The 109,285-nt window shown below is 44.9% G+C and overlaps 3 protein-coding genes, 2 long non-coding RNA genes and 1 pseudogene across 5 annotated transcripts; 4 read left to right on the top strand and 2 right to left on the bottom strand.

Moving 5' to 3' along the window:
• Positions 1 to 302: 302 nt before the first annotated feature.
• On the bottom strand, positions 303 to 4,427 carry LOC140846957 (uncharacterized). The gene is made up of 3 exons (XR_012126531.1): positions 4,347 to 4,427; positions 3,300 to 3,538; positions 303 to 414 (listed from the first exon to the last, which is right to left on the bottom strand). It is a non-coding gene; the product is annotated as an uncharacterized lncRNA (long non-coding RNA).
• A 2,760-nt stretch (positions 4,428 to 7,187) lies between these two features.
• On the bottom strand, positions 7,188 to 37,793 carry BCO1 (beta-carotene oxygenase 1). Its single transcript, XM_073225543.1, has 11 exons — positions 37,630 to 37,793; positions 33,780 to 33,908; positions 29,402 to 29,531; positions 27,733 to 27,880; positions 25,995 to 26,142; positions 23,593 to 23,804; positions 20,851 to 21,108; positions 13,934 to 14,039; positions 11,102 to 11,196; positions 9,962 to 10,073; positions 7,188 to 8,004 (listed from the first exon to the last, which is right to left on the bottom strand). Exons 1-11 carry the CDS (start codon positions 37,691 to 37,693, stop codon positions 7,775 to 7,777), a joined length of 1,632 nt encoding a protein of 543 aa, XP_073081644.1. The 5' UTR covers positions 37,694 to 37,793; the 3' UTR covers positions 7,188 to 7,774.
• A 13,910-nt stretch (positions 37,794 to 51,703) lies between these two features.
• Positions 51,704 to 73,793, top strand: LOC108396467 (polycystin-1-like protein 2). Its single transcript, XM_073225544.1, is given in 10 exon segments — positions 51,704 to 51,880; positions 51,882 to 52,071; positions 54,003 to 54,094; positions 54,097 to 54,190; positions 56,332 to 56,522; positions 60,000 to 60,105; positions 62,601 to 62,748; positions 71,220 to 71,440; positions 72,341 to 72,346; positions 73,289 to 73,793. Coding segments are annotated over 10 exon segments (1,662 nt in total). The 5' UTR covers positions 51,704 to 51,769; the 3' UTR covers positions 73,792 to 73,793.
• Positions 73,794 to 77,697: 3,904 nt separating this feature from the next.
• Positions 77,698 to 79,708, top strand: LOC108396472 (uncharacterized). Its single transcript, XR_005054624.2, has 2 exons — positions 77,698 to 77,809; positions 79,400 to 79,708. It is a non-coding gene; the product is annotated as an uncharacterized lncRNA (long non-coding RNA).
• Positions 79,709 to 84,087: 4,379 nt separating this feature from the next.
• On the top strand, positions 84,088 to 100,429 carry GCSH (glycine cleavage system protein H). Its single transcript, XM_073225412.1, has 5 exons — positions 84,088 to 84,339; positions 88,356 to 88,435; positions 89,618 to 89,681; positions 95,265 to 95,396; positions 100,293 to 100,429. Exons 1-5 carry the CDS (start codon positions 84,192 to 84,194, stop codon positions 100,388 to 100,390), a joined length of 522 nt encoding a protein of 173 aa, XP_073081513.1. The 5' UTR covers positions 84,088 to 84,191; the 3' UTR covers positions 100,391 to 100,429.
• Positions 100,430 to 100,604: 175 nt separating this feature from the next.
• LOC140846943 (cyclin-G1 pseudogene) lies at positions 100,605 to 108,729 on the top strand (annotated as a pseudogene).
• The last annotated feature ends 556 nt before the right edge of the window (positions 108,730 to 109,285 follow it).

The following is a 109,285-nucleotide window of genomic DNA, read 5'->3' as shown; positions in this document are numbered from 1 at the left end:
TCTTTCACTGCTCCCAAATCCACCCACCAGCTCCCCTACCTCTTGGAATGGGTTTGGATAGCTGGGAAGATCAGCCCCCCTCAGCCTTCCTGGCACACAGAGATGTAGTTAAAGAAAGAAAGTCCTAGAAAAACTCTCCAGGGCATACGACTCAGAATTGAGTGCCCATATGCTGGACTCACCTGGAACTTGGCCAAGACTCAGTGAAGGAGATGGAGGTGGACACCTTCGATCTCCACTGTAGAAGGAGCCACGGAAACCACCGCTGACTGAGGCTTCCATCTTGCTTTCCTTGTCTCTGAACCAAGGCCTTGCTGGGACCAGCACAGATCTGCCCCACGGCTGCTTCTCGCTGGTTGAAGGAAACATCTTCAGGCAGTGATGGAGGAAAGGGCGATACATTTTTCTTTCTGTCTGGAAGATTTATCAATCCTAAAAGGTGACTTTTATGCTGGGGCAACTGGATATCCATATGCAAAAGAATGAAGGAGGACCCCTACCTCACACTGTGTACAAAAATTAACTCAAAATGGATCACAGACCTAAATGTAAGAGCTTAAACTGTAAAACTCATAGAAGCAAACATAGGATTAAATCTTTGGGACCATAGGTTAAGTAGCAGTTTCTTAGATATGACACCAAAAGCAGAAGAGATTTTTAAAAATCAGATAAATTGGAGAACAACAAATGCTGGCAAGGATGTGGAGAAAGGGGACCCCTCCTACACTGCTGGTGGGAATGTAAGCTAGTTCAACCATTGCAGAAAGCAATATGGAGGTTCATCAAAAACTAAAAATAGAAATACCATTTGACCTAGGAATTCCACTCCTAGGAATTTACCCAAGGAATATAATTTCTCAGATTCAAAAAGACATATACACCCCTATGTTTATTGTAGCACTATTTACAATAGCTAAGATATGGAAGCAACCTAAGTGTCCATCTGTAGATGAATGAATAAAGAAGATGTGGTACATATACACAATGGAATACTATTCAGCCATAAGAAAGAAACAAATCCTACCATTTGCAACAACATGGATGGAGCTGGAGGACATTATGCTCAGTGAAATAAGCCAGGCAGAGAAAGACAAGTACCAAATGATTTCACTCATCTGTGGAGTATAACAACGAAGCAAAACTGAAGGAACAAAACAGCAGCAGACTCACAGACTCCAAGAAGGGACTAACAGTTACCAAAGGGGAAGGGACTGGGGAGGATGGGTGGGAAGGGAGGGAGAAGGCGCGGAGGGGAAGAAAGGGGGCCTTATGATTAACATGTACAATGTGGGCGGGGCATAGGGAGGTCTGTACAACACAGAGAAGACAAGTAGTGATTCTACAGCATCTTACTACGCTGATGGACAGTGACCAACGGGGTATTTGGGGGGGACTTGGTGAAGGGGGGAGCCTAGTAAACATAATGTTCTTCATGTAATTGTAGATTAATGATACCAAAAAATAAAAATAAAAATAAAAATAATAAAAAACTTAAGGAACAAAACAGAAACAGACCCACAGACTCCAACAAGGGACTAGTGGTTGCCAAGAAGGAGGGGTGGGGGAGGGCAGGTGGGGAGGGAGGGAGAAGGGGATGAGGGGTATTATGATTGGCACACATAGTGTGGGGGGAACATGGGGAAGACAGTGTAGCACAGAGAAGGCAAAGAGTGACTCTGTGGCATCTTACTACACTGAGGGGCAGTGACTGCCATGGAGCATGGGGGGGACATGATAACATGGGTGAAGGTAGTAACCACATTGTTTTTTCATGTGAAACCTTCATAAGAGTGTATATCAAAAATACCTTAATAAAAAAAATCAGTAAATTGGACTTTATCAGAATTTTATAACTTCTATAGTTCAAAGGGTACCATTGAGAAAGTAAAAAAACTACCTACAGAATGGGAGAAAATATTTCACATCATATATTTGATAAGGGATTTATATGTACCATATATAAAGAGCTCTTATAACTCAGCAATAAAAAGACAAATGCCCTGCATGTATAGTTTGTGGGGAGCACGGGGAGGGCTGTGCAACACAGAGAAGACAAGTAGTGATTCTACAGCATCTTACTACGCTGATGGACAGTGACCAACAGGGTATGTGGGGGGGACTTGGTGAAGGGGGGAGCCTAGTAAACATAATGTTCTTCATGTAATTGTAGATTAATGATACAAAAAGAAAAAAAGACAAATGCCCCAATTTAAAATGGCAATGGATTTGAGTAGATACTTTCCCACAGATCTACAAATGGCCAATAAGCACAGGGAGAGATGTTCAATATCCATCATTAGTTATTAGGGAAATGCAAATCCAAACCCCAATGAGATACCATTTCCTTTATGTAGGATGGCTAGAATAAAAAGAGCAGACAAATTAGGAAGGTTGTGGACATACAGAGACTCTGCTACGTTGCTGGGAATGTAAGATGGTGCAGCCACTTTGAAAAAGGGCTTGGCAGTTCTTCAGAATGTTAAACACAGTGATCATATGGCACAGCAATTCCACTCCAAGGTACCCACCCAAGAGCAATGAAAACATATGTCCACATACAAACTTGTACATGAATGTTCACAGCAGCATATTCATGACAGCCCTAAAGAGGAAGCAATCCAGAGGATATCAACTGATGAACGGATAAACAAAATGTGGTCTGTTCATACAGTGGCATATTATTTAGCCACAAAAGGAAGGAAGTGCTGATTCATGCAGCAACACAGGTTGTTTCAACCTCGAAAACATTGTGCTAAGTGAAAGAAGCCAATCACAAAAAACCCACATATTGCATGATTCAATTTATATGAAATGGCCGGCCCAGGCAAATCCATAGAGATAGAAAGTAGATTTGTGCTTGCCCAGCACTGGGGGTGGGGGTGGAGAATGAGGGGTGACTGCCAGTGGGTACAGCATTTCTTATTGGATGATGAAAATGTTCTAAAATTAGACAGTGGTGATAGTTACACAATATTGAATGTACTAAAACCATTGAATTGTATACTTTAAGTAGAGTGCATTTTATGGTGTCTGAGTTAGATCTCAAAAAAAAAAACGATTTAAAAAATGACTATCCATCCTTGATTGTCCTTGAAGAAGCCACTGGGGACTCCTTTTGAGTTAACGCCAATTCTGTTTCTTACCCGAGTATGGATAGATTGTGGGGCCGGCTAAAACTGCTTTTCTGTCCACCTTCTACCCCACAGTCCAAGTTTTCCAAATTCACCAAGTGCTCTCCTGATCCCAGGCCTAGGCCCATGCCCCTTTCTCTATCCCGATGGCCCATTTCACCTTGTTACCTGCTGCCATCCACGTGCAACCAGGCCTGGGGCCCACGGCAGCCTGGGCGCCTCCTGGCACATCCTCTTTTCTCACCACCATTCCACAGAATCTGCTGACTTGCTCCCATGGTGTGGCGTCCTTCTCTGTGCTCTATGCCCCCCGAGGACGGCTAAGACACTGGGTCTGCTCACCATTAGATGCCAACACAGCCTTGGTTATTGCTGAATGAATGCATGAATGAATGAAGTGACTATACCTGAAACAGAACAAGCATTTGTATGGAGTGGAAAGTTAGAGAGGGTAAGAAAGAATAGGGAAGAGGAAGGAGGGAGGGTTTAGACTAACATTATATTACATGTAGCCATTTTTTTTGTCTCCTGAGAAATGTGGATTCGAGCCACTTTGACCATTTGAGCCCCTCCGATTCTAGAATGGCCTCTCAGTTTCCTATGGATCAAACCAAAATCGTTGACCTTTCAAAGAAGCCCCCAAACCTTGTTTTCCTACTCTTTCATTAAGAAATCCCAAGCTGGGAATCTAACCAAAGAAAATAACAGTAACAAGCACCTGAATACAGAGTCAGAAAGAGGGGTGAACTCTAGAAACACAGGCATAAGTGAGTACTCTGGCATTATTAATAACAGTAAATAATAAGAAACAACCTAGATGTCCAACAGCAGGAGAGGATAGATACATCATGCCATGTCCTGAAGATAGAATAATATGTTCCCATTAGAGGAATTTAGTGATCTGGGAAAATACTTGCTAAATGAAAAAAGCAGGTTTAAACTGGTGAGTAGGTTATAAACTGATCACTAAAACATAAACTGTGCACAGAAAAGTTTAAAAACTGGGGGGAAAAACACCCCAGAATGATTTCAGGGGTTCTGTTTTGGTAGTGGGACTACGGGTGTCTTTCTCATTTAAAAAAAATATATAACCAGGTGTTCTATAACAAACATATATGACCTCTGTAATCAGAGGAAAAAAATCCCCCTGGTGTTTCTTTTTCACTGTTCTTCCTTGAGGAATTAACTCTACACCTGCTTTGTTCAGTCACCCACCTCCACCTCCAAGTCCTCTTCCAGAGCTGCACCCTCAGCCTTCAAGGACCAGAGCTTTGTCAGGCATTCCCTGCAAACAGGCAGCTCCCCAAGGCACACGCCTCTGTGTATCTTTCCCGATCGCCAGGAGGCCAGAAGGCTGGCTCACTCCCACCCTGCGCCAACACCCATCTCTCTTTGCTCGCCTTGTCCAGGAAAATGCCAGCCTCTTGGCTGGTGCTTGACCTCCAGAGACTGTTCCCGGCTGTGGCCCAGCTGCTGGTCTCAGCTCTGCGTGCGTCTGCACCTGGTCGCTGAGTCTAAACTCCTAGGAGGAAGTTGAAGTGTAGAGGCCAGAGGTCTCCTCGGCACTGTTGGAAGATAAGGCGGCAGTGACTTTTCTCTCTGGATGTCCTGATTTGCCATGGGAAAGACTTCTCTTGGCCATTTAAAAACCACCCAAACAGTTTTTAAACAGCTTAATTAATCAAAGGTGTTTGTACTTACGCGGGACCAGCCACCTCCTTAATGGAGTCAGCCCAACGCTTGGTAACTGGTTGGGAGGAAGTAAGTGTGAACTAATAATTCCGATATAACTCAAATGCATTTAGGTTTTTCATGGGTTGACTTGTCCAAGTATATGTCCAGCTTATTCCTGAATTGCAATCAAATTACAGAAATCCTTGAAGAAAAAAGTTAGTGGGTCACAGAACATCTAAGGGTTTACCGTGTATCTGACACATCTTAGAGCACTTATGAAACGCCGTGGCTTTACCAAAGCCAGAAACAGGTCTGGAGCAATTGTTCCCTGCAGAACTTCCCGGCCACGCATCACACCCACATGAAGCATAACAAGGATGGCCTGGAGGGTAAGAAGGACGTTTCTCAGAGTGCCTTCAAGAAAGATGCGTGAGTCTTGGTTCCTGTGGCGTTTTGAGCTAATTACATTGGCCTCTGTTTGAAATATGATGGAAGTAAGGATCAAGGTAAATTGGATATCCTGGCACTGACCATTGGTGTTTTTGAAACCGAGGGAGAGACGTGGTGTGCCGGGTTTCCTCATCAGTCCGGTATTCCGCCCGTCATCTTAAATAAGGTAAACAAACCACGGACATATTTTTCTTCCCCACAGAACTGCACCCTTTTTTGTGATTAGCTCTGGGTACTATTTGGCAATATGATTGAGTAGAATGGGGGTGGGGAAACATTTTTTAATTCCACCTTCTTCTCAAATATTTAAAGTAGGATGATGAACAGTTCCGTGGCTGTCACATTTGCCAGCTCTTTCCCATTCCTGCCACCCAAGTGCAGACCTCACTCGTGCTTGTCTTAGACCACCAAGGCTGACGTTTCCTCCCAGTCATCTCATCAGGGCTGGAGGTGCTGAGGTCCCCAAAGGAGAGTCTGAGGAAGAGCCGATGGTCTGCATTCTGCCGTCTCCAGGGTTCGGATTTTTGTTTGATTTGGATCCATAAACTGGACTGTGAAATGGAAATGCTGGATTACAGAGGAGGTCCGGAGGGGTCAGCAGGGGGGCGGGATGTCAGCAGGAGGAAGCTCTGTGCACGTCACTGGGCTCCATGTGACTGGTCTTCCGCATCTCCCAGGACACCTTCAGTAAAATATCCATTTCTTGTTGGTAGAATTATCGAGTTGAATCTATCTGTTGAGGGCACTCATTCATTGAACAAACATTGACTGAGAGCCTGCATCGCATGAGGCAGTATTCTAGGTGCTGAGGATAAAGTGGTGAATAAAAGCATGAACAACTTGGATGGATCTCCAGCAAATTCTGCTGTGTGAAAAAGCCGGCCCCCAAAAGTTAATGCTGTGAGGTTCCATTAATATGACATTTTTGAAATGAGAAAACTTTAGAAATGGTGGTTGCCAGGGGTTAAGGATGAGGAGGGATTGGGGAGGGAGAAAGGTGAGTGTGAACCACCACCAGAGCCCTTGTGTTGGTGTGCACAGTGTCTTGATGGTGGTGGACAGAGGAAGAGACATATGATAAAATTTCATAGACCTCAACACATGCACACACTCACCCACACAGGGGATACAAGTAAAAGTGGGGAAATCCGAATAAGATCTGTGGATTGAATCAATGGCAATATCCTGGCTGTGATCTTGTACTAAAATGTTACCACTGGGGGAAACTGGGTAAAGTACGAGGGGATCTCTTTTGTATTATTTCCTAGAACTGCATGAGAATCTACACTTATTCCAATAAAAATGGAAACCAAAAACCAACTCTCCTACCCAGTGGAGCCTGCATCTGAGTGGAGGTTATGCACGGCTTCATGGTGGCAGCCGGGCAAAAGCCAAGAGCAGCCTTCAGAGGTCTGCCCCCCACCCCACCCCCACCCCCCGACCCATTTGGGAATTATCTGGCCTGCCATGGTTCCCTAAACCAGACACGAGGTACCCACTGGACTATAAAGGTGAGACTTAGTTGTTCATGGAGCTCCCAGCACTTGCATGGGACCCTGCACGGCTTATTCCCAACTTCCTCCATCCCCACCACCAATCTCCTTCCACCTCTGCTAGGAATTCCTGGTCTATCGTGGCAGCTCTTCCAGCCTGAGAAGACTTCCTTTCCCAAACAGACACCGGTGTGGCTCCCTGCCCTGGTTCTTGGCATCAGGCAAGAATTCATGCCAGCCCTGGCCTGAGACTCAATCCTGGACTCCAGCCCCTTGGCCATGGCCAGGTGAGTTAGTAGCCAGCCCGTTAGCCCTTCTGCAGCGGGGGTTCCCACACCAATATGCTGTCAGTGGGGCATCTACCAACCGTCCAGATCCTGCACTCTTATTTTATTGCCTTAGAAGAACTTCAGAGAAAAGAAGCCACATATAAATAAAGTAAGGTCTGAACAGATGTTAAAGTCTTTATTATTTTCTATTTTATGGCAGGCCTTGCATGGACTGACCACAAAGCAACATACCTTCCTGGCCACATAATTTACTAACAAGGCGTGGTTGAGAAAGCCAGAGCTTCCAGATGCTCAGGATGGGCCACAGGAAAGGAGAGGCGGGCGGCGGGTGGCAGGTACAGGGCGAAGAGGAAGAAGCAATGATGGATGTTCACCTGTATCTTCTTGGATATGCCTGGTTGCTCGCTCTAAGAATGATGATATGATTAATAACTATTTCTGGCCCATGGCCATGGTTGTTATAATACAGGAAAGGGGCTCTCTTAGACTTTCTAAAGTGCCATGGTTAATTAATAAATATTTGATTGGCTTTCCAACAGGGTTTTTAAGGCCAAAATAAGATGAAAGAAAAGATACTGACAAGTGCTATTTCCATAGCTTGTCTCAAAGCAACCAAGGAAAGATTGAGCACAGAACAGAATGAAGCACCTCCCCTCCACCCAGACAGGAATCCAGCCCGAGTCTGTGGAGGCCAGCAGGGGGCATGTGCTTTCCCGGGGCCCAGGCCTCAACATCCTCAGGTCTGTGGGGCCCCAGGGCCATTTGAAGCCCCGTCCTGCTCTTCCTGGGAAGGGACCTGCTTCCTTGCAGCCCAGTCTGTGTCCGGGATGAATAACCCATGGAGATCCAGGTGCATCTCAACATCAACAGATGCGCGAGCCAGTTCTGTAAAAGTTTTGGCATCCAGGATAAGCAGAAAAGGTGGCTTTTGGGGATCCGTAGAGACAATAGCTGATAAGATAATTCCTTTGGGGAAAAAAGAAGAGACACTTTGTAAAAGTGTTACCTTGAACTTCCTCCAGTTGGAGGGTGTTTCTCAGCTCTGTATGCCTGTCCTCTTTGAGTGTAAGTAATCAAAACAGAAGGGAAGTGTATTTGATATTCGATGTGAGCAGAAGGGAAAGGCCAGGGAACTGGGAATCAGAAGACCTGGTTCCAGCCCTGGCTGGGCCAGTCCCTTGGTCTCTCTGAACCTCAGTCTCTTCATTCGTAGATCAAGGATAATCCTCCTTACCCTGGGGTTGCTGAGAGGCTCTCTTGCACGGTGAATGAGGAAAGCATTTTGTAAATTATTGCATGCTTTGAAGACTGGCTCTTTTCCTGCTATTTAGAAATTTCTATTATAGAGAATGAGTTTGATGCTGCACTGAGGCTAACATATGTCACTTGGCTAAACTCAGAATAGTTGCACTCAAATGGCATTTGAATGCACCAATTCACTTAATGCACATGCAGCATGCTAGTGGCTTCAGCTTTCCAGTCTGCAAAATGGAAATATTCTAAGTATTCACCCTCGAGAGATAGAGGATTAAACAAAACAATGCATATAAGCAAACAGTCATGATTTCTCCCAACACCTCTGGGGTTTCAGTTAAGCATAGTTGAAGTCAGATGGCTTGCATTCAAATCCCCTCTCTGTGAGCACTGGGTGTGTGACCTTGGGTAAGTTATCTCACTCTCTGAGCCTCTCCTTTGTGGAATGAAGACAGCACTACTCCTTGCCCATGGGAGAAGGTGGGGAAACCCTGGCCCAGCCCAGTGGGGGGCCAGCCTCAGCACAGGCCGTGGTATCAACACCCCCCCACCTCAGAGATGACAGAGACCTGGGCCCCTCCGGTCATGCCATGCAGGCACAATCAGTGGGAAGATGAGGCCCACAGAGAAACCACTCCCTTCTCACCCGAGGGAAGCAGCTGGCAGGCTCAGTGGGGCAGCCCGACCTCCCTGCAGGTGTGGGCAGCCCCACCCATGGTTCTAGTTACCCTCCTGACATCCCCAGGGGTGTGGGCAAGGCATTTCTGGGTCAAAGGCAGAATTAAGGAGGGAAAGGACCATTTGGTCCTGTAGGAAGCATGAAGTGGGCCCCAAATACACATTTCAAGGGCTCCATGGAAAGGTTAAGTGCTTAGAGATAGTTAAGAATTCTGACCTAGCCATTGCAATGAATTTTAAGACCAAGATTCTACACTCAGGGAGAGGGTAGTGTTGCTTGGTAGAAAGTAAGTGGACTTCCTCTAGTGACAATTTAATCTCCCTCAGAGGGAGGTCTGACCTTTGGGAGGTGACCTCCAAGCCCTCCGAATGTCCTGCCTGATAAGAGAGTCTTTTATTTACCTGGAGCCAGCAGATAATCTATCCGAGCAAAGTGACTGAGGTGGGGACTTTGGGCCTCCAGGTTGGCTTGAATTCCAGAGGGCCTAAACACTAAGTCAACCACATGGACAGTCAACTATGTCTACATGACAAGCCCCTGAAAAGCTCTGCCATCAGTGCCCAGATGAGCTTCCCCGGCTGGCAATGCTCCACAGATGCCGTTGGGAGGAGTAAGGGCGGCCCCAACTGCCCCCGGACTCGGGGAAGCCCCGCAGGTGGCGCTCTCTTGGATTCCACCCCATGAGCCTTTTCTCTCTGCATCTTTCCCTGTAATAAGCTGTAACCAGGAGAGTAACAGTGTTCAGTGTGTTCTGTGAGTCCTTCTGTAGAAGATGGGTGGCCTGGGGAACCCCTGAACTTACAGCTGTCAGAAGTGGGGGTGGTCTTGGGGACTCCCTAGCCCTCAGCTTTGGGCTCAGATGGACCTGGGCTTCAAAGTGTGACTCCACCAGCTGTGTGAAGGGGGTGTCACTGCCCCCAGATGATGTCTCTCTTTGAGGAGTAGTCACATCAGAGGGCAGCAAGCCAGCTTCCCCTCCTGGAAGCTTACCATCGTCCTCGTCCTTGGCACCTGGCATGGGCACAAATAGGGGTTCCGCCGGCCAGCAGTGCTCCTCTCCCCATTTTAGGGACGCCTTTGTGAGAACATCATATTTCAGTATCTGTACACCCAAAGAGGAGAGACATGGGAATGACTGGGAGAGCACGCTTATTCCCTGCATTCATGAATAGGAAGGCATCAAGGTGCACAGAGCAGGGACTAAGTCCCTCTAAAGTAGACTCCAGGTGGCAACTACCTCTGGTCAGCATAACAGCAGAATGAAAGCAGCTAGCTTCCTCCTCCAACTAAGCAAAGGTCTTCCTCCCATCTAATGGCTGGCACTGCAGACAGAATTCAAATAAAAATAAAAATCCTGAATTTATCTGGCATTTGGCGCTATACTGCAACTTTTGTATGTCTTGAATAAATGGACATATTTAATGCAAACATTCAAAGCATAATACAACTCCTCTGATGTTTTAAAAGAGCAAGTCCCTGACATTTCTTAATCCCTAACAGACCTGCCTCTCCTTAGGGTGTGGGCTTAGTGGGGAGTGACCTGGGTTGTGTGCACGTGTGTGTGGGAACCTTAATTTTTTGCTGTTTGTACATTTCTTCCCTGTTTGCAGATTTTCCATTTTGTTATTTTAAACAATGAAGATATTAAAGAAAAGTGATGTCTTTCTGTACAGCATTTAGCACAGTCCCTGGGATACAGGAAGTGTTCAGAAAATAGTAGTTTAAAAGGCAAAATAAACCCTCCAAGTTTCAGCTATCTCTGCCTGAGAGGGCAAATTCCCTGAGGGCAGGGATTGGAATCCCCCTGTGCACTTCCTCATCCTCCAGGCCTACTATAGTAGTAGGGAATTGTAGCACACAGTTGGTGCTTAGTAAACATATATCCAATACAGAAATCAACAGATAAGCTGCAGCCTTGACCTCTTTCCTGAGCCCCGCCCATCAGCTCCCTCTCCTGGAGGGCACATCACCGCTTTACCTCTGACCTACTCCCTGTCTTCAAGGGGATCTCCATCCTGACCTCCCTTTTCTGCTCAGGGCCACTCAGTCTGAGAACCTGAGAATTCACCTTTGCAGACAGGTACAATCATTTACAGGAAAGCCAGTCGAGACCACACAGGGACTGGGTACCTTGGTTGGGATGGGACTCCACTGAACTTCAGCAGCAAAGACGTATCGGTATGGCCTCCCGTTGTGAGCATAATTGATCCGGGGCAGCTCTAAGCCTAGAGAGAAGGTCAAGCTGATGAAACCCCCATCTTCAAGGACTGCAAGCATCTGCCCTCCGGGCAGGCTGGGCATCATTTCCATGAAAATTGGCCCCCAAGGCTGGAATCCTTGAACTTGACTCAGGATTGGGATTGGGTCAAGGGCGGTCATAGGGCCAGAGGAGAGAACTTCTGGTAATTACCCGAGCTCTATGAAAGGGTTCAGGAGCAAGGTAAGATACACTAGGTTCTTAAGGGCATAAGCATCTTTAATTATCTGAGATAGAAATCAGAGAGAATTGCATGATCAAAATCAGAGGTTACTGAAATTTTCTTAAAACTCTTTAAAAAAAGAAAGTACTCATGTGTGGGTATGAAAAGATACTTCTGGAGCCATGGAAAGGGGTGTCAATGGAGAGTAATTAAATAAACATGTGAGTTCAATAATAACCTTATGTAAAAATAGTGTTTACAAAGAACTTTAACAACATTGGAAAGTGTCCATATCATAAGATGAAGTGTAAAAGGCTGGTTATAGAATATCTCCACTATGTTATAAATGAAGAAAGTTTAGAAGCATTGTTAGGGTTATAAATTCCTTATAGCTTATATTCTATAGTGTATATTCCAAGTTTCACATTATATAAAATTTTCATTATATCTACTATTTCTGTAATCCAAAAGACCTTAAAATTTTGCCCATGTGCATGCATATATATTTCTATATGCCTGTTGTGTTGATTAAGAAATTTAATTTCATCCAGTCTGAATACCAAAATGAAAGCCCCCTCTTATGAAATAGTCCAGGTAGCTGGAGCCATGTGCTAGTGAACTTACAATATCCAAGGAAATAGGAAGCAGGGATGGAAGCATGTGACATGTGAAGGCTTTCTGAGAAGGGCCCACGGCCTAAACGGTGTCAGCTCAGTGGGGCTCTAGGGGCATGGACTGTGTCAGTGGGCAGGTGTCTGATCCCACGGACAAGTAATGATGACACTTCCAAGGGGAAGGTCGAGCTGAATGTGAGGAGGAGGGCCACCCACATACTTAAATCAGAAAAAGGTGCCCAGTTGAGCCAGAGCAGGCTGGAAACTTCCCATGATGCTCCTGGATCCCCCTTTCCTCCACCCTGTAAATGAGAGGCTATAAGCACTTGATTAAGTAAAATACGACCCATCCCTGCAAATTCTGTGTGGCTATTAAGGCCATGCTCTTGAGGAATTTTTAGGATGTGAGAAAACTCTCAGCCTACATCCGTTAAGTGGAAGAAGCCATTTCAGAACATTCTAGATTGTATGGTATACACATTCCATAAAACTATAAATACAGAGGTTAAGCATTTTTCAAGTCCAAGAAATCTGGGTTCAGATTCTGGCTCTGCTGCCTATCTTTGAGTAAGTGATCAAGTTATTCTTAGCTTTGCTGTTCTCAGCTCTAAAGCAAGGATGATACAGCCAGTGTCCTGATAACAGTCACCTTTTGCTGGATTCTTGCTATGGGTCAGGCCCTAACCAAGGCCCTTTATGTGTGTGAACTCATCTAATGTGAACAGGCACAGGATAAGACTGTTGAGAGAATGAGAGGCTGTCTGAGAAGGCCTAAGAGCGCCAACGTACGCCATGTGGTCCTGAGAGCTGAGGGACTTCACGGGTGGAGCCCTGATGAGGGGTTTGTCTGCTGTCATACTTTTCAGTCTTGCTGAAGATTGCTAAAATAAACAGTTCTCCTCTCCAAAACAAAAAGACCTGATGTTTTAAGCCTCCATCTGCCCATACAATGGGGTAGGTGAGTGGAGATGGAAGCGGATGCCTAAGACCACATATTCCCTTCTGAAGACTCCAGTGGGGTGCCACACAGAACCCACTGCAGGACCCATGGCACACGCTTTACAGAAGGGTCCTCATGAGCAATCCAAGACTGTCCTAGGCAAGTCCCCAGAACTGTGTCCTTCCAGACACCTGACCCTGGCACTGGGGTGGCTGCTGTGGGGCGCGAGGCCCTCCAGTGTGGAGTCGTGCTGTGCCACTCTAGCTGAGTGTCCTTGGGCAGCTTAAGTGATGAGCCCAGACCACTCTAAACCAGACTTTTGTCACATACTGATGATACCCAGAGCCCAGAAACATGGTCCCTGCCTCACGGGCTCATATTCTAGGGTAGCAGCTCTCAGTCAGAGGGGTGGTGCCCCCCATGGGACATTGGCAATGTCTGGACATACTTCTGGTTGTTCTGATTCAAGGTGGGGGTGCCCCCAGCACTTAATGGGTAGAAGCCAGGGATGGTACTGGACATCCTACAGTAGCTGGGATGGCCCCCACCTCAGAGAATGGCCAGGCCCCAGGTACCAGTGGCACCCAGGTCAAGAAGCCCTGCTCTGGTGTGTTTTCTGTTTGAGGGGTGACATTCTGTGTGTGGCCCCACCTTTCTGAGCCCAGCCTGCTCCCCATAGGCTGGGGCTGATGGCACCTGTCCTGCAGGGTATTCTGAATGTGGAGCAGCAGAAACCCAAGCTTGCTGTACCTGTTCAGAAAGTCAGCGTCCAATAAATTGCAGCATTTATAGAAGACGGCCATGAAAGTCTTCCGGGCCACTGACCACCCCCCCAGCACCCAGATGCTTTTCCCTAGGGCATTCCTCTTTGTCTCTTGTCCATGCATAGCTCTTCCACATCCAAAGGAGGTATTGTATAAAGAGGCCTTGGGGGTCTTCATGACACTCTGCCCCTTCCCTAAACATAGGGAGAGAGGATGCATTTTACCTTCGTAAAGCACCTCCGGCTGGCAGTAGACTTGGTCATCTTTTTCCTTCAGGGCTCTTGCTGTGGTGGATGCCACTTTGATTAAATTTGAGCCCACATCTGCTTTCTGCAAGAATCGATTTTCCAAAAAAAAAGAAATGTGTTACACAGAGCGAACACCAGCTTTACTGAGCGCGTTGAAATACTGTTTAGCGTGTGTCATTCTGTTCTTGCCTTACATTAACTACAGAAAGCGTCTGTTTTATCATTAATATTCTCATTCTTAGTTAACAATTAGGTAACCTGAAGTGACTCCCCCAGGGCAGGTGGTCGCATGGGGCCCCTGGAGCCATGGCTCTTTTTTCCTATTCTGGGCGGCCTCATCCCTCACAAGTGAAATTAATACACTTATAAATGCTCACTTTTTAAATAACTGGATGATTCACCTGTAAAAGGCTGCATCAGTCATTACAAGGGTGCTTACAAAGAGCAAATAACATGGGAAATGCGCATGGTAGAATCCTGAGTGAGGAAAACAGCAGAGTAAATTGCATACGCTATCTGAGCTCGACAAGATTTTTAAAAATTAATTAATTCATTTAAAAAGCCTGGGAGAAATATACCAAATATTAATTTGGGCAGGCAATGGGATTATGGGACTTTCATTTCTTTTTCTATGCTTATCTGCACTTTCTGTATTTCCTCCTATGAAAATGTTTCACTGCGAAAATGAAAACAGATATGCAATAAAAATTGGTGGGGAGGAAAATATCTATCAAAGGCATCCCTTGGTCTCAAGTTATGATCAGTGTGCTCTGTTCAGTACCTTACCATCACCCAGGAGAGGGACTTAGCACAATTCAGGAAATAGTTACTGAGCATCTACAACTCTGTTTCCCTCCATACTAGCTATGGGGTCTTGAGCAAGTTATATAGTATGTCTGAAGTTCAGTTTCCTCTTCTGTAATGATGATATAGTGTAGATGTCATGGAAATGTTATATTCTCTCCGAGCTATTGAGCAGATTAAATAAAATAATCCACCCAAATGGTTTAAAAGAGAGCCTGATCACTAGATATATGTTGGCTGCCATTGATGCTATGTTTATTATTATTATTATTATTACATTACCACAACTAGTGTGGGGGTGTGAGTTCAGATTAGGCGCCAGAGGGAAATGAGCAACATGAATCCCTGCCTTCATGGAGTTTACAGTGGGGTGAGGGTGGAAGAATTATTGTTACGACTGACTCCTTCTCATTTAAACTTTTCTCTACTTTCCAAATTTTCCAAAATGGGTTTTTATAATCAAAACAAAGCTATTTGGACAATAGCAGCTTTTTGCTGGGAATGGGAGAAAAATCAAAATAGCCCGACAGTTGAACTAAGGGGTCCTTTGAGATTTGTTTAGTCCTATTTCTCAATTCACAAAAGAGGATACCGAGGCCCACAGAAGGAAAGTGGCTTGCGCAAGGCCACACAGAGGGAAGCAGAACCTGGGCCCTTCATACTGTGACTTTCTGCTTAGAAACAAGAACATCGCAGGCAGAGGGCAAAGTAGGTGCAAAGGCCCTGAGGCTGGCCCGTGCTGTATCCCCCTTCCCTAACAACTCAATCTGCAGTGTCTTCAAGGCATTTGGCCCAAGCTATGATTATCTTCTGTATGGCACTGCTCCTTTTTTTTATGGGAGCATGTCTTCCCCATGAAGTCAGGGAACAGATTTTCAGTGTGTGGTGCATAGCTCCCAGGAAGTAATTTCTGGACGAATGGGTGAATGCATAGATGCAATACATTTTTCCTCCAATTGTCAAGGCACAAAACATGGACTTTGCAGGATAGTTGTAAGAATTAAAGGAGATAAACTGCATGAAAAAGTTGCCCAGTGCCTGGCACATGGGCAGTGTCTTATAAACAGCTGAGTGCCTCCATCTGCACCACCACAAAACAGTGAGAGGCCCTGCCTGGTGCCTTGCTAGTCACATGACAGCAACAGGCCTCTTGTGCATGGCCTGGGCTTGATTCTCAGGGAGGCGATGTGCAGAGGTGGCTTATAACCCCAGCTTGAAACTGGTCAGACTGGTTGAGGGATAAACTGAATTTTTCCATGCACAGCAGTAACAAACATGACTCGGCTCCTTTGGCAGCCAACATGCTCAGCTTTGGGAAGAAATCACTTTCCAGCCAGAATTCAACAAAATCCTACAGGTTTGCTTTGCAATCCCTAAACTTGAAGCAACTCCCATGAGAAGCATTAATCTCAGTAATCCCCCCAAACCCTGGCTTTGGAGTCTGGCAGTCCCAGGTTTGAAATCTGTCCAAGGTCTTCTATAGGAACCTGAGCAGGCCTCCAGCCTCCCTGAGCCTGATTCCTTATTTATAAGATATGAGGGGGAGGAATTCATACCTTTTGGATGGGTGGTGTGCACAAGGGAGATTTTGACCTGTGTTTGAGGATTACAGTTAAGATTAAATTAAGCAATGGTTATGAAAACACCTGGGCCAGGGCCAGACACATTGTGATTAGTAACTTGAAGCCAGAAAGGCATGCATTCAAATCCCACCTCAAATCCCGTGGATAATTCTGTGATGTTGGGCAAGTTACTCTCTCATCTGCAGTCATAGGGTTAATAAGCAAATTGGAGGAGTGTCATGTGGGTTAGGGGAGAAGCATGCAAAGCAACTGATAGCCCTTAAAACTTGCAGGACCCAGGACAAGGGTAGAAGTCCACTAACCCTATATCTAAACAGAGCAAGTGAATTGTTAAGTGAAATACCATTCTCTCTCCCTACCTTGACACACAGACCTTCATAAATGGTGTGGAACTGTCCTGTCCTCTGTGGCAACCACTAAACACATGTGGCTGTTTAATTTTAAAAGTTAGTACAATTACACGTTCAATTCCTCAGCTCACTAGCCAGATTTCAATAGCACACCTGGCTCGTGGCTACTGCGTTAGATGGACAGAGACGGCTTCACCATGGCAGCAGACGCTACTGCCCAGTGCCGGTCTGCAAGGATGAGCGTGAATTTATCATTCTAGGGTGCCCTGGAGTTCTGAGCTGGAATAGGGTAGCAGAATGAGAGCCAGCCTCTGGGCCCCGGCAATCTGTCTGTGCCCCTTTCCTTCCCACTGCACAGATGCTCCCTCCAGCATGACCTTATGGGCCTGAGGAGGCACATGTCTGGCATAGCCGGCCCTCAGGATAGAGGCAGGTGCTGGAAGCAGTTTCCAGGCTACATGGGCAGGGGATTCAGAGGTCCCAGGTAGCCATTCATGGTTGGGGCTAGGGGGCACCCATCTGGGTGGGCATGATCCCATGGCCCTGTGAGCTAGCTCCTCACCTTGTGGGGAAGGGACACTGCTGGGGAGGCCAGATTAGGGCCCCCACAGTATAGGGGCCTCTCTTGCTGGGGTCTAAGAACAGAAAGGCATCTAACAAAGGGCCTGGCACAGTGAGCTCTCAAAAAATGGCAGCTTCTCTTATCATTGGCCTTCAGTTTTGTATTTAGAGTCAAGACAAAAATGAAATCTACTGAACTGGTTAAAGCCACCCCTTCTAGGTCCAAGGTATCTCCTCCTGTGAAAGCCCCTTATGTGTGGATGGCTGTCGGGAAGGAAGTCAAGGCTTCTGAACCCACCTGGAGGCAGAGCAGCACCTGGCCAAGGGCAGGGCGGCCACCGGACTGTCTGTACACGCCCACGCCCCTCCCAGCCCCGCCCTGCCTTAGACAAGCCCCATGCCACCCCACATAAACAGGCCCAGGGTGCCAAGAGGCCCCACCTTTTTTTGACCTCAGCTGGCCCAAATGCAAGAGAATCTGGGGCAGCTGGGAGATCCTAGACTTTGAAACCACCATCACTGTTCTCCATTCTATGGGGAACGTGCTTTCCACTTGGGAAATATTCTAGGTGCTAAAGGAAGACTGTGCCCTTTAGGAGAACCCACTTCACATTTCCCACCCATCTATCCATTCATTCATTCACTGGAAACAGTTACGAGCTTAGGGAGAACCCCCTGGGTGCTGGACCCTGTGATGGGCACGGGGGTAAATGGCTGACAGGACAGAGTCCTGGGCCTCCCAGGGCTTTCACAGGAAGAGGTGACTGAACAAGTTCATTATACTGGACATTGAGCCAAGAGCTGCAGGTGCCATTCAAGTGTAAACTCATTTGAGGGGGGTAAGGATGCTGAGACCTGCAGGATGCGCAGGAATTTGTTAGCCTGGTGGTTCCCTCCTTGGCTGCCAATCAGAGTTCCTTTGGGGCTCTGAGATCATTTTCATGCCTGCCCCCACCCCAGATTCTGCCTTCACTGGGCTGGGCGTGGTTTCAGAGCCCCCAGGACAGTCCAAGCAGCAGCCAGGACAGGAGTGGAGGTCTGATGGGAGGAGGACCTGGTTGCAGGCCAAGGGACAGCAACCATGTAGAAGGTGCTTGAGAATGTGGGGCATCTCCCACTATCCTTCCCTGACAAACCTCTGGCCAGGATGGAATGAGAGACACCAGATCTAGGACATACAGGCCCTGTCTGCCTGCTCAACTTTCTAATTTCAATATGCAGGTGGGGCAACTTGAAAGTGAAGCCAGAAGACTTTTTAAGGGACAATAAATGGTAGTTTCAAAGCGTGGCCACAGCTACCCTTCCCAGGGCTCACTCTTCTTTGCTAGTTTCAAAGCAGCAGGTGGCTTATGTGGTGGCTTTTTACAATATATGTGCTAAAATTCTTAGCTTGGTGTCAAGAAGCAAGTCATTTTTCAAGTGTGATAAAAGGTTATAAAATCCTGTGGTGTATGGGTGGTGGAAATTAGTGTTTCCATCTTCAGTCTGAGGCTGGCATGAGGTGGGGGCAGGGCCTGGGGATTTGTGACACCCCGATTTTTCCTGGAACTAGGAGATGTAGTCCTAGGCACTCCACTGTGGTACCCCACTGAGTGAGGGGTGCAGAGGCCCATGTAGTGATTTTTTGGGACATGGCAGTTCATTCAATGGCCCTGAATCACATGGGGAGAAAGTTAATTCCTTTTTCTCTTCCAGTATTTCAGACTGTGTCAAGGAGAGGGTCTCACTTAGGTCCCACTATATTTTTAACACCCAATACTTTTTAAAACAAAGATAAATAAGTCTTGGCAAGCAACAGTATCTGGCTAGGGCTTAAGACCTCTGCTTTCCTTCGTTGTTTTACGCTCATACTGTGTTCTAACCACAGCAAGCAATGCCCCTCTCCCCTGAGTAGTGATGTACTGAGTTGCATGTAGTGAGTTCATCTAAACAAAATCACGACTTTGTAAACGTTAACTACAGAGGAAAGGAAATAGGGCAAAAATCATGACAGACATACACAAATGATTGTGAGTAGGGAAATGCTGGGGAGATAGGAAAGAACCCCAACTCTGGAGTCAGTCAAGCCTGGATTCAAAGGCAGGCCCCTGCTTACTGGTCAGCAGCCTGTCTGGTCTACACTGAGGAGCCTGGCAGTGAGGGTGGGAGGGGTCTCCCTGGGCCTTCCATAGGCAAGTCCTCCATTCCCCAGGCTGGCAGAGCCCTGAGAGGAGTCTGACCATGTGGGCTCTTTCCAGGAGCCAGGCCTGCTGGGAAGAACAGGGGTTGATCCCCTGACCAGCTTCAAGTTCAGGCGTAGAGACAGGCTGGTTCAGGTGTCAGTCTTGGCACCACCACTCTGGGCTGTGTGACCGTGGGCCCATTCCTTAACCTCTCTGAGCCTCAGTTTCTTCATCTGTAAAATGAGGCTAACATGAGGACCTTTTCCATAGGTTTTTTTGATCATTAAGTGAGGGAAGGAAAAATAAAACGCTTAGCAAAGTACCTGGTACAGAGAATGCATTTAGTAAACATGAGCCATCAAATGAGAATTGAGTCGAATTTGGTTTCATAAGTGAATTAAGTCACGAAGTCAGCAAGTTCTGGAGTCAGAAACTCTGTAGCCTCCAAAACCAAGCCCAGAACCTTGGCGGCATCACCTTAATTGAGGATAACATCTGGCATAGTGGGCATTTTTAGTGCAAGAACAGGACTGCCCACAGCACTGGGTAAGCAAATGGTGGTGAATCTCCACCACAGACTGTCAGGCAAATATTTAAAGTGATGCTGCAGAAGAACATTTAATGTCATGGAGAGATATTCAGATACGTAAATAGGCGAGCAAGCAGTACGTAAAATAACATGGACACAGTCAGCCCTGAGAAGGACAGGTGCTGGAGGGCCGCACACAGATGAACCTTGAAACGTGCTGCGTGGGCAGCCACTATGAGCGGCCACACGGTGCAGGATTCCATCCGCAGGAAGTGCCCAGGAAAGGCGAATCCTCAGAGACAGAAAGTGCAGTGGTGGTTGCCTGGGGCGATGGGGGGATTGAGGGTGGGGTGCTTATGGGGTGCAAGGTTTCTTTTTGGGGTGATGAAAGTGTTTGAAAATTGATTGTGGCATTCATTGCACAACTCTGAATACACTAAAAGCCACTGAATTGTATACTTTGAGTGGAAAGGGTGAATCTACATGTTATATATTGCTTAATTTTAGAGAAGGAAATAATACTGCACATAATTGTTAACAGCTTTGAGATATGTAGATATTATATATATATATATATATATATATATATACACCAACATATATGGGCATATATATATCAGTGTCTGTCCATCTATGGAGTGAGAGAGACTTTGGGAGGTAATATAAACACATCCATGATGGGCTTGTTATGGGGATTCTTTTCCCTTTGAATGTAACGTACATTTTCTAAGGTTTCTGCTATGAAAAAGTACCCCTTTCGGAAAAATAATGAAAACCATTTTCTGTCTTTTTTTAAGAACAGCTCATTTTCTATTTTAATGTCAATCAGATCGATGCCAACATAACGTGCTGTCTGGGTTCACATCTCCCCAGGAATAAAACGGGCCTTCCCTCAAGCTCTTACCTTGTCCACATGCAGGGGCACAGCGAACCTCTTGAGGGTGGGGATGGAGGTGAGCCTGGAGTTCTCTTCAAAGTCCTGGTTCAGGTTGGCCAAATAGAAGAGCTGGTAGAGGCTGCTGTCCTCATAGGCGATGACATCAAACAGGAGGCAGCCGTCCTCCTCGTAGGCGTTGACGTGGTGGAAGACCACCATGGGGTCCGTGTAGAACTTGATGGGCAAGGGCTTCCTAGTCCTCTGGTCAACGATGTGGATGTAAGTCTGAAAGAATACACCCACCCAAGGGTCAGCTCTCCTTCTGCCAGCCCGATGCTCTGGCACCAGGTACTGGACAAGACCGGCCCTGCCACTGTTAGCTCTTGACCCTGGAGCAGCCCTTCCCCATTTGATCCTCTGTGTGCCACCTCCAGAGCGCCAGCCGCCAGGAAGCCCTGGGTAAGGGGAGCTGCCAGTGGCTGTCTGTCTGTCTGTCATGGCCTTCTGCAGATGGAGGGGAGGGAGTTTGCTGCACTGACAGTGTTTGAGGGAGGCCCTGAGGGTGCCCTTCCACTTGACGCTGACTCCGGGTGGGCAGTGACAGGCCAGCTTCCTGGCATCCTGGCAATGTCCATGTTGGACAGAACCAGCCTGGCTCCGGCTCTCTAGGCCCCCCTGGGCTCCACCCACAGCCAGAGCCCTAAAAGCCTAGACCCGCACCCACCCATTAGGACCCCTCCCTCACCTTCCTGGTTTGCAGAGACGAGGCTGTCACAGAGCCCCTTGCCCTGGGGGCTGTGGTGTGGTGACCCACTCTAGGTAGGGAGCCCACCCAGGGGTCAGCTCATCAGGCATCTGCCTGCCTCTCCAGGTGTCCTGAGGCCGTATTGCTCTGGGCGGTAATTAGCCATATCTGCAGCCCCAGTTGCCTAATCCAAAGTGTGTGTGTGGGGGGGTTTCTTTCTTTAACAACTCTGACCTAACCACCCTTCTCTGAGGGGGCAGGGAGGGACCTCTGCAAACTGGGCTCTGGCCGTCCCCTCCCAGCCTCCTCGCCTCTCTCCTGAACCAGAATGGAGCTCTGAACATCAACCAGGGGTACAGTGGAGGCTTCGCCAGCATGGAGGTGGGGATGCAGTATGGGATGGCAACAGAGGGGTGACTATCTTAGGTCTCTTCTCCATGACCCCAGTCCCTGGGTCAGCCCCAGGGACTTCTCAGTGATCTCCTCCAATGCATCCCAAAGCTCTGTGGAATCCTCTGAGGGCCAGGGGCTCTCCAAGGGCTGCAGATTAGAGGCCTGGGGGCTCTGAAGCTCCTGCCAGTGGGACGCGCCTCAGTTGTGTTTGGGGAAATGGCTGCAGAGCAAAACCTAACTTCAGCTGGCTTCTTCCTGTAGGTGCCCTTGCCCGACTCAGTCACTCCACAAACATTCCCCGAGGGCCTAGGACACGTCAGGCACTTTCTCAGGAACTGGAGAGACAAAATGAAACAAAGTCCTTCCTTTCGTGGAGCTTATACTCCAAGGGGTGAGGCTGACAGTCAGCGATCAGATGCACCCTGCACTGATTGAGGGGCATTGCCAAAAGACACTGAGCAGCCGAGGCAGCTCTATTGGACACATTCATCATGGCAGGCCTCGGACTAGGTCGCTTGAGGGAGGAGGCCGTCTGAGGAAGAACATTCCAGGCCGTGGGGACAGAACATGCAAAGTCCCTGAGGCAGGATGTGTTTGATGGCTGGAGATACAGAAGGGGGCCGAGTGAGCCGGGAGCCAATGGCTGGGGCGAGAGCATGTGGGAATGTATAGCGCACACAGGCCGGGGAGCGAAGCCTTTGGATCTTATTTGGAGGAAGATGTGGAATCAGTAGAAGGTTCTGAGCTGAGAAGAAACCTCCCCAATCTCTTTGTCCCCTCAGACACCTCATTCTCAACCCTGAGAAGAGAGGACAGGCCTTAAGAGCTTGCCAGTCACAAATGGGACACCTATTTGTGTATGTACACAAGGCATAGAAAGAGGTGTAATATGATGTCAAATAGAGAGTGGTGGAGGGGGTTTGCATGGGGATGGGAAGGGGTATGGACTTGATATGCCACCTTCTATACGTGCATATTATGTGAAGAGATGACACTGAGAATTATTTGATAGTTTTCACGAGTAAAAATTTACTTGTTTGAACGGGAAGTAAATACACACATATATATATTCATACACATATACATGTACACACAGACATTCAAACATACAGGCACATGTATAAATACGCACACCCACATGTACACAAGGGCATACACGCTTTGTGTGCTCAGGTGCAGCTGAATGAAGACGTTTCCTTGTGCCGTCTGGTTGAACACTGTGCTATGCCGTCTACGTACCCTGTGGCCCTCCCCTGATGTCACTGGGGACTGCAGGGACACTGGAAGGGCCGTAGACGGTGGAGGCTGTGAGGAGCGGGGTGCTGGTCAGGCCCGAGAAGCAGCCCCTTTGCTGCTGGGTCGGTGCAAGCTGCCCGGCTGGTGCTGCTGCCTTGCCCAAGGTCACACCCTTCCAGAGACAGTCCACTGCTGACTTACTGACTTGGGCTGGCCCCTTGCCCTAACTCAGGACCCCCCCAGATTCGGAACTCTCTGGAATTGGCTGACGCCTCTGGGGAGACCGCCTAGCCACTCACACCCGCCCTCCCAAAGAAACATGCGTGCTGACCTCCACCTCGGAGGGTGCTGCTGGGCACCCCTGGCCCTGGCCATCCTGGTGTTGGCGACCTTACCTTGTCCTCCCTGTGGAAAGTTATGCAGGAGGCCCAGTTAACCCCTCGGAAGTAGGCAGTCAACATCTTCAGGACATCCAGCTTGAAAGGCTGCTCGAGAAAAACGATGTAGTTCTCGGTGATGCCGAAGCTGTGGTAATAGCTCGGGGAGAGCAGCGAGCGGGAGGCGATGGAGCAGAACACCTCCGTGTGCTTCAGGGGGCTCCTGCCCTCTAGAGAAAAGCAAGACTCAGCAGCAGCCCAGGACCTGGCTGCCCCCCGACCCTGCGTGTCCCAACTGCCCCGGTCGCTCAGAAGAGCCTTCGCGTGTGAGCCGATGACTGAGAGGAGGCCGGGGCAGAGGCTGGGGGCCCTTCCCACTCAGTCACCCCCTGGGAGACCTGCTTTACACCTGAAAACATGCTGCATGGAGTCAGGCCTCTGGGCCAGCAGTCCACAGCTAAGACCCAGGGCTGAAGCTCCCCTCTACCTGCTTTTTAATCAAGGTTTATCTGGAACACAGCTGTGCTTCCTCCTTGCTACAGAGTCCTTGGCTGCTTTGGCTTTCAAGCTAACGTGGCACATTGAGTAGCTGCCATGAGCCATGCCTGCCCAGCCCCGACTCTGCACTCAGACCCTTTATAGAAAAAGTTGGCCAACCTGGCTCTGGAGCACGGCTTCCCAAACCTTAACATGCATGTGGATCATCTGGAGAGCATGATAAAATGGGGAGTTTGACTCAGTATGTAGGGTTAAGAGCTCGAGGTTCTGCATTTCCACCAAGCTCCCCGGTGATGGGCCAGCTTCCCAGGCTCAAGCTTTGATACTCTGTTGAGCCACTGTTTGGCATGTATTTCATAGGGTTTCCATGACCTTCTCTTGGCACTGCCCATTCTGAAACACCGGAGAACAAGCCTATGTGCCTACTGCTGAGGGGCCATCACATGTATTGGATTCCCAATTTACAGACGGGGAACCGAGGCATGGTGGAATGGTCTGTCACTATGGCCAAAGGCACAAGGTTAAGAAGCCACGAAGACAGAGCCCCTGAGCTTGGCTGCCAATGCTGTCACAAGGGACTGTAACACTCAGAGCGAAGGGAGAGAACAGAATGAAGTCACGGAGGAATCCAGGTACCTCGCCCAGCGCCCCAACGCCAAAGGTGCTCAGCACATGCTCAGTTTTCTTGTTCCTCTGCGGGGATGAGTCAGCCACTAGCCAAAAGGCCTCACCACCCAGGCCTGGGGCTGGTTTATAATGAGTTATCTGCAAGCGTCCCCACCTTTCTTGTGGCCACCTGTGCACCCTGTAAACAGCTGTCTGGTGGGAGGGATGCCATGGGGCTGTGGGGTAGTTCTTTTCTTCACAAAACAAATGGAACACAAAGCAAGAGGAAATGAAAAGCACCCTGGGCCAGGAGGCGAGAGATGGGAGCAAACCCCAGGGAGGCACCGGCAGGAGCAACTGCCCAGTGGGGAACTGCGTAAGCCTTGTGTCACCTGGTACCCTGGGCCTCAGTCCTCTGTAATATAAAGGGCAAAATCAAATGCCCAGACCATCTGCAAGGCTGATGTTCTAGGAGTCTAAGTTAGACCCTATTTCCCCTTTTTGGCTTAATTAATGGGAGTTCCATTTAACAAGAATACTCACTATCCCTTTTGAGCTTGCAGGCTCATATTTGCTGGCAGAACCCCGTGATTTGCTCAGGAAGTTCTGCAGGACTGTGGGGCTGGGGACCAGAGGGATCACCGACGGAAGCCAGTTTTCCTAAACCAGTCAAGCCAAGCACCCTCACAGTTCTGTACTGTCTCCTGAGCTCTGTGCAGTCACCCTTGGAGGCCTGGTCTCTGGGGGGTTGTCCCAGGAGGGTCCCGGACAAATAAGGGCTGGGAGTCCCCCACCAGGGATGTGCAATCACATTTGGCCTGGGCTTTGCTTCAGGTTCCCAGCCCTAAACAGAGAATGCCCGAAGGCCCAGAGAACAGGTGAGGATCTGGAGTGGGTCCCGGCAGGGCCAAGCCCCGTGAACAACTCTGGGAGCCTGGGTTCAAGGGCTGGGATGCACGTGGGCAGCACAGCCCTGATGTAAAAAGGTTTGTCAGAAACTAAAAAACTGTTGGATGGGGGTATGGATGGATGGATGGACGGAAGGAAGGAAGATATGTAGATAGAATCATGCACAAATTAATGAATTAATGAACTGGATCCTAAGGAAAAGATTAGAACATCGAAGGGATTCACTTCTTCCAAAAGGAAGCCCAGCACATCCTTTTCTCCTGAAGGAGAAAAGGAGCTCACGGTCAATCAGACTCATCTATGAGAGCAAGTGTCAGACTGGGTCTCGAGTCACCAACACAGAGCAGACCTCTCTGCAAGGAGCCGCCCCTGGTGTCTGCACCTCGTCACATCCCCAGATGAGCTACCTGGCACTGTGGCAGGGATCTTGAACATCACATATCTCGTCTTCCTCTTGTCCATGATGGATGTGCCCATGTTGAGGACATTTCCAGCCGCATCGTAATGAGGATGTGATGTTGCCAGATTTACAGCCACGTATTTATGATAATCAACCTGCAAAATATGAAAGCCATCTGGTTTTAAAAAGGGTGAAATCCCTCCTGAAAAGCAGACTGAGTCTAGGTTTAGGTAGATGATGGCTAGTTTTGCACATCCCCTGATCTGAAAATAAGGCAGCCTTCACCTTTAAAAAGGATGTTTACTCTTGCGATCTGATGTAATCTCACGAGGGGCCTCCTACAGCAAATGGATCGCAGGGGCTTGGTGAGCTGTGGGTATTTTCAGTGGCGGTTGTTCCGACCCTGCCTCCTGGCCCTGCCAGGAGTCCTCAGCATGGAAACAGGGCCTTCCCTGTAGAGAGCTGCAAGCACTGACCTGGGCAGAGGGGGCAGCCTTGGTGCTGACCTTGGCCACTGCTCTGTATCATTCTGATTGAGTCATTTCAATTCTCCCCCTTTGCATTCCATGAGGTATAAATCTCCAGGCCTCTCCCATAGGATTATTCTGGGAATGGAGAGGTTACAAAAATATCTGATCAAAGCAAAACTCAACTAACAAGCTCAATAATGACCCCCGCTCTCAACAGGCCACAGCCGTAGAACAATGGCACGTCTGGAGAACTCACTGCCCGCCCTTCCTCCCCCAGAATAGCACAGTGTCCGGCCGAAAGTCAGGCAACGCTTCATTCTCTCCCAGTATTTCCTCCCTGCAGCTTTGTGGAGAGCATACATCAGCTGGACCTATGCCTCCTAGCTTGAAAGGAGCTGGACGGAATTTCACAGCTAAGAAAAGCCATCCCTTTAACAGAGCGTTAAAATATATTGAGAGGACATTAAGGTTTTCAACAGCCAGCTGGAAAACATTGAAAGCGGGTCTATTGATTTTTATGAAAATGTTGCCTTGATTCTGCCCAGGAAAGGTACCTGCTTAGGCATTTATTTTGTACCCCTGACTAATGCCTCCCTCTTCAGGTCAAAACCAGGCAGGGCTGCTGGGAGTCCTGGGCGTTCTAGGACAGTCATTCATTCAAACACACATGGAGCCCCCACTCAGTGCTAAGACTATGGACATTGTTACAGGTTGAATTGTGTCTTCCAGAAAAATATGTTGAGGTCCTAACCCCTGGTATCTATATTTGGAACTAGAGTCTTTGTAGATGTAATTGAATTAAAATGAGGTCATTCTGGATTAGGGTGGGCCTTAATCCAATGATGTGTATCTTCAGGAGTGACTGGGAGTGCTGCATCTATAAGCCAGGGAACCCCAAGGATGGTGAGAACCACCAGAAGCAGGAAAAGGTAGAGAAGGGTCCTTCCCTACAGCCTGCAGAGAGAGCACGGCTCTGCCAACACCTTGAGCCTAGACTTCCAGCCTCCAGAGCTGTGAGAGAACACACTTCTCTCACCTAGTTTGTGGTACTTGGTTATAGTAGCCCTAGGAACGACTACAGACCCAGAGATGAGAGGACACAGTCCCTGCCCGGAGACAGCTTAGACTGCAGTGTTAAGTGCTGTGCTGGGGAAGCCCAAGCTCCAGCGGCATTAGAGGAGGGGGTCCTCCTGTGGGCTCCTGCAGGCCACGTGGCCTCCCCCAGGGCCTGTTTCATGAGTCAGCAACTGATGCTGGCTCTAGGTTCTCTGTTACCTTCTCCAGCGTTTCCAGAGTCTGTGGGTTGATTCTCCTGATGTAATTGGTCTCCGTGGTCGCGAAGAAGTCTTCTCCACACTTCATGATGTTAATCAGGCAGTTGTCCGTGAAATCCGGGAGGGTGTGGGACAAGTAGGAGAAAGCCCTGTGGAGGAAAACCAGGGCTGTGCCCACCCAGCTGGAAAGTCCTGCTCAAGATAACTTCTGTTTTCCTACCACTTAAAATGCTCTACTTCAACTGAGGGAGAAGCAGTACTGGGTCCCCTGAGAAATCCTGAGGACTCGGACATCAAGTCGCTCAAAGGTACTGTCACATTGAAGCAGCTAAGAAGTGGCTTAGCGGGACAACACAGCCCCCAGCTGAGCCCTCCCGGACTCTCCACGTCTGCGGCCTCCCGTACCAGGGCCAGCAAGGGCTGCTGGACCGTTCCCAAGTATTTCAAGAAAGTCTACAGAAATCATACATGAAACCATAGTGGCCCCCCAAAACTAGCATCACAGCTATTCTTCACTTTTGGTAGGAATGTGAGTCCACCATGGATACCTCAAATTTGCCCAAGAAATTCTTTTCTTTCGAAAAAGTAAGGCCAAAGAATGCTGAGTTAAGAACTCATCGTCATTAGTTTGCTCAGAAGGCAAAGCCAAAGCAGGAATATCCCTCATCTGTGTATGGCCTAGTGCTCCGCCTACTGGCGCGTGATGGAACAGCAAGGATGCCCCGCAGGTTGTGGTTTGAAGTTCATTCCCTTCCCTTTTCCTCGCTGGCTCCTCCCCCATCTGCCAAAGTGGGTTCTGGGCTCCTGTGCGTCAGCCTAGCCCTGGATCCTGGAACTGGAGAGATGACGTCAGTTCTGGAAAAGCAGAAGTAATCTTCCATCTTGGGGCCAGTCTGTCCCTAACACATTTCATAACTCTTCTATATATAAACAGGATCAAGAAGGAGATACTGATGGCAGGCCTGATTCCCAGGCCAACAATTTGATTTGATTGTCGAGTCTGTAAGGCAATCATATGCATCATGACCCTGATGATTTTAAAAGTATCTGACTAAAAATCTTCCCCCATCCTTTCCCACTTGTCAACTTCCCACCTCCCATAGATACTCTTCCAGTTCATGCACATACAAGCAAAAACAAATCTAGCTCTCCCCGGTACACAAAATAAATCATGTTATATGCTCTTTCTACACCTTGCCTTGTTTTCCTACTTAATATATCTTCTAAATCTTTCTATTTATACGTAGAGGACATCCTTGTTCCTTTTTACTTCCGCCTGGTACTTTTTTATGTAGCTTCTTGTTATTCATTTAAGTCTCTACATACATTCGGGTCACCTTTAGTTCCTCGTACAGCAAATAATGCAGCCGTGAACAGCTTTGTACAGTGCCTCAGACAAGCGTGAGTATATTTCTAGATTGAAGGGAATGTGCATTTGTAATTTTGACAGATAATGCCAAATTGCTCTCCCACCAGCCACGTGGGAGAATACCTAATGGTCTGTCAGATGCTCTTTGCCTCTCTTGCTATTAGTGATCAAGATACACGGACAGAGGCCTGTCAGGTGCAGTTTTTTGTCTCCCCCAGAGAACTGTCATAGGAGCGAATGCTGGTTGTTTTGACCTTCAAGGACATTGAGGAGCATGGCCAGATTAAAAATGGGCAGTTACTTGGAGAATATGTTTTTGCAGGGGTCTGGATAGGCCATTGTTCCGAACTCTGACACCACGATCCTGTTGGCCTCGATGTTGGCGTTGTAGGTGTCGCTTCTCAGGTATTTGCTCCTGTAATACACTTCACCTGAAAGAGAAGCAGCAGTGTGAGCCTGGAGTCGATTTTGGCCATTCCAGGGTCCCACGGGAGGCAGGCAGGTGAGTTCGCCAGGACAGCCCCCTTTCACGTGTGTGTTGTATACAATAAGCGTTTGGAGCGGGCTCTCACACACCTGTCCTCACTTGAGACTCACAGCAGTAAGGGGAGGTAAATATTCCTACAGCTCCATTTTACATGAGGAAACTGAGGATCAGAACCGGTCAGTCTCCTGGCACAGCGTCACCCAGCTGAAAGGCACCGACAGGAGCCGTGACCGTCCCTCCCACTGGGTTGACATCCCACCAAGCAGGGTCCAGATCTGGAGGACTGGTCCAGAAGGCCTCATAGCTGGGCTGGGTTTCCCCAGGGCCTGGTTCAGTTGTGAGAGCCCTACACTGACAATTTTAGCCCCTGGAGTAACATTTGATTTCTACTGCAGCCAGAGGGTGACCTAATGCCCAGTTCTGCCTACATTAGAGGGTCGGTACATGTGTTGTGGCTAATTCGTCTGCACATCAGAGAGAATCCAGCTCATTGCATAAGGGCAGGGACTCTGGACCAGTCCATGCAGACCACCCTGAAAATATACCAGGTGGTTTTAGACTTGTATTTGTTTCCTTAGCTGCTGTAACAAATTACCACACATGCAGGAGCTTAAACAACCCAACTGTTTATCTTATCATTTCGTAAGACATGGTCACCATTGGGTCTCATGGGGCTGGAATCAAGGTATGGGCAGGGCTAGTTGGTTCCGGAGGCTCCAGGAGAATCCATTCCTTGCCTTTCTAGCTTCTGGAAGTGGCCTGGATGCCTTGGCCTGTGATTGCGTCATTCTGGCCTCTGACCGTGTTGTGGCGCACTCCTTTTGTGACTGAGTTGCCTGTGGTCCTCTTTCTCTTCTAATAACCCTTGGGATTGCACTGAGCCCACCCAGATAATCTTCCCATCTCAAGGTCCTTGATCACATCTGCAAAGACCCTTTTACTATGGACAGTAGCATATAACATACTCACAGGTTCCTTCTGGGGAGAGAAAAGGGAGAGAGAGGAGGGAGGGGGACCAGGTAGGAGAGAGAAGAGGAGGCCCAACTGAGGTAGATAGGGCAGGAGAGGCTTCATGGAAGAGGGGGCCCCTGAAATAGTCCCTGGAAGATGAGGACAATGGGACCACAACAGACTGGGGAGTAGGAGAGAGGATAGGGATTCCCATTTGCTCTTCCCAGCAAGTCTGAAAGCAAAGGCCTGGCAGCGGGGAATGTGGCCCACTTCCTGCCAGGGCTGAGTGGCGATGGGCTGGAGCCAGAGGCAGGGGCTCAGGAGGAGGAATGAGACAAGGCTGGAAGTGGGCTGGGTCCCTACCCGGGTCTGTAGGGCTGTGAACACTGAGCCCTATGTTCTTCCTTTGGCTGACGATTTGAAACCTATCTGGTTTGTTGTTAATTAGCAAGTGACATTATGTTGATTTCCCCCCAAAGAACACTTTCCTTGCTGTAGTATAATATGTGCTTCCACTGTTGGTGCAATTATAATATGCAAAAAAGTAGGGCCTGTGACATACTTACATTTCATTCCCATAAAAATAAGTTATCAGAGAAATGCCCATCACCTATCCACTGCCACAGTGATGGGCTTAGAGGAGAGTACACATTCTTGAGAAATTCTAGCCCAGAGCATTTTTATATTTTAAGAAAAGGAAATAGGACTAAGAACTAATATCGACTGAGCATGTGTGTGCTAAGCACTGCTTGTGCGTTATCTTCTGAAACTGGAGAAAGAATGAGGTCTTTCATCGTCTTTTGCAGTTTTATTAAGCACTTTACGTGCATCATCTCGCTTAGTCATCAAAACATTGGAAATGTATAGAATATTCCAACTAGAAATATGTTCTTTAGGGGGAAAAAGTCAACACAATGTCATTTGCTAACTAACATCAAAACGAAATGAAATATAAACAACGAAGCTTTCAAATTTCTTACTAAATGAAGTACCAAGGTCTTGGGCACTCATGGCCCTACAAACCCATCTCCCAGCTTATTAAATTGAGGCACAGAGAGGTTGAGTACCTTGCCTTAAGCCACACAGCTAGTGAGTGGTAAGCTGGATTCAAAGACTGACACAGAGACCACAGTCAGGGTGACTGTTCTGTCTGATCCTCGTTATTGAAAATATACGTACAGAAATGTGCTATCATATGTGCCCAGCTTGATGGAGTTTTGAAAACTGAACCTACCCATATAAACTGCATCCTGATCAAGGACACGGGGAACAGCACCCGGGCAACCCCCTGAGGTCTGGTACAGTCACCAGCCCTGCCCCCACCCCGGGGAACCACTCTCTTGACATCTAACAGCCTCCCTTTGTTTTGCCCTTGGGGTTATGCTCTCCCGATCCTCTCCAAAGGCTGGAGGTGCTCCTCCGTAGGGGGGCTCCTCCCTGCACATTCAGGTGGGCACAGTGGTGATCATAATAAAATTGCAAAAGATGATGAAAGACCTTCTCATTCTTTCTCCAGCTTCAGAAGATAAACTATACGCCCCTAAGGATCACACAGCCCTCCCAGCTGGCGTTGGCAGTTTTAAATGAGACGATATGATGTAAGGAGACAAGCCCACTGACCCCCAGCATCACTTGGTATGTGATGGCTGCTGAAATTCTGGATTGCCCAACAAAATCCTGGCGGCAGGAAGTCTCACCTGGGGGTTAGGGAGGCTGCACACTGGTGTTCAGCCACATGCTACACAGAACCTGCCTTAGGGCCATCCTGGCCTCCCCCCAAAACCAGACTGTCTTTTGCTGGTCACTGAGGATTGCCATCCACAGATACTAGCTGAGGGGCTTTGCCTAAAATGCTGAATTCTGTTCACTTGAAATGTAAACACCCATCTCAGGCAGTTGTCAACAGGCAGCCCATTTCCTATAAACAATCAACCCCAGAGCCTGGAGCGCTGGGGGACCCCCAGGAAAATGTATCTCTGGAATTGCTCAAGGCTGACGCTTGACTTTGAGGTTGAGATTAAAGAAGGTGCCTGCGCCTGGGCAAGCCCCAGTGAGCCACGTTCCTTCTGAAGGCCCGCGAGCCACCAGTAGAGATCCTGCCTGAGATCCTCCAGAGCTGGTCCTGTTTGATATTTGGGGGGAGTGGGGAGCTACACATATGTGTGTACACACACACACACACACACATTTCTGTGTGTATGTGTTAATACACACATATGTAATCTTTTTTTTTTAAAGAAGGCTCATTTCCCAAAGTTTGCTTTGGAGCTACAACAATTAAAAGTCACCTGGGTAAGGCTAAATTCTCAAGGGCTCTTCGGGCCTCTCTACTTTGGTGGCTCTGGCTCTTGCAGTTCACATGTTCAAATCCTCCTGGGACAATGACTTTGCCTCTTATTAGAAAATTACTGAATATATATTGCTGAGGGAGACCTGGGGTCACTCACCTTTAGGCCTGCTTTATGAAAATTATTAATTTTGAAATGACTTTAGAGCTATAAAAATGAGGGGCTCCTGCATGCCCTTCACTGGGCTCCCCCTTCTCCAGTCTTCGTTTACTCAAATCTGTGTATGTGTGTTTTTTTTAAAGCATTGACTTTTATTGGCTTCTGCGGAAGGCCACAAGCTATTTTTCTACCTTTTCACTTTCTTACTGCAGTCTTTTCTTATTGATCTGGCACTAACTTAAGTTCTCTACACTGGCTGTACACTAGAATCCCCTAGTGCTTTAGAAGAAACTGCAGAAGCCTGAGCCCAGCCCACTGCCATCTGATGAACTTGGTCTTGGGCAGGCCCAGGTAGCAAGGCTGGAGGTCCAATAAAGAGGTCCTCTGAAACCTCAGTGTGTTCAGGGTCATTTCAGAAATGTGTTAGAGATGCAGATGCTCTGTCCCTGCCCTTCGGGATCATGATTCACTCACCCCTCAGGATTTGCTGCTTTAATGAGCATCCTGGGGGGTTCAGTGCAGGAGGTACACAAACCTCCGTCCGAAGAACATGGGCTTTGTGTTATCCGCACATCAGACAACCTTGCTTGCCCTGTGCATGCCCTCTTGAATCATATCGTAGCACTTAACATTTTTGGTTTATATTTCTACACTTGGAACACAAGGAGCCAGGAGAGCTCCAGAGGAGCGCAGAGACAAGGCCAGACTGGGCCATGCCAACACAGCCGTTGTTTTAAGCTGCTAGATTTGTGGTTGCCTGTTGCAGCAGGGACAGCAAACCGTTGTGTTCTTACCGTCCCTAATGGTGAAGCTGTGGAGCAAGGCCAGGCCGTCAAACCAGTGGTTGTATCTGGTCTCCCCCACTGTGTGCATTCCAGGCCCATTCCGCAGTAGGGTTCCCTGCAGCCATGCTGGAATCTTGCCTGTGGACAGAAAGAACGTTTAGCCTCTGCTTTCTGTGTCCACACCAAACAGCTGGAAGAAACAGCCCTGGAAAGGAACTGAGGTCACAGCCCCAGCACCATAGCTGCATCCATCCATTCATTTACTCAGTAGTCCTTTCAAGAAAGGGAAGAATATACTTGGCACTGGGCTGGCACTGGGGACACCAAGGTGAACAGACATCATCTGCATCGTCAACTCACTGCCACCCACCGAGGAGACAGATGAGCGAGCAGACACCACCATTCACTGTGAGAAAGACGCTCAGCGAGCGGCAGTGTGGAACCTCACCCCAGGAGGGGCCAGGGCAGGACGGGGCTGCTTCCTGGAGGAGGCCTGCCCGAGGCTCCAGGGAGAGCAGCTCTGCCTCACAAAGGCACAAGGAAGGAACATTCCAGAGCCGGGCTGTCCAATATGGTAGTCACCAGCCTCATGTGGCAGCTAAGCATTTGAAACCCGGCTAGTCCTTCTGAACTGAGATGTGCTGTAAGTATAAAATACACACCGGATTTCAAAGAATAAGGGTGAAAAAGAAAAGTAAAATACCTCATTAGCGATTTTTAAAATACTGACCTGTACTGAACAATTACATATTAAACTGATCGTATACTTAATACAACATATCCAAAATAGTAAAATTAATTTCACCTGTTCCTTTACTTTTTAGAATGTGGCTGTTAGAGAATTTTTACTGTGTGGCACGTCCTGTATTTCTACTGCACAGCAGTGCTCCGGAGGTAGGGGGCTGTAGCAGACACACTGTGGCCCAAACTGAGCCCCTCGGCATGCACCTCCCCCTGAAGGCTGCTCTCTGCAGATACCCTGGGCTTTCTGCCCGAGGGCTCTGTTCTCACCACAGGAGCTGCTCCGCCCACATACCTGACAAGCCGGAAGCACCTGGAGAGTTAACACTCCCGGAAGTGGCTCTCAGGCAAGGATGGCTGGGGAGGTGGGAGTCAACCACCACCACTCGCTGGTCCTCAGCTGGGGTAGCGTGAAGCACGTGGTACACCACACCCAGAGTATTCCACTCCAATGGCTCCCAGTGATCAGTGGCCTGACAGTGCCCTGTTTTATTGGTTTCCCTCCCAGTGTCTCTCAGGATCACATCCTGAATGAACTACCTACACCTGAGATCTTTTCTCTGGAGGAACCTGAATTAGGAGATCAAGGACCAGTTCAATGATCAGAAGTGCCAGCTATTTCTTAAGACTCGACTCCAGTTTTCAAGAGCACAAGTACTGAAGCTGGAGAGTCACACAGGGGCCAAATAACACAGGGCAACAAGACCGCACTTTGGCTTTGGTTTGATGTTAAGAATGAGACACCTTTGACCTTTACAACAGGGAATGACAGCACTGGGTTTTTTTTGCAATTTTTTCTGAGATACAATGCACATAACATAAAATCTACCATTTAAAAGTATATAGTTCACACTCTTTTATACATTCACAGTGTTGTGCACTCATCACCACTAATTTCAGAACATTCCCATCACCCCCAAAGGAAACCCTGTGCCCATTAGTGCTCACTCTCCATCTCCGGCCCGCATAGCACTAATCTGCTGTCTGTCTCTAGGGATCTGCCCCTTCTGGACGCCTCATAGTAATGGAATGTGCTCTGATTTGGGGTTTCACAGTTGTGTCTGGCTGTGGTGTGGGGTGTGGGTGGGAGGTAGGAAACCAGAGAGAGGGCCAGGGTAGCAGCAGTAGGGGCAGAGGAAAAAGAAGGAACAAAGAGTCTCGGCAGACACAGAACTGACTCAGAGTTTGACAGACTTGGGGGAAAGGGGCAGGGGCTAACAAAGCGAATGGTCAGACAGCTCAGAGACCAGCACCCAGGGGCAGGAGCAGGTGAGAGACAGCAGGGAGAGGTCTGGGCATGCAGTTAAAGCTCTAGATACACTAAGAACACTTACTGAGCACCATGTGCCAGGCACAGGGTTCTGGTGGATTAAATCATTTGGTTAGAGCTGCAACCCTATGTGGGAAGCCCATGCTGACTTAATTATAAGAGGAGAGGCAGGAAATGCTCAAGCAACTGGCCGAGGAGGTCTCAGAGCCAGTGATGCACAGCTGGAAATGCAGCCAGAGCCTCGGGCAGATGTGTTCACATAGGCACGATGTTTAGTTATCTGTCAGCCAATGGGCGCTGGCCAACTGGTTAGACCTGACCTGGGGCTGGAGCCTGACCCCACTTGCCACTGGACTTGGGCAAGTTGCTGTCCTTCTCTAGCCCTTGGCTGCTGCCAGGTAGCAAGGTGGGATTTATAGCAGTGGCTCTCACACATGGAAGCATTCTGAGGGCTTGTGGAAACACAGATTGCTGGGCTCCACCGTCCAAGTATCTGACTCAGTGGGTCCGCAGTGGGCCCAGGAATGTGTGGGTCTGCCAAGTGCTCAGGTGATGCCGAGGCTCTGATGGGGGTGGTGGGGGAGGCAGCCTTTGAGAACAGGTGATCTAGATCTAGGGTCCCATTCTGCCTCTCAGGTTTTGTTTTGTAAAATTTCCAAGGACTTCCACACAGTCACTAAACATGAGATATAAAGGAAGGTATAACAGTAACAGGTTCATGGCATCCCAGAGCATAAAAGGACAGGTGTCATAGGCTCTTTTAAAGTAAAATTAGTAAATATACATTTTTTTTACTATTTATAGTCTATCTGTTTTTACTATCTTCACTTATCCTTTTAAAAGTTAAAGAAAATACTCAAATATTAATAGTGTTTGAGATGGAAATATAGCTGATTATTTCCCTCCACTTTCTCATCTGCACTTCCAAGTTTTTTATATATGGATACATACATACATAACCCCCCCCACACACACACATACACAGACTGCACACTGCGCTTGTCATCAGAAACAAATATACAGGAAAGCTGTCCTTTCAAAAGGCTTCAAGGCAATTCCTCAGGTGAAAAGCTCCCACCTGACTTGCCTCACAAGAAAGTGTTCACTGTTGTCCTGTCCTTGCGAAAACACCCAGTCCACCTATCAGAAAAGGCAAACCCACGTGCCTGAGCTGAGCCCCTGGCCGTCTCAGAACGCTGAGCAAGTGCCACTCCGGGAGCCCACGGCTTCAGAACCAGGCTGCGCCCTGCAGAGCCTCAACAAGATGGCACCAGGAGGGCAGCAGCGCAGAAGAGAAGAGAGCGGGAGAGGTAATGGAGAAGACGAGGCACAGACTCACGGAAGCCCCGTGCCTGCGGGGGGGCCCCACTCGGGGCCGGTTTTATTGGCTCCTCAGGTGCTCCCGTGCCCAAATCACCCCCACGCAAAACCACCTGGAGGAGTCACACAGGGCCCTGGTGTCCTCCAGTGAGCACGTGCAGGGGCGGTGCTCCTGCACGCGTCTCACGCCACTTTGAAATTAGGGTGCATGCATTTGCACAAAAATGCCATGGGCTTGGAAGGAGCCACATTTTAAAGAATAACCCCACTGTATGTGTTCTACTTGCAGTATTCCTGGAACTCATCTCCTGGAAATAATGAGCATGACCCGCTCTCCCTGGAAGCTGAGTTATAACATATGAAAGCACAGCTAGGTTTTCCCAAAGAACGTGTCTGGGTTACGGGTCACTTTGCCCCTATGTTCTGTTTTCCAGATTTTCCAAAATTTACATTAGTATACTTTTTGAAATAGAAAATAAGTGTACACCTAAATCCATAAGCATCGATCATTTACACAAAAACGCTCACCTGTCACTTTGGCCCTCACAGGCTCCGGCTGTTCTTTCTTATTTCTGCCAAATATTATATCCATGGCACAGGGCGCGGACGGAGCGCGGTGTTGACAGTGAGCAGACGCTGGGCTGCGGGCAGGGCAGCGGCTCTCGGGCTCCTCCCCTTCCTCCCCCGCTGCTCTCCCGCAGCTTCCCCCCTGCCGCCACCGGCTTCTCCCTTTGCCCTTTCCCCTCTCCCAGGGCCTGGCATCTCTTGAAACGCGCAACAGGGAAGCTGCGCTGGTGGCATTTATGTTGGGTCAAAGGCCAGTTTCCCAGCCACGTGAACTAATCTTTAATCCTCTCCTATCCCCGACTCTCCGTTCCAGTTCCACTTTCTGGCTTAACCGAGAGAAGCTAGTTTCTTGCTGGGTTTACATTGGCGAGATAATGTCGGTACGTCCTGCTTAGGTGTGCTGTCTGGAATACCCGGCCCAGGGGCTGGAGAAGAGTTACCATTAGACAAGAAGAGAGACTGTTAGGACCGTCAGAAACACCTGGAATTAGGGGTGCCCAGAGCCCTTCGAGCACGTGAGCTCCTGCTCCACATCACGTGAATGCTCAGCAGAGACTGGAAAAGTTGCTGTTATTTTTTAAAATAAAGGTCCCTGAGCCTCCCCCTTAAAAAATTATATATAAAGAGCAACTTAATTTATTAGTATTTTTCTTGGAGACGTAAACATAAAATGTTTACTGTATCCATTTAAACAATTTGGGGAAGCAAAAACTCTACTCAAGAGCCATGAGGATTAGTAAAAAAAAGCTTCAGCTCAACTTCTAGGCCTATCAAGAGGGAGAAATGGTGCTCGGATTTGATTTTAGGGTTTCCCCATGTTTGAGCATGTCGGTGTGATGCCATTGCCTAAAATCCATTATTGAGTTGCCTTGAATGTTGGGTGATGAGTTAATGAACTCATCCTAACTCATGTTGCTTAAGGGGACCCCAAGAAAAGGATGGGTGTTGGCCTTCGTGCAGCAGCTGATGAAATGATTGCCAGGCTGGGCGGAGACCGAGCGCTGGTATCTCGGAGCGTAGCCGGGTCTGGCTATGTTTCGTGTCCCCCTTCCCTCTGGCTGTCCTTCCCATCACCGGACTGGGCGCTTTAAAAGTGTCAGCCCTGGAGGCCCCCATCCGGACCCACTGATTCAGAATCTCTGAAGGTGGAGTCCAGCCCTCGGTGCGTTTAAAGATGTGTCCAGATGATTCTGATGCTCAGCAGGTGTTGAGTAGATCTGGTTCAGGAGAAGATGCTACACTTTTGCATTGGTACTAGATTCAAATTTCTCCCTTTTCTGAGTCTTAGCCTCTTGAGGCCTCCATTTCCTTAACCATAAAACAGAAGTATAATGATATCAAAATCTCAAGGTATTTTAATTCAGGGATCTAGCAAAAAGCACCTGGCGCCAAAAACATAATGTTATTACCTTTTCTTCCCCATTCTCTCAGAAGGCACTTATCTTTGACCCATGATTCCTATTCAGTCCCATAACTTGCCAGTTTATTCTGTCTGTTCTAAACATTCCATGTGAGGGTTATTTATTCCCAGGTTGTGAAAGCTGCGTCCTTGTGAGGATTAAGTGAGAATGTCTGGCATACACTGTGGGCTCAGGAAAAAACTGTACCACCAGGAACAACAGCTCTGGTGCAGAAAAAAAAAGAGCTTAGGGCTTAGAGGTCAGAAAACCCTGTAATTTAAAAACCCTTTATCTATTGTCACATGATCCCTCAGAAACTCACTTTACTCTGCAAAACAGGATAGCAATACCTATGTTACAGGATGTGTTGGGAGGATTATTTTGAAGCTGTATAAAACACAACTGTGTTCTTTTTTGTCCATTTTGTCCATTCAGAAAAGCAATGGCCCCATACATGGAGGGCATTCTGGGTCAAGAGCTTTGTGGAACATTCTACATGTGCCAGCCTGCTCTGGCCTTATATAATCTTATGAGATGGGTATTCTTAGCATCATTAGAGATGAGAAAACTCAGGGAAGATAACCAGCTTGCCTAAGGTCACACAGCCACTAAGAGCCAGAATTAGGCGACTAAGCCAGGCATTCTGACTTCAAAATACATACTGTGTAACAATCGCACACAGCTCTAGCGCATGATGGATCCTTGTTAGATTTCTACTGAATGAAGCAATAGGGGGGGGACCCCAGGAGGGCCAGTCTTGCACTGCTATCATTGCCTTGTTATATGATACTGAGGAACCAAGGCAAACTCTCTTCGTTCAGGTCGCAGCCACACCCTGGAACAATTATATGGCGAGGTAAGGATTTTTTGATGATGATGACAATAAATTGATCATAGCAATAGATACCTGTATTAGCTTTCTAGGGCTACCATAACAAAGTACAACAACCAGGTGGTTTAAACAACAAAAACTGGTTTTCTTACAGGTCTCGAGGCTGGAAGTCCAAGAGCAGGGTGTTGGCAGGGCTGGGTTCTTCTGGGGCCTCTCTCCTTCACGTGTAGAAGGCCACCCTCTCACTGCGTCCTCACATGGCCCTCCTTCCAGGCACACACCTTCTGGGTGTCTACATGTGTCCAAATCTCCTCTTACAGGATGCCACTCATACTGGATTAGGGCCATGCTAGTGACCTCACTTTAACTACCTCTTGACAGGGGCTGTCTACAAATACACTCACATTCTAAGGTGCTGGGCTTCAACATGAGTCTCACAGGGACATAACTTAGCCCACAATAAAATCATGAGGCTCAAGGAGCTAACAAGAAGACACTCTGGCCAAAACTGAAATTACTGCGGGGTTTAGGCCCCCTGCTCCGAAGCCCACTGGGGTCATCTCACCAGGTACCACACTACCGTTTTCAGAAGGCTGGCTTCTCACCCTTGGGCTTGTTCAGTTTTAGTAGGTTGATTGATTTCACTCCAGGAATTACATTCTTACATAATAATGTATAAAATCAGGGACATAAGGTGGGGACAAAGGAGGCATTTTCTTTTTACAGCTCCCTTGCCTTCCCTGTCCCTTTTTCTGCTGGAGAAAAATATTCCCCAGAATCCCCTGAGGGGATCTTTCTCTGTCTAATAGACTGAACTGCACCACATGACCCCCCTTGGCCAAACCCTGGCAAGGAGGAACAGGCCTGCCTTCATTTCCTTAAACACAGCAGGAGTCTTCCCCTGGCAGCCCGTTGGCACCTGAATCGTATCAGGATTCCATTAGCAAGGAAAAAGGAGGGAATGGCTTGGGATAGCCAAGTATAGTGTTGGCTACAGGCAGTGCAACATTCATTCATTCTCACATTCACGCATTCAACATATATTTACCGAACACCTAACACATGCAGGAAATAGAGCAGTGAACAAAATAGGAAAATAATTCTGGGTCTTCTTTGAATTTAGACCAACTACATGCCACGTTCTGGGATTGTAGGGCTGATTAATGAGACTCAGCCTCTGCCTTCTTGGGATCCCATGATGTTCTTTTAGTTTGGAGGCTGAGCCTGCATATCCCAAAGGTCTGGGGTCCTGCCTTCATGTTGAGCCTCCACCTCCCTCTTCATAAACAGAGACAACAAACAGCAGCTGCTTTTACCCAGGAAGCTCTGGCATAGCTCTAAATGCACAGAAGCCTGACCTCTACTTTCTAGGTCTTTGCTAACATGGAAAGTGTGGAACAAGACCCTTGTCACTAGTAGGACAAACCCCCAGCCTCTGATGAGCACCATTCACTGGATGTTTGATGCATGCCAAGTGCCATTCAAAGGGTGCTATTAGCAGTCCTTCATTTAAATCCCTATGCAAGGGAGTCATTAGCAATCTTTTTCTTACAACTCAGATATGTGGAGGAACTCAACCAAGGTCAACAGCCAGTCCTTCTGTGTTCTTTCCCACTACACAGTAAGACCCCAGACCTTGGGATCTGCAGGCTCAGCCTCCAAACCAAAAGCTTCCCACTTTTTGCAGCTGCTGGTTGAGAAAGCACAGCAGATAGAAGAGCAAAGTGGGTGTTCCACAGACCATTTTTATAATGCATTTGCTGCCTTAAGATGGGACTGGAAACTGGCCAGTGCATAAGAGAAACAGGCATGGGAATGCGGAGGGAAGTAGCTCATCTTACACAGGGTTCTGGTCATTTACTGCTGCGTAACAAACCACTCTACAACAGTGGCTTCAAACAACCACCATTTTTATGATCTGTTCGGGTTCCACGGGCTCAGTTCTGTGGGTGACTGGCTCTGCAGGGCAGTTCTATTTCATTGCTTGGGGTTCCTTGTGTGGTTGTAAGTCAGCTAGCAGTTGACTTAGATACTGGGTCACTGGGCGTGGGCCTTTCTCCCTCTCTGTGTGGTCTCAGGGCCTGGCCTTGACCCTTTCTATGGGATCTCTCAAGCACCATAGCTGGATTTCTTCCATGGCAGCAGAAGCCTGCCAAAAGTGAGTGTGTCTCAAGAAAGTACAAGTAGAAGCTGCCAGTTCTGTTTAAAACTGAACCCAGGACTGGCATGGTTTCACTTTCTTTCTATTGGTTAGCACAAATCACAAGGCCAGCCAGGATTCAGAGGAGAAGGACCAGGCAGGGCATGAATATGGGCTCTGGGCTCTTTGAGCCTCTGTTGGGCCATCTTTGGAGACTAGCTGTCCCTACAGACCCATTTGCATTTGAAGCTCAGCTCCTCCACTTACTAGCCGAGTGTCTGAGATATTTACGTACATCTGAGACCCTCCGTTTCCTGATCTCTGAAATAGAAATCATAAAACTCACCTCATCAGCTGGCCGCACGGTATGCAGCATAAACTCTGATCATGTCAGTGATGGTTCTTAGAATATAGTAGGAGCTCACAGCATGCTACTTTCCTTTCTTTTCTTGGGAAAGATCAGCCAGTATAATAATCCAAAATACTAATCTCTTTAAGCAGTTCCAATGCAGACAATCTGGTCTGTCACTGGAAGGAAAGGAGACACTCATGACCTAGTCTTAAAATAAGTGTCTTCTGGGCTGGCTGTGAGGACATCACGCAAGTAATAATACTTGCCTGTCCCAGCTGCTCTAGAGGAGGCACGGAGAAGAGTAGTCATGGGAGTTCCCAGGAGGGGAGGGCGGGGAGGGTTAGGAAAGAAGGCTTCCTGGAGGAGGGGGTGCACAGCTGAGCCCTTGAGAATGGAGGTATTTGGATGGGCAGAGAGGAGGGGATGGCCTCTCCAGGCAGGAGGACCAGTATGCACAATGGCACGGAGCTGCACAGTTCTGGTGGGTGCACAGCGAGGGGGCTGGGCTGCATCTGCCAGGGGCATAGTGAGAGATGATGGAAAGTATAGGGGCCACTTATCGAGAGCTTCCTATGTGCCAGGCATTCTTCTAAACCTTTTGCACATATGAACAATGTCCTCCTCGCAATACCCGAGTATAGGTGTTTAGGCCCACTTTACAAATACGGAAAGTGAGGCACAGAGGAGTTAAGTAACTTGCCCAGCCCCTGAGAGCTGGGCTTTGAACCCAGACAGCCCGGCTCCAGAGGTACTTGTACCCACCGTCCATCTCCATTACCTCTGAGATGGGGTTGAGGGTGGTTTAGGGATGGGATGGTGCAGAATCTGGGCTTCATGCTGTCGGCAGTGGTGTCCCAAGGCAGGAAGTTAATCTGGGATCTGTGCTGTGCTGCCTAACACTGTAGCTGCTACTAACATGAGGCTATTTCAATTTAAATATCAATTAACTGCAATGAAATGAAATTCCTTGTTCACAGCAGCCATGTGTCATGTGGCTTGAGGCTGCCACATTGGACAGTGCAGACACAGGCCATGTCCATAATCATGTAAAGTTCTATTGGCAGTGCTGAGCTAGCAGGAAAGTGGCTGAGGTGGCATTTATATGTGACCAAGGTGGACAGAGGCAGCTCTGATGGCACAACAAGCCAGTTGAGAGGGTACCCGAGTCAGGGAAGTCCATGGTTGGCAATGATAAACAAGTGGATCAGCTGTTCATTTGTTTGTTCCTTAAATGGGGAGTGCCACCCCTCCAGTGGGGCATTGCACATCAGAGGTGACAGCCTGCAGTGGCAACAGAGAGGAAGAAGGGGAAATCCTCCAAGGCTTGGGGACACGTGCTGGGGGGTGCTGTGTCAGGAGAGAAGTGAGAGAGGCGAGCAGGGGCCAGAGGAAAGTGGTGGGCAGGTGAGGGAGAGAGGACCAGGTGAGTTGAGGGCATTTGGAGGACTGGAGGGGACAGCTTTGGGGGACCAGAGGCTGGGGTTGCTGACAGGAAACAGGAATAAGGGCAGAGCTGGAGGAGGGCTGGCATTCCATGGAGGTGCCTACTGGCAGGGCCCTTCCCCGAGTGGGGCTGGTCAGCCCCTGGGCTTCCTCCTAAGGCACACATGTTCGCACAACCCGCCTGGCTGCTTCCAGTAGATGGTAGAAGACACACAAACCTGCCTGGCTGCTTCCAGGGGCAGCCCAGGGACAGTAGAAAATGGTTTGCTCCCAGAGGGTGCAGCTTGGTGCAGAATCACATACGGTCTGCCCTTCAGAGGGTCCTGGCAAAAGCAAGGCTTTGTCTCCTCCCTTTGGGGAGAAGGGCCTTTGCAGCTGTGTGCCCCCTGCTCTGTATTTTACCCACACCATATCTTCCAATCCTGGCACAGACCTGGCAGGTACTATTACTGTCCCCTTTTTTTTTATTGAGGAAGCAACTGAAGCTTGGTGAGGTTGTGCCCCTGGGCCATTGGTCACACAACATGTGGCAGGGGTGGGAAGTCTGAACATGGAATCCTCTCACCGTGTGATTTGGGGAAGGAGAGGGGAAGAGGGGGCTACCCTTGCGTGAGGCCACTTTTTCCATGGAATGTAAAACAGTCTCATCAAAACAGTCATGAGGTGAAGAAGCAAAAACTAATTCAAAAAGAAAAGTTTTTGTGCATTAAAAAAACACCAGCCTTATGTTTCCACCTCTAATGACAAAATTATTGCCCAAGATGAGTTAATATTTCCCTTTTAGAGATAATGCTATCATATCTAAATTACTTTGCAATTTTCCAATTAAGTTAGCTTCAAGAGGGTGCCCTTAATTTGCCAGGGTGATAAGCTGAGCAAAGAATGTGGCAATCTGGGATAGCAGGGTTCAAGGTGCCAAGGCAAACTCCCAGCACCGGTGGTGAGCTCCACAGGCCTGCTCAGGAGGCGGGGAGTCCGGAGTGGAGGGAGAGCTGCCCTGGGACTCCTGGAGTGAACACTTCACCACTACACAGAAGACCAGAAATTATGCCACTAACATTTAAGAGGATTCATTAATTCCACAAAGTCCTATTGGACAGCAGAGACTAGAGTCATATTGGGTGTGAGAGGTAGGAAAATGGGAAATCATAGCTCCTGACCTCAATGAGCTCAGAACCTAAAAAGGAAGAAAGGAACGTAAATCATAATGACAGTAATACTGGGGCACATATGGGAGGTGGAATTGATGGGACTTAATGCAGAGGGCATCGCTGATGGAAAAGGAAGTGCCCAAGTGCCCTCTAATGCCTCAGCTAGAACACTTTAATCTCCACCGTGTGCTCAGGGCCCAATCAGCAGGGCTTGACCAAAATTTCACTTAAATAATAACTCTAGGTTATAGTCTGGACTGTAGTCCCGACATTTCTACCTCATAAACAACCTTTCAAATTGTTCCTCTCTCTGCCAGCCCCCCAGCCACTGTCTTCACTACTTTTGCCCTCCTGGAAGCAGCTTCGTCAAGGGTTTCCCTGTCTCCAGTCCCACCCACTCCAATCTGCCTTCGCCGCTACCACCAGGGCACCTGGCAGCAATTCAAAGTTGATCATGTCACTCTCTTGTTTAAAATCTAGAGCTTAGCACAGTGCCTGGTACTCAAAAAAATAGCAGGTGCTCAAAAAATATTTACTCAATGAATGAATGGCACATGGCATTGTTATTACTGTATTAGTTTGCTAGGGCTGCCTTGACAAAGTGCCACGAGCTTGGTGGCTTAAACAACAGAAACTTGCTCTCTCACAGTTCGGGAGGACAGAAGTCTGAAATCAGGGTGTCAGCAGAGCCACGATCTTTCCAAAGTCTCCAGGGGAAAATCCCCCCCTGTCTTTCCCAGCTCCTGCTGGTGTCTGGCAATCCTGGGTGGCCCTTGGCTCACAGCTGCATTCCTTCAGCCTCGGCCACTGTTGTCGCCTGACCTCCCCCCTGTGTCCGTTTGTCTCCACGTTCAGATTTCTCTCTTCTTAAAGGGATGCCAGTCATTAGATCTGGGCCCACCTTAATCCAGCACGCCCTTGTCTTCACTTGATGACATCTCCAAGACCCTATTTCCAAACAAGGTCACATTCACAGATACCCAGGGTTAGGGCTTCAACCGATCTTTTTGGAAGATATAACTGAGCCCACACTAGTCATTAAGCAAAACAATTTAAAAGTGGAAATTAAAAAGGCTATAAATGGATTTATTTTTACAGACAAGTTCCTGTAGTTTCTCACTCTCTCTCTCTCTCTTGCTCTCTTTTTGAAGGCTAAAAACTTGTAAACAGTTTTAAAGTGGAAGTAGACTAAACTGCTATGAGGAGATGGAAAACGTGGCAGTTAACTCCGACAGAGCCTGAGAAGACTTCAGAGATGAGGTTTATCATTGAGCTCTTCTTGAAGAAGAGTGTAGGTGTGCAAGCAAATGTATGAGAGAAGGCATTCTCAGTAAGAAACAGCACGTGCAAAAGTGTGGAGGTGGGGTGGGCCACGGCAGCCACCTGGTGGGGGATAAAGTAGGGTGTTGCATTATATCTTGGTTCTGGGGTACTGACAAGAAATAAGCTTTGACATTCTGTACGTCCCCCAGAGATACCCTTCCTACTAGCTCTCCCCTGACCCTTATCTTCACTGTCACCCATTTCTTCCTGACTAGTCCTTCAAGATCCAGGTTACTAGCCTCCCTAAAGAAGAAGACAACTTACCATACATGAGCAAACATGGAGGGCCCACCTACATACATGTCTGAAATAGTGAAAGAATACCACCCACCATCCCAGTGACTAAGGTCATTATCTGTTTCTCAGAGATGGTCCCCAGGCATGGCACTAAACCCTCAGGAAAGTGCGCAGGACACAGCACAGCTGTGAGAATGTTTCCCAGGATTTGATCCAGCAGTCGGAGGCTTCAAGGGGGATCAGCAGTGTGAACAACAGAAAGATAATTCATTTGGTTTGAGTAGGCGTTGAGTTCATAACAAGAATCACAAGGATATTCATGCTCTGTGGCCCAGGCACCTCAGGTCTAGGAATACAGCTGTCTAAGCTTGGTCTCTACCAGAAGCAGACCCCTAGACCCGGACACAGGTACGAGTGGTTTATTTGGGAGGTGAAACCCAGAAATGCCAGCAGGGGAGCCAGGAAGTAAAACACCGAGGGAAGACATTAACAGTGTGTTATTAAGGCATTACTGTAGTGGGAAACTGAAGCTCAGTGTGGCCGGGGCACCCCAGAGATGGTTGAACATGCCCTAGAGTTATCTTCAGGGAGTTGGGGGACTAACCCACCAACTCTAGTCAATCATGGGTGAAAGCTTCTCCCAAGAACACAAGCTTTCAGGCACTCCCACCCTGTCCTTCCTGTGCAGAGGGGGGCAAAGAGCCACATGTGCTTGCATCTAGAAGTCTTACATGGTACATGTGAGGGGTCAAGGTGAGACACTGACAGTGTCTCAGGAGACAGCCCAGGCTACGTGGTAAGTGCGCGAAGATGTTCATAGCAGTGTTGACTAGACAGAAAAACTGAACACGTGACAAACAGAACTAAAACCACACAAAATATCTAGCAACACGGGAATGGTTTAGTAAAGGTCCATTCAGAGGAAGTAGGTAGAGCCACCACCTTGCCAATTTCAAAGTGCTTTAGCAACGTTGAAAAGGCTTCCCATCAAGCCAAGTGGGAAATGCAGGAGGCAGCGTGAATTAAGCACCCGTACACTGTGGTTGTGCCTGGGTGTGGAGTAGTGTTTATTTTCAAGGCAAGAGGCATTCTAAGGAACTGCAAAGAAATGACAATTAGGGTGATGGACCATGAGAATTCTTTTTGCTACTTTGTTTTTTCAAGCAAATGGAGGGCAAAGATTTACTACTATGACCAATAATAACATGAGCTCCTAGACAGCTTTTACCCCCCACTCCCCAGCCACCGTTTCTTGCATCCAAACTCCTTGCGCTTGAATTCTTGTCTCAATTAGCTTCTGGGGAACCCAAACTGAAATGGGGCTATTTCCAGAACTAGGATGTCTGGGCCACAGGGCACGAGCACCTTGCTATGGACTCAGTGCCCGATTTAAATCAAACTCCCTCTGTTTTGTTTTCATTTTCTGATCCCCAAAATCAGGACCTGGAGGCTCAGAGAGCTGGGTCAGATCACTGGAAACATCCTCACAGTGGTCCAGCCATGTCCTGCTTCCTTCCTTCCTGCACCCAGAGGTTAAGGCGCACTGGGAGCTGACGTCACCGGGATGGGGTCCGTGCCCAGTAGCCTGCAATGTCTTACAATGTAAAGAATGTGAAAATGGAATTTAGTCTGCAGATTTGTTTGTTATCAAATGTCTCCAAGCATGTTCCATGAGGGACGTAAATTAAGCCTTTACCCAGGAGATACATTATCTCTTTGTGAGGTCTTATGCATAGTTTTCTAATGGAGGTCATGAAAAGCTTGGCCCCTAGAGATAAGAGCCCAGTTCTGCCCCGCCTGTGTTCCAGCCTGTGAGTCAGCCAGGATAGCAAATCCTGCCCAGAGCTCTGTCTGGTAGGGCTGCTCTTGAGGGTTTGCAAGGGCTTCTGGGAAAGGGCCAAGGGCCGAGGGTCAGTCCCAGTGTTGGTTTGCAAACCAGGCCCTGTGCACAAGGGTAGAGAGAGAACAAAGAGGCAGGCTACTCCAGATTGGTAGATGGCAGGTTTAGTAAGCAAGGGAACTTCCATAGAAGGCTGGTTTGGGGCAGCCACAAGACAAGTAGATCTTCACACACACCCACCAAATCTCAGTAATTTGTATAGAGGCGTGAACAGAGCCCAGTCACCTATACTGTTCAGATGGTCTGAATCCCACATCATTATCTCAAGACTACATTCTTGAGGCAGCTTCTGGGATCAGGGAAGGCAAGTGGAACACTCCAAGGGCAGGGGAAGGGGTGAGGAGCCTCTGATTGCCAGGGTTCAGCTCACAGGTCAGCCAGCAGTTGCATCCCTCCCAATGACCTCCCCTACTAACACCCAGGGAGCTGGGAGATGGGGCCAGGCTGGCAATGTTCATTGAATCCTACTCTGTGCTAGCCATGGGGCAGACAGAGATTAAGAGACATTATTCCTTCCCTGCAAGAAACTCACAGAATAAAACAACCCAAATGTCCATCAATGGATGAATGGATAAGCCAACTGTGGTCCACCTGTACAATGGGTGTCACTCAGCCATGAAGAGGAATGAAGTACTCATTCAGGCTCAACATGGATGAACCTTGAAAACATATGCTGAGGAAAAAAGCTAGACATACAAGGTCATGTGATTGTATGATACCATTTATATGAAATGTCCAGAAACCATAAATCCAAAAAGACAGAAAGTAGGGGTTGCCAGAGGCTGGAAGAGAGAGGAATGGGAACCAAAAAAAAAAAAAAAATGGTGAATGAATTATGTCGGAGCAGGTGACAGCTTACAACCAGGTGGTAGGTACTGCGGTCTTTGGCCACACTGCCATGAGAAACTGTTTGCCTAATATCCTTCTTGAGGGTTCCAGGGTCTTACCACACTGCATGGCTCCCTTTTCCAATCTCAAGTTACTCACTTCTTATGCAGCTCATCTCATCGAGTGCTGTTTTACTCTGATAGTACAAACCATGCCTTTGGTGTCTTCCCTATCCCACCCAAATGGCCCATAGAGATATTTTCCTAAAAATGTTCCCAGGAGAAATTCTGGTATTAAACGGTTTTTCCCACCACTTAAGTAATAGAGTAGTTTTGTAGTTGAAACCGTTCTTCCCACCACTTAGATAACACAGTAATTTTGCCAAATCTAATTAATTAAAAAAGTTATTATGAACAACAAACATTAGGAAGACAGACAAAGAGCTATGGTGGGGATATATTTGTTCTGGAAAAACCCCTCATTTGACAGTTATTCTACAAACTTTTATGGAAAGCCAATAGGGAAAAAGGACAGGAGGGAAGGAGCGAATGCCGACACGTGCTCCAAGACGGTGAGCCTTGGAGACACTGCCGATGCGCAAAAAGCCAGTCACAAAAGGCCACACCTTGTATGACCCCATTTGTGTGAAATTTCCAGAATGAGCAAATCCATAGAGACTGAAAGTAGCTTAGTGATCGTCAGGAGCTGGGGGGAGGGAGGGAGGAACCGGGAGTGAACACTGATGGCTGCGGGGCTCCCTTTGGGGCGATGAAAACGCTCTAGGATGGATCATGGCGATGGTTGTGCAACCTTGGAACTATACTAAAAACCATTGACTTGTCCATTTTAAATGGGTGGATTGCACGGCATGTGGCTTATACCTTAATAAAAAGAGAACCTCAGAGTAGAGAGGCATATGATACAAGCTCTACGAAGTTCACAACGGAAGTGACGTTTGAGCTGAGTCTTGAAGGTGGTCGGGGAAGGACGAGGGGGAAAGCGGTTCCTGGCAGAAGGAGTGACGCCAGCCCCAAGGTGGGGGGGAAGGTGGCCAGTGACGAGCTACAATGTGGGAAGAGCTGTGACTTTGAGCCTGTGGGGGGATGACAGGCCTGTGAGATTTTTTTCTTTTAAAGAGTTTAGTCTTTTTAAACAAGTAATACATTCACATGGTACAAAACAGAAAGGCTTAAAAAATGTGCCCAAATGAAACAGAAGTCTTGCTCTGTCCTGTCTCGCACTCCCCTCGTTCCTCCCTCCCCCAGAGAACCACTCCCAGCAGGCTCTTGTATGTCCCTTACACACACAAACATCACGTACATACAAATACATACTCACTTACGTTTTCATGTGAATGAATTGGGCCATAAACAATGTCTCATACTTGGTTTTCAATATTAGCAAAAATCTTAGAGCTCCTTCCAAATTTGTGTATAAAGAATTTGCTCACTTTTTGGTGGGTATGGAAGATGTACCACATTTTGTTGATTGCTCTCCTATCAATGGACATTTGGGTTGTTTCCAGTCTTTCCTTTTTGCAAAGTTCTGCCATGAAAAACCTTATCCATATGACATTTCTCATATGAATTTATCTGTAGGTAAAATTCCTGAAGTTTAATTGCTACATTATCGAGCTTGTGCTTTAAAAATTTTGATAAATGTGGTCAAACCGCCAACAATGGTGGCTGTGCCAATTTATACTCCCATCAGCAATGGGTGAGTGTGTGTGTCTCCACATTTTGGGAGAATGTTTGGAAATAATGTCATGGCCAGTTCATACAGAGCCTTGCATACAAAGCTGAGTCTGAACTTGATCTGTAGACCATGGACACCCCTTGGAGGGTTTAGGCAGTGGGTGAGGATGGGCAGGTTTGATGTTTTAGAAGCTTATTTTTATGATGACATCAAATACATTTTGTAGGAAAATTGGATTCTCTAACAGGTTTGAATAGTAATGTGATGAATCAGAAAGGGGAAAAAATATCCATTAGGGTTTAAGCCATGCTGGGGGGAATGTGATTATCATTTGGACACAGCTGCCCCTCCAGACAATAGGATTGGATATGACTGCAAGCATGGTTTCTTTACCACCCCATAACTTTAACTTTCCTGCCATTTTTCTTTTGTCACACACTTCCCACACACTGATGGCTTCTCATGAAACATTTGGCCCTTGAGAATAATGACATAAAACCAATAGCAAGGAGTTCTTATCAGAAACTAACAGTGGACCAAATGACAAGCAGATAGTGATACAGCAGCTTTATCATTCTCTCGAGGACCATTGTGCAAATGAATTAGATTTGGACTGGGCATTAAACAAAGAGCTGAGGAAAGCAAAAATGCAGACACATTCATCCCGAGTCTTTTGTTTCTTAAACAAGCGTAGTCACTATTGTTTAGTGCAAAGGGAAAAGGGCTGACGGGAGGGTAGATGGCCACGCGGCATCAGCATATGAAGGACCTGGGAGCCAGCTCCATCCTGACGCTCCCGCATGAGTGCAGCACGCTTGGTACTCTTGGGACTTGCTCTGGGGTTTAGGGCCACCTCTGCTAAGCCAGGTGAGGGCAGCTTTTGCTCTAAGAGCCAAGTGCCTTTCAGAGAACTCCTGTTATGAATTTGTGCCTCTCGGCCGCACCTTCTACGGTGCCCAGGGCTGGTGCAAGGGACAAGGAGGCCATCTGGTCTTCATTCGTGATGAAGACACACAGCTGTTTCTGTAGAAGTACATCTCCCAGGACAGGGAATGGTGGATTGGACTCACAGGGAACTGGGCTCAGAATGGAACCACAGAAGGTAGGAGCTGTGATGATTGTATTTTACAGGAAGCTTGTGGCTGTGATTCTCACCATTGCTTCTTACCCAGAACTCCGTGGAACAAATTAATATATACCGATTCTCATGGAGGGGTACCCTCCTCTTTGGTTGTTTTGTGGATCAAACGAAACAATTCATGTAACTATAATTACCTAGCACAGAATCTGGCACATAGCTGATGCTCTAGAAATGTCTAAGGAAGAAACTAGCTATGGTTTTTTCAGCTCCTGCTGGAATAGTGCCAGGCACTAACCTGAGTGTTTCACATCCATTATCATGGTGAATTTTTATGATCACTAATGAGACAATTATTGTTGTCCTGATTTTGCAGATGAGAAAAACAAGTCTCAGGAATTAATAACTAAGTTACATTCAGAGCACTTCCACAAGTCTTTCCCCATTTCTATGGGATTAAAGCAGGTTAAGTGCTTAGCACAGCTGAATTCTCACTAGACAATCTCATTTCAGTGACAGTTTCATCCAATGATGGCTTCATTTACCACCTGGAAACTCTTCCTTATCCTTTACTCTGTGAGGATTCCTTCCTCCAGCCCCAGCACAACCAGGTAAGTCCCTCTCTGTGCACCTGTCAGACCTTGTCCACACCTCTGTGACAGCATGACATGAGTTTTTAGGTATCTGTCTGCCTTCCTAGACTATGAGCTCTTCAAAGGAAGGAACCACATCCTGGCCATCTTATTTTATGGATGAGGATAATGAAGTCCAGAGAGAAGAAATGACTTGTCCACGATGATTTGGCTAGCAAAGGGCAGTGAGGTCTCTCTAGAGCCAGGGTCCTACCACATCAGGTTTTAGAAATGAGTATGTTGGTCTGGGCTAAGCACCTATAGAAATATACCAAAGTGGATGGAAATGCTTTAATGAAGGAGCTGTTGGGGAGGCTCATTTTAGGAAAAGCACAGCTAGGAGATCTGAATTGTAAAATGCTTCTTCAGAGAATAGCTGTTGAATGGTTTCTTGATTTGTAAATGTAGCAAGTTCAAATTTCTCTATATTGAATGTCCATTCATATGTATTTAAAGGAGTTGTGTCTATTTAAAATTTCCAAGGGATACTGCATGCCTGTTACAGAAAATAAGGTAGATCTGAGTAGGCTGCATGTGACAAGCTCCAATATTTAATGTTATTTAAGAAACAGGGGACAGAGAGCTGTGTGCCATATGATGGCGTTTGTGCAAACAAATTTCAGGCACTCATAGATGCTGATATATAGATAAAAGTCAGCCTGGAACAATTCAAGAGAAACATAACAATAATGGGAGTAGCCCAGAGGTTGCGAGAGGGAAGATATTTTCATTTTATACCCTTTTGCAGTCCTTGAATTTTTTAAAAAGGCCATTTGTATGGATTTTTTCTTTTAAAAAGTAACTACATACATTTTTGAGTTTTCATAGTAAATATTTAATGTTTAGTATTTTCTAGCTCTCCAGTGTCCTTGAAAGGCGTCTGTATTTACACAAACGCACACACATGCACACACATACTTCAAGAGTCACATCAGTGTCTCCAAGGCTCTGAAGCCTTAAGTAAGGAAAACTGCTCTCATGTTGACTCAACCTGCCCAAAAATCCTTGGCAAGGGCGCCTGCTTCTCTCTGGAACACCTTTTAACATCCTTAGCACACCTCTGCGCTCTTTTTAGACTATGGTTAGACAGAGTTGGCAGCATCACTTACTGAACCAAGCCAGGCTATGGGACATAGCACCCCAGTTCTTAGGTTGAGTTCTTTTGTTTGAATGTGGGAAGGGTAGGCAATGCCCCTTCGCTGGCAGGGGAAAGAGAGGCCTTGAGCCTGTCAACATTCACTGAGCACCACCTGCGCACAAGGGGCTGAGCTGAGGCAAGCCCTGTATGTAGAAAGGGATGAGATGAACACTGCCAAGCGCTAGGTTATGTTCCCCTCCCAAGGCTTGGGGTCTGGCTGGACACCTCAGATGTGAGCTATAGCCACTGGCATGGAGGGCAGGCAGCTCCTGCTCCGATCCTAACACCTGCGGCTACATCGGGCAAGACCCTTCCTCTGGGTGGATGGCCTCGGACAACTGCCCGCAGCTGTTCGCCTTCATCTGCCAGTTTGGTGAGCTGGCCTCTGTGGTGGGGTCTCCCTCCTTCTCTTGGTCTTCTGCTTCTCTTTGTCTCTGTCTCTTACTGTGTGTCTCTCTTCTCTGTTGGTCTGTGTCTACCTGAATGCCCACCTGTCTCTCTCTGTCTCTCCCTCATCTCGCAGCTCACAGGCCCTCCTCTCCGTGCCCACTCACATACCCACCTGCCTGTCAGCCTCACTCTCCTCTGACTTTCCCTCCCATACATCTGCAGCTAGCGGGACAAGCTCAGCCCTATGAACTCCCCCTTTCCAGCCTTCCCATGAAGGGAGACATGGTCCAGGAGGTTCTTCTCATTCACCCTCGACTCCTGCTGCCTTGGCATGCTTGGGTCTGGGACCCCACCCACCACCCACCACATCCCACCCTCCCTGACTCTGGGACTCCCCCATGCTCCGCTTTGTGTCCTTCCCAGCTGCTGCCATGGCTGATGCTCCTGGCAAGTCCTGGGGACCTATCCCTGGGGACTGTGTTAGCGCGCCAGCAGGAGAGACCTGTGGTCCCACGCTGGGTCCTGCCTGCCATGGGGGCTCTGACACTAGGGCCTGGTCTTGGAGTTGAGCCACCCCATAGTTCCGGACCCTCAAGCCAGGCTTGACAGAAGCTTCTGGGCTCCCTGGGCACAGCTCCCTCCCCGGCTCTAATCATTACAGATTCCTGGCTCCCAGAACCCTTTCTGGGTTTGGACATTCACAGGGGCCCCTCCTCCGTTTCCCCCTGCCTGGCTTTAAATAGGTACCGTGTAGGCTTAACTCCTCGTGCTTGGCTAATTCTGTAAACTTGGAAGTTTTGGGGACCCTCTCTTCTCACAGTCCCCAAAGACCAACCCCTTCCCCACCCCAACTTCAAGCCTATCTCAGAATCTGTCAGCCCCCAGGGCCTTGTGCCCCCAGCATGAGGTCACACTCTGAGCAGCTAATGCGCACCAAGCAGGAGTTCCCGGCACTGAGCTGTGCCCTCTGGGGGCGTCTATTCATCACAGTAGAAGTACCGCCACTGTTCTGTTGCAGGCCCATTAAAAAGCTAAGAAAAGTGAGGCCAGAAAGGGTAAGTTCCTTGTCGAAGGCCACGCAGCTGGGAAGTGACAGAGATGCGCCTGGAACCCAGGTTTGTCTATGGTCCGAGAGGGGGAGACAGGAAGCTGCTGCGCTGCTGCCTCTGCAGGTAGAGGAGGGGCCGCGGGTCAGCAAACAAGGGCGCCTCTGGGAGCTGGGAAGGCATGGGAACAGATGCTCCCTTGGAGCCCCCAGAAAGAGCCTGCTGGGGCCGCACCTTGACATTAGCCCCGGGAGGCCCATTTTGGACTTATGGCCTTCTTCGACCTTCGACTGACTTCTGACCTTCATAACTGGAAGATGATAAATTTGTGCTGTTTTAAGCCACTAAATTGGTGGTAAATTGTTACAGCAGCCACAGGAAACCAGCACAGATTTTGGTCTCAGCCCCTACCCCATGGCATTCCCACTAGGCAGACAGGCTTGAGCTTGAATCCAGTTTCCCACTTTCTGGCTCTGCACACCTGAGCCAGGTCATTCTTTTTCAACAAATGTGTCCTGAGCATGTAACGCGTGCCAGGAGCCAGCTCGAGTGGATCTCAGCACAGTGACCCCACTGAGCTTGATGTTCCTAATGGGGAGGATAACAGCCCAGCTCATAGCATTGGTATGAAGACTCGATAAAATCACTCATCCATTCCACAAATATTTGTTTAGCACTATTATGTGCCAGTCAGTTTTCAGATATGGCTCAAGAAAGGTACTCAAAATAAGTGGAATAATAGTTGCCACCTGTTTAGCCCTTACTTTACACATACAGACTCATTTAAATCTCCTAATGACCCTCTGGGGTATGGTACTGACACCCTTTTATACAGAGGAGGCACAGAGAAGCTAAGTAATTTGCAGAAGGTCGCACAGCCAATGCGTGCTGGGCAGTACCTGCCGCCGGGCAGTCTGGCCCTGAGCCATGCTCACGACCACCACATTCTACCTCACACCTCTGTGGGGCAAGCTCCGGCTGTGTCCTTTCGTCTTACAGTCCTGACCCTGCAACCCCTCCACTTCCCATCAAGCAGGACCAAGATCCCTCCTAAGGTGCCACCTTACCTTTGTCACAGGTGTTGGCCAGACTCTGGTCTGTGATGGCCCCAATGCCATCGTGCACTGTGGCTCGGGGGAAGTCACCCAGATCCAGGACGCCTTCTACGGGCACCAGACCCCCCATTACTGCACCCAGGATGCTGGACGCCCCTCGGACCTGGAAAAGGAATGCAGCTGGGTCAGCATCAAGAACAGAGTGGCAGGCAGGGCCCGAGGGCTCTGCAGCGCTGGCAGCAGGCACAGGGCAGTTCCCAGCATCTTGTGCCCAGCAAAGCGTTCTGGAAGGCTCAAACAATCTTCATATCCTGGGAAAACTGGCCAGTCTCTGCCCAAAGCACTGAGCAGGGCAGTATGGGGCTGTGGCTCACCCCTTCTCCTGACATCAAACCCATCTGGGTGGGTCAGGGGGCCATTTTTCTCCCCACCCACTTGGGTACAAGAATCATCACTTTTTCAATTTTTAAAAATTTGTAAATATTTCAAACATGTAGCAGCAAAAAATATTTCAGTGAACTCCCATAGACCCACTACCCAACCTTGTCAAATCTCAACATTTTGCCACATTTGCTTAAGATTCCGTCATTAAAGAAATGAGTAAAGCATTACGTTGCTTATTGCCCAGGCTGGTACACGTTGTAACTAGTTTGTTTGTTTCATCCTTCATGTAACTATACCATAATTTGTCTCTTCCTCTGTTGAGAGATGTTTGGGCTGTGTCTCAATCCTTGCTATTGTGAATAATGCTGAAGCAAATATTCCTGGTGACATCTCTTGTCCATGTGGGAGAGTTTCTCTACAGCCTCATTTTCCTAATCAGATTAAATCTGCCTCTGAGTTGCATTTGCCTGGTGACAAGGGTGCCATTTCAGGGATTATGGGGGCTCCCTGCACCCAACTGGGGGGTGCAAAGGCCTCAGAAACCTCTGCTGTCCAGGACACAGGGGAGCCCTCTCCCCTTTGCCATGTGACCACTGCTGGGCTGCAGGGTCCCATGAAGGCAGGTGGTCTGCTGCTCTGATTATGTGAGGAGGTGGAAGTCTTGGCCCAGGCTGGAAACTGGCCAAGTCTTTCCAATGTGCCCAGGGGAGCTCTGCCAAGGGCCCTGTGAAGACTCAGGGAGGGATGCCCAGTGCTCCCAGAACCTGCCAAGGGACTCCCTCCCCACTTTGGGGAAGCATGCCCCATCTCCCTTGGAAAATGACTTGCTCCTCTCCCCTCCAGGTCCGGCTCATACTGTCTCTGCTCCCCCTGAGACAGTGTGGGGGAAGGAAATGCTGAAATCAGCTAGTTGGTTCTCACCAACTCTTGTTGCTCTGACATTGCTGAGGCTGGGGCCCCTCTAGGGAGAAAAGGCCTGGGTGAGATGAGCTGATGGAGGGCCAGAGGCACTGATGGGCCTGAGCGGGCTATTTCCTCAAAGGCCCAGACCCAAGTTTCCAAATCTTGCAGCCACACCCCAGATCACACATTGGAGGGAACCACATTCTTTTGGGAAGGGTTGGAGGAGAAGACCTGGGCAGGGCCCCAGGAGGATCTAGTTGTATCTAGTGCCCCCATCACTATTCATTCAGTCCGTTGGCCCATAATATTCCTTGAGCCCCAACACTGTGCTGTGCTCTACCTTGAGCTCATGGATCCAGGGATGAATCAGTCTGTTTTTCAAAGAGCTCACAGCCTAATGGGGAGACGGATATGAATACAGGCAATTACCTCAAGTGTGCTCAGTGCCACAACATAGGGGAGCCACAATGCTATTTATTTATTTACTCGAGCAAAACTTCCTTTGTACCTGCTATGTGCCAGGCATTGTTCTGTGTGCTGGAGATACAGCAGTGAACAAAAACAAAACAAGCCCTCTCTCTTGGAGACTGTAGTCTAGGGCTGTGGATGCACATAGCAGGAGTACAGAACTCAGATTGAAGGGTGCTGAGGACGAGGTCCCATCAGGAAATCATGTCAGATCTTTCAATAGAGGGGATTTCATGCAGGGAATTTGTTATCCAAGTCATGTAAGTGCTGAGAAGCCAAACAGGGGGTAATGATGCAACCCTGAGATTAGCAACAACAGAAAGCTGCTATCACACCTAAGGGCTAGAGGGACAACCGGAGGGAAAGGTCTTACCGAAACCAGAAGTTAGGGCCACCCAGCAGGCGTGAGAATGGTAGCGGGGCTGGCCTGTGGAAGTGAAGACCACAGAGCAGGGCTTGTGCAGAGGGAGCTGTAGTGAGACAGGGGATGGGAAGAGAGGATGAGAAGTGCCCTGCCCTCATGTGCCCTGTCTGGGGTAGGCAGAATTGGGACCCCAAGACCTCCCACCCATCCCTGGAACTCTGGGTATGATGAGATAGCATGCCTGTGCAAATGTTAATTCACATGGCAAAAGGGACTTTGCAGATGTGATTGTGGCTGCTCATGTTAAAACAGGGAGATTATTCTGGTTATCCAAGCGGGCACAATTTAACCACATGATCCTTTAAAAGCAGAGAACTTTCTCTGGCTAGAAGCAGGAGAGAGATGTGGCAGATGAAGCAGTCAGATTCAAATGTGAGACAGATCTGATACACCACTGCAGGTTCTGAGATGCACAGGGCCCTGGGCAAAGACCAGAGAGTGGCCTCTAGGAGCTAGGGGTGGTCCCAGCAGCCAGCCAGCAAGGTGATGGGGCCTGGGCTCCCCATGCCCCTCCCTCCCAGGGTCACTGGTGCCCCCGTAGGTACAGGATTCTTAATCTTGTCCCCTCTTTGCCAGTTCTCAGGATGAAAGTTTCTATTTTAGGCCATCTGACTAGCGGCCACTGGCCCAGTGGGGTCCCTGGGCCAACAGCAGTGCCACCTGGGAGCTTATTAGAAAAGTAAATTCTTAAGCTGCCCTTCACCTACTCAATCAGAATTGCTGGGGAGGGGTCTGGAAACCTGTCTTCACAAACCCCCAGGGGATTTTGGGGTGCAGCAGTCTCCCCTTAAACACAATTTGCTTTCTAAGGTTTCAGTCACCTGTGGTCAACCGAGGTCTGGCAATAGATGATCCTCCTTCTGACGTATCATCAGAAGGTCACTAATAGCCTAACACTGTGTCACGATGCCCATGCCATTCCCCTAACTTCCCATCATGGAGGCATTTTATCATCTCACATCACAAGAAGCAGCGTGACTGCAGGACAATAAGATATTTTGAGAGAGAGAGATAGACCACATTCACATCACTTTTATTATGGTATATTATTACAACTGTTCTTTTTTATTACTAGTTATTGTTCACTCCTTTATACACACACACACACACACACAAATATATGTAACCTCTTTAACTTGTAAATTAAACTCTGTCACAGGTATGTATGTTTAGGAAATAATATGGTGTATATGGGTTCAGTACTATCTACATTTTGGGCATCACTGGGGGCCTTGCAATGATGTATCCCCTGTGGAGAAGGGGGATCTTCTGTATTCTAAAGTTTGAGAACTCCTCTGCTGGACCCTGAGCAACCTGGGGGTGGGCAGGAGCCCTGCTTTTCTCCATTGGCACCTGGCACAGTGTCTGGTCCTCAGCAGAAGCCAACAGCTATTTGTTGGGCAGGTGGTGGGTGAGTGAATGAATGAGAGGTCATTCATCTCTGTCTAAACCTGTCCCTTTCTGTCCTCACTGTTCCTGCTCCCGCTGGGGTGCAGATGCTTCCCAGCCCAGTGCCAGGGGCTGCAGGCATGCCAGGTGACAGCAGATGGGACCTACTTTGGAGACCTGTGCCCCACCGGGGGCAGCTACCTGTGAGTGCAGTTCCAGTGCTGGGAAGGTGAGTCCCAGCTTGCCTGGGTATGGGAATTCCCTTCTTATTTCCATGCCAGGTCCAGCCCCCTTCGGAGCAGAGGGAGCAGCGCCCTGTGGGGGTGATTTGCTTTGTGCAAACAGACGTGCTGGCCCCAAACTGCTGCTCTGTGGCCAGATCTCTGGCTTAGTGAGGGTATTACTCCAGGAACAAACCATCAAGGCAGAAGTTAAAAAAAACTGTTTTAGCCCCAGGATCCTCTGAGTTAGATTTCATGGCATGACCTAATAAACACACAGACAAAACCAAGGCTGTTTGGTTGAAAGGAGTCAAAGATTCTCACTCCCACTTCTGCTCAACCACCACCCTTCCCACAGGCTGCCATTTTAGAACACACAGGGACTTTTAAAACGCACACAACTCTTGAAAGCCATAAAAATAACCCATATTAACACAATTTATAAAACTTTCACAAATCAGGAAGGAAGAATCCCTCTCTTCAGTTCCACAGTCCTATTCTCCATAGGAAACCACTGACAGTTGCTTAGAAAAAAATTTTCCCTGCTTTTGAAAATGTTTTCATAGACATCACTGTAAGATGCATATAGGTATATTTTTTATAAAAACATATAACATGTTAAATATATTAGCCACCAACTCAATTTTTTCACTTAACAATATATCCTGGACATCTCTCCAAGTCACTATCTTACTCTTTCAATGACTGCTCTTTTAATGAATTAATGAAATATTAAGTATTGTTTTAGTGACCCTTCATAAGATTTATGTTAGAATTTATTTAACCAGTTCCCCGGTTGATGGACATTTAGGTTGCTTCTGATTTTTCGTTGTTACGTATACTCTGCAGTGCTCATTCTTGTGCATATATCTTGACATTTTAGAGGTGAGATCCCTGTAGTGGAAATGCTGGGTCACAGGGTATCTGCATTTTAAATGTTAATAGATGTTTGCCAGTTACCCTCCAAATGGCCATATCAGTTTATATTCCTACTCTCAGGGCATGAGAGTGCCAATTTCCCCTGACATGGTGAGCTCACATTATGCTATCATCCAGGAAAATAATGGGGTCAGAACAGCAACTCCTATTCAGGTGTGAGCAATGGTGCAAGGAGCCCTGAGAGGAAAAGGAGTCAGGGAGCACTGGGGTCCCCAGAGACCATCAGGAGAGCAGATCCGGGGTGTAGGAGGAGGGAGGACCACACAGAGCGGGGCGCAGGAAGGAGAAGGCAGCATCAAAGACGAGCTTTTCCAGAGGCATCAGTTTGCAGGACACGCCAGCTGTCTGCTTTCTGTTTTCTGGGAAGAGGCGGCCACATGTTTTGGCAATGCTTTCTATGTAATGGTTTTGCTAATGGACAAAGGGTGCCCTTTGGAGACTTGCCGGTCGCAGTGCTGCCATCACTGGGCAAATGCGTAGCTTAGAGCAGGGGTGTGCTGGGTCTGGTGACCACATGGACCAGATTTGCTGCCCCTATTTTGATTTCAAATGTCCTGCCCCTGTTTACACAGGGGGTATGTTCTGATCACAATTATTATCTGATGTGTGAAGGGAGGGCTTTATCTAGCAGCCCCCCGCCTTCTCCCCACTTTAGTTCCCTCCACCCCTCATACACACCAATGTGCCCAGGCCTGGCTGCATGCTGAGTTTCCTCAGGTAGTCGAGAGTCAGAACAGAGATGGCTTTCTGTCTAGCTCAAGAAAATTCTTTTCATTTGCATTCAGCTTTTTCCATCTTTTCCCTTCTCATTTGTGCTCAGAAACCAGAAGATTATGCTGCACAAATTAGCCTAGGGCTGTGTAAAGCCCCAGCAGATTCTACCCCTCTTCCTATCTCTGTGCCAACTTTCGAAGCTCAAGGTTTCGTAAAATTTAATGTGCATTAAATGGTTTACAATGATTCATCGGCCACCTCAGCCAAGTAGATTTTTCTCAAAGGTGCTTTGTCTTTTGTCTTTTTAAGCATTATAAAATGCATTTAGACAATCAGTAGAATCTTGGTTAAGTAAATTATGGTACATTATGCAGCTTTTAAAAAGAACAAGGCAGCTCTAACTGAATTTGTATAGAACAATCTCCAAAGTATACACAATGAGAAAGGTGGAAGGTGCCAAATAATGAATATAGCATGTGCCTTTGTATAAACAGAAAACTATGTTGTGCTTGTCAGTACATTCTAGTGATACCTCTGGAAGTTGACCCAGGACACTCGTAACAAGGTCATCTCTAGTGAGTAGAACTGGAGGACTAAGGGAAGGCAGTGGAGAGGGGCTTTCTCTTCACTATATACCCTTTTATACACGTCAAATTCTGTATCTTGGTCATGTGTTACCTATGAATGAAAAATACAACTCAAAAGAACTTGCAAAAGTAAAAATAAAATTTAAAAACTTTAAAAACCTCACGCAAAGATAAAAGACAATAGAGAGAAGAGAGTGGGCTTCAAAAAGAAACATGCGATTTTGCTTGCGACGGCACATACCATTTTCTTTTTTGATCTGCAGGCCTGCAGCTGATGATGTCCAACGAGAGTTCCATCTTTGACAATGTCACCATCTCCCTGACATGGCTCCTCTCTCCCTACATTGGAAACCTTTCCTGTATAATTAGTATGGGAGATGGCTACACTTCTGATCCCTACTACCCTCCTAGGTAAGAAGAATCTCTGAGCCTTAAGTCAAGATGTAGCAGTCAGTTTCTGCTGCATAACAAAATACCCCAAAATTTAGTGGTTTACAATAATATTTATTATTTTTCATAGTTCTTTCGATCAGGTAGGTGGCTTTTCTTGTCAGGGCTGGCTCAGCTGGGGTTGGATGGCCTAGGAAGGCCTCATTTGCACATGTAGTGGTTAGCTGGATGTCTGCTAGGGGTTACATGTTGCTTATCACCCAATAGGCTAGCCTAGGTTCATGTGCATTCAGGCAGAAGGGTTTCTATCAGCAAGTGAGAGCAAGGCCCAATGTGTGAGCATTTCTCAAATTTCTACTTGTGTCAATTTTCTAATGTCCTATTGGCCAAAGCAAGTTCCATGGCCAAACCCAGATTCACGGTAGACAAAAAGACTCACCAGTTGATGGAGGAAGTGCAGAACCACAGTACAAGGGGGTAGACATACGGGAATGGGAGGCATTGGCCCCATGAACAGTCAGAGAGCCAGGTCCTTTCAGGTCGGCTCTGTGTAGAATCTCTCCTTGGTCACTGTCCAAGAAGTCCATCAAGGGGTGAAGAAGGTGCTCACCTGGGTATGAGGATGTTTTTTATTGGTAAAGATAATAAAAAAATAGTAGCAATAATAATAATAGTCAAGCCAAGCAGCTTTCACACATAATCTCAATAATCGTCACAACAACCCTGTAAACCAGAGTTGTCCTGTCCGATACAATAGCCGCTCACCACATGAGCTGTTCAGCCCTTGAAATGTAGCTGGTCCTGATTGGAATATGCTGTGAATGTGAAATACACATTGGATTTTGAAGACTTAGTACCCAACCCCAGCAAAAAATGTAAAATATCTCAGGAATGATTTTTCAATATTGATGACATGTTGAAATGAAAGTATTTAGGACATATGAGGTTAAAGAAAATAACTTACTAAAATTAGTTTTATTCTTTTTCAGTGTGGCTATTAAACATACACATGGTGGCTCACACTGTATTTTTAATGGATGGTGCTGAGCTAGATAATTATTATCTCGTTTTTACAGACAAAGCAACTGAGGCCCAGAGAGGTACAGTAGAACTGCCCAAGCCATGTAACTCGTGAGTGGCAGTGTGATGATGCAAGCCAGGACTGTCTGACATCAAAGCTCAGGCTCTTAGGTCCCCAGTGGGTCATAAAGCACACAGCACCTGGGCAAGGGCACTATACTCTGCATTCTCTGGTGTAAGAGTACCTGCCCAACCTGATGGCAGCTGAACCCATTCATATCAGGCCTGGGGTAAGCTCCATTCTGCCCTGCTGGATGCCCCGGCATGTTCCAGAATCTCCAGATTCTCCTGGGTTCTGGGGCTCCTTAAAGGGATGACTCAGTTCAAAATGAATCCCCAGGGAAATCATGGAGGCCCATTAGCCCCTCTCCCCAATCCCAAAACATCTCTGGTTCTACCCTGTGGGAACTAGAGGCTCTGAATCCAGCCCCGTGCATACCCTACATTCCCTGAAGCCCTGGGTGGGCTGGGGCAAATAGGGGCCAGCCCTGTCCACAGCCCAAATCTGCCCTAATAAATGCAGGTCTCAAACTGAACAATCCTCTGAGGTCTCAGGCATGGTGCTGTGCCACAAATAAAATGGTGTCCAGAAGCTGGGGTTCTACCCCAGCCACTGCTCATAAGACAGGAGACCTGGAGATGATCCCTGGTGTTGGGTTTCCATTTCCTTCCCTTTCACATTTCTACTATTGATGGTTGCCCTGACTGTCTCATGTAGTAAAATGAGAAATTATATGTGGAGATTATCTGGGGGGAAAAATGTTTACATAATACAAATACCTATGGCATCGTCCTGCAGGTTTCTTCCTGTTTGCATTTCATCAATAAAAGAACACATACTAAGTGGCAGTCTTTCAGCCCCCCAATTTTATACAACTTGCAGTTGGCATTAAGTCAAAACTGACTGTCTGTGACTGTAATGGGGTTTTTGGGGGGGACTTGGTGAAGGGGGGAGCCTAGTAAACATAATGTTCTTCATGTAATTATAGATTAATGATACCAAAAAAACACACAAAAAAACAAAAAAACTGACCATCGGTAACCATGCTAAGACCTTTATTTACACAAGGACTTTCAGAGATAAACAAACAGTAAAAACTGGAGCAAATGGGACAAAACACAAATATTTGCCAACTCGGGATGATGATTCCAAGGATAGTGGACATATTGCCCTATGGAATTCTCTGGGGTTAAATTTTTTCAAAATCTAAGAAAAAGAACAGTAAGCAGTGCTTTTCATTTTCAATCCTGGACATTAGGTGTAAGTGAAAGCCACTGGGATTTTCTTTTTCTTTCAAAAGAAATAGATCACCTCCACCATCACTCCACCCAAATAATCCAATTTCATCTACTTTAAAGACCTGGTGGGCCTTGAAACTACCAACCCACCTTCTTCTATCACTTTCATTACCACTGGGAGATATATTCCTGATGCTTTATTATCATTAGCAAACGCAATGCTCAACAGCATGAGTTTTAAATATACAGAGGTCACGTGCTTTGTGTGAACGTTGACACACTTTTTAAAATGTGTTTATACAGACTCCTGCTTTTGCTTAACTCTTTGTTAGGCCAAGACCTAAATCAAATGCTCCATCTCCATCATAGACAAATAGCATGAGCTGATGGGGGAGAATCCAATATCAGACAGAAACAGTTTGAGAGGCAAAGGATTTCTCCTTCAGAACGCCCTTCTCATCTGGTATTCTCCAAGCCTTTTGTTCATTTGCATGTCAGGTTGTTTCATGTCTGTGTTTGCAGTGGGAAGCTTTCTACATTCCTGACAGTGTGTGTGCACTGGGTAACTCAGCGCCACCTGCTGACAGATCCGGGGTTGCCGTCATGCTTGGCTCTTTACTCAGGGCTCTGCACCAGCTGAGGCTGGAGGCAGGGCTTCCCTGGAAATACACAGTTCACAAGGCAACCCAAGCCTCAGAGTGACCTACGTGTACCCAGGCCGCTGGGAGGTGCAGAAGAGAGAACTCTGTGGAAGGTGATGGTCAGAAGGGACTCGAGAGCCAGAGTCTGTCAGGAAAACCAGAAACATGAAGCGGGAACGGTGGATGTAGAGGAAGGGGAGGTGGTGGGTACGAAGGAGCAGGAGCGTGGTATCCTTGGGTCACAGCGGGCCCCTCATTGCCCTGGGGGTTCAGGGTGTGTGCAGGAAGTGAAGGATGGTGCTGGAAACCTCCAGAGGGGTCTGGTGAGGAAGAGCCTTGGCGCCAGACAGTTTAAAGAGATTGTTTTTAGGAGAGCATGTAGTTTAGGTACCAGGAAACAGGCCATGATTTAGGGTGCAGCAGGGCTCCTGGGGAGTTCTTAGATGGGGCAGGGGAGAAGTTGGACTGGGATGCGGTAGCAGCAGAGGCCCCTCGGGTCTCCACAGAAAGTGCTCCAGCTAGAACCTGTCCTGAACTGAGACCACAGAGTTTTTGTACCCAGCCACTGGATGCCAGATGCCCCAGGGGAGAGGACGTTACCTTGGAGGGAGCAGCTCCTTTGGCTAAGGGGATTCCTGGAGATGGGTTCAGCTGTGAGCTCTCAACGCACAGGGGTGCTGGCGGGATGCAGGCCTTGAACGATACAATCTGGGTGACTTCCACTTCCAAGGATATAAAAATCTTTAGCCCACACAGTTAACATGATCTGTGATTGTTAATATTATTGCAAATGTTATTAATACTCACTCAGTAATTTAAGGAATAAATGGGGCTACAAAGAATAAAGTAACTGGCACAGATGATTCTAAAAAATGGGTAATTGCTACTATTATGTTTATATTACATAAAAGGATACACTACTTTTATTTTAATAGGCTAAATGTCATCGTATTATACAAAAAGCTACAATATTTGAGTCTATGACATGCCAAATACTTACTCAGCCAATGTCTCATTTAAACATTATAACAACCCAGCCAGGAACGGCTCTCCTCCCATTTGATAGACAAGAGCGCTGAGACTCAGGTTAGCTGAGTCATTAGGTTATGCAGGTAACTGATGGAGCCTGAGTAGATCTCATTTCCAGTTTCCTACATTTTCCACCCCACCCCATTGCCCGATTTAGTCCAATGGCTCCATCTACCAAGCTGGCTGGCAACTTGTAAACAACACAGACAGAATGACACAGACTGTTGTATTCTTAATAATTAGGCACTATGAGCAAAGTCCAAAAATGTGAGCTTTCCTTTCCACTTTCTCTCTCTGTAAAGAAAAGCTACATCCAATTAACGTCAAATACCAAAGAGTACAAATCACTGAATAACAGAGTCTTGAGCTAATTTTTATTGAAGCCGAAGATAAAAGTGAACAAAAAGATACAAATCAATTAAGTTTTACACAATGAATACACCCATGTAACCAGCACCCAGATCAAGAAACAAAATATGACCAGTCTCCAGAAAGCCCCCTCAAGCCCCCAAGGATACTGATTTCTAACATTACTGATTAGTGTGACCTTTTTGAAAGTTATATAAATGGAATCATAAATAACATTTTCTTTTGTGTTTGATTTCTGCTTAATAGGATGTTTTTGAGATCTATCCATACTGTTGTATATAATTGTGATTTCTTTTTTCTCATTGCTGTATAACATTCTATCATATGAATATACCTCAATTTACTTATCCATTCTACTGTTGATAGGAATTTTGGGTGGTTTCCCATTTGGGCTATTACAAACAGTTCAGTCATGAATATTCAGTACCTCTTTTGGTGTACATATGTGCACATTTCTGTTGGGTTTATACCCAGGAGTGGAATTGCTGGGTCATAGGATCATAAAACAAGTTTTTAAGTTGTCATCTCCATTGTTTTGTACTCTGAACATATTTTCCTTTTGTTGGCAACAGTTTCTGAAACCACTTTGCGGTCTCCCTTGGGTGAGATCACTGGGAGAGAGATCTGGAAAAATCCATTTCTCTGCTTTTTAGTCCTGGACAATTTCAGTTGGCACCAGAGTTCAAAAAAATGGGACATATTGCATCTTCTAGACAGATCATGGAAAAGCAGGCTAGATTTTGCTGTTTAAAACCATCCTTTACATTTCCATAAAGAGTTAGTGTTTTCTTGTTCTGAAATCTGCATTGCCTGATATTAATATGGGCCACTGCAGCATTCTTTTGAATTAGTGTTTGCTGGTATATTTTGCATCCTTATACCTTTAACCTCTCTATAGCATTACATTTAAGTGGGCTTCTTATATATGATTGACTCTTGTTTTTTAATATCACAATAAGTGGGGTATGTAGACCATTCACAATTAATGTCATTATTGATAGAGTTAGATTTAGGTCTACTGTTTTGTTATTTTTCTTCTATTTACACCCTCTGTTTATTTCCCCCCTGTTCCTCTCCTTTCTTGCCTTCTTTTGGATTATTTGAATATCTTTGGTATTCCATTTTAACTTATCTATTGGCTTTTTTGGTTATATCTCTTTGTATTACTTTTTTAATAGTTGCTTCAGAGAATGTAATATAAACATCTAACTTTTCACTTAAAGTTAATATTTTATCACTTCAGGTACAATGTTGAAGCCTTATTAGCATCCCTTTGCCTTCCCTCCTTTATCATATGCAGGACATCTACATATCTTGAAAACCCCTTTCAACAGTCACGTATATTTTAGAGAACTTAAGAGGAGGAAAATAGTCTATACTTTTCTTCATATTTCTTATGCTTTCTCTTCATTCTTGGAGTTCCATGTTTCCTTCCGGTATTACTGGAAAAGCTTTCTTTAGCATTTCCTTTAGAGCAGATTTTCTGTCAACAAATTCCTCTAGAAAATTTCTCTATTCCTGAGAATGGCATTATATTTGCTGGATACAGAATTACGTGTTGACAATTCTTTTCTTTCAACACTTCAGAGATGGCATTCAGTGTCTTCTGACCTCCATAGTTTCCGAGAATAAATCTACAGTCATTCAAATCACCATTTTCTCTATATGGAATATGTCATTTTTTCAGGTTGGTTTCCAGATTTTTTTCCTTTATCTTGGATTTCAGCAGGTTATTATATGTGCAGGACTTGTCATTCAGTTTTTTCCATTTGGAAGTTCACAGAACTTTGTGAATCTTTAAATGTATGTGTTTTATCAAATCTGGAACATTTTCAGCCATTATGTCTTCAAATACATTATTGTACACCAATCTATCTTTCTTTTCACAGGTGCATCAATGAAGAATGCTTTACTTTTTGATATTTATTACCCAGACTGCTGACACTGCTCATTTTTGAAAAGTCAGTATATACTTTTTCTCTGTGTTCCTCAGATTGGATAATTTCTCTTGCTCTATCTTCAAGTTCACTGGCTCTTTTCTCACATCTCTATTCCACTATTATACTCATCCAGTGAATTTTTAAATTTCAGATACTGTGTTAATCATTTCTAAAATTTCCATTTGGTTCTTTTTTATAGTTTCTATTTCTCTTCTGAGAATTCTATCTTTCCACTCATTTCAAGAGGGTTTTACTTTTACCTCACAAAGCGCAGGTATAATAGCTGATTTAAAATCTTTGATAATTCCAACATCTGACTTGTCTCAAGGCTGAAATCTCTTGATTACGTTTTCCCTTGAAATTTGGTCACATTTTCCTCATTCTTCATATGTCAAATAACTTTGGGTTGTATTCTGGATATTTTCAATAGTAGGTTCTGAGACTCTGGGTCCTGTTAAAATCTTCTGGAAAATGTTGATTTGTTTGTTTTGTTTTGTTTTAGCAGGCGACCAACCCCCTTAGGTTCAGACTACACATTCTGACTTGCCTTTTGTTAGTGATGGCTCCCATGTCGGTTCAGTTTTCAAAGCTGTTTGGGTCTGCCTCCCTCATTTACCACTCAGAGTGATAGTTACTTTGCTATTTTAGTTCAAACAAAACCTTTGCTGTTTCTTTGGGTCTGTTAGGCCCATGAGTAATTTGTGGGCGAGCTCTTGGTTTATGTTGGACCATATACAGAAGTAGAGAATCCTCTTCTCTAAATCTCTCCTTTTCAGGATTTCCCCCATACTGTCCAGCCCTGCAGGTTCCCTTTTCATGGTTCCTCTGGGTAAAGACATAACTTTTATCTTGGGGACAGAATCAGAGCTGCCCCAAGAGAGTGGCAGGGCCAGGAGAGAAAAAAAGAGAAAAATGCAAAATAAAAACCAGTATATCCTCTATATTCTCAAGCTACCTGAGTCCCTTTACCTGGTTCTCTGGCTAAACAGAAGGAATTTCTCTTGGGGTTTTGTGTTTTCTTCATTCACTGTGTAATTCCATGACTCAGGCTACCCTAGAGGCAAAGCCAATAGATAAAGGAGATAAAAATTTAAAAAAACCCCACACATACACAAAACAGGAAACTCCCATCTTTATGGGTGATTCTTAAAGTTTTTACTTTCCTCCCCAACCTGCCTGCTGTTCTTTTCTTTTCAGAGTCCTTTGGTAGTTTCTTTTTGAATTCTGCTCAGGTTTTTAGTTGTAATCAATGAAAGAAATAGGCTATGGTGGGCTTAATCTTGAGCAGACTAAGAATCAGTTTACTGTTTCCTAAGCTTTTTAACAAATATGTCCATTTCTCAAATATTTCTCAAGCACTCACTTTGTGCTGGGCTCTGTCAAGTATGGAACAGAGAACTAGATAGAAACTGTGCTGACAGCCTGGCAGGGGAGAATGACAGTGAATAAGCAAGCACACAAGGGCTGAGTGTCACCTAGGAGAAGCAGCGAAGCTATGGCAATTATAAAGGGAACCTAAGGAAGGCTTCCATGAAGAGGTGATGTTTAAGCTGAGAACTGAAGGAGCATTAACATGAGCAAAGAGACAGGCAAGAGCCTTCTCGGCAAAGAGCAGTGCACTTACAGGCTTTGAGGCGGGCAAGAAGTGGCATGTTAGGAATTGAAAAGGTGTGAGTGAACGCAGAGTTAGTTAGAGGAGTGCGGCAGGGGCTGGGAGGAGGTCAGGAGTGGAGGCCATGTGGATCTTTGCAGGCCAGACTAGAGATTTTTAATTAGTCCCCTCAGGAAAATGGGAAACAAAACATATCCATTATTCTGATATGTCTGGAATCTGATCCCATTTTACAGATGGGGAAAAGAAGGCTCAGAAAGGTAGGCTGGGGCATAGTATTTTATAGATGAAACAAGAAGACCCAGGAAGAGGGATTATGTGAGACAAAAAGGGAATAAATGGCAGAAAAAGGGCTGGTGACCCTAGTTGGTTTCTTCTGTTCCTACCTCGTCTGAACGTCTTGATGTAACCTTTATGAACAATGAAAGCTTGATTGTGTAGGACCTTTTTCTTCATATTTATCTTCGCAGAGCAGGAGAGGTGGGAGGGGGTGAGGACATGTGTGCAGGCATGTGTGAATGCCCGTGTTTGTGTATCCCCAATGCTGATAATGTTTCTGACTGTTGCCAGCAGTTTGTCCAGCAATGTGACTCACCAGTTCACAGCCCCTGGGAAACTCACCGTGTTTGCAGAATGTACAACCAGTGAGTGGCATGTGATGGCTCAGAAGCAAGTGACAATTCGAGACAAGATGGAGAGGTTCGGAGTGACTGGGTGCTCTGGCCTGTCCCAGTCAGGAGCCAACCCTCTCTGCCAGGCTGTCGTTGGGGACCCTCTGTGGATTCAGGTGATGCTCAATGGAGGTGAGTCTGCAGAAATGGTCAAGGTTCCCTCAAACTTGGTTTACCCAAATCTCTCCACCCAACTCTCAGGCTTTATTAAGTACTAATAGCAATCACTTATTGAGTTAGTTTTTTAGCTATTCATTTATTTAGTACCCAGTGTGTGCCAGGAACTGCTCTCAGCGCTTTACATACTCTAGTCCACCCAGTAGTATTATTGTCATCTCTGTTTTACAGGTGAAAAAATGGAGAAAAGTTTCTAAAATTTGCCCCAAATCGCAAAGCTAGTGAGAGATTCCTGCTTCCCAAAGGTCCTACTTTGCATGCCCTTAGTCCCATCGCAAGAATTGCACTTCCAAGCCACAGTTTACTGGAAGAATCTGAATGGGACTGGGATGCTTTCTGGTGGGCCGGAGCCCATCTCAGGGCAGCCAGTGTGGACCATCCTGGCAAAATTATGTTGCACCTAGTCAGGGCTGATTTTCAGCTGCACACACCGATACAGCCATAGTAGCAGTTATGGCTCATGTCCATGCTGATAGGTCATAGTTTCTTTTCTGATTAGTCATAGATGCTTTTCTGACTGACCATCGTGTCCATTTTGATTTGTCAAGGTGTCCATGCTGATTGGTCATGGCACCTATTCTGACTGGTCATAGCAACATTTCTCAGTGGTCACAATGTTCATTCTTATTGGTCACACAGTATCCATTCTGATTGTCCATCATGTCCATTTTGACTCCTCAAGGTATCCATTCTCATTGGTCAGTGTCCATTCTGCTTTATGAGAACACCCATTTTACTTGGCTGGTGCCCATGAGTTAAGTATTTTGAATATCACCCCTTCTCTCAACAGTGACCTCCCTGCCCCCACACCCACAACTAAGATCCATTCTCACCCAAGGCAGTGTCTTCCCCAAGGCACAGGTCCAGTTTGAGATCTGGATGGAAGCCAGTTGACGTAAACCGTGCAGCCCAGAGCTGCGGCTGGGAGGAGGGGCCTCCGCCCAACCTCACGCCCAGATCCTCCCTCAGAGCCTCGACTCAGTGGAGTCAGAACGGGGCCTTCAGCGCTGTATGTGGGGCTCCTTTCTGTTCTGGCGTGCTTGTTGGCTGAAGATGGCTGCTCAGTGCGCCTGGGGAAACAAAATAATCCTTACTTATTTTCTCATTCTACAAGTATAATTAAGTGCCTACTGTTCGCCAGGTGCATGGGAGGCAACAGCAAACATGGAAGTGAGGGCTCCCGCTCTAAGAGCGCTCACGTTATCAGCGTCCCATCGCTCAGGCAAAAAACACACTAGCTTGGTTCCTACTGCAAAGAATCCTAATTTGGTGATTTAAATAAAATTTTAAGAGTTTAGCACAATACTAAGCATCCAGTCAGCACACCCAGCCCCAGTCTGTAAGGGAGCACCATCTTTATGTGAACAGGCTGATTGTCCCTGTTGGTTTCACCCTAATCCTGCTTAAAACAACACTTGAGGCTCATTCTCATGCATAAAAATCAGCACAAAGATGCTCCCTTTCTAGGCTTCCTTTCCCAAGGACACCCTGCAACAAAATGTTCTAATACCTTTATTACAGACTTTTAAGTTTATTGGTAACATGTGCATAGAATAAATTAGAATATGCAGATGAGCAAAGAGGACCCAAAAAGAAAAAAGCCATGAACCAATATGAGGAGATAATCACTGTTAATATTTGGGGGCAGGGTGTAAATCCTCGCATATGTCTACAGAGCTGTGTCCCTGTCCATGTGTATATCCAGAACCTGACTTCAGAGCCTGGGTCTGAACTATGAACTCATAATCTACTGCATGGTTGTTACCGACATCCTTAAATGTTTCTCACCCCACCTGGGAACAGGAGTGACTTACACGGTGCTGTTGGGTGGCACTACCCTGGCTGAATTCACCACACAGAGGGGCCCACTCCCCTACAATCTGACCCTGGATAGAGCAGCCCAGCAAAGGATGGGCCCAGGGATGCATCACCTGGAGGTCCGAGCCGCCAGCAATGCCACCACATCTGCACCCTCCAGAAACATCACGGTGTGCTTCACAGAGCCTCTGCCGGGACCGCAGGCTTCTGACCATTTGGAGGTTGGCCAGGACCTACTGGTCAATGTGTCAGTGGCTCACGGCATCCCAGAGGGGCTGGCCTTTGAGGTGGCAGGACTCCATGCAACCTTCTCACATGAGCAAGAGAGCCTCGGGAGGCCGTTTGGGATTTACCACATGGCACTTCCTCCTGAAGGTACTCGGGGTTGGTGTCTTCCCTTCCCTCCCCTTCCCCTCCTGGCTTGGTGTCCAGCTCTGGCAGCCAGCTTTCAGTGTGTCCTTGTCACAAACTTTGTTCACAGCATCTAGCCCGGGCTGCAAAATAAGGAGACATATCTGCCCTCACAGAGATTACAGTCACAGGGGTTCTCAACTTGGGCACTTGGGACATTTGGGACTGGATCATTCTTTGCTATGGGAATGGTTCTGTGCCCCGAGGGGTGTTTGGCAGCATCACTGGCTTCTGTCCACTAGACACCAGCAGCACCAGCCCCATAAGTCATGACAACCAAAAAATGTCTCCAGATATTGGCCACTGTCCCCTGAGGACTAGAATTCCCTCCACTGAGACACTGGAAGAGAACAGGAGTATTTCCATTTCTCCATCATTTCCAGAGGAGAGTGCGGTTCAGGAAAGTACAGTCCATGCCCTTGGGGGAGAGAGAGGTAAAAACTGAAGGGTGGGAGAGAGTGGATGCTGGCGGGAACTGAAATAGGATGACAGACTTGCTGGGGGACAGACTGGCTGGCACCAGCCAGGGGAGGAGCCCGCAGCACACATTTGCATTTAATCCGGAGAGAACAGAGAGTCCTTGAGGGCAGTGTGGTGAGGTCAGCAGGCAGGAATTTGATGAGGGTCACAGAAAATCTCCAGCCCACCTAGGACCCAGCCTACAGGGTCCCCTGCCTTGATCTCAGACACGGGTAAGAAAGGGGGTGATACTGTGCAGGTGTGGGGCGACCAGCCCTCAGCAAGGCATTTGGAAAAGAATGGACAGGAGGCACAATAGATTTGAAAAGAAAAACACTGAAACTTTGCCAGGTACCAAAGGTCCAACTTGGAACAGGAAGAATCCAGAATGAGATGAAATGATAATGGAAAATACACACAATATATAGGCTTTAATTCAGATGCAAATTAATTTTTGTCTTCTATAAAGTGACTCAGTGGGGATAAAAGATAACATCTCTGCATGCCCTGTAGCTTTTGGGCTCACTCTTAGTTAATGCATAGCCTTCATCTCCCCCACATAAAACAACAATAAAAAAAACCCAAAACAGGGGGATCTTGCTCCCCAACTTCAAGCTCTACTACAAAGCCACAGTAATCAAGACAGTTTGGTATTGGCACAAGAACAGACCCACAGACCAGTGGAACAGAATAGAGACTCCAGACATTAACCCAAACATATATGGTCAATTAATATAGGATAAAGGAGCCATGGACATACAATGGGGAAATAACAGCCTCTTCAACAGATGGTGCTGGCAAAACTGGACAGCTACATGTAAGAGAATGAAACTGGATCACTGTCTAACCCCATACACAAAAGTAAACTCCAAATGGATCAAAGTCCTGAATGTAAGTCATGAAACCATAAAACTCTTAGAAAAAAACATAGGCAAAAATCTCTTGGACATAAACATGAGCGACTTCTTCATGAACATATCTCCCCGGGCAAGGAAACAAAAGCACAAATGAAGCAGGACTACATCAAGCCGAAAAGCTTCTGTACAGCAAAGGACACCATCAATAGAACAAAAAGGTACCCTACAGTATGGGAGAATATATTCATAAATGACAGATCCGATAAAGGCTTGACATCCAAAATATATAAAGAGCTCACGCACCTCACAAACAAAAAGCAAATAATCCAATTAAAAAATGGGCAGAGCTTGTCTAGCTTGGATTAATACTTAGTCTACAGGCACACACCTGATCATCTACATTTGCCCTCTTACAGCACTAAATTATGTTTTCTACCTTTATCTTGCATCTACCTACCACTTCAGCATTTTATTAAAAAAATTAACAAATAAACAAGGGAGAAATGTGGGATTCACATATAAATCAAGTATAAAAATCAAATGAATAATCACATCTGACTTGATTGTTTATAGTTCATGATGTGTGATCAAAACTGAAAGTTTCTGTGATGACTGCCTTTCTGTTCACCATGAAAGAACTTATTCACTATGTAAGAACTTGTTCACCATGTAAGAAATGGTTCATTATGCTTCAGAAGACTGGAGACTGTTGAGAATTAGGCTTGGGGTTGATTAATGATTGTGCATTGAGTCCCCTATACAGAATTTTATTGTTGTTTACAACCATTTGATCAATAAATATGAGAGATGCCCTCTCAAAAAAAAAAAAATCTTCAAAAGACATCAAAAATGACAAAAATTAAAAAAAAAAAAAAAGCTTAGTGCAGATCAGAGAGTGGCTCTTTCTGGCTGAGTAACTGGTGCTCTGCAGCTGGGACTAACCAGAGGCCCTGCTCATGAGAGGGGCAACTAGAGGTTGTTTCTCCGTCTCCTACTTCCAGATCAGGCCAGGTCAGGGACATCTGTAGGCCAACCGAGTTCTAACTTCCCAGGGACAGGGACATCACATCCTCCTTTACCTTCTTTGTCACTCTGAGAAGATCTGCCTTGTGCTCAAACTCCTGTTGCAAAATAAAATTCTTGCATTCCAAAAAAAAAACGGGCAGAGGAGCTGAATAGACAGTTCTCCAAAGAAGAAATTCAGATGGCCAACAGACACATGAAAAGATGCTCCACATTGCTAGTTATCAGAGAAATGCAAATTAAAACCACAATGAGATATCTCCTCACACCAGTAAGGATGGCTACCATCCAAAAGACAAACAACAACAAATGTTGGTGAGGTTGTGGAGAAAGGGGAACCCTCCTACAATGCTGGTGGGAATGCAAATTAGTTCAACCATTGTGGAAAGCAGTATGGAGGTTCCTAAAAATGCTCAAAATAGACATACCATTTGACCCAGGAATTCCACTTCTAGGAATTTACCCTAAGAATGCAGCAGCCTAGTTTGAAAAAGACAGATGCACCCCTATGTTTATCGCAGCACTATTTACAATAGCCAAGAAGTGGAAGCAACCTAAGTGTCCATCAGCAGATGAATGGATAAAGAAGATGTGGTACATACACACAATGGAATATTATTCAGCCATAAGAAGAAAACAAATCCCATCATTTGCAACAACATGGATGGAGCTAGAGGGTATTATGCTCAGTGAAATAAGCCAAGCGGAGAAAGACAAGTACCAAATGATTTCACTCATATGTGGAGCATAAGAACAAAGAAAAACTGAAGGAACAAAACAGCAGCAGACTCACAGAACCCAAGAATGGACTCACAGGTACCAAAGGGAAAGGAACTGGGGAGAATGGGAGGGAAGGGAGGGATAAGGGTGGGGAAAAAGAAAGGGGGTATTATGATTAGCATGTATAATGTGGGGGGGGTATGGGGAGGGCTGTACAACACAGAGAAGACAAGTAATGATTCTACTTGGTGAAGGGGGGACCCTAGTAAACATAGTGTTCTTCATGTAATTGTAGATTAACAATAACAACAACAACAGCAAAAACTCTCTTTGATGCAGCAGAAACGATCAGCCTTCAGCTAGGAATCTTCAACTATGAGGTGGTAATGGAGTGGGGTGGGGGGACACTGCCACCTACACCAGCCTTTATGAAAATTAGTTTAAGCACCCCCTTCAAATGCCTCCTCAGTAGATGCCACCCTTAGGCTCATGGCCTGGCAAACTCAAGGCAGCTTTGGACAAATAAGAAGGTTCCCCTTCCCCTAGGCAGACTGCCCCAGGTAGGGCCCACAGCCGGCCCTGGGGCCCTTTACTTGCAGAAAAACATCAGGTACTGGCTCTTCAGGGGAGCGCTGTGCTGGGAGCAGGGGGTGGTGGTGGGGAGCCTGTCCAGAAAGGAATGTTCCTGGCCTCATTCAGAAATGGTGGCAGCAGGGAGTAGGTGCTGCCCTTTCCCTCTTCTGGCAGCTCTTGCCCATACTCTCAGCTACCAGGCAGGGCGCCATCCTGGATCCAGGCTCTGACCAGCTCTGAGGACCAGTTTTCCCTCTGAGAGTACCTGGTAGTGAAGGTAGCTGCTAGGACACGAGACCCCGGGGGATAACTCCAGCTTTCTTCCCGACAGTTCTTGGATTATAGCCCATTGCTTGGCTCCTTCCTGATTGGGTCCTGCATTATTTTCATGACATCTGTGGTGCTGAATCTGTTTATCTCTGTCATCCCAGTGGTCTTCAATGAGGAGCAAAAATACTATCAGGTGAGTCCCTTGGGCCTATTCCTCAATAGTCATAGAGCTTGAACTAGGAAGAGGCTGAATAGCATTAGACATTAGGGGAACTTAAGAGACCATTGCAGCTCCTCCTGAGGCCCAGGAGGAGGAAATTACTTCCCAATATCACAAATGAAAAAAGGGCAGACTCAGGCGGGGTCTCCCGATCCCCAGCATGGGACTCTGTTCATCACACCGGTGATTCTCAGCTGATTGTACATTAAACCACCTGGAGGCTTTTGGAACCACTGTGGCTGCACCTAAGCCCAATAAAAACAGGATCCCTGGGTGAATGATGTAGGCATTGGTATTTCTGAAATACCCCCTGTGATTTTAATATACAGCCAAGGTTGAGAACCTGTTAAAAAAATGATTAAAGATGACAAGTTAGGTGATACAAACTTTAACCCTTCATGAAGCGGACAGTCTTCAAAATGGGGTGGAAGGCAGGAAGCTTTTATAGTTTAAAGAATAAAGAACAAGGAAGAGAAAAGTGGAAGACACCTGATTGACTGGACCACACAGTCAACCTTGTTTGTAGTGAGAAGGAAAAGGACATAAGTGTAGAGCCCAGAGCTGGCTTGATGTTTGGGGCTTAGCTGACTGGATCAACTGCATTTCTGGTCAAGGGGAGCATTTACAGGGACACAAAAGTTATTTAAGTTTCAGTTTGCTGACACAACCACGGGCAGGAGCAATTTCATCTTGGGCCTAGAAATTTATCAACAAGTTATATGGTGTGGATAAAATGAGAGTTCCTGTGGCCAGGATTCCCACCTGGCCCTGGTTGGCTAGCTCACTGCACACCTGTGGGCAATACATGGCTGTTGACTCTATAAAAATGGCTCCGCCTAGTGCTCTGGGCGCAACACGGTGGCAGGGCTGCAAGGCTGCGGGAGAGCAGCGCAGAGGCTGGAGTGGTGGCAGCGCCGAGGACAGACGCCCAGAGGACGGCTGTGCGGGACGACTGTGCAGAGAGGCCCGGAGGTCGGGTGTGTGGGATGGCTGTGCAGACAGAGAGGCCCATAGGCAGAGACTGGCTTGCTGCATACAGACTCACTCTGAGTGAACGGGATTCTAGTGACTAACCAGCTACCTGGAAATAAAGTTGGGTATAACCCTTTCACCCCAAGACCGTTTTGTTGTCATTTTCTTTGGTCACATCGAATCCATAGCGAACTTGCCTGGGGCTGAAACCCATTGGCAAGACATACCGTAACTTTGGTTTACATTTTGTGGAACTGCCAAGCTGTTTTCAAAAGCAGCTGCACCATTTCACATTTCCAGCAGTAATACATGAGGGTCTTGGTACATAAATCCAAACAGCCCTTTTTGGAGTGGTGGAGGGAATTTTACCTTCTCATCAGAGGGGAAGGTGGAGACACCTGGGGATAAAGGCGGGCGCACATACCCTTGGAATTTCCAGAAGAGAGGGAATCCCAACACAAAAGTGACTCTGAACAGTGAAGTGACTAAAAGGAACCAAATTGGAAAGTAAGACCATGGCTTCCCCTTAGAAAGAAAAGTCCCCAAAGAGGATCGTTCTATATTTGTCACATGTTTTTTCTCCCTCTGCAGCTGTTGGAGGAAGAAGAGATTGTTGATTCGCTACTGATGAAAATACTCAGTTTCCTGGGCATTAAATATAGAAGAGAGGAGTCTGGAAGCAGCAGTGAGCAGCTCGAGTTGCTGTCAGAGGCACAGGCCCCTCATCCTGTACCGGCTACACCCACAGTCTAAGCTGCTCTGCCATGCTGTCATCTGTAGAGTGGGGGAAAGTCAGCTTTGGGCCCACACTTATAGATTTTGTAACCTTTCCAGGTTGATGTTCTCCTGTGTCCATAAAGTTACCAAGCCTGACAGGTAAAAAAAAAAAAAAAGGAAAAACACATACATACATACAATTGTCAATACTGTGATAGACTAATCAAATGTATTTCCTCCTAGAAATAAAACAAATGTTACCTAGAATTCAGGAAAAAAAAAAGTCTCCTCTACATATACTAATTACTTCATCTCCTTGGTTGGTCAGAGGTTGCTTTGGAATGATTGATTCTGCTTTTGAATGATTCACTATGTCCAAGAGATGTTAATGGGAGTCATATCAGTTTTCTAGTAGGGCTTTGGAACAAAGTACTACAGTCTGGGTGGCTTAGAACAATAGAAATTGATCTCAGTTCTGGAGGAGAGAAGTCCAAAATAAGGGTGTCAGCAGGGCTCTGCTCCCTTTGAAGGCTCTGGACAAGAACTTCTCTTCTAGCTTCTAGGGTTCCTTGGCTTGCAGATGCAGCATTCTGATCTCTGCCTCTGCTCCCACATGGCCTCTCCCTTTTCCTTTCTTGTCTTCTTGTAAGGACACTAGTCATGTTGGATTAAGGGCTCACACTACTCCATTATGACTTCATCTTAAGTAATTACATCTGCAACCACCCTATTTCCGAATTCAGTCCCAGTTCGAGGCATTGGATGTTAGGACTTCAATGTATCTCGTCAGAGGACACAATTCAACCCATAACAGGCATCATCTCCCCAGAAATGTTTCTAGACCAAATAAAAGGGGGAAACCACTGGATTATAAAAGGTTACACAAATTTTGTAGTATGGGAGTTGTCAGAGCTGCTTTTAATATGCTAAAAGTGCACTGTGAGTCTCCTGGGATGAAATGAGCAGGAGAGAGAGTGTGTAATGATTCCCAAACCCTTTTGACTGAGGCATCTGATATTGTAGCACCTCAGTTGGGGCTAGTGCTCCTTAGATGATACTTTGGGAACTGTTGATCTGCACTAGTGGTTCTCAGCCTTGGCTGCATTGTAGAATCTGGGTTTCATCCCAATACATCAGAAACTCTGGGCTGGGGACCCAATGTTTTTTAAGCACCCCAAATGATTTCAATGTGCAGTAAGACTTAAAAACCATGCTCTAAATTCTGAGAACCACAGATCTAGAGACCAAAAGGCTTCCAGATGTCTGTGTGGTAAGTGCACATTTCCCCTCCCCAGGGGAAGCACCTCCTATACCCTCTCCGGCTCACCTGGTCTTGTCCTTCTCACACACTCATTGTGGCAGATACTCCAGGTTGCCTGCCCCGAGTCCATTCCATGCTTCCCTCCTTGCTATCAGAAAAAGTAATTTTGTAGGTAGCCATCTACCACCCTCCACATGACTCATGGGAATGTTACCTGTGGCCACCTCAAGGTAAATCCTGATTTATTTTAGTAATTATAATCCATTTCCCTTGACAGTGAGGGGTTTAGGGTGGCCACATGACCCAGTTTGGCCAATGAAAAATGAGGTCTCTAGGACACTTCTGGGAAGAGTTAACTTGATAATGAAAGACACAGAGATGGGCTCCAATGCTGCTAGACACCACCTTGTCTGAGTAAGATTCCTGGAACTTTGGTAGCTATCTTGCCATGGGGAACAAGCTGTAGATGGCAAAGCAGAAAGATGAGAGGAATATGGGTGCTTGATGAGGACTCCGAACAGCTGATTTAATCAACCCCTGAGCTTAACTACTGCTTTTTATCTGGATGAGAGCTTAAATGTCTTTGACAATTGAATCAGGATATCACCTGATAATCCAAACCCTGGATCTTTTGTAAAATGCCACATAACATGCAATGTACAAAACACCTGGGGGATTTCATCATCTTATATCCCCCCAGAAGCTCATCACCCATTCCTTATTTTGTCAGGTATGAACAGTAACTGTATATGCAGAGATGCCTATCAAATAAAACATAGCAAGGTGTGCACATATCTCCTGATTGACTGGTACAGAAACCTACCTGGATATATACACAGTCTGTTTTAAACAGGAAAAGTTTTAAGATCTGAAGAAGTTGCAAATTCTTTATTTTTCTCATCTTTCCCATCTACCCTTCACATCCTTACTATTAGTTAAAAAAAAAAAATTCAACCAAGTAAATTTGAAAGCCTAATTGGCTTTATTAAGCCATTCATGAATTGGTAGCAGCCTATGCAGCGAATAGAAAAATGCTATATTCCAGGGTGTTATACAAAATGGAAGGTTTTTACAGATAAGAGGGTGGGCCAAAAAGTTATTAGCAAAAGAAAAGAAGAGACTGTTTCAGGCCAGGTCAGCCTTCCTTAAGGAGGAAGAGCAGGGGGTTTTAGCCTGCATATTATATCATCTTTTTTTTGGGGGATACTGGAGAGGGCTCATGTGACATATTACCTCATTGGTGCTGGCCAGAAAATTCCTGATGGACTAAGGCTACATTTCTGGGGTAAGATGAAACTGCAAGTCAGGCTAGGCATTAAGCTCGGGTTTAGTGTCCCGGCCCAGCCCTTGCTTTTGGGCCTGTGGCTTTTCTTTTCAACACTAGAAATATCAAACTGGCAACTTTTTCAATCAAATTGTTATGAGAGAGAGAAAACAAAAAAGCTCAAAGAGATGAATGGGCTCCTTCTGAGATGCTCAAAAGAAATGACCACCTGCAATTTTCAGGTATCTGTACCAAATGTGCAATGGAATGACCTTTCAAATCTTTAACCATAGAAGTTTCAAAGATTACCAGTTGGGGGAAAAAAAGAAGTTTTTATTATCTTCAATGTTTGTTAGAGTTTTTTAAAAATGACGCATTTCCTGTTGTTTTGGTGGAAGAGCCTATAATACAGCCCACACACTGATATGTGATCTTGTTCTTCCCACCACATGAGTTGAGCTAGAAATCAATATTTTAGGGCATGGTTTACATCATGCTACAGGCTTTTAACAAAACAACAATAAAAACGGAGTATCGACATTACAGAAAATAACTAAGATCTGGAGTTTAGAATAAATGTTGAAAAATAAAATTCTACTAAGTAAATTTGAAAACCTAATTGGACTTACTAAGTGGTTCATGAGCCAGGCAGCATCTCCTCCAGCAAGTAAATACTCCAAAATACTATAGAAGGGGAGAGGTTTTTAAAGGCAGGACAAGGAAGTCATAAACAAAAAAGGATTATTTTGGGTGAGGTCACCTTCGTTTAGGGACAAACGAGTCTTATTAGGTGGGTTACCTAGTTTTCCTCTGGGAGATGGAGAGGGCACATGTGACAGATTACCGTATTGATGCTGACTAGGAAATTCCTGACTACATTTCTGGGGGAAGTTGAAACTGCAATTAGGTTAGGGCAAAGTCACAAAACAGCCACTGGTGAACTCGTACTTTCCTCACCCTAGAATACCATGTTAATTAAGTTAAAAGCTAAATAACTAGTATCTGCATTCAGGCTAACAGATAAGCAAGAATGTTTGCCCTTCTGCCTAATTTCCGTAGACAGGTATATCGCCTATCTTATGTGAAGGAACCGTACCCCTGTGAAGTTATTTCTTGCCTCTCTCCTCCAGTAGCTGTAAACCTTTTGTATGACTTGGGTTCTTGAACATTTTTTCCCTGCTTACCCATGGCAATCAACGCTTCCAGGTTAGAAGTCGTTTGGTTCAAATAAAACGCTCTTTATTTCAGAGTTTAACTTTTTCATCAACAAAGCTCACTTCCTGAAATCTGTTGAAGGCGAGATCTTTTCCAAAACGTAATTATCTTCTGTTCCCTTCAGTGGGTACATGTTTTCTGCTTTTCTGGAAAGGCCCTGGTCATTCGGCTGGCTCCTTAAGCAAGGAACAGCCCACCCTGGATCCCAGCTCTCTGCCTGTTGCTTGCTCCCGCATTAGCTGACTGGCTCCAGTCCAGTCTTCACCAAGAAGCCATTCCCGATCCTTGGACAACTCCTTGCTCCTCTCTGAACAACATGATTCTGTCTGTCCCCTGTCTCAGGTTCCTGGGCCTCTTTGGATCCATAAAGCAATCAATTGGGTTTCCGCATTGTTTTCAGGATTTCAAAAAGTCAAAGAGTAACTATGTGTCTGTGCTCTTTGGCCAAGGCCCATCTTCACCTGGGGCATTGCATGGACCAGGCTATGAATTCTGCTCTAGTTACTCTGATCATCTCTAGAAGGGCAGGGCTCATCCTTTGACAGGACCAGGCGCACTTGCCCTCTGGGGGACCCCAGGGCCAAAAGCACGGGAATGCGGAGGCTCCACGGAGACTTCTCGTGGGACTTCTCTCACCACCCGCCGTCCGCGGAGTCTGGAGCTGCTGACACAGCATTTTCACTTGCCCCCCCCCCCCAAAGCCCCGCCCCTCAACCGCATCCCCTTCCGGGGCCGCGGTCTTTCCACATGTCCACGCCCCTCCCGAGCGTCACCCTATCCGAGGCTGCGCCAGCCGGGGAATCCCCGCCCCCGCCCCGGCCCAGCCGGCTCGCTCCGGCTCGCTCCGGTCGGCCCCCCCGTCCCCAACCCCGTCCAGCCCCTGGCGGCTCCGAGCCCTGCACCGCGGGCCCCGCACTCCCGCGAACATGGCCGTGCGAGCGGTGCGGAGCTTGCAGGCTGCGCTGTGCAGCCTGCGCGCCGCCTTGGTGCCCGTCACGCCCTGCCCGCTGCGTCCCTGGGGGCTGAGGGCAAGCGCCGTCCGGACGCTGCGCACGGGCCCTGCTCTGCTGTCTGGTAAGTGCGGCCGGGCACGCGGGGCAGGACGGGCTGCCTCTGGGGAAGGGGCTGCGGCGCCTCGCTCCCTAACCTCAGGTCCCCACAGCAGACCGTCCCCGGTCCGGCGAGGCGACTCCTGCCCATGCTTTTCGTTGCTGGGCTCCCCAGTCGCGTGGCGCTGCCCCCCTTCCTAAGTGGCGTGGACGACGCGCAGCCTTTGTCCGGGTTGGCGGAGGTGGGGGGAGGGGGCACACGCACAGCTGCCGTGTCCCGGCCCGTTCCCACGGGAGCGTCGGCCGCCCGCAGCTGGGGAACCCTGCAAGCTTGCCTAAGGTTCTTACTGACCTTAGGTTATCTCTCATCTGTGTGCATCAAGAACCCTACAAATGGAGACAAATAGGCTTTAGTTTGTTTAACAGACCATCGCTGAGGACGCTGAAATAAAATTAAAGCAAGAGCATTTTCTGAAATTAAAGCACTGGATCTAGGTTTTTACTAGCTAAGGCGAGCTTAATTTTGAAGGCCCACCGATTTCCTAAAAGCAGCGAGATAAAGGCTACGGGACTCTAGAGATGTTCTGCAAAAGTCTATGTAGACTCATGGATGTGCCGGGGATGAAATGAGGCCTAACTTCGACGGACTTGAAACTGGGAGACCTGCCCGTAAACGCCTTGGCCGTCTTACTCGATTTTGGCACAACTTTTCGCAGCAGAGGAAAGTTTTCTTCGTGTGCAAATGCTTGGGACACTAACTGCATCTGCAAGAACTCAGGCTTCTTACATAGGCTGCATAGGTCTGTGATGGCTATTGTCTCACTAACTTAACTATTTTGGCTTGGGACTGGAGAGTTGATAAAGTTGTTTATTCCAAAATCTGAAACATAAAAGTAGCCTCTCTCCCCTCGCTAATAATATCCCTCAGTTGTGTTAATGACATATCAATACATTACCGATTTGAATAGAAAAAGAAAGCATTTGTCAGATAAGAATTGTATTTCAGGTCTGTTTCTTGGTTATTCATTGTGGCACTGTTGGTAATTTTTTGCATTTTTCAGTTATCTAGGTAAATATTGCCCCAAATATTAATACCCGTTATCTGGTTGAACACCAAGGTTTTTAATAACAGATCCAACTTCCAAATTTGGCCCTACCTCTTATTAGCTATGTGATCTTGGGCAGAATCATGGGTAGTGAGAGAAGAGGTCCCATTAACTTCTCTGAGTCTGTTTCCCTCATCAGAAAAATGGAAATGATAATACCTACTACAGAGTTGTTGGATGAAATGAAATAATGTAACTGCTGTACATGTAGCCTGACACATTGTTAGTACTTGAAAAATGTTACTTGTTATTAAATATTAGTGCATAGAATCAAATAGTAAAAAAAAAAAGACCAATAGTTATATATTATCTGACTAGTGACTTTGGAGGAACATACAGACTTCTCAGACAGTATTCAAAATGCCTGATTTTCAAGGCCAAACACCATATTTTCAAAGTCACAGGAAGAAAGTAATTATTTACCTAATCTCCTGTCCACTTTGTTTTTTTTGTTGGACCAAGGGTTAAAGGAAAATTGTACTGATCATTGTCATTAGTCTAAACAGTATGGTCTAGTAAAGACTTAGGGACTTTGAAGTGCACCTAGGTACATTTAGCTTACTTAGTAATGTTGCTCCCTTTTTCTCTAAACTTGTGGTTGCTCCGTTGCTGAATGTGAGAGTAATCTTTACAATTAGGCAAAATGGCAAGGCCAGAACCAAGACAACAGTCTCAGAGAAGTCGTATATTTATAGTTGTCTAACCCTTGCTTTAAAAAGGTATATTTAGATTTAAACTGCTTATAATTGATGATGCAATCAGCCAGTTCTAGAGTTGTAACAGTGATAGGGAGAAATGAGTGTTGTAGCGAATTAACTCTTATTTTTTTTCCACTGAATTTTTTTTTGTATCATTAATCTACAATTACATGAGGAACATTATGTTTACTAGACTCCCCCCTTCACCAAGTCCCCCCAATATACCCCATCAGTCACTGTCCATCAGCACAGTAAGATGCTGTAAAATCACTAGTCTTCTCTGTGTTGCACAGCCCTCCCTGTGCCCCCCCCCACATTATACATGCTAATCGTAACGCCCCCTTTCTTCTCCCCACCATTCTCCCTCCCTTCCCACCCATCCTCCCCAGTCCCTTTCCCTTTGGTAACTGTTAGTCCTTTCTTGGATTCTGTGATTCTGCTGCTGCTGTTCCTTCAGTTTTTCCTTTGTTCTTATATTCCACATATGAGTGAAATCATCTGGTACTTGTCTTTCTCAATTAACTCTATTTTTTGTACAGAATCCCCTTTACTTAATAAACTTCAAAGAATTACTTCACCCCTTCAACTTTTGAGTGCTCACTATGTGCCCAGCACTATGTTTAGAACCAGGAATACGAATGAAAATGAGATAAACTGCTCTTGATTGTGTTGTACTTACAGTCTACTTACTGGGGGGGAAGCTGACAGGCTGTGTCTGTACCATGTTAAGTACTGTGAGTGTGTTGGGGAGAGAATGGTGTAGTGTTGTATGTAGCAAATTGGTTGGCCCAGGAAAAACCAGACTAAGAGGGCTAGAGAAAGCTTCTGGTAGGGAAGAGCTTTGAAGGTGAGACCTTAAGTAGTTAAGAAAAGGCAATTGGGGACAGTTAACTAACAGTCACAATACCAGGTATAAACCTTGATATTTCTTACTGAAAGATCATACTATCTGAAGCTTTCAGTTATTTGAAGTGAAATGAACCAAAGCATTTTCCTTTGTGACAGATTTTGTAACTTCCATTGAAAAGTATAAAATTAAAGTTTTTTAATGATTAGGAGAAAAAGTAATGTACTCTTTATTTACATTCTGCATATCAGCTGTGTAATCAAAGCAACTTAATGCTGTTTTAAGTACAACTGTCTTGGGTAAAAGGTAAGATTGAATAAGCAAGGTTTGAATTAGTGATCCATTTTCCTATGCATTTCTGATGCATTATTTTTAGGAAAGTATTTGGCTTCAGAATGTGATATATGTTTAAGAAGATAGCATATGCTTTAAAAAAATTATTCGTTAAGCCATGTACTTTTTAACATCAAATCCTAAATAACTTTTTTTCACATCTCTTGAACTTCCATCAGTCTTTCTTCCAGGACTTCTTCAACAGTTTGACCACATCTTTGGAGAGAAGCTCATAAAGCCAAGGACTAACCTGTCTAATGAATGTTGAGCAGAGCTTGACTTCCTACCAATTAATGGCTTAGCTCTGAAGTGACTGTTGAGTTCTGATCTTAAAAGTTTGCTTCTTTAAATGATGGTAGCCATTTTTTCCAGGGCAGGCTTGAATTTGATTAAAGTGGAATTTTAAGAACTTAGTTAAAATTGTTCTCGGTCAGTTTCATTCCTGTATAACCAAGTTGCTGCGAAGCCTTCTTCTCTTCACTCTACCTAAGGAGGCACTTTCTCTTTAAGTTTGTATCATTTATGAGCAGACTTTATGCTGACTCTGAGTTCCTTATCACCTAAAGTTTGTCTTTAGAGGGACAGACTTCTTTTTTTACTTTTTATTAAGGTATGATTGATACACACTCTTATGAAGGTTTCACATGAAAAAACAATGTGGTTACTATATTTACCCATATTATCAAGTCCCCACTCATACCCCAATGCAGTCACAGGGACAGACTTCTTTCTGAATGACATAACAGATGAACATACATTTTGAAATGTATTCCAAAATATTTTGTGATTTAGTCTGTCAGAGCAAATAATCAAATCTCCAAAAGATGCACGAGGTGTCCACATCAACTCACCTTTGCCTAGATGATGCTACTATTGAGAAGATACTCATTCCATCTTTTCCCTTGACCTGTTTTTTCCTGGGCAGGATACTATTGAAAGGCAATGTCAGTAAGTCAAACAAATGCTGAGAAAGTCTTGCCTTCTGACAGCATTGAATGAAAAGTGCTTTTTAGGAAGTGATGCCACTGTTCTTCTGAAATATTGGTCTTTGTTTTAGTGCGTAAATTCACAGACAAACATGAATGGATAACAACACAAAATGGTATCGGAACAGTGGGAATCAGCAATTTTGCACAGGTATTGGATTGTCTTGAAATACTTAAAAGACTACTCTTGCCTAAATTGTGGATTGTCTCTACTTTTTAAAAATTGTTTATTTGGGTGTCTTTATAAATCAATCATAGGTGAAACAAGTAAAACATAATTGAGTTAGGGCAGTAGTGTTTTTAAGAGGTACTGAAACAATAACACTTAGAAATAGGAAACCTACCTTATTTAAGAAAGAAATGTGTGTGTTTCATATTAGGACAGTTAAGGGAGAAAAGCCAGCCAAAATGCTGGTATGTTGACAAGTGTTTTGTGTATATAGCGATGTGCACATAGCGGGGGACATGGAGAAGAGGGAAAACCTAGATTGGCATAGATTACAGAAAGGCAAAACTTCCCTTTAGCCAATCTTTTTCTGTTAATTTCCCCCTTCCCACTGATTTCCTTTAGAGATACTGTGTGAAAGAAAATAAGCAGCAAATAGCACAACTGTCAGCCACACCTTTGGGGGTGGGGCAGGATGGTAAAGGGATATTAACCACTGGAGTATATGATTTTCAGAAATGTTGGAATCTTGGGCACGGAGGATCATGGCAGTTGTATCTATCTTCACTGGCATATCTGTACCTGTACAGCCTGGGACAGGGTCCTTTGTGAAATACTGTGGAAGAGCTGTTCTCACTGGAGTTTATCTCTGAGGGGAATCACCTACTAGGAAAACAGCATGCAGAACATTACATGATGAATGAACCAGACGGTACAGGAGGTTGTAAGTGAGCTCACCTGATGAGAGCTCACTTCTTACTGGAGACCACGTCTGCAGGGGTATAAGGCATGAGGACTATTATTTGTAGTATCGGTGGGTAGGATTTCAGCAAATATAGCAGGGGAAATGGCCTATAAAAACTGCACAGGTGGAAAAGCACAGTCTGTCTGTTCCCAGAGCCAGTAATCTTTTTGGGGGGCTTAGGATTTGTGACGGGGGTCACTACTACCTGTGGGCCAAATCCAGCTTGTGGCCTGTTTCCTTGCAGCTCCTGAGCTACAAATAGTTTTGTGTTTTTAAAGGGTGATAAGAAAAAGCAGAATGTAGCCCCTAAAATATAAAATGTGTATTACAAATTATAGGAAGGGGATTCAGTGTGGCTAGTTCTTAGTCACTAGGAAGTTTAATTTGCTGTTTTAGTGTTTTTTGTTTTGTTTTGTTTTTAGGAAGCTTTGGGAGACGTTGTTTACTGTAGTCTGCCGGAAGTTGGGACAAAATTGAATAAACAAGGTGAGTGTTTTTCTCAACTTTGTGTCATAAATTTTATTCACCTTGAATAAAATCTTGTTTGTTCTCAGGCTCAATTAGAGTGCTTTTTTTCTCAAGTAACAGAAAACTCACTAAAAGTAGACTAACCAGTAGGGTTTTATTGTATCTCATTCAGGCAGTCTGGAGATTGAGATAGAGGATTGGCTCTGTGGCACAATGAAGGCACATCAAGGACACAATCTCTCCTGGTAATTTTTCAATGCCTCAGTGTGTCAGAGGTCACAAAATGGCAGAAAAATCTTGAAGCATCACATTCTCAAATGATGATATCCAAAAGTAGGGAGAGAAGGGCAGGCTTTTGTTTGTCTCTTTATGGGGAAAGAACATCTCAAGCAGAAGTCTCTCAGCACACGTTTTCTTGTATCTTACTCCAGGTTTGAGTTGTATTGCCACCCTTAGTTGCAAGGGATGATGGGGAAGAGAGCAACAAGCATTTTCAGAGTCTGGAACAGAAGGTAGGAAGAAGTAGAGGGAAATGGCCTTTCGTGCCCTCCCTCTAGTACATACACATACACTGATGCAGTGTGATATAGCCGAGGTCTAAAGTTTAAAAGGTGACCTCTGCTTTTCTTCGGAGGTAGTATAGAATATCAGGAAAGAACATGGGTTCAGGAGTCAAAACTGGTCCTCTGGCCCCACAACCTATCAGCTGTATGATTTGGGGGAAATTACTTACTTTAGTTCTCATCTGTAAGTTAGGATAATTGTACCTACCTCAGTTGCTGAAAGGATTAAATGAAGCATAATATCTGGCGTAAGATTCGTTTTGATAAATATTAGCCAATAGTATGGGTATATTATTTGTAAGTTCTTTGACATATATGACAGCCTTACAGAATTTAATTTTCTAAATATCTTTGGCCATTTCTTTTTCTGCTTAAACTTTCCTCATCAGTTATCTTGTTTGACCTTTTTCTGCTTACTGGCTTTCAATATCCTGGTTGGCCATGATACAATAAAGGTTATATCTCTCTTTCTGAAAATCTTCCTAGGAACCTTTTCCGATATAGAAAGACCCTTGTTGTGATTGATAATCTTCATCTGTCCATTTTTCTTTTTTCTATACATCAGAACATACGTTGTTTTCTTTTCTCATGTTTACTGTGTACCCACTTGTTGCCCTCAGGTGGGAGATTAAGCTTCTGAACATCTCTTTTACAGCCAGTGAGTAGCCTGAACCTTTTTGTGGTTTAAAAAAAAATTCTATTAATGTAAATAGGTAGTATCTCAAATGAATTTCCTCTTTAAACTTTCTGCTAAATTTATATAAAATTTATATACAATGAAAAGTATGGATCTTAGTGTACAATCCAATGAGTTTTGACAAACATGTATGTTCTGTGAACCTTATTATTTCTGTCCATAGCTTAGTTTTGACTATTCTTTAACTTCATTTAAAAGGAATTACACAATGTGTTTGATTTCTTTTGTCCAATATCATGATTTTGAGAGTCTTTGATGTTCAGTGATTAGTAGTTCATTTTTTTAATTGCTGAAGTGTCCCATTATATGAACATAACACATTTTAATTCCAGTTTTTGGCTGTTACGAATAAAGCTACTATAAAATTTTTTTAGATAAATCTTTTTTGTGAATGCATGTCTTCATTTCTCTTGGTTAAGTATATGTAGGAGTGGAATTTCTGGCTCATAGTGTAGGTATATGTTTAACTTCATATGAAACTGCCAGTTTTCCAAAGTGGCTGTACCATTTTACATTCTCGCCAGCAGTATGAGACAGGCAGGCACTGCAAACCTCATGTGATTTTAACTTGCATTTCCCTAGTGACAAATTGTAGTTGAGCACCTTCCCATGTCTTTTTTTGCCATTTATCCTTTTTTTATGAGGTCTTTAGTCGAGCCTTTTACCAAGCCTTCATTTGGGTTTTTACCATTGATTTTTAGGCATTCTTCATATAATCTAGGTACAAATTCTTTTCAATGCTTGAACAACACAGGTTTGAACTGCACAGGTCCATTTACACATGGATTTTTTTCAATAAATATATTGGAAAAATTTTTGGAGATTTGGAACTCCTTGAAAAAACATTCTTTTCTCTAGCTTGCTTATTTTAAGAACTTTGTATACAATATATGATACCTGTGTATATAAAATATGTTAATTAACTATTTATGTTACTATCAAAGCCTCTGTTCAACAGTAGCTATTAGTAGTTAACTTTTTGGAGAGTCAGAAGTTATAGGTGGCTTTTAATATTTTTGGTTGCACTGGAAGTTGGCACCTAACCCCCTTATTGTTCAAGGGTCAACTGTTTTGTCATAGTTTGTAGCTTTGCTTTTAACTTTTTTTTTATGAGAAGCTTTAATTTTAGCAAGAGCAACTTACTCAGTGTTCTTTCTTCTGTATAGAACAAATCTTTATTTATTCTAAGAAATCTTTATCTCCATGGTTCCCAAACTACATACTTCAACGCTATGCTGTGGGATACTTAAAATTTTAGACATCTGTTGGACACCACACTAATGGCTCAATGGAGTTAACAGTTTCAGTATTAGATCTCACTGTAACACTTTGCATAATATATCTTTGAAGCAAATTCTACACAAAAGTCAGTGTAGAATTAGCACACACAATGTGGGGGGGGCACGGAAAAGGCACTATAGCACAGAGAAGTAGTGACTCTATAGCATCTTACTACACTGATGGACAGTGACTATAATGGGGTTTGTGGTGGGGATTTGATTGTTGCTCATGTGATTGTATATTAATGATACAAAAAAAAGATTTAAAAAAATCAGTGTAGAACATCAGATAGGGCAATGGTTAGTGTTCGGTCTGATTCTCTGATGGAGAACTTACACAATATGGAACAGACACATGTATATTGTCATTAAAGAGTGAAAAATATTTTTCTTTCCATTTATGTGTGTTAATTTTTCAAACAGCTATTCAGTTGTTAGGATGTAAAAACTTAATAGTTTGGGCTTAATCTTTTAATAAATTGAATTGTTAGCTATTTGTTTTGGCCTAGAGATCACCATGAAAAGTTACTGAGACACTGAAAGCAATTGTAAATAGTTTTATTTTTTCCTTTCAATCTTTATGCATTTTACTTTTTTCCCTTGCCTTACTGCCCTGGCCAAGGGCCCTCAGTATAATGTTGAATAGAAGTAGTGAGAATTGACATCATTGCCCTTGTTCTGGTCTTGAAGAAAACATTGTTAATCATTAGTTACGATATTCAGCTTGGGGTTTCTTATAGATGCCCATTGTCAGATGATGTGGTTCTTTTCTATGTCTAGTTTAATAAGAGTTTCATTATTTATGGATGTTTTGTCAAATTCATTTTCTCCCATCAATTGACAAATTGACAATTGCCTTATTCTCTTAGCATAATGAATAATACTGATTTAATTTTGAATGTTTAACCTTGAATTGCTGATTGTCATGATGCAAAAATTATTTTAAAAAATAAATTGCTGGATTTGATTTGCTAATGAGTAATTTTTACATTATGTTCTTGAGATATTTAGCTTACAGTGGCTTTGTCAAGTTTGGAATGAGTTATATTGGTCTCAGAGAATAAATTTGGGAATGTGTATGAGGTTAGTATTTTTCTTCCTTAAATGTTTGGTAGAATTAACCAGTGAAATCTGAACCAGATTTGTTTGTGGGAAAGTTTCTGATAGAAATTTAATTTCTTTAATAGATATGTCTATTAGATATTGTTACCTTACATTTTGTTAGGTTTTTTTTTGAAGAATTTTCCATTTTATGTTGTCAAATTCAGCATAAAGATACTCATTTTTCAATTACTATCCTTCATGTCTGTAGGCTTTGTAGTGAGGACTCCTTTTTCATTCCTTCACATTTGTGGTAATTGTTTTTCTCTCTTCTTGAGAAGTCTTGTTAGCTATTTATCAATTTTATTTTGAAGGAACCCATTTTTACTGTTAGTTTTGTTTTCCATTTCATTTGTTCTGTTCGTATCTTTATCATTTTCTTCCTTCAACTTAGATTTAATTTGCTCTTATCTTTTCAGCTTCTTAAGGTGGAAACTTGGGTTTTGTCCATTTTAGTATTTTTTTACTTGACTTTTTAAACTCATACTGTAAAACACTGCCTCCCTTGTGGTGGGTGGCAGCTAAAATCGAAGTTTAGTTCTTCTAGCCTTAGCTGGGATACTTGGAGTCTGCCCTGCACACACTTGATTCAGGGCTCTCCATTTCAGTCTCTTGGGATTTCCCATCTCACTTTTCAATAGGTATGGGGGTCCCAAATACTTGTTTTCTGGTCCTTTAAGCCAGTAAAACTGAGGTTTTCTTTAAGAATTTTGGCTTTCATGGCACAGATTGGTACCTCTCTTCAGATTAAAAGCCATTAAAAAAAATTACCAGTGTCACCCCTTCTTCTGAGCGTTGCTTCCTCTCCACAAACTGCTTTTGTTCATTTCCTAGTGTCTGTAGAATCCACGTCATTGATTCTTAAGATACTCTTATTAAATAGAACCTAAAAATATTAATTTCCTTTTTAAGCACTACTTTAGATATAGCCTACAAATTTTGTATGTTGTATTCTCTTTGTCATTCTGTTCAGATCACTTGATACTGTCCCACAGGTGACTTAAGATTTTTTTTTTTGACTCTGCTCTGGATTTTTGATTTCTGATAATCTTTCTTCACCTTCACTGATCTGCTGTATTCAATCTGCTTTTAATGCCATCCAGTTAATTTTAGATATTCTTTCCAGTTCTAGAATGTTCATTTTTTAGAATTTCCATTTCTTTGCACGTATTCCCCCATATGTACACTTACGATTTTTTTTTTAAGTCACTGAACATAGTTTCAATAGCTACTTTAGGTTCTCTGCTAATTTCAGAATGTGAGTGTGGGTCATTTAAGGGTCTTTCTGTAGACTTTTTCTTCACTCTGGCTCCCTTCTTTCTAGGATTTCAGCCCTCAGTTTCTAGGCAACTTTTTTAGCCAGCCCTACATGCTATCCTCTGACTGATCAAGCAAATAAGATTGGTTTTGTATTTATGTTCTAGTTACACTCTGCTCTTTGGATGGTGCAGTGTTACCAGGGTGCATATTGTATAAATGAAAGTCTCACCCAGTTTGGGTCCCTGCTTTCAAGGGTTGACTCACGTTTTGGTCACTCTACAGAGCTCATAATTGTTTTTATGTTTTGTTCAGAATTTGTAATTGTTATCTGCAGGAAGGCTGGTTTGATATGAGGTACTTCACCATTACTGGCATCTCCTATAATTTTATTTTATTTTTCCTGAGCCACAGTAAATTGAAATTTTTTTCTTACTGAACTTAATTTAAGCATATCTGGTATTCAGATACACCACCATTTGTTGTTCACTCTGTCTAGAAGAGATGGGTCCATATTGAGAATATTTATGTCCTCCTTATAGGTGCTAGGACAAAACTTAACTTTATTTTTATTAACTTTATTTTTAATTAAAGATACTTAGAATTTTTTATCATGACTGTCTTAAAGGTTACATTTCTCCATATGTTATCCTTTCAAAGGTCATTAACTTTTGATATTTAATGTTTTATTTTCTCAATTTAGATGAGTTTGGAGCTTTGGAAAGTGTGAAAGCTGCTAGTGAACTCTATTCTCCTCTATCAGGAGAAGTAACTGAAATTAATGAAGCTCTGGCCGAAAATCCAGGACTTGTCAACAAATCTTGTTATGAAGATGGTAAGTTGTTGCTAGGAAATTTTCAAAGGACTGTTGTTGCACTTAACATTTAATCTAGAGTTTAAAGCAAGCTTTAGCTTTCTCTCTCTGCCCTTTTTAGTACTAAAGAGATGTTTTCCTTAGAAAAGGAGGACATTAGCTGAATATATAAGATTGCTTAAGATCTCTGATGAAAATATTGTCTTATTCTACAGGGCTCTTTGTATCATAGTTGTAGACTCATTGTAAACACTTGGAAAGTATTTACTGCTTCAGACACAAAGCATCCAATCATATTTTGTGATGTAGGTGGTAGTAGAATAATACCTATTGTGTTAATTTCAGTTTTTTTCATGTTTTCATCTTCAGAATAACCCATGAGGTAGGCCAAAAGCAAACAGCAATTCTATTTTTTTATATATGAATTGAGGCCTGAAAGGATTTATCTGTTAAGGTCACATAGCCAATAAACAACAAAATTAGGATTCATTGTAGTCCTGTTGCCTGCCACCTTGCCCTTCTCTCTATGACTGCTTCCTAATGCCCATACCCTCGTTTATGTTCTTTTTGTTTTTTTGGTATCATTAATCTACAATTACGTGAGGAACATTATGTTTACTAAACTCCCCCCATCACCAAGTCCCCCCCCCACCCCATTGCAGTCCCTGTCCATCAGCATAGTAAGATGCTGTAGAATCACTACTTGTCTTCTCTGTGTTGTACAGACCTCCCCGTGCCCCACCACACACATGATGCATGCTAATCATAATGGCCCCTTTCTCCCCCCACCCCCCCCCCCTTATCCCTCCCTTCCCACCCATCCTCCCAGGTCCCTTTCACTTTGGTAACTGTTAGTCCATTCTTGGGTTCTGTGATTCTGCTGCTGTTTTGCTCCTTCAGTTTTTTCTATGTTCTTATACTCCACAGACAAGTGAAATCATTTGGTACTTGTCTTTCTCTGCCTGGTTTATTTCACTGAGCATAATACCCTCTAGCTCCATCCATGTTGTTGCAAATGGTAGGATTTGTTTTCTTCTTATGGCTGAATAATATTCCATTGTGTATATGTACCACCTCTTCTTTATCCATTCATCTACTGATGGACACTTAGGTTGCTTCCATTTCTTGGCTATTGTAAATAGTGCTGTGATAAACATAGGGGTGCATCTGTCTTTTTCAAACTTGGCTGCTGCATTCTTAGGGTAAATTACTAGGAGTGGAATTCCTGGGTCAAATGGTATTTCTATTTTGAGTTTTTTGAGGAATCGCCATACTGCTTCCCACAATGGTTGAACTAATTTACATTCCCACCAGCAGTGTAGGAGGGTTCCCCTTTCTCCACATCCTTGCCAACATTTGTTGTTGTTTGTCTTTTGGGTGATGGCAATCCTTACTGGTGTGAGGTGATATCTCATTGTGATTTTAATTTGCATTTCATTGATGACTAGTGATGTGGAGCGTCTTTTCACGTGTCTGTTGGCCATCTGAATTTCTTCTTTGGAGAACTGTCCAGTTCCACTGACCATTTTTTGATTGGATTATTTGCTTTTTGTTTGTTGAGGTGCATGAACTCTTTATATATTTTGGATCTCAACCCTTTATCGGATCTGTCATTTATGAATATATTCTCCCATACTGTAGGATGCCTTTTTGTTCTATTGGTGGTACCCTTTGGTGTACAGAAGCTTTTCAGTTTGATATAGTCCCACTTGTTCATTTTTGCCTTTGTTTCCCTTGCCTGGGGAGATATGTTCTTGAAGAAGTTGCTCATGTTTATGTCCAGGAGATCTTTGCCTATGTTTTTTTCTAAGAGTTTTATGGTTTCATGGCTTATATTCAAGTCTTTGATCCATTTTGAATTTACTTGTGTATGGGGTTAGACAATGATCCAGTTTAATTCTCTTACATGTAGCTGTCCAGTTTTGCCAACACCAGCTGTTGAAGAGGCTGTTATTTCCCCATTGTATGTCCATGGCTCCTTTATCATATATTAATTGAGCGTATGTTTGGGTTAATATCTGGAGTATCTAATCTGTTCCACTGGTCTGTGGGTCTGTTCTTGCGCCAGTACCAAATTGTCTTGATTACTGTGCCTTTGTAGTAGAGCTTGAAGTTGGGAAGCGAGACCTCCCCTGCTTTATTCTTCCTTCTCAGGATTGCTTTGGCTATTCAGGGTCTTTTGTGGTTCCATATGAATTTTAAATTTGTTCCAGTTCATTGAAGAATGCTGTTGGTATTTTGATAGGCATTGCATTGAATCTGTAGATTGCTTTAGGCAGGATGGCCATTTTGACAATATTAGTTCTTCCTAGCCAAGAGCATGGGATGAGTTTCCATTTGTTAGTGTCCTCTTTAATTTCTCTTAAGAGTGTCTTGTAGTGTTCAGGGTATAGGTCTTTCACTCCCTTGGTTAGGTTTATTCCTAGATATTTTATTCTTTTTGATGCAATTGTGAATGAAATTACTTTCCTGATTTCTCTGTTAGTTCATTGTTAGTATATAGGAAAGCAACAGATTTCTGTGTATTTTGTATCCTGCAACTTTGCTGAATTCAGATATTCTAGTAGTTTTGGAATGGAGTCTTTAGGGATTTTTATGTACAATATTATGTCATCTGCAAATAGTGACAGTCTGACTTCTTCTTTACCAATCTGGATGCTATGTATTTCTTTGTTTTGTCTGAGTGCCGTGGCTAGGACCTCCAGTACTGTGTTGAATAATGGTGGAGAGAGTGGGCATCCCTATCTTGTTCCTGATCTTAGGAAAAGCTTTCAGCTTCTTGCTGTTAAGTATGATGTTGACTGTGGGTTTGTCATATATGGCCTTTATTATGTTGAGGCACTTACCCTGTATACTGATTCTGTTGAGAGTTTTTATCATGAATGGATGTTGAATTTTATCGAGTGCTTTTTCAGCATCTATGGAAATGATCATGTGGTTTTTGCCCTTTTGTTGATGTAGTGGATGATGATGATGGATTTTTGAATTTTGTACCATCCTTGCACCTGAGATGAATCCCACTTGATCATGGTGTATGATTCTCTTGATGTATTTTTTAATTCGGTTTGCTAATATTTTGTTGAGTATTTTTGCATCTATGTTCATCAAGGATATTGGTCTGTCATTTTCTCTTTTGGTGGGGTCTTTGCCTGGTTTTGGTATTAGAGTGATACTGGCTTCAAAGAATGAGTTTGGAAGTAGTCCCTCCTCTTCTGTTTTTTGGAAAACTTTAAGGAGAATAGGTATTATGTCTTCTCTATATGTCTGATAAAATTCAGTGGTGAATCCATCTGGCCCAGGGGTTTTGTTCTTGGCTAGTTTTTTGAATACTGATTCAATTTCTTTGCTGGTAATTGGTCTGTTTAGATTTTCTGTTTTGTCCTTGGTCAGTCTTGGAAGGTTGTGTTTTTCTAGGAAGTTGTCCATTTCTTCTCAGTTTTCCAGCTTGTTAGCATATAGATTTTCATAGTATTCTCTAATAATTTTTTGTATTTCTGTGGGGTCTGTCGTGATTTTTCCTTTCTTATTTCTGATTCTGTTGATGTGTGTAGATTCTCTTTGTCTCCTAATAAGTGTGGCTCGGGGCTTATCTATTTTGTTTATTTTTTCAAAGAATCACCTCTTGGTTTCATTGATTTTTTTCTATTGTTTTATTCTTCTCAGTTTTATTTATTTCTTCTCTGATCTTTATTATGTCCCTCCTTCTGCTTAGTTTCGGCCTCATTTGTTCTTTTTCCAGTTTCAATGATTGTGACTTTAGACTATTCATTTGGGATTGTTCCTCCTTCTTTAAATATGCCTGGATTGCTATATACTTTCCTCTTAGAACTGCCTTCGCCATGTCCCACAGAAGCTGGGGCTTTGTGCTGTTGTTGTCGTTTGTCTCCATATATTGCTTGATCTCTGTTTTAATTTGATCATTGATCCACTGATTATTTAGGAGCATGTTGTTAAACCTCCATGTGTTTGTGAGCCTTCTTGTTTTCTTTGTACAATTTATTTCTAGTTTTATACCTTTGTGGTCTGAGAAGCTGGTTGGTAGAATTTCAATCTTTATTTTAATTTACTGAGGCTCTTTTTGTGGCCTAGTATGTGGTCTATTCTGGAAAATGTTCCATGTGCATTTGAGAAGAATGTGTATCCTGCTGCTTTTGGGTGTAGAATTCTGTAGATGTCTGTCAAGTCCATTTGTTCTAGTGTGTTCTTCAGTGCCTCTGTGTCCTTACTTATTTTCTGTCTGGTGGATCTGTCCTTTGGAGTGAGTGGTATGTCAAAGTCTCCTAGAATGAATGCATTGCATTCTATTTCCTCCTTTAATTCTGTTAGTATTTGTTTCACATATGTTGGTGCTCCTGTATTGGGTGCATATATATTTATAATGGTTATATCCTCTTGTTGAACTGACCCCTTTATCATTATGTAATGTCCTTCTTTATCTCTTGTTACTTTCTTTGTTTTGAAGTCTATTTTATCTGATATAAGTACTGCAACACCTGCTTTTTTCTCCCTATTGTTTGCATGAAATATCTTTTTCCATCCCTTGACTTTTAGTCTGTGTATGTCTTCGGGTTTGAGGTGAGTCTTGGTGTTCTTTTTTAAAAGAAAGATATACCAAGTCTTGTCTATTTGGATCCATATGTAAAGTCTTAAGTGTCCATTGTTGAATGTTACTACAACCTAAGAGTTCTTAATCTGTTATGGTAGAATCAATTCTGGTTATAATTTTTTTTCAGTTGTGATATGAAGGATATTAACCTAATGATTAAGGCTAAAATTTTAGCTCCTTGAAAAAACTGAGTGATTTTACGTAAATACTAGATTAATTCTGAGGCCCTCAAAAATTTTACATTTTGAGTGAATTAGACTTTTACTCTTAAGAGGTAATTTTTGAATACAAGACACTTTTTTTGGTTGCAGGTTGGCTGATCAAGATGACACTGAGTAATCCTTCGGAACTAGATGAACTTATGAGTGAAGAAGCATATGAGAAATACATAAAATCTATTGAGGACTGAAAATGGAACTCCTAAATAAACTAGTATGAAACAACTTAATCTAGCATAGTTGTCTTAAATTAGTGGTGGATAGAAAATTTTAAAGAGCAACTTTAAGTAGTACCAGTGGAAGAAGAAACTAATTTCTACAGTGTGTGGGAAGAAAAATCCCCTTAACTTTGTAATTACAGATAAATACACTATGCATCTTTTCCACAATACCCTATGATCTATAGGCTAGGCTACAGTTACAATATTCATAGTTGCTAAAATTTTGTGCAAAAAGTTGGTATAAAAATTATATAATTCAAGGATAACATTATCTTAAGTCTTATATAACTTGCTTATATCCATCCCTGGATTTGGGTCAAAATACTTAATGATCTTTCCATTGGGAATGCCTGGCAGTGGAGAAAAGTCTTTGTTGTATATTGTCAGATGAAGAACAATACTATCTTAATTTTGCAATATACTGTGTTAGCTGGTGCTATTTTTATAACAGTGAAGCGATAGGCTTGCAGGAAAATAAAAACAGTTTAATAATAAAAAAGCCAACATCTTCATAAGAATGTTTTCTGCTTTGTTGTTATGACTCTGCTAGTATTTGTGAAGATGCTAATTTTCACTTATGGAAAACTATTTTTTAAAAGGATATTTAAGCCCTTTGGCTCTGAGCTGACCCTGAGGTGGGCGGTATCATACAGGCGGTGCTGCAGAGACCTGCATCCAGGAAAGCTCTCCCTCTACCTGCCTCTCACCTCTTACCCACGAGCCCCCTAGTCTGTGGACCTCTCAGATCTAATATTGTGGGGTGAGGTGAGAGCAGGCCTAGGGAGGGTGGTTATCGCTGCTTGAGGAGCCACAGTCGCAATCAAGATGACAGAGGTAGAAACAACTGACTCTCAGAAACTGCTACACCCGTTGAATGCACTTTTTGGGACGAGTTGAGATGTCAGCCAAAGGTCTGCTGCTTGAGACTAACTGAATCAGCACATGATAATGGCCACAGAATGATTGTAAGGCTAAGGGACTTTGAAGCAAAAGATCTTAGCCTGACTCAGTTTTTTGAGTTCGACACCGAGACGTTTTCTCTACTTGTCAATTTACTGGACAGTCCTGTCCAAAATGACGTTACAGCCCAAACATCTTGGGTGTGTTGGTCTGAGCTGCTTCTGTTTAGCTGTAAAATCAATAGAAGAGGAAAGCAATGTCCCATTGACAGTTGACTTGATCCAAATAAACCAGTATAGGTTCATGGTTTCAGACTTGATGAAAATAGAGGTTTCCTGGAAAGTCAAAGCTACTACTGCCTTTCAATTTCTGTAACACTGTTACTCATTCAAGAGAACTTGCCATTTGAAAAGAGGAATAGCCTTAATTTTGAAAGACTACAAGTTCATCTTAAGGCATGCCACTGCAGAATCATATTTTCTAATGCAAAGCCTTGTGTACTGATACTATCATTGCTCTGGAGACCCAAGCAAGAAGTGTGTAGAGTTCACAGGAGGAGAATGTCTTCAGACACATTCCAAAATAAATCGCAGAGATTTGACCTTCTGGCAAGAACTCTTGTCCAAGTGTTTAACTGAATATTTGTGAAAGCGTTCCAAATCAAATGTTCAGAAGTTGAAATGGATTGTTTCTGGGTGTACTACTTGGCAATTGAAGCACAGTTACTACAAAATAGCCCACCTTTCAACAATTCCTGAAATGGTCCCTTAACTGGATTATTATGGCAATGAAAAACTCCCCTGAAGCCCTTCTCCACAATCCTGAGCTATTAATTCCATTATAATATAATGGATTTAAGGTGTGAGACCTCAAAACATCACAACTGGAGTAGCATTAATGTTCTCAGGTTTGGGGGAACTGTCTAATATTATCCTTCAGTGGGACTTATGCTAAAATTTTAATTCATTTGTGAAGCATACAAATCAAGGTTCAGAGCATAAGTGTGAGATGCTAATGACAAGCCTGTCAAGATAAACTGTGAATCTTCATTTCTAACATTGATCCAACTTTCTATATTGGGTCAATATGTTATATTTCGATGATACTAAAAATGGTGACCTACTTAAATTTTAAATTTATGAGGCTTATATCAAAACCAACATTTCACAAATGCACTTTTAAGGCTAACAAGTGTTATTATTTTAGGCAGTTAAAGTGGTTTGTTGTCATCCATAAAGCAAGTAATTGACTAACCAGAGATGTGGATTACATTGCTACATAAAAATTACATTTAAATTTGAGAGCATGTTATATGAAGCAAAAAAATGCAGATCTAGTAATCTTGACATATTACTATCTTTAATGTGTTTTCTAGAGAACAAGGAATGTTTGTTTCCATGACAAATTTTTATGCAAAATCTGCCTCAATCTAGTTCTATCAAGAAAATTTGTTGTATTAGTAACTCAAATCAACATCACTCCAAAAACTTAACACACCAGAAGTATTTACTAAGGACTGCTTGTATAATACTGCCACTGTTTCTAAATTTGAGTTTTGTTCAAAAGGAAGAGAATATACTTCCAACTAATTGCCCCTACTATGCCAAAAGGAAAATCTTAAGTGGCATCTTCATAATTATGAGGTTGCTAAGATAGTGTTCAGGATTTTCTAAGTCAGCCAGTCAGTGTAAGGAGATCTACAATGTTACAAGTGTTGTAAATAGTTACTCAGTGCAGTGTGCAGCCCAAATTCATCCAGGATGGCCGTACCCAATTTTGACACCATGTTATGGGTAAATAACTGGAAAGTAAACTAAAGAACCACAGTATAACACTTTTGTAAATTGTGTTCTGTGGATAACTTTTCAGTTTTCCCAAAGGATATTATGTTCCAATATTTTTAATATTTCAGTGTTAATTTTGAGTTGGCAGAGGTAAACTAACCAACTACCATTAAGTTTTGCTACTAAGGGATATACCTTTTAATAAAGTTATTGAAATGCACAAAAAAAGGGTCACAGATCTGGTTTTTCATAAGCAGAGATCTAATTGCCTGATAGCATTAAGCATCTTTTTAGGGTCATCTTTAATAAAATCAAAAGAAATCACCTTTTCTCTCATGTTAAGTCAGAAAAGAGGAAAAACAAGGAAAGGTGTAAGTACCACACTCAGGTTTCCACTTCATTAATGGGAGAAGTCAACAATGAAATTATGAGCTCAGACACTAACAAATAGTGAATATTCTTTTCAGCTTAAGCATATTTACAGTGCCAAGTGCTATTTTTAAATGGCTAATACAGCATATTCTCTAATAAAGCCAGCTGTGGTATGCTGATAGGGAGGATATTGTATATACACATATTAACTATAAATATATATATGTACACACACACACAGAGCAAGAGTAAATGCTTGCCCCTATCATTTTCCCAGTTACTACAAGAAAAGGGATGTATTCAGCCACTATCACAATAGTGAATAAACAGCAGATATGAGAACCTAGAGATAGTAGGTAAATAAATAACATACAAATCATTCCTACTCAGAAGAAACCATTCTTTCCAAGACTGTCAATGGCCATGTCACTGCTGAGCAATTTCCACTCTCACCAAGAAAATATCAGGTATTCTAGATGATAATCTCCCTGTTTGCATAGTTATTAATTAGGTTAATCAGACTATCTGCTTTGGAAATACGGATGTAAATACATACATTACTCTTGTTTAAAAAATATTCTCGTATCTTTTGATCTCCACAGCAATAGCAAGAGCTAGGTAGGGCATATCCATAACTACCATTATTTCACACGTAAGGTGATGGTAAGGAAAAAGGTGTTGAGCTGATTGATCATGGTTAGGGTGTTCACATTTCTTGATTCACTCTTAATAAGTTCCTCAGCAATCAGTTCCGTAGCAAATATAACTATAAAAATACTTAAAATGACGATCTTACTTGAGGAGGTGGTGAATGCTCTAAAGGTCGGAATCAGAAATGGCCACTCCAGAGTGAAAGCACATCAGTGACTGGGAGGCAGGAAAAAGACGGCGGTGTGAGAAGTGAGGCAGAAACCTCTCCAAATCATTTAAAAGCAGATACAACTAACTGAAAAAGCGACCCGAGGACTGCAGAACAGACTGCCTACATCTGGGGAAAAGAGAAGACCTCACAGAAAAGGGTAAAGTAGCAAAGCTGTGATCCAGTGGGATGCAAGCCCGCCCTCAACCCCAGCAGGCAGGCAGGAAGAAGAAAAACAGCGGGGAGGGAGTAGAAGCCCAGGACTGCTGAACACCTAGCCCTGGATATCTGCTATGGGAGCATGAACCCACGTTACATGGTGCTTTGGAGATTAGTGGGGTTCGAAAGCAAAGATGGACAGAATATTCAGAGAGACTGAGATGCCAGCCACTTGTGGAGAACAGGAACACAACTGCCCCCCTGGGACAATAGAAAAGTGGGGCAGTTTGAAAGACCTCCCAGCAGTGAGAGGGGTACTAAAGGGGCAAAGATTACACAGAGCTTGCTGCTCAGGAGAAAGGGCATGTAGACAAAACCTTCCCAGCATGCTCATATCAGCAGGTTGGGAACTCACAGGGGTTTCTGGCGCTCCATCCACCTGGCTGGCAATGCAGCCCCAAGGCCCTCCAATGCAGTACGCAGCCTGACGCTCCTTCCTTCTGAAACACACTGGGCACACCTGCTGACCCCGCCATCGTGCCAGGCCAGCCAGAGAGTGGCCCTGCCTATGATAGCACAGAGGCTCCTCTCTGTGTGCTCAGCCCACTGGACCTGGCAATGGAGGCAGAAAGAAACTCTCCTCCCAGCAGGTGCCAGTTCCACTTGCCTGCTACCCCTACATTGCTGCAAGTGCTTGACAGCTCCAGAGAGTAGAGCTTCTGGGCACTAGAGGGTGCCACCTACACAGAGTTATTTCCATAGGAAACACAAAAAATAAAATGGCAAAATAATTTGGTCCAAACAAAATTGCAGGAAAAAACTGCAGGAGAAAGATGGCTCAGTGAAACTGAAATCACCAATCTTCTTGAAACTTGAAAAATAAAGGAGCTGAAATGAAACGTAACAGAGGGATTTAAAAGATTAGATGAGGTAGAGGAGATGGTAAATGAAATTAGAGAACAGCAAAACAAGCTGAGGCACAGAGAGTAAAAGGATCTCTAGGAATGAAAGAATGTAATGGTGCAACCAATCCAAACAACAATATTCACATGATAAGGATACCAGAAGAAGAGAGAAAAAGGGATAGAAAGGCTCTGAAGAAATAATTGCTGGAAACTTCCCCAGTCTTGGGAAGGAAGTAGTCTCTGAGGTCACGGAAGTGCAGAGATTTCCCAACACTAGTAACTCTAGGAATACAACACCAAGACGTATAACAATTAAAATGGCAAAGATCAAGGATAAGGAGACAGTACTGAATACAACCAGAGAGAGAAAAAAAGGTCAACTTATAAAGGAAACCCCATCTGGCTATGAGCACACTTCTCAGCAGAAACCTTACAGGCCAGAAGGGCGTGACATGATATATTTACTGCAGTGAAGCAGAAGGGGCTCCAACCAAGAATACCCAGCAAGATTATCATTTAAATTTGAAGCAGGGATTAAACAATTTCCAGATAAGCAAAAGTTGAGGAAATTCACCACCCACAAACCATCTCTACAGTGTATCTTAAAGGGACTGCTCTAGATAGAAGTGTTCATTAAGGCTAAATAGCTGTCACCAGAGAAAATAATAATAGCTGCCACCACAGTAAAGGAAGTAGACCAATTAATTACTGAGAAACACAAAATTAAATCAACTACCCCCAAATTTAGTCAAGGGATACACAAAGAGTACAGAATATGATACCTAATATATAAAGAGTGGAAGAAGGGGATAAAAAGAAAACCTTCAGATTGTGTTTGAAATTAAGCAAGTTAAGATAGACTGTCAGGTAGTAAGGAAGCTGCCCTTGAACCTTTGGTAACCACAAATCTACAGACTGCAATGGCAATAAGTACATATCTATCAATAATCACCCTAAATGTAAATGAACTGAGTGCACCAATCAAAAGACACAGAGTGGCATAATGGATGAAAAAATAAGATCTACCTATATGCTTTCTACAAGAGATTCACTTTAAACACAAAGACATACACAGACTAAAACTGAAGGGATGGAAAAAGATTTCATTCAAATAATAAGGAGAAAAAAGCAGGAGTACCAGTACTTATATCAGATAAAATAGATTTCAAAACAAAGTAAGAAGAGACAAAGAAGGACATTACAGAATGATAAAGGGGTCAGTCCAACAAGAGGATATAACCATTATAAATATCTATTCACCCAATACAGGAGCACCTAAATATGTGAAACAAAAACTAATAGAATTAAAGTAGGAAATAGAATGCAATGCATTCATTCTAGGAGGCTTCAACACACCACTCAGTCCAAAACAGATCAACTAGACAAAAAATGAGACAGAGGCACTGAACAATGCATTAGAATAGATGGGTCTAACAGACATCTACAGAACACTCCACCCAAAAGCAGCAGGATATACATTCTTCTCAAGTGCACACAGCACATTTTCCAGAACAGATCACATATTAGGCCACAAAAAGAGCCTCAGTAAAATCAGAAGACAAATTGTACCAACCAGCTTCTAAGAACACAAAGGTATGAAACTAGAAATAAATTATGCAAAGAAAACAAAAAAGCCCACAACACATGGAGGCTTAATAACATGCTCCTAAATAATCAATGACCAAATAAAAACAGAGATCGAGCAATATGTGGAGACAAATGGAAACAACTCAACAACCCAAAACCTTTGGGATGCAGCAAAGGCAGTTCTAAGAGGGAAAAATATTGCAATACAGGCTTACATCCAGAAAAAAAAACAATCCCAAATGAACAGTCTAGATTCAGAAGTAATGAAACTAGGAAAAGAAGAACAAATGAGGCCCAAAGTCAGTAGGAGGAGGGGCATAATAAAGATTACAGCAGAAATAAATAAAATTGAAAAGAATTAAACAATAGAAAGAATCAATGAAAGCAGGAGCTGGTTCTTTGAGAAAATAAACAAAATAGATAAACCCCCAGGCAGGCTTATCAAGAAAAAAAGAGAGTGTACACACATAAACAACATCAGAAATGAGAAAGGAAAAATCACTACAGGCACCACGGAAATACAAAGAATTATTAGAGAATACTATGAAAAATTACATGTTAACAAATTGAATAACCTAGAAGAAATGGACAACTTTCTAGAATACAACCTTCCAAGACTGACCCAGTCAGAAAATCTGATGGAAGAAACAGAAAATCTGAACAGACCAATTGACAGCAATGAAATTGAACTGATAATCAAAAAACTACCTAAGAACAAAACCCCTGGACTAGATGGCTTACCTGCTGAATTTTATCAAACATTTAGAGAAGACCTAATACCCATCATCCTTAGTTTGCCAAAAAGTAGAAGAGGAGGGAATACTATGAGGCCAGCATCACTTTAATACCAAAACCAGACAAACACACACACAAAAAATTACAGACCAATATCCCTGATGAACAAAGATGCAGAAATACTCAACAAAATATTAGGAAACTGAATTCAAAAATACATAAAAAAAGATCATGACTAAGTGGGATTTATTCCAGGGATGCAAGGATGGTACAATATTCAAAAATCAATCAACACCATATGCCACATCAACCAAAAGGACAAAAATCACATGATCACTTCAATACATACTGAAAAAGCATTTGACAAAATTCAACATCCATTCATGATAAAAAATCTCAATAAAATGGGTATAGATGGTACATACCTCAACACAATAAAGCCCATATACAACAAATCCACAGCTAACATCATACCTCAGCGAAAAGCTGAAAGCTTTTCCTCTAAGATCAGGAACAAGACAAGGATGCCCACTCTCACCACTTTAATTCAGTATAGTACTGGAGGTCCTAGCCATGGCACTCAGACAATACAAAAAAATAAAATGCATCCAGACTGGTAAGAAAGAAGTTAAACTGTCACTGTTTGCAGATGACATGATGTTGTAGATAAAAAACCTTAAAGAATCCATCAAAAAACTACCAGAGGCAGAGAGAACCAAGATGGCGGCGTGAGTACAGTAGCTAAAATCTCCTCCCAAAACCATGTATATTTTTGAAAATACAACAAATACAACTAATCCTAAAAGACCAGAAGACACAGGACAACAGCCAGACTACATCCACACCCATGAGAACCCAGCGCCTTGCGAAGGGGGTAAGATACAAACCACGGCCCGGTGGGACCCAAGCACCTCTCACTCCAGCTCCCGGCGGGAGGAGAGGAGTCAGAGAGGGGAGGGAGAGGGAGACCAGGACTGCTAATCACCTAGCCCTAGCCATCCGCACCCAGGCATGGGGTGCTGGATACTAGAGAAACAGGATAGTAAGACCTGTGAGCAGGTCCCTGCAGGCGGTGCACCCAGGACAGAGAAAAGCGAGTGCTTTTTGAAAGTCTTAAAGGGACAGGGGCCCCACAGCTGGATGGAAGCACCCTGGGACACTTAGCCCAGCAGCTGCGAATCCTGGGGAACTCTGGGTGCCCGAACTCCCACAGCGCAGCTCGGAGGTCCCTCACCATGATAAACAGCCTCCCACCTGTTCCCCATCCGACGCGGCTCCACCATATTGGAACAGCAGCCTGAAGCAGGCCACGCCCACAGCAACTGCAGAACTAAATAAACTTCATAGCGGCTGGGCAAGATCAGAAGCCCCATCTGCACACAGCTGCCCAGCACAAGCCGCTAGAGGCCGCTGCTCCCCCAGGAGAGGAAGGCCATAAACTGGCAAGAAGGGGCTTTCTCTTACCCAACACATGTGCCAGCTCCCCACAAATATATCTATCACCATGAAAAGGCAGAATAAATTGATACAGACCAAGATCACAGAGGCAAACCCTGAGAAGGAG

Source organism: Manis javanica, chromosome 17 (assembly GCF_040802235.1).
Source record: "Manis javanica isolate MJ-LG chromosome 17, MJ_LKY, whole genome shotgun sequence".
Lineage (NCBI taxonomy): Eukaryota > Metazoa > Chordata > Mammalia > Pholidota > Manidae > Manis > Manis javanica.
Note: the sequence above shows the minus strand (reverse complement) of the source record. Positions and strands in the feature narration are given on the sequence as shown.

What these genes read in the sequence shown, in the direction of transcription:
- BCO1 (XM_073225543.1), bottom strand. Translation starts at nt 37,693, where the DNA reads ATGGATATAATATTTGGCAGAAATAAGAAAGAACAGCCGGAGCCTGTG. An exon ending in CAGCTTCACCATTAGGGACG is followed by an intron (nt 29,532 to 33,779) that starts GTAAGAACACAA and finishes CTTCTCTTTCAG; the next exon opens with GTGAAGTGTATTACAGGAGC. An exon ending in GATCCCTGCCACAGTGCCAG is followed by an intron (nt 23,805 to 25,994) that starts GTAGCTCATCTG and finishes GCTTTTCTCTAG; the next exon opens with AGGGCAGGAGCCCCCTGAAG.
- GCSH (XM_073225412.1), top strand. Translation starts at nt 84,192, where the DNA reads ATGGCCGTGCGAGCGGTGCGGAGCTTGCAGGCTGCGCTGTGCAGCCTG. An exon ending in GACAAAATTGAATAAACAAG is followed by an intron (nt 89,682 to 95,264) that starts GTGAGTGTTTTT and finishes TTCTCAATTTAG; the next exon opens with ATGAGTTTGGAGCTTTGGAA. An exon ending in CAAATCTTGTTATGAAGATG is followed by an intron (nt 95,397 to 100,292) that starts GTAAGTTGTTGC and finishes TTTTGGTTGCAG; the next exon opens with GTTGGCTGATCAAGATGACA.